At 37.9% G+C, this 121,896-nt stretch overlaps 1 protein-coding gene across 1 annotated transcript; it reads left to right on the forward strand.

The window, feature by feature from the left end:
• Window positions 1–61,366: 61,366 nt before the first annotated feature.
• On the forward strand, window positions 61,367–121,455 carry LOC5571151 (sarcoplasmic calcium-binding protein 1). Its single transcript, XM_001653412.2, has 6 exons — window positions 61,367–61,474; window positions 61,946–62,035; window positions 94,815–94,981; window positions 103,796–103,876; window positions 118,852–119,004; window positions 119,300–121,455. Exons 2-6 carry the CDS (start codon window positions 61,984–61,986, stop codon window positions 119,420–119,422), a joined length of 576 nt encoding a protein of 191 aa, XP_001653462.1. The 5' UTR covers window positions 61,367–61,474; window positions 61,946–61,983; the 3' UTR covers window positions 119,423–121,455.
• Window positions 121,456–121,896: the final 441 nt, after the last annotated feature.

Genomic DNA, 121,896 nt, shown 5'->3' on the forward strand with positions numbered 1-121,896 from the left:
AGCAGTGATGAGAAAAGTACTGGAGCAAACATTTACCGCCTCTACATTTACATCTTTCTACACGACCATCAAAATCCAAAGCAAACCATGACCGTTCAAAACCAAAAAATGTCACAGCTCTTCAAAACTGTAATCTTCTTCTTCCTAACGTTTTTCAACCCCGAATGCGAAATGACTCGAGCACAGTGGTGACACGATTTTTGCGGTTTTCGGGGTTTTGCATTTTTGATCGATAAAGGTAGCATGAAATTGAACTTGTTTATATGTATCGCAACGGAATGATTGTGCTCTTTCTGTTAGAGCTAATAGATTTCAATTAGTTGAAAACACTAGCGAAATATTAGCGATTGAATGATTGAACACTTTTTTCAATCATTCACCTTGGAATGGCTGCCCGAAAATGGTCGTAGTGGAGAGACAAAAACAGTCAAGCAGTGTGTGAACCGTTGGCAGCGCAACGCCTGATGGTATTGATGCTGCTGCTGCTTTGTGTTTTGGTTGAATGGCAGAATCGATGAACTGTGGTGAATTGTGGTCACAGTTCCCAAGACTGACTGAGAGCTTACTATGCCACAGTGATTTTTTTGCCGATTTTGTGATCGAAATAGAATAGCGTCTAAACCGTTGGTTTTAGCGAAAAAGTTTGTTCAGGGAAGTTTCTTGATTTGTAAAAGCGCTTCTTTTGATACTAGCCGCCAGGTGATTAAATCACCTAAAAGTGAGATAAAAATTTTTTTTTTTATCTGTTGAAGATAGACGGTCGGTGTCTTCAGCAAAGTTGTAACACATGTTAATTCAAGACACTTTGTCGAAGACACCAAATTTCTATCTCTTATACATTACAAGATATGTCATTTTTTCTTAAAATGACCCTTGAAAATCAAAATTTTTGTATAACTTTTTTCTAACATTTTTGACAGTTTTTGTGCCTTCTACAAAGTTGTTCAACTACCAAAACTACATGTTTTTGCTGAACATTGCAACTTGCTATCTCTTATGGTAAAATAGTTATTTTTAAATAATCGATTTTTATGGGGCTTTTTTGGACTAATAGCATTAGTTTGGACGCAAATTGACGCACTTAGCGATTTGTGATTTCAAAAAGACTATTTTATGACTTTCAAATGACACTAAGAACTTTTGGCCAGAAGCGGTCTATTGATTGTTTTGTTTTAACTTACTTACTTACTTATTTGGCTATACATCAATTATCTTGATAAAGCCTCGCCAACAATATTTCGCCAATTCCCTCTGTTCATGGCCGCTTCTCTCCATCCTCGACTGTGACCCACGCTCTCCAGGTCCTGGTGTACCTGGTCAATCCACCTAGCTCGCTGCGCCTCACGCCTTCTTGTTCCGACCGGATTCATGGCGAACACCATCTTTACAGGGTTGTTGTCCGGCATTCTTGCAACATGCCCTGCCCAGCGTATCCTTCCAGCTTTAGCTACCTTCACGATACTGGGTTCGCCGTAGAGTTGAGCGAGCTCGTGGTTCATCCTTCGCCGCCACACGCCGTTCTCCTGCACGCCGCCGAAGATCGTCCTTAGCACTCGGCGTTCGAAGACACCAAGAGCTTGCAAGTCCTCCTCGAGCATAGTCCACGCCACATGCCCATAGAGGACTACAGGTCTTATGAGCGTTTTGTATATCGTGCATTTGGTGCGGAGGTGAATCTTTCTTGACCGCAGTTTCTTCTGGAGCCCATAGTAGGCACGACTTCCGCTGATGATGCGCCTTCGTATTTCCCGACTAACATTGTTGTCAGCCGTCAATAAGGATCCGAGGTAGACGAACTCGTCCACCACCTCGAAGGTATCCCCGTCTATCGTAACACTGCTTCCTAGGCGGGCCCTGTCGCGCTCAGTTCCGCCAACCAGCATGTACTTTGTTTTCGACGCATTCACCATTAGCCCGACTCTTGTTGCTTCGCGTTTCAGGCGGGTGAACAAATCTGCCACCGTTTCAAATTTTCTCCCAATAATATCCATGTCGTCCGCGAAGCAAACAAATTGTCCGGATCTCGTGAAAATCGTGCCTCGACTGTTAAGTCCGGCTCTCCGCATGACACCTTCAAGCGCAATATTGAACAACAGGCACGAAAGTCCGTCGCCCTGTCGTAGTCCCCGCCGAGACTCGAACGAACTGGAGTGTTCGCCCGAGATCTTCACGCAGTTTTGAACACCGTCCATCGTTGCTCTGATCAATCTTGTGAGCTTTCCGGGAAAGCTGTTGTTTTAACTAGTTAAACCATAAAAATGCATTTAATTGCAGTTTCACGACTTTTTTCTCATTTTCATTGCGTTATTTCATATGACACATGCTGCATTTGGTACGTTATGGTCATTTTCATTATTTTTAATTTATTCTTTCACCTACAGACTTCATTTAGCATGGAAATGTTTTTCTTTTTTATTATTGTTTTGGTCATAACGTTTGACCCAACTTTTTACTCTCCATAGAGCGTTACGTAATTTGTGAACGATGCCATTTGTTTGTCACGCAACTCTCACTTTTAGGTGATTTAATCACCTGGCGGCTAGTATCAAAAGAAGCGCTTTTACAAATCAAGAAACTTCCCTGAACAAACTTTTTCGCTAAAACCAACGGTTTAGACGCTATTCTATTTCGATCACAAAATCGGCAAAAAAAATCACTGTGCGGTGGCAGGAATCGACAATGTTTTTTGTAAGTTGTTGTGAGCAGTTTTTTTATCACCATGCGAATACTTGCAGCTTTCAAACTGAGATGCAATCACATTAAAAATACAATATGCACAAGCAGTCCTCTCAACGCGCTGTACATTCCACTATTGGTTAAGGATGGCGCTTCTTGAAAAGCGGTTTTACCCTAATTTACACTACAGTAGTTTTAACATAGAAAATGTGAATGAAACATTAATATTATTCATTACTTGTATTGTTCAATCTATTTAGACTCAGTTTTTCGCCTTGGACATGGTTTTTATTTGTTATTTTCACCTTACCAGAGAGGAATTGGAAGCATACCTCCAAATTTAACCATGCGGACGTCGAGTTCAATATCTGTGTGGTGAAAGCTTCTAAAACATCAACGATGGCGTGAGATTCTTCACAGGCCTTGTCTCCAGCATACGCCCATATCAAATGATAGAATCGGATCATACCTGGAGAGTTGGAGACTTAAACATATTTTCGAAAAAACGGCTCATATTGAAGAGTTTTGATTGAACCTTCATATAAGTGTGATATGCGGCTCTGTTTTGCTCTAAATCTATGAGTTAGTATTGATATAAGTTGTCTCTAAACGAAGGAACAAATTGTATCCTCAAAAATCTGTCAGAGGCCTCCATATTTATTTTTTATTCAACTTTAACACAAAATAAAGGTATATCAAACCTATAGGACGTAAATGTCCTCAAAACTATGACCCTGGCAAAATATTTTATTGTTATCATGAAGAACACGTTCTCTAAGAACTCCTCCATCCTCTGATACTAAACAAACTAAAAATTTCAACAATAAAGTGTGATTTTTGAAGGTGGTTGCTTTATTACATTATTTAGGACAGTAAGAAAAATATGACAAAAAAATGTCCTGGATAGCGAAGTTGTGTCAGAATATACTACAATAATCAGAAATAACATTCACTATCAAAAACAATGAAAATAACGCCTGTGGATGCTATATTCTTCACGTTCAAACAATTTTCGCATTTTTTTTATGGGCCATACTGTATATTTTTCCACTACTAGTCAAAGGATGGTGGTCCTCACAACGTGCCCTTGTAATATTTACTGATTTCTGCGGTCTTCTCAACTCGCTCAAATCTTTTCATAAGCGGTCCTCTCAACTCGCTTTACAATTTAAGTGAAAGGAGGCGGTCATCACAACGCGCACTTTTCCTATTCTCCGATCTCAGTGGTCCTCTCAACTCACTGTTAATCAATTTTAAATTGATACTGAGTGATTCCACGGAGGCATGCAAGTCGATTCTGATCGACCATTTCAAAAATATCTGAAACTTTGCACAGTTTTTCAGTTCCATCTAAATTGTCATTTTCCGATATCAAATCTTCAAGTTGAGTCACGACTAACTTTTCAAATTCATCGAGTTCGGGATACTGTTGTTACCGCTAACAACCGCGTACGCGCTCGGTATTCATCATCAATTTTTAGTGGTGTTTCGCGTTAATAGATACCTTTTTCGCTGTATTTATTTAGCGACAAGTGCCCACGAGTGATTTCACTAAAAATCTGGTTGAAATCGGTGCAATTTAGTGCAGAAACTGCAGTGGAAGAGCTAAACCCGCGTGTGATCTCACGGTAATCACCCATTGTTCCCGCATTGTGTTGTTGGTGCAGGCATAGTGGTATTCATTGAAGCCCACGACTGTGTGTGGCTACATAACCCGAGTGTGTGAAAATATCAAACGGTAAACAAACTCCTTTTTTGGCACTCTATCGAAAAGTTTCGTCATCGCAGTGTGTACTCCTGACTAACATATCTACCCTGTGTATCTCCAAGCCGGTCGACTGGGAGATCCTTAGATCATCTTAGTTCCGGCCCGGCGGCGTCATGTCGCCGAATGGCCTCCACCTCCGCCCAGGGGACCCAGGGGGCCCCGGTGGTGGCGGCAGCGGAATCACGAATCAAAGAAACGGAGAGTATACAGGGGCATTAGTACCCTCCTTTATGGACCCCGAAGGTACTTTAGGGCAACTTCACTACCTGAAGCTGTCCGGAACCTCCGGCCAAATTCTGACCGACCCCTTCCTCCTCCGTCTGTCAGTCGAAAAGCACATCGGTGGCCCTATCGCCGGTGCGTTTAAGGAGAACCGCGGCCTAACGTACGTGCTGAAAGTACGTAGTCAGGAACAAGTGAAACAACTGCTACGGATGAAGCAACTTAGTGATGGTACTGGTATCACTATTGAGGAGCACTCGTCACTCAATCAAGTCCGATGTGTCGTCACTAATCCCGACACCGTGGGTCTTAGCGATCAATATTTGGTCGAAAACCTGGCGAACCAAAACGTCAAAGAGGTGCGACGCATAAAGCGCCGCAATGAGAAGGGCGAACCAGTCAACTCCCCGGTCATGATTTTGACAATCAACGGCACGGTTATCCCGGAACATATTGATTTTGGGTGGACCAGATGCCGAACCAGGAACTACTATCCCTCCCCGATGCTGTGTTTCCGCTGTTGGACTTTTGGTCACACCGGCAAGCGGTGCTCAGCTACTCAGCGGACCTGCGGCAAGTGCAGCAAGACTCACGATGAAGAACTCACCCCCAACATCGCTGAAGGAGCAACAGCATTCGAGGTATCCAGAGGAAGGACAAACTGCGACGAACCGGCCCATTGTAAGAACTGTGAGGAATGGAACAAAAAACGCGAGAAGAACGAAAAGGTCGACACGAAACACGCAGTCTCCAGTCGTGAATGCCCGATCTACAAGAAAGAGAATGCCATCCAACATTTACGGGTCGACCTTGGTATTTCGTACCCGGCAGCCCGCCGGGATTACGAAACCAGAGAAGCGGCCATGGCCAAAAAGAAAAATCCGCAAACAGACAAATCCTTTGCAGGCATTGTCAACGCTAGCAAGGATTGCGAGATGGATGAAATGAGGTCGATGGTAAAAAATCTTTTGGAAGACTCCAAAAGGAAGGACGAGCGCATCGCCCAACTTGAACGCGCGCTAGAAAAACGCAGCGTCAACACCCGGCTAGATAGCGCAAAAGATCACGGTCCCACGGCGGAACTAGTACGGCAGGTGGCTGAGCTAACAGCCACAGTCAGACAACTGCAGGACAATCTGACGAAGAAAGACGCCTTCATCAAAACACTCCTTACCACGAGAAGCCACCCTGTAGCATCCCCAAGTAACTCCACCATCTCGGCCACCGAAACTGAAAAAGCCAACATGACGCACTCCCATTCCTCAACCGAGGAGATAATTGTTGACAACGTAACCTTGCAACCGTTCTTCCAGGTCCAGGAGTGGATCAAAAACAGTACCCACATCGCTAACGACCAATCCGACTATGGTCGGGAATCCACCCCGAAGGAGCAACAAACACAGGAGAACGCCGAAACCATGGAGTGTAGTATCGAAGTAGACAACATCAGCAGCGACGGCGATGCTAGCGTCGCTTCCGTGGCTTCCGCCGCTAACACCATCAACTCCAACGCCACATCCACCTCTAACCCATCTAAACGGGGCCACCACAGTCCCGATGGCAGTGACTCCTCTATGAAGGGACCCAGCAGCTCCAAACGGAAACACCGTAAGAGCCACGGGCTACCCCCTTCCCCCACAATCTAGACAAGTCGCCCGCTCAGTCCTCCCACCTACGACTCCCAGCATCAGTTGACCTTTACCTATACAACAACATTCACTGAAAACAACCAACCCGAGAATTGCTCAAATGAGTCGACTGAGCACAACTTCCACTACGAGACACCACAAAATCGATTCACGAACAACCCCTCAACCAACTCCACAACAGCGGGAGCCTCGGGCAGTCGGGGCCCCGTCAGTGCGGAAGCTACACCCCAACCGGTACTGACGGACAATCCTCCACACCCGAGTGTCTCTGCAGCTGACGGGACGCACAAGGGTGTAAAAACCTATACCCCGCAATACCCAGAGGACGGCCGGGACACACAAGGCCCCGACAAACCGGAAGCCATTTCTGTACCGGAACCGACGGACTACCCTTGTCATCCCCACCGGTCTGGAAGAGGGACGCACAAGGGTGTAAAAACCCGTCCCCCTAAGGATATTGAAGGAAATGGAATCGGTAAGCTGACGTCGAGTACAACTTGCATGCTGTCTACGAGTTTAACTTCTTCGTGTCCAACATCTTCGTGTTCAACTTCAACGAGTACAACCTCGTCGGATTCAACCAACTCCATCAATAGCAAGATAACAGCCACTGAAAAAGGAATTACTACGATCAGCCGGGGCCGCGGTAGTGTGGCTGATTCACTTCCACCGGAACTGTCCCACATACCACATCATCCATGTACGCTTCGTAGAAACCCCCCCAGAACTCGAAACAAACCGGTAAGATACCAGGCCGGTATAACTCCAACGAAACCTGATAATCCCTTTCTTCCCTGTCTCACGGAGCGGGAGGCAACGAACGCAGATCACTATGACCGAATGATCAGAAAACGCGATCAACAATCACTGCCAACTGATGGCCCATCCCATCTGTCGTCGATAACAGACCATATGAGTTCACCTCCCGACCCCGAACCGGGTCTGCCTGGGCACCCTGGATCGTCCAATCCAGGTGGTAAGTCCCACCCAAAACACGGCCAAGACCCCGAACAGGGTCCTCCTGGGCACCCCGAACGACCTCGTCCGGGTGGTAAGCCCCATCTGCGTTCAACAACCTCCACCTCCAAGCGCCCTATCAATCAAGGCCCTACCACCCTCGCTGTCCAGTGGAACATGAACGGTTTCCACCACAACCTGCCCGATTTGGAAGTTCTGGTCCATGATTTTCAACCGGTTGCCCTGGCCATCCAGGAAATACACCGCACCACCCCGGCGACAATGAACAACACCTTAGGTAAGAGATATAGGTGGTTCACTAAAACTGGCGCTAACATATACCAGTCGGTAGCAGTGGGCGTGTCTACGGACATTACGACTGAAGAGATTGATCTCGATACCGACCTCCCAATTGTCGCGGTCCGGCTCCCGTGGCCCTTTCCCGTTTCGGTTATCTCCGTCTACCTCCCGAATGGAAAGCTTCCGGATCTAAGGAACCAACTGGAAGCAATCCTACTCAAGATCCCCAGCCCCATGGTGATACTTGGTGACGTCAATGGGCACCACCGAGCATGGGGCAGTCGAACCGATAATGCTAGGGGAAAATGTGTCGTCGACATCGCATGCAGCAACAACTTGGCGATTCTGAATGATGGAACCCCTACATTCATCCGCGGACAGACAGAGACGGCCATAGACGTTTCTCTTGTCTCTACCTCCATCACTAGTCGCCTCCTTTGGTCTGTAGACACGGATACCCGAGGAAGTGATCACTACCCGATTACGCTTAGACTCGACAAATCAATCAGCCCGCAAACCTCACGGCGACCTCGCTGGATCTATGACCGGGCCGACTGGGCCCAGTTCCAATATGACATCGACTCTGGTATTGAACAAACCCCCCCAACTTCAATCACGGACCTAACTGCCTTAGTCACTGGATCGGCAGAAAAGTCCATACCGAAGACTAGCCCAAACTCGGGTAGAAGGGCTCTCCACTGGTGGTCTCCCGAAACGAAGACGGCTACGAAACCTCGCAGAAAAGCCCTGCGCGCCTTCAAAAGGTCTAAGAAGAACCTGCCCGCTGAGCACCCCGACCTTGTGACAGCCAAAAAATGCTACCAAGCCGCCCGGAACGAATGCCGGCAAATCATCAGGGAAGCCAAGGAGAAATCCTGGACCGACTTCCTCGACACAATAAATGAGGACCAGTCATCTTCGGAGCTATGGAGGAAAATCAACAGCATTCAGGGCAAACGCCGAGTGAAAGGTTTTTCCCTCAAGATCGACGGAGTAACCACCCGGGACCCACAGACGATCGCGGATGCCCTCGCGGAATACTTTCATGGGATATCCGCCATCGATAAATACACGCCAACATTTTTAAAGCATTATCCCAACCCACAATTAAGTGTGATAAATTTCCCGACTCCCCCTGACCAAGGACAACTTTTCAACCAACCCTTCTCCATGACAGAGCTCAATTACGCCATGGGCAGGGTCAAGGGCAAGTCAGCAGGATCAGACGAACTAGGTTACCCAATGCTAAAACACCTTAGTTACAGTGGAAAAAGCAAGCTGTTAGAATTAATAAATCAGGAATGGATTGAGGGCACGCTACCAGAAGAGTGGAAGCACAGCCTTGTAGTCCCCATACCCAAGAGTTCCGGACCGGCTAACAGTACCACCAGCTACCGCCCGATAGCACTCACCAGCTGTGCATGCAAAATTGCAGAACGGATGGTAAATCGTCGGCTGATGGAGCATCTTGAGTCCAATGGCCTACTAGGGTACCGCCAACATGCATTTCGCCCAGGGTATGGTACCGGGACTTACCTAACTAATCTCGGAAGTATCCTAGAAGACGCACGTGGAAATCGTATCCCTCGACCTCGCCAAGGCATACAACCGAGCCTGGGCCCCTAGCATCCTTAAGCAACTAGTAGAATGGGGAGTATCCGGAAACCTATTGAATTTCATAAAGAATTTCCTCACAAACCGAACCTTCGAGGTGCTGATAGGAAATCACCGATCGAAAGTCACGAGGGAGGAGACCGGAGTGCCTCAAGGCTCTGTGATTTCGGTTACACTCTTCCTCGTAGCCATGAGTGGGCTCTTTCTGGTGCTACCGAAAGGAGTATATATATTGGTATACGCGGACGACATCTTGCTCCTGGTCACAGGAAAACATCCCCGTTCAATCCGCCGGAAGATGCAAGCGGCAGTGAATGCCGTCACCAAATGGGCTGGCAACACGGGCTTTGACATCGCGCCTGAAAAGAGCTCAAGACTTCACATCTGCAACTCAAATCACCGCCCACCAAAAACACCTATAACGGCCAACGGAAAGACGGTCGCCTTGAAGAAAAAACTTAAAGTGCTGGGAGTGACGCTTGATCGAAAACTTTCTTTCCACAGTCACTTTCTCGCGGTCAAGGAGAGTTGTACAAACCGTGTCAACTTGATCCGTAGCATATCATCCAAACGGACGCGCAGCGACCGCGCCACGCGACACCGGGTGGCCGACGCCGTAATTTGTAGTCGCCTCTTCTACGGAATCGAGATTACCAGCCGCGCACAGGACAATCTAGTGAAAACACTGGCGCCAACCTACAACAACACCATCCGTGCGATCTCTGGACTACTACCTTCCACTCCTGCTGACTCAGCTTGCGCAGAAGCCGGTGTGTTACCTTTCCGGTATAAAGCCGCTTTGACCCTCGGAAACCGCACCGTCTGCTATCTGGAAAGGACCAAGGAAGATGGGCAGACTTGCATCCTCGAAGAGAATGCGAACTCTGCTCTTAACGCTGTGGCCAACATCCAGCTTCCTCCGGTGGCCGGGCTCCACCGAATCAGACCCAGAAGCTGGTCGGCCAAGAGACCCCAGATAGCCCAAAACATTAAGACCCATTTCCGGAGACAGTGCAACCCCACGGAAGTACAGACTGCTTTCAGAGAGGTACTACACAGAAAATTCAATTGGCACGAGGTCCGATACACCGACGGCTCCAAACTAGCGGAGCGGGTCGGTCTCGGCATTCATAGTCGCACTACAGAAATCTATCACAGCCTCCCTGGTCAGTGCTCCGTTTTCTCGGCTGAAGCTGCGGCCATACTTGTAGCCATCACGACGCCCTGCGACTATCCGGTGCTGGTCGTCAGCGACTCCGACAGTGCTTTGTCTGCAATTGCTAACCCGAACAATCGACACCCTTACATACAGAAAATCCAGGCAGCCTTGGATAGCCCATCCACTAGAGCCACATTCATGTGGGTCCCCGGTCACTGCGGCATCTCCGGCAATGAGCGAGCTGACACACTCGCTGGCATCGGCCGTAACAGCCCATTACTATCCAGAAAGATCCCCCGTGATGACGTAAAATCCTGGTTGAAGGAGCGACTTTGGACCGCCTGGTCCGTAGAATGGCACCGGAACAGAGGGTTATTCCTTCGCAAAATTAAAAACACCACGACAACATGGCAGGACCAACCTGCTCGCCGGGAGCAGGTCGTCCTCTCTCGGCTGCGTACGGGACATACACGGCTGACACATGACATGGGTAGCACAGGGGGCAGTTTCCACCGCCAGTGCGAGACATGCAGGACACAAAATACTGTCGAACATTTTCTGATAAACTGTCCTACCCTGGAGCACCTAAGAATAATCCACGAGATCACCGGTATCGACAGCACCCTCCAAAATGACGCGGTAAAGGAACGACAGCTGATAATCTTTTTGAAAGAGGCTGGACTCTTTACCTTAATATGACCCCTGCTAAGACCCTGGACCTGAAAACGAATACGAAATCACCACATCCCTTACCATTACGATCCCTGCAATGACCTTGAACTCGATACGGAACTTCCACATCATTCGACAACACCAGTGAAACAAAGAACACCGCAACATACACTGTTAATTATACAATGTAACTCCCTCTCCCCCTCCATCCCTGCAAATTTACCCCCCCCCCCCTTGTATATACGGGGATGAACCAGCCTCGGGCTGAATTTCCCCTTAATAAAGAGTCAATCAATCAATCAACTTTTCAAAAGGGTGTATGTGAAAATGGTTCAAAAATATTCAAAAAGCTGCACAGCAAAAACGGTTCGTTCGATTGTTAGGCAACTAAAGAAACAAAGTTAGACAACTAAATAAAGATTCCAAAAAAAAAATACACACAGTAAAAAAAATTTTTTTTTGCATTAAAAAACATCATTTTTGTCACAAAAACTCAAATATCTCAAAACCCTATCGGAATACCAACGTAATTTTTTGAGGGAAAACGGTCCATTATATTAGCTATCTACCATAAAAATTTGGTGATGGTAAGCCAATAAACAAAAAAGTTACGACATTTCAAATATTTCACAAATTTGACACTTAGTGAATTTTTTTTTTCATTGTTAATTTTTTTTAGGACCGCAGTTTGTTGCTGAATTTTTTGTTAAGGGTACCACATGAGGTTAACAAGTTGTTTTCATGATATTTTATTTAATTATTCGTAACTATTATAGCATCTATTAGAAAGTTAGACGTGATCCAGTGTTGTGATCTAAAGTCTTGATAGTATCATATTTTTTATTGTACGTAACTGAAGAAAAATTCTCTCAATAGTGTTGAAACCTTTTGATAAAAGAAACCTATAAGAAATCTAATATTGAAGACAAAAGCTACAAAAAAAGTTTTCTATACAGGTATACGACTAGTTTACCTGCAAAAAGTTTACCTCGTAGAGAACAAGGCGGGTCTATACCAAGGTGATCTAGTATACGTAAAGCAGGTCGGTTTTCTCGGCGCTGGTTTTCTCCACAAAGTTAAAATCTGATTACACCTGGGTATAGACCCGCCTTGGTAGAGAATAGACTTTGTTAATCATATCTCGCATAACTTGTGATCTCGCCCTAAAAGCCATTGGTAACCGAGTGTGTAGCTTCTTGTTACCGAGCAAACAAATAGATTTAAACGTTATTCAACAATGCTACGATAAAGAGAAGATCCTCCTCTCTCTCCCAGTGGTTATAGTTTTCATCCTACTTCATTCATTTGCTTAGAAACAAGGAGCTACACACTCGGTTACCAATGGCTTTTAGGGCGAGATCACAAGTTATGCGTGATATTTGGGAGAAAGCGAGTAACTTCAACAACATCAAAAACATGATAGGTACATACCATGAACATACTCACGAAAAAGCTAAAAATATACTACCACTATGGTTATAAAAGATTTAATTGTAAAATTTTTCTTCAGTCAAGCAAACGACACCAAACTAGTCAGTAAAAACTTAAAAGTGATTTTGTTTATTAAAATCTAACGAGCAACATGAGTAGTCGCTTTCTCAACTGTTGCAGGCCGTTTGCAGAAAAAAAGTGTTCGAAAGAGCTACGAAATCTCACCGAAAGCACCATAGATAAACTGAAAGCGGCTGGTTATGCTCCAATGTCTACATTGAATACAAATTTACGCATTTGTACGTCCTGCCGTTTAAACGTTGACAAACGGGCAATCTGTACATCATCGGTGGATCAGGTTGCAGGAAGTTCGAAAACAACAACAACTGAGGAATTACTAGATGCACCGACAACAACTGAGGAGTTACCAGAAGTACCAAGTGCAGATAGTCTTGCCACGGTACCATCAGCGACATCTGTTTCAACAAATCAATCAGAAGATGAGTGCATCCAGAAGGTCAACATCGAACGCTTCAACGAAGGGATAGCTGGAATAAAAGTGACTCCGATTAAATGGACGAAGATGGTTACGTCAATTATCCCGAGAAAAAATACCGTGAAATCAACGAAGCTGTACGAAGAAACCTCTTCAAATTAGGACCTGAGGATGTGGAAAATACAGACTACGATGAGGTAATTATGAATATGAAGGAAAGGTTCTCGAATCTAGCCACGACAAGGAAAGAAAAATTATTGATTTTGTCGATGCTGCCAAGCTCGTGGTCTATTCAAGACGCCATTGATGAGTTCAAAACCAATAGAAATACAGCAAAAGAGGCAAAACAATTCAAAAATAACTGTCTTGCAACCAAAAATGCTAGGTCGAGTACTTCATTAACAGATGAGACAAAAGAAAAAATAATTCAATATTTTGAAGATGATGAAGTAAGTAGAGCTATGCCTGGCCAAAAAGATTATGTATCTGTAAAAAAAGATGGAAAGCGTCAAGCAATCCAAAAACGATTAATGATGACTACTTTGAAAGAAGCGTATACACGCTGCAAGGAAATTAACGAAAATATTAAGGTAGGTTTTTCCTCATTTGCAAGCCTTCGTCCAAGGCAATGCAAGCTTCTATCCAATTCAGGAACACATAATGTTTGTGTGTGCACAACACACGAAAATATTAACCTAATCTTACATAGTTTGAAAAGAATCAATTTATCAAAGGATATTAAAATGTTAACTGGTAGTCTTTTGTGTGAAAATACAACATCAAATTGCTATCTACGATCTTGTTCGGATTGTCCAGATTCTTCATCATTGGAAAATACTTTATTCGCTGAGTATGAAGAAAATTATATTGATCAGTTATCATTTGAGCAATGGGTGACCACGGATAGGTGTGACCTAGAAACTATTGTAAAACCTGTAGATGAGTTTGTGTCATTTTTTTGCTTGAAATTAGAAAGTTTAATTCCTCACGACTTTATTAAAATAGAGCAATCCCGCTTTTTAAAAAATACGAAAAATACATTACAAGATGGTGAATTTTTAGTCATTTGTGATTTTTCTGAAAACTATAGCTTTGTATTGCAAGATGAAGTGCAGTCCCATCACTGGAACGTACAACAAGCTACAATTCATCCATTCGTTATTTATTTCAATGGAAGTACGCAAATTGAACATTTTAGTTTTATTGTAATTTCCGAAGATTTAAGACACGACTCAGTATCTGTAAATTTGTTCATTGCCAAAATGATAAACTTTTTACGCGTTGATAAGGATAAAGAAATCAGAAAGATATATTTCATGTCTGATGGAGCAGCATCGCAGTACAAAAACCGTAAGAATTTTTCGAGCCTATGTCAATTTAAATCAAAGTACGGAATTGATGCAGAATGGCATTTCTTTGCTACGTCACATGGCAAAGGTCCTTGTGATGCTATTGGAGGAACCATAAAGCGCATGGCCACAAGAGCAAGTTTAGCCAAAGAACGTGAGCATCCAATTAAAACTGCAAAAGAACTAATTGGTTTACCATCACCAAATTTTTATGGTAGATAGCTAATATAATGGACCGTTTTCCCTCAAAAAATTACGTTGGTATTCCGATAGGGTTTTGAGATATTTGAGTTTTTGTGTCAAAAATTATGTTTTTTAATGCAAAAAAAAAATTTTTTTACTGTGTGTATTTTTTTTTGGAATCTTTATTTAGTACATAGGAGAAGGTATCGACCGTGATTGTTTTATTTTATTTTGTTTTACGGCTATAGCGGTCATGCGACTCAAAGCTAAAGGGAGTCTATAGAAGCAAATGATGGAAACGAATAGGTGCATAGGCGTCGCAAGGGAGCGACAAGATTGAATTTTTTTTTTTTGTCTAACAATCGAACGAACCGTTTTTGCTGTGCAGCTTTTTGAATATTTTTGAACCATTTTCACATACACCCTTTTGAAAAGTTAGTCGTGACTCAACTTGAAGATTTGATATCGGAAAATGACGATTTAGATGGAACTGGAAAACTGTGCAAAGTTTCAGCTCAATAGAAAAAAATGAATTAAAAAATTTACCAAATTTTGGTGCTGTTGCTTGGAATCACTCTACTACGCTATTTTTTCACTATCCAGCTTTTTAAAACCACTAATGGCTGCCAAAAGCAGGCTCGCTTTCTGGTAGGGATCGGTCAATTTGACGTTTGGCTTGGGTCGTTTATATGGAATGGACCCAAGCCAAACGTCATATCATTTGATCCCTACCAGAAAGCGAGCCTATTTGTGGCAGCCATTGGCGCTCGTAAAAAGCTGGATTAGACAAAAGTGGCGGTCCTCACAATGCGCACTTGCCCTATTTACTAATTTCTACGGTCCTCTCAACACAATACAAATCTCTTCACCAGCGGTCCTCACAACGCGCACTTATCCTATTTTCCGATCTCAGCCAGCGGTTCTCTTAACTCACTCTTTGCTTGTTTGCAAGCTGTTGCGGGTCTCTCAACTTGCTTCAACATGATTAAACATCCCTACCAGCCATCTTGGTTTGCTGCGTCTCGGTCGCACTATATTTCTTACACTACGCAATGGGTGATTTCCTGTTTGTGAAAAAGTTTTTTTTTGCTATTATATTGAACAAAAATATCCCAAGCAAATTCTCTCACGATCATGTGCAACCCCAACTGTAACTGGGAAATCACCCATCACGCAGATAACCGCTCCAGAAAGGAACACGCGTTTTCCTTTGTAATCCACTCCACTATTAGGGGAAGGGGTGGTAAAATGAACACCTTAAGGAAATCATCTTGTTTCAGATAGAAAAACGATGGATTTGTATAGGTCTACCGCACTACATCAAAAATAGGGATGTTATCTATAGCAGCGACACGAATTAAGACTGAAATAGATAAATTTTTACATAGTTTTATCGTTAGCAAAAATTAAGGAAATGTTCATTTTACCTGCACTATGTTGGTAAAATGAACAGCTGTTGGTGGTAAAATGAACATATTGCAAAAAATGTGAGCAAAACCAATATTTCTGAAAATTTTCACTGCCTCACCGAAAATACATCCATTAAGGACATATAGGAAGGAATCCCTGTCATGGCAGTGAAAATGGCTTCCTCATATATACAAACACATTTCTGGAAGTCCACATTATTTCTCAAAATATTTCACTTACCTGCACTAAGTTCACTCCCAAATTGCTAACGAGACATCAGAACACTATTACCTTACGATTTCTGTAGTTTCAACACTAGTAGCTGGTGGAAATTTCGTGAACCGTGCTAATTTTCAACACGAACGTTTAACTTTGCTACAATTGTTTGCACTTATCCGCCTGCGAACGAAGAACACTTTTCACCGAATTTTACCACTTTTGCTTAACATAGAACCTTCAACACTGTTTACTTTCACTACTTGTAAATCAAAGGACAATTACTGGTTGATTTCTGATGAAAACAACTTAAAATTTCACCAAACCGTGCTAAAAACAATCACTTGATCACAGTATTTCGCTTTTTTATTTTTCTAATTTTACGCCGGCTGCTCGCTAGCAGGGCTGTCAGATACGTTGATGGTTACGTACGACATCAAGCAATCTTATTTATTAGAAGGGAAAAAGACTCAAATTCAAGTAGCGATTACTGGCAACAACGTCTTATCAATAATAATTTCACTATTACCAATAAATAGGAGAATAATTTTTGTATACCACTACTTTTATACAGTTATTAGTGGATTCAAAGGAGTTTCACCTTAATGATGGTAACTCATTCAAGAATTATAAAGCTATAAGATTTGATATCATATCATAACGAGATTCACCTCACTGAAAAACCTCAAGTCTTCCGAGCTAAAAGTTACGTAAGTTCTGATTTTCAAACGTGGTTTTCTAAAATCTTAGTTTTCCTTGATATTTTCACTTTAATTGACCTTCGTATCAACTCGAACACTCCGATTAACGCTCTAAATCGTCCGTGCGTCCTGTTCATTTTACCACCCCTTCCCCTACTGATTGATCTGTGAGTAACGATCGGGCCGAGACGACACAAAAACACTGATGTCATCTCGTCCCACACAATAGTAGCCCTAATCCATTAGGGCCAATCCACTTTGTGGATTACAAAGTAGGCAATCCATGAAACAGCTGCGATCAGTTGTTTTTTTTTGTTTACCATGAGCTTTTGACGTTTCATGATCGGAGTGACCGTTTGATTACAAAGGAAAATGTAAAGCTCCGATAACACTTACATGTTTCGTTTATCCTTCCGTTTTGGTCCCTTCCATGTCAAATCGGTCAGTCGCAGAACTCGACCATCTTCGATTTGCAGCAATTTTTGCACATGTTTTTGGTATGGTACAATAAGTGTTTTCCATAGAAAAATCGATCATTTCGACTCGAGAATAATTTTTGAAATGGCCTATAAATTTTTGCATGCAACTTATTTGACAAAATCTAACTCCGAAACTGTTGTTTTTAGAGAAAAATGTTCTATGAGGAAACCGTTTGGCCTACAAGTAAAAAATACTCACTGAAAAAAATATTTTATGTTTTTTCATGAAAAATTCAAAAATAAAACTTAAATTTTAAATTACACAAAATCCCCATTTTAATTATTTTTTAAATTTTCACCATAGATTCTTGATAGTAAACAAATGTTTGGGATAAAGTTTCATGATGAAGAAGTTTTTAATAAAAAAGTTTTTCTAAGAACAACTTTTAATCGATTTTCGTTTTTTTTTTGTCAAAATAAATACGTTCTGATGATACATTAATAATCTTGAAATGGTTCTAAACCATACTGATTATATGAATAATTTCTCTAGAAGAAGCCAGTTTGGAATTATATCGAGTTTAATGCAAAAAAATATTTTTTAAATATTTAAATAGGCCATTTTCATTAGTTACTCGCGATTATCCATCAATAATAATACGTTTTCGACAGTAAAGACCATATTTCTTTCCAATTACTTATTTTTCTTGATGGAGAATCGTGAATAACTAATGAAAATGGCCTATATTAATATTTAAAAAATATTTTTTTGCATTAAATATATAAATGATATGTTTTGCATTGAACTCGATACAATTCGAAAATGCCTACTTCTAGAGAAATTATCTATATAATCATTATGGTTCAGAATAATATCAAGATTCTTTTTGTATCATCGGAACGTCAAAAAATCAATAGTTTGTAAATTGGCCAAAAATTGTTCTTAGAAAAACTTTTTAATTAAAAATTTCTTTATTATAATACTTTGTTCCAATCATTTGTTTACTATCAAGATTCTATGGTGAAAATTTAAAAAAATATTTAAAATGGTGTGTAATTTGAAATATAAGTTTTGTTTTTGATTTTGTTATGAAAATAAATAAAATATTTTTTCACTGTATATTTTTTTCTTATAGTCCAAACGGTTCACTACAACTTCTTCATAAAACATTTTTCTCTAAAATCAATAGTTTCGGAGTTAGAATTTTTCAAATAAGTTGCATGCAAAAATTTATAGGCCATTTTCAAAAGTTATTCTCGAGTCAAAATGATTAGTTTTTCTATGAAAAATACTTATTCCACCATACCAAAAAATGTGCAAAATTTAATCCAAATCGAAGACTATCGAGCACGATTTTATTTTTTTTTTCGACTCATTCTGGATGGAATTCGTTCACACTTTTAGCTGTCAGTCCCCTATCGTGGAAAGCCCTCATGGAAAGCCTTATTATTTCCATTATCTTTGATTACACATTTTTAATGAGATTTCAATGAGAGGATGCTACAATATCTTATTCTCCGAATAGTGGCTGCAGAATTGATAATTATTTTGTTTCGTTAATAACGGTTGCAGACACACCGTGCTCTCTGTACGCTCTGTTAGCCAACCAACATGATCATCGCAATGTAACTTTATGACCAACGGGGCCACGAGCTCATGACGGGGTCGTCCGGATGGATTGGCCGGCCTCCTTAAACCGGGCAAGACGAATAAATTCTTACTCTTTCTCATCAACTATCGCTCAACGCAACACAGCACTTGCCCCTGCGGTGTATTATTTCGACGGTTAATTTTATTGTCACTAAATTTAAATCGAGAATGTAACGTTTTCCCGCATGCCCTGGGAAAAAGTTCTTCCTTAGATGAAAATTTACAGTGAAAGCCGATAACATAAGACAAAACGAACGAAACATTTTATGTTCAGCAGAAAAGTGGATGCGACAGGCTTTCTTCTGATGGTCCGCAGAAATATATTTATATAACCGAAGGGTGCCTCCGAGTTAGACGGGTGATTTTCCTTGGACCGGTCTTCGGTTGCCGGGTGGAACATAACGCCTCGCGGAGAACCTGTTATGGCTGTTGGTTGCATTTACCACACTATCCGAAGGATGACCTGCCTCGTTTTTTTTGTAGTTATGGACAGACGTTTTCAATCTTGTGGTAACTGTCATGCGAATACTTCGTTTAATTGAATTATGAATCGTTAGATCATACTTCAAAAGTTAACGTAGTTACTATTTAGTGTTGTCTGTTAACACTTGTTTCATTTGCTTTGTTATTTTATTTTGATTTCACGCTGTTTTCATAGATAGTTATTCATTGTTTGCTTTTTATTCCTCAAATACTTTTGCTTGTAATTTTTAACTATTGTTTGGTATAAATATTTTTTTCTAGTTTTTTTTTATATTTTCTCGACCATTTGTCGAATGTATTTGAATTATCATTGATTTTTTGTAATTCTATTAGTGACACTTTACGCCAGAAGGGTGCATTCGTGTTAGAATATCATTGATTAGATTCTCACTGCAGTGCCGTGAAATTTGGTGAAATTTATCAATGTGTCACTATTTTATTTATTACAAATGAAAAAACAGCAATTTCACCCGGAAGTACAATATTCTACAAACATTTCCTTCATCAACTACAAAAAAGGAAGTTTTGAATATTTATAACAATGCTGCAGGGCGTTCACAAAAAACTGCAAGCCATTGTGATACTGAACCGCAAATGGAGAACGTCTGTCGCGAGAGATTTCGTCGATTGTTCTTATGCCTATCAAAATTCCGACCAACAAATTAGAATAGTTACTATGTGTTTGTTGATTGCACCGTAACGATGCATGATGGCGTTTGCGATTTGAACGTGTCGAAAAAAAACTAAATTAACGCTGCAAACGAAGTTGATGAGCTCATTTCTGAGCAATGGTAGTTAATTAGTTACTTATCTTGCTCTGCAACATCACATTGCGATGTCATTAGACCGGAATAGTGTGCACTGAGCAATGTATTGTTGAACCATTTGAGTGACATGTGCTAGGGAGACATGACGCCATTCTTAATCTGCCTCGGCTGTTCTTCAAACGTGCATTCTGCCGCTATTAGAAATGTTCCAGTGCGTCACAATTTTGAGCTAAACGTCGCCAAACAATGGTTTCATGATTGATTGCATAAAATTCAAACAATAATCTATCGAACTTTTAAATGCTCTAAACTTTCATGTAGGTTATAAATTGGTTTGAAAGGCACTGTTAAATTTCGATTAAATAATTTTATATGGTTCTTTTATATGGTAAGATACATTTCTTCTCTAAAATCAATCAATAGTATTTCAAGATTTTTGAAAGGACTTGAATAAGATAACTTCAGGACTGTAAGTTTTATCTGTAATAAATTGGAATGTGCAGGACTAAATTATAAAATTTTATGTTTATACCGTAATTCAGGGTAGAATCATATTGATCGATTAAACCGCGAATCAATGATACCTCGTTTTACTGTACCAAACTTCAGATCGGTGGGAGATTACAACGCTTTTCAATTCTTCTTTTGCAGACACTGCACAGTCTAAGTCTAATGGGAAAGAAACATTTACTATTTTGACCTTGAAGACTTGAGGAGTGTGTTCTATTTTGATTGATATATAATGTTGAGCAAGCAAAATAAATCAAATAAAATGGAAATCCTAGAAGTTCAGAACAAGTTTGTCGTAGAAACTAAACTATATTTCTAAACATTCAAGGTTTTGAGCTAGTTCAATAAAAGCACAACAAACCATTTTTAAATTCATAGGATTTCGATTACGCCTAAACGCGTTTAGAATTTTACCATCTACAAGTTTGGTCCCTTAATTTTAAGGCTTACGCTTTTAGAGGCTTCGTCACTATTTTAAACCACTGTTAGTCCATGGTGTCTACTCATTTACAGAAAATAAATTTCCTGAATTTTCCAAGTTTTTCCAGGTTTTTAAAAATAATTCCAGTTTTAAGAAATTCTCCAAAATACATGAATGATTGACGAATAGTTATTATTTTCAAATTCTTAATTGATATCATTCCAAACATTGCATTTATTTCTTATATCTAGCTGTTCTGTGTAAGACAACACTATCATCCTAATTTGGTATAACAAAATTAAGTTTTTATTAACATTTTTTAACAACATATTACATTTTTAAGTGCCGTAGCAGTTACGAGTTTAGGTGAGTTGATTTCACCTGCTAATAAGAGAAAGAAAAAACGCTTTCAATTTCTTCTTCTTCTTTCTGGCGTTACGTCCCAACTGGGACAAAGCCTGCTTCTCAGATTAGTGTTCTTATGAGCACTTCCACAGTTATTAACTGAGAGCTTTCTTTGCCGATTGACCATTTTTGCATGTGTATATCGTGTGGCAGGTACGAAGATACTCTATGCCCTGGGAATCGAGAAAATTTCCTTTACGAAAAGATCCTCGACCAGCGGGATTCGAACCCACGACCCTCAGCATGGTCAAGCTGAATAGCTGCGCGTTTACCGCTACGGCTATCTGGGCCCCCTAACTTAACCTAAATATATAACGCATTAATCGTGGCAATAGAAGATTGCATCGTTTTTTTGTATAAAATTTAATAATTATTTTATTTGACATTTGTATCGATGTTTCAACATTGGATATTCTATGTAAATCATATAGAAGGAACCTTCAGGATCATTTTGGTATTACAACAGCTTGTCCATATTGGTACAGCATACAACGTGGCTGGTGTTTGAAGATCAAAAGCTTGTTTTGATTTTCTATTAATAAGGGGATAGAGACATTTTAAATATTCATTACATTTGGCATTCAACCTCAATGTGATTTTTGAAAGTTGAATTCTTATCTAGCTTGAGCCCTAGATACTTAACTTCATCTGACCAATTTATTAAAACTCCTCTCATTGTAACAGCATGTCTACTTGAAGGTTTCAAATGGGTTCAAAGGTTCATGTGGGAATATTATAAGTTGCGTTTTGGAAGCATTAGGAGAAATCTTCCATTTTTGCAACTATGAAGAAAAATATCCAAACTTTTTTGCAATCGACTACAGATGACACGCAGAATTCGTCCTTTGGCGGAGAGGCCTGTGTCACAGTGCTGGGAATGGTAATAGTAGTAGGCTTGAATTTCGCGAAAATCACGTGGCTTTCCCAGTACAGTAGTTTAAACACGTGAATCTCATCGAGTAGCCTATGTTGGGTGCATGAATTTTCTAAATCGTTAGTGTCATTGAAGGCTCTAAATGCGGGGAATGCAGCGGGAAATAGAACATTTTTCTACAGTAATTTTGGGTTGCCCTTAGGGGTCATGCACAAATTACGTCACGCTCCAAGGGGGGGGGGGCGAGGGGGTCAAGCCAAGCGTGACAAGCCTTACAAAATTTTAGAAGGTATCATACAAAAAACGTGACAAAGGGGGGGGAGGGGGTCGAAAAAGTCGAAATTTAGCGTGACATAATTTGTGTACCATCCCTTAGCAACGGGTGTTTTGCAATTTTCAAAGCTCTTTGCCTACAGCAGCGATAAGCGTGAGTTTCACTGGCTTCGCTGACTGCGATTGGCTTTGTTTGGCTACTGTAGAATGAATTTCAGATTTTTTCCCAACCCTGCTGTGTCATCCGCAAACAAAGATTTTTGACATCCCTGAGGTAACTCAGGTAAGTCAGATGTGAAAATATTGTGTAATATTGGTCCCAAAATGCTGCCTTGAGGAACACCAGCTCTTACAGGGAGTCTTTCAGACCTGGAGTTCTGATAATTAACCTGAAATGTACGATTTGACAGACAACTTTGAATTATTCTAACAATGTTAAAGTTTTTTAATGTTACAATCAAGCCTTTATGCCAAACACTGTCGAATGCTTTTTCTATGTAAAGAAGAGCAAGACCAGTAGAATAGCCTTCAGATTTGTTGGAACGGATCAAATTTGTTACACGTAAAAGTTGATGAGTGGTCGAATGTCCATGGCGGAATCCGAACTGTTCATTGGCAAAAATTGAATTGTCGTTGAAGTGGGCCATCATTCTGTTCAAAATGACCTTTTCAAAAAGTTTACTGATGGAGGAATGCAAACTGATTGGACGATAGCTAGAACCTTCTGCAGGATTTTTGTCTGGTTTTAAAATTGGAACAACCTTAGCATTTTTCCATTTGTCAGGAAAATATGCTAATTAAAAACATTTGTTAAATATATCAACTAAGAATGATAAGCTACTTTCTGGAAGTTTCTTGATGAGGATATAGAAAATTCCATCATTGCCAGGAGCTTTCACATTTTTTATTTTTTTAATAATATTAATAATAGTTCTCGCTTCTTTCAAATCAGTCTCCTAGGAATTTTCGAAAACGTTCTCTTGATTCAGAATGTTTTCGAAGTCCTGAGTAACTGACTAGTGAGTCCTAAATTAAAATTGTGCGTGCTTTCAAACTGCTTAGCAAGTTTTTGAGCTTTTTCGAAATTAGTTAGTAATAATTTGTTTTCCTCTTTCAATGGCGGTGTTGGCTTATGAGGTTTTTTTTTCAAGATTTTAGATAATTTCCAAAAGGGCTTAGAGCCAGGGTCCAATTGAGATATCTAATTTTCAAAATTTTTGTTTCTTAATTGTGAAAAACGTTTCTTGATTTTTTTTTTCTGCAAATCCTGCCATATAAATTTCATAGCAGGATCTCGAGTGCGTTGAAATGGTCTTCTCCTCACGTTTTTAAGACGGATCAAGAGTTTAAGATCATCGTCTATAATCATGGATTCAAATTTTACTTCACATTTTAGAATTGCAATGCTCTTGGCTTCAACAATGGAATTTGAAGTTTCAAGAGCATTGTCAATATCAAGTTTTGTTTGTAAAGAAATGTTAACATTAAGATTGGAGTCAATATATGTTTCATATATATTCCAGTCAGCTCGAAAATAATTAAAAGTGGAGCTGATAGGTTTGAGAATCGCTTCATGTGATATTTGAAACGTAACAGCCCAAGTAACCACGAAGCTGTATATGAATACTTTATGTTTGCTCTATAGTGTGCTATCAGATTTTGTTTTAAAGCGACATAACTTTTAAGAGCTTTATAAAGCATAATTAAAGTGGGAAAGGGCCCCACAACAACCAAATTAATGCAATACTTGGTAAAGCAGTTTTAATGCACAAGCCCTACTAAAGCATTTATGTTTCTAGAGACATGATCAGAGTCAAAATCAGCATGAGTAATAAGTTGGCTACACAACATTGAAAAGGCAAATAGGCAGCTATGAAAGTATATTTACCAAGCTGTGTTTCAACAGTAACACCTAAAGCTTCAAAAACTTTAGTTTCAAATGACGGAAACAGTTGACGTTTTATACGCCTATGAATGATGATTGCAACTCCCCCACATGCCCCATCAAGTCGATCATTACGATAAACAAAAAAGTTAGGATCTCTTTTGAGTTTAGATCCAGGTTTTAAATATGTTTCAGTAATAACTGCTATATGTATGTTATTAACTGTTAGAAATTAAACAGCTCGTCCTCTTTACCATTCAAAGAACGAGCATTCCGAGAATATTTAAATAATTATTTGGATCCATTAGAAAAACGTTATCCAAAAAAAGTTTGATTAGTAAATTTTACACCAACTTGAACTGCTTAAGCCATAGTGGTGGCTTTGAACATTGCATCAATCATTTGATTCAATTGTTCAGTTAGAAAAATAAAATCAGATGGAGTCATATCACTTGAAGTGGGTACATTATCTGATGATTTTCCGTTAGAATTTTTGGTAGACGAAGAGGCGGAGTAGAAGTTTCCTGTAAGGGTAGGGGTTTTTTTCATTTGATTTGAAACAATTAGAACGGTTACTTGTGACATGAAAAAGGGAGGAGTTCAAATTACCTGCTACGATATCGGTATTGGATTTTCCTTGGGAAGATCCTTACGAAATTAATAGATTCGCACGGCTTCCCGACGGAATAATATTAATTTTTGGAATGAGCAACTGAAAAATGAGCATTATTCGATACTCTACCAGTGAAATTCCGGAAACGACCGTTTTCGTAACGGACATTACGGTTCATCTGCCTGGCACGAGCCTCGACGACTCGCCTACACGAAGGGCAATCCAAAAAGTTAGATTTATGAGATCCCCCGCAATTCGAGCATACGAATTTTGTATTATCATCCTTCACTGGACAGACATCCATGCGGCAATGTTTTGTTCCATGACCCCACTTTTGACCCCACCGACGGCACTGAGTGGGGTTCTAGAAATTTCCTCCAGGTTTCAGGAAATGTTCCCATGTCACACGGGTAAGTGAACTAAATAATATTCTTGAGAAAGCTATTCCGAACAATGCCAGATAGGATTCTCTTTTTCATAATGATTACTTGGACTGGGGAAAATCCAAGTAAATCATTTATTCCATTTTTGATCTCTTCAGGTGACTTATAGTCACTTGAGAGACCTTTCAAGACAACTTTCAACAATCGTTCAGTTTCGTCATGCTTCTTCTCTTCAAGATGTTTGAGAAGAAGTTCATGATCTTTAAGAGTTTCCGGCAAAACACGACAGTCTCCTTTCTTTGCGATTTGGAAGGAGGCCTTGATTCCCCTAATGGAGTTGAAGATCTCCTGCCTAAATTCCCCAAATTCGGAACGACTGACCACGATAGGCGGCACTCTTTGCTTCGTCACTTGAATCTACGGTAAAAAGAAGCAAGGTATTATATTCCGAAAAATGACATTTGGCAGTGACGTCATTCCTATGGGGCTCTGCACTGTTTTCATTTCGTATAGGATTTTGACGTTTACTGGCCTTGTTGTTTACATATTTCATGGAAGAGTGAAAGAGAGGGACTGATTTTTGTGCGGAGCCCCATCCCAACCTCGAACGAGTGCAAAAGAAAGCAAGGCCTGCTCTCCTTTATTATCCTCAAATCCCCAAACCCGCTTGACGATAGGAATGACGACACATGTTTTGATGGAAAATCGTTGTTAACACGTGGGAATAGCCTACATTGTTGTGTCTACCGTGACTTGAATCGAAAAGCCTGGGCTAGGGGCTGCTTCGATTTGGTGTTCGGAAAATTTGTCATCAACATTATTCATCTCACCCTTGGAGGAAAGTTCGCATTCCGGAGACACGTCCTTTCTTCCATTCTTTCTACGTTTAATGACAGTTTTAAATCCCACTTTTTTGGAAGGAAGTTGTGAATTCAGAGATTCACCCTTCCTTTTGTTTGTAGTTGCAACCATGTTTAGTGAATAAACAAAAGAAGACGTAACATCCTAAGAGGTTTTTTTTCCCAAGACAGTGTCCAAGAAGGATTACCACCGCTAGTTTTCGCCAACAGGTCCAACGAATACTCGAGGGCACGGGTCCAAATAAGGATCGTAAAGGGATCAATAGTAGAAAAAATAGTACTGAAAAGTACTGTTTTAGTAGCACTGCAAAGTCCGTTTTTAATTTTAGCACTGAAAAGCACTGTTTTTGTAGCACTGAAAAGTACTGTTTTATTGCTTTAGGTAGTTTTTAAGAAAACTTCCAAGAGCAGAGAGAATTCGTGTACGCACAGCACAAAGGTACGATGCGCACTTCTACGTCACTTATGCTGAACGTAAAGCACTAAGTATGGCATGCATGTGCATGTTAGCCGTAGGATATATCATACTGGTTTGACATGCTCTCGATTGATTCGTGTTGATTAGCGTTTCGCACCAGACAAAAAATATATCGATTTGACTTTATAGCTTTGTCGAGAAATTGTTTTTTAATCCATTTGACTTGGATTTATCTATCAATTCTATTAGGTACCTTTTGGTGAACTGAATTGTTATACATGCAAACTGAAAGCACGATAATACAAAATTTTGTTGCACTTTTTTGATCCAACACGGTAGAATGATGAGATTCAGTGCTTACGAGTTGAATTTCTTAGTCGTAATCGGCAGATCTTAACCTGAGACATCATTGCGCGCGAAGGAATGCGTTATTAAGAAAACTCCTGACAGAAAGTGCGTATATTGTAATTTACACCCCAAATTTAGGAAGACACTGCCGTTTTATTCTCATCATCCGCTTGGGTATGAACTTTCGGTCTCATTTCGTCAGCTACGACGGTTGGATCGAGAAAAAAAACTGGGATTACGTTGCTACAGTTTCATCAGGTTCCGCTTCAGTAACAACCGGTCGGTCAACCACTTGTGTTCGTCGACCCGCACTTGGTGCCAAGTTAAAAATGACAACAGGACGCCATAACAAAGCATTACAGGTTGCTAATGTTCTATGTTTAGATTTACGTTATAATTTATTATGAAGAGCTCACGTTGTTGTGTCGGTGTCGTACGATTCCGACCACTCGGAAGAAACAAAACTGTAACAGAATGTGTTTGTCTGATGTGACTTATGTTATATCACCAGCCGTACCGTTAGTGGGGTAGAAGCACCGGTTTTGGCCATATGCCAGTTGTTAGCCATAGGGATTATACACCGTTTTACATAGCCAATCAGCATGAAACCTTTTGTGTTCAGTTGATCACATTCACATGATAGAGCTACATTCATTTACTCGTCCAAATTGTTTCAAAATGTAAGAAAAACTATTCATTTTCCTTATTATTTTAACTCCCGTACACCTAATTTGGCCAAGGCACTCCTAATTTGGCCAATCTCGTGAGAAATCAATGCGATTGGCCAATATAGGAACCGAAGTTAAATCTCTGGCCAAAACTGGTTCCGCTGGCCTATATTGACCAACGGGTTTTTCAAAGCGAAAAAATGGCTATAACTCAGTTTTGATATTTTACACACATAGGGAAAGTGTACCAGTTATGGCAATAGTGGTTCCCTATTTGGCCATATACGTTTTCCCGAAAATTTTCACATTTTGAATATTTTTGAATGTTTTGACATCAAGATCCATTTGATGTCAAACTACTAAAACACACAGAATGATTAAAACATTGAAAATAATCAAATTAGCACGTATGGCGAAATAGGGAAGCATTATGTCCATAGCTGGTACACCTACCCTAATATGGATTGAAAGCTTGCATTTGACATATTTGTAGTATAAATACGGCTTCCCATTTATTTTTTATTGACATTTTCTCTTAGACTGGCCAAAACCGGTGCTTTTACCCTAGTTGAAATAACGAAAATTAACAACGTATCAGCGTTGCGAAAATCTCAAATTTTTCATTACTCTTGCTTGCAATTTTTAACTTGACTCAAAAGCCAAAAAAATATGAATAAGTTGGCTCATCCCTTTGAGTCATTGGCTTGTATTTTCACAGTTTTTTTTTACGCAAAGCACTTTTGTTTTGTACATTTAAATTATCAAGTTCTAGGCTATTCCAGCTTAAGGAACTTTATCTTTATAAGGCTTTGAAGTTTTCCTGTACACGATGAAACGCGTATCAAATGTACAAATTTAAATTGAAACTGCGAAAAGAATCCACGAGCTCCGGAGGGGATCGAACCCACGACTCCCTATTCACTAGATGGGCGTTTCAACCTACAAGCTACATAACTAAAGTACCATTTCAAAAATATGATAAATGTTATTTTAAAACTGCTACGAAAATATAACAAATTACTAAAAAAAACATCTTCATAACAAAATTATATCAGTAGATGAAAAACCGAATTTAGTACTAAACCATTTAATTCCACTAGAGTTTGTATCCTTTGACAGATACGCGTATTTCGACCTCAACTGTAAGGCCGTCTTCAGTGTCGTGTATTAGACTCGACTGTATCTGTCAAAGGATACAAACTCTAGTGGAATTAAATGGTAGAGTACTAAATTCGTTTTTTTTTTTCATCTACTTATAGCTATTCTACCAAACAGCTCGAAGATTTATTATCAAAATTATATCAGTTTCTTATGATTTCAACTGCTGTTGATAGAAATTTGTTATTATATGATTTTGCTCGGGATGTAGATTGGATGCCACTGCACGTTACCTAGATTTGAGCGGGAAGTAAGAGAAAAGAGCGTTCACGTTGCCTAAAACAAATTTGTATTTTCTGTTAGTTAATTTTTCGCAAAGTTTGTCTATCTTCTGGCCGGTGGTACAATTGTCACTCTTTGTGTCCCATCTGAGATCGCGCTGCTGGTTACATCCTCTTTTTGAGCTAGATGTGTATCTAATGAAAATTTATAATAAGCGCTGAGTTCTGAAGGAGATGAGATGGCTATCATGTACCTGCCTTGATTTGACTACAATAATACACTCGGATTCGTTACAAAATACTCTGCCAAATTTCGTGAAAATACCTTAGTGAATACCCGTACTGATGCTGCGAGCTAATAAATTATCATTTTCATGACTAGATTGTGCATACATTTTGTTTTATTTTTTCTAGATACAGAACGTTAGGTACATCAACAGCTGCACGACGACTGTTGCCAAGAGATTAAATTGAAAGCAAGGCAAGTTAGTTACTTAAATATAAGTGCATTGTCTTCAAATTGGTAGCTTTTTTCTAAGCTTCTTGCACAAATAAACATATTTCGCAACTAGCTGTGTAAGCTGACCTTTTTTCATCAGTTCTGATCGTTGTTTGAAGAAGCTTGTTTCATATCCATTGGTCATCAGTATAAAATAAAATTGGTGGGAAATGATCAACGGATATTACGTCTGCATAAGACTTTAAGACAAGGATGTTTAATATTTTTTCTGTCCATTCCAGCGGAATCTTTCATAATGACATCACGCTTTGGAAAATCATTAGTACCTACTATTAATCGCTGTAACTTAAAGGCCTGAAGCAATGTAAAATTCGAATCCGTGATTATAGACGATCTTAAACAATTTATCCGTCTTTAAAACGTGAGGATAAGGCAATTTCATCGCGCTATAAAATTATATGGCAGGATCTGCAAAAATAATTTTGAAAACGTACCACTCAATTAAGAAACACAAATTTTGAAAATATAATTTCTCAATTCGACCCTGTTTTCCTTACTAAAAACGTGTTTATTTCCATTATTTTGTGATTTATTACAAGGTTACAATTTACAACTTTACATATTAAAAAGAACGTGTTTTTGTAGGCATATCACGGTGTCTCTGGTAGAAAACATCAATATAAAAAAATCAGTATCGCTAAAACACCCACCAAATGAAAGCTTAGGCTTTCCCCTTTCATTTGAGACCGGTTTGGAAATGTTCTATCAGGGGGTCCTGAACATTTTTTTTTTTTTTTGAATAGGAAATGCCAATAGGGTCCTAAAGCCCTGTCCCAATTTTAGTGCCAAACGCTTAAGTTTAGGCCAATAACACATGTTTACTCAATTTTCTAATGTTTTCCATTGGTTTGAGTCCAAAAAACATTTTTTAGATTTTGTCACACTTCTTGGCTTAAACTCAAATTTTGGGTGTATTTTGTTTTCCGTGTCCTTTCTGAAATGTCAGATAGGAACAACCCTAGTGGTAAAACTAAAACCCCTGTGGTGTTTTTGTCGACTAAGCGAACGTCAAACATGATCTTAAGTGTCAAGGTTCATTTATGGACCCAATTTTTAAATTAAAGTTTAAACATGATATAGCCGTTACTTGAGCGGGAAATATTGCTAAAGTAGTTGCAGTAAGATGCTCTTTCTTGTTATTGAATAAAAACAAGATTTCATTAAAAAATTTAGGACCCAATTGAACTTGTGTTTGATCTGCTACTCAGAGAAGCACAAAGGCATGCGTCATATTTGTACGAGTGCTACAACGCAACGCAACTTGGTCAGCATCATGCAGACTGCTCACGCTGGTGAATCCCCTGTTGCTCAATATGTAAGACAAAAACAGACAGATGAAGAGGGTTAAGTGCAGCTGTCGAATCTACACGGTTTACCATCCAACTGGAAATTGACTTCAACTTCTGTGCAACCAAAAAACCCCATTTGTCCGCTGATGACTTGTTTTTTGATTAAAAAAAATGTGTGACTTGAGCACCAGACGAACGTTGCAGCTTAGCAGCTGTCTAAGGGGTTTGGATGTTGAAATCGCCCCATATATCGCTTTCAAAATCAGCAGACTTAACCAATCAGTTCAGGGTTTTTTTGAGGTAGCACATCTACACTTCCATGAAACGAGAATTCAGAAACGGTATTTAAACCTGTAATACACTGTAACAACGTTCAGGGGTTGGTTGATTATGTAACGTCCAAAAGGCGGATGACCTGGACAGTTCGTTCTGCAAGATTGGTGTCGATGAAGGAGGAGGACCCTTTAAGGTTACCCTGTCGATTATCGAGCATAATTCCGACGTCACCAGGACTCAAGGCGTAAAAATGCTGTTGCTGTTGCTCCTGGCGTTCCGGAAAAATATGGCAATATTGATAAAATCTGGACGACACTGTTGCATTTGAACAATTTCATGTGCTTCATTGCTGGAGATTTGAAGATTGTCAATCTGCTTTGCGTAATAATGGGACATAGTTCAACGTTTATTTTCCCATACTGTACCGCGCCAAAAAACAATTTATCCAATGTAGCTGGTCACATCCAAGAGCTGTCCGCGAAATGAAATATTCTCGGCTCGGACCATAAACTGGCAAAGTTGTTCAATTGTATTGACGAGCCACTGCTCAATGGATCACCCGACGTAAAAATAGTTTATCTTTGCCCACCGCCGTCCTTGCATATAACGCTAGGAGTTGTAAATGCAATCTACAAAAAAAAAGAAGAATCCATTGATCTAAATATTGCCGAGGAATGGGTAAGGATCAGCAGTTTGATTGTGTGATTCATAAAAATGACCTTAAAATTAATTCATTTACCACAGGTGAAGATCAGCAGTTGCCAACGCCACAGCAAATATGGATTCACCGGCCGAAACTGTCAGAAACTTTTGAAAAATCGACATGTTTTGGAAGTGAATTGGGATCTAAGCTTGCTAGCAACTGTAAGTTATCGTATTAATCTCTAAATTATCTCTTTTCAATGAAAAATTGTATTTCAGGTGCTCGAGCAATTTGATCAGGTACATAAAAGTTGTTTTCAAAAGAGTTTGGCTGATGATTTTACAGAGAAGATTGAGAACTTTTCAAAAACGTGGATTGAAGCAGGCTTACCTAATCAAGGAAGGAAAAAAAATCATCTCTAGCGACAAACAACACGGTATTCGAACGGTCTAAGAGGGCCGTCGTTCTTGCAGCAGCATGATTTGAAAACCTCACCACGTGCGCATTGCACCGACATAAGGAGCATCCGATGCAATGTTTGTCGTGGGACAAAGAGTTTATCGGATAATGTTACAAGTAGCGATCAACTTGAATCATAGCGTATTCGCGCAATTATTTTTTGTTAAAACCATGCCCGAATGATTTTAGAATCGCATACAATATATCCGAAGGGAAATCAACAGATAATAATGGATCAATCCTCAGAATGATAAAACTATGGCTCGCGAACACTTAATCACTAGCCCACACGCAGAACGATGCATTAATCGCGGAGCGTAGTTTGTTGTGATATCTTAACGACAAAAGGTTAATCGTTGTTGCTATGATCGCACGATAAAGAACAATCGCGATGCATCGTGGATTTTGTCATGATCACTAGATTTCCATCCTTGTACCTAATAGCTCGAAGTTCCATATACAGTCGCCTCTCCACATCTCGATATCGAAGGGACCATCGAGATAGGGAGAGATCGAGACAAAGAACATTAATTTAATGAACACTAGATTGAAAATCACTCCATTACTAGGAAAATAATGAACAAACAAACTTCATTTCGGGTTTCCAAATTGTTCTGAATCGCTTAAATATGGTCTAGCAACCTTTGATAATGTTCATATCGACATATAGAGAGAAAATTGGGAACAAAGAATCAACAGGATTATATCGAGATATGGAGATATCGAGATAAGGAGGATATCGAGATATGGAGAGAGAAATCGTATGCAGAATGAAGGGACCGAAGCAATCATTGACATAGGGAGAGATATCGAGATATAGAACATCGAGATGTGGAGAGTCGACTGTATTGCACTATCATATCCCGGATTTTTGTAAAATCACAGGAAGTGGTTTCAGCAAATACGGGTAACAAGCCAGTAATACCGTTTATTTCGATTTTCAAGTTGCTTGGAGTCGTGTTAAGGTTTCGGAGAACTCCGAAGCATGTGATCGACAGCTTCTTTGAGCTGTAGTAATGTACAATAGTGAGCATTTGTAAACCGTATTGACCGTAGTTACTTGGATTAAAATTTGGATTAAATAATTAGATTAAAAAATGGTATAATGCTAAGCCATTTTTATTTGTTGGTTAACTATTCGTAGCAAAATTTCTCATGGCTATCTAGATAAGCATGAAAGAAAATGACTGTGTGGACCATAATTTAGAAATCAGTAATAAAAAATAACGGCATCGTACTGTTTTGAAAAAAATGTTCAGGATCCCCCGATAGAACATTTTCAAACCAGTCTCAAATGAAAGGGGAAAGCCTAAACTTTCATTTGGTAGATGTTTGAGCGATACTGATTTTTTTATATTAATGTTGTTCTATCAGAGTCACCGTGATATTCTTTTATCTATGTACTAACCCTAGGTATATATTACAATGCATAATTAATTTTAATTCTTCCACAGATACATCTTCTCGATTATGAAATTCTAAAAACATGTTTGATGCGAGCTTTCTTTCTAACTGATTGCAAGTACTCAGAACTGCAAATTTGAAATCTTCAAAACTAATATTTCTAAGTTTACGCCTAATATTTAACAATTTAATGTGTGTTACAGTAAACCACCAATTTTGGGGCATGTAGAAAACCTATGCTTTAATTCCTCAATTTCATGAGGGAAAAAACAGTTTGGTTATACTCAACTGCCAAGCCAAAACTGTTTTTCAGCACAAATGGTTTTCTCATTGATTAGGAGAAACCACATTACCTGATGGTCTGAAGAAACTTGTCTACTGAATACATTCTTCCAAAAAATTTCCCATCTGAAATGTGGACATTTTTCCGTTAGAGTAAGGTGGGGCAAAAGTTCGACCTTAGTGGTATGATCAAAATTTCCAGGAAAACAATAGCAAATGAAACAAATACCATACAGTGAACCTTCAACATATTGGCTATAATTTTGCTGAACTAACTTGTGTACCTGGCCATTCTTCCATCGCTGGAAATGAATTGGCTGATGAGCTAGCTCGCGATGGAGCATCGCATGACTTCATTGGCCCTGAGCCGGCTATTCCAATTTCGAAGTGTTGGGTGAAGCTTCAGATAAACTCTTGGGCGGCAACTCAGCACAAGCAATATTGGAATAGTTTGGAGTCGTGTCGTCAAACAAAATTGTATATTACTGAGCCATCTCCAAAGGTGGCGAAGTATTTAACAAATCTGTCAAAGCAGAATTGCAGTCTCTTGGTCAGAGCGTTGACAGGCCACTGCCGACTCAACTATCACATGGCAAATATTCAGCGTGCTGACTCATTTGTGTGTGATAGTTGTGACTCCGATTATGGAACTTCGTATCACCTGATATGTAACTGTCCAGTTTTTGCGCAAATGCGATTCCAAATACTTGGTAAACACTTATTAAGTGAAACTGAATACAGAAGCCTGAATCTTCAGGACATTCTGTTGTTCTTAACCCGCTGTGGTAATGAGCTATAGGCTCTCTTTACGCTCATGCGTTTTGCAGTGCCCTTTTTAGGGCGCTGTTCGAACCCATTGTGGTATGGAGCTACATGCTCTCATTTCGCTTATGCGATCTTCCCTCTTCAAGGGACCCCACTCCTATTTCCTCCCATCTTTCCCTTCCCTTTGCTCTCCCATCGGGTAGATGATGAAATAGGCTCAAATATGGCGATGGCACAAATCTCCCAACTGGTGGGGAACGTGCCTTTGGAGCCGGCCTTCTGATACCGATACCTGATGATCAAAATTTCCAGGAAAACAATAGCAAATGAAACAAATACCATACAGTGAACCTTCAACATATTGGCTATAATTTTGCTGAACTAACTTGTGTCAAAATATTTACCCATTTTCAGTTATAACAGTTTCAACATTGATTGTCTTAAACGAACTTTTGCCCCACCGGTAGGGCAAGAGTTCGAATCTAGTGTGGGCAGGCCCGGATTCGAGGGGGGGGGGCTCCGAGGGGGCAAATGCCCCTAGCCCCCCGAGAAGTGAAAAAAATGAAACACTATTCAATGAATTGTTTTTACATTGATGATTTTAAATTTAAAATGCAATTCTGATACATTTCTAATAGAGATATTATGACATGAGATTATGTTTTTTTAAGTGGGTAGCAAATTCAATGTTTGGTTCAATTTTTCAGTTCCAATAAAAATCCTTCTATTCGATAATCAAAATTATAGCAACAATTCAAACTTTTTGCGGGTTAATAATAGCAAACTTTTCCAAATTTTTGGAAAGATACTGCCAAAAGTATAGTGCTCGTTGTCCTGGTATGATCATGAAGATTCATAGATTTTCTTGATTTTACTATCACGATACTGAAGTTACTATGCTATCAAACACATCTAAAATCCTACCGGAATTTCGGTATTTCCATATTCTACTGCAGTCTTTTTCATTCCAGATTTCAATACATTTGTATTATTATTTTCATGGTTTTGTTGTAATAAAGCAAATTTTACTAAGAGCTTTGAATTTACAACAATCTGATCCAAATCCACATAATTTGTTAGAATATTGCAATTTTCACTAAGAGTTTAGAATTTATTTTTGTTTTGACCCACATCTACAGAATTTTTATACAATTATATTTTCCTAGATTCCTAAATTACTAGCATAAAAGGATAGATTATCGAGCTAAGTTTGCTATGTCTTCACCGGATTTTCGCTCGATGGGCTATTTACAGATACTAGAGCATCATCTGCAAGTTGTCTAAGTGTGCATAGTTCTTCCAAACTGTGGTCAATATCGGAAACATTAAAATTGTAAAGCAACTAATACTTAGCCTTGGGGACGGCTCATATTGGTAATTCTGGAAGTTGTAAGTTGACCGCGATTGTTGTGCTTATGTGCTTTTTCTGAAAGCAATTGCTCCTTGTTTGCAAAGACGAGTTGAATGTCTGATTAAAGCCTCGCTAGATAATCGTTTGTTCCTTTTTACCGCTACGAAAATCAAATTTAGTATTTAAAAGCATAATGTTTTTTCGAGTCAGGATAGATGCATTTTTTCGAAAAATAGTGGTAGTAAATCAGAAAATGGCTTCAGAATAAAATAAAATACTTAACGATTTGCTATTACTGCTTCTTCAGCATACCTGCTCTCATTTTACTCTCAACAGAGTCTGAAAATCATTTGGCCTTAGTACCCGAATTCAAATTCGCAGTACTAGGACTGATACCAAACAAAAAACACAGCCAAATCAGATTGAGGCAAATCTTTGACCGGAAGAACAACGTTGTAGAAAACTTTAGGAATTCTTACCTAAAAGAATTAGATTTTCTAAATGGTTCATTGATAGAAACCAGTCTCCAACACGCAAACAGTCGTTTGTTTGTGGAAACCCAACTCTTCTCAAACATCAAACTCTTGTCGGGATCCTCAATGAGTTTCATTTATGAAACATTTCAGTTAATTAATAATTCATTTTTGTTTCATTTCAGGTGTTTCAACTCCACTGTGACGAAAATGCTCATCACATCAATCACCACTTCTGAATGGGTCTTGTCGCGCAACGTAGTTTGTAATGAAATTTGAAATTAAAAAGAACTAATTATGAGCTAAGAGTATCACAGTGCAAAATTTGATAACCTAGTAAATTGAAAATGCCTAAAAAATTCGAAAATCTAGAAAATTTGAAAATTCTAATTGTACACATACACATAACTCATTGTAAATAAAATCTATGGTTCTTTTTGGCCTTTTCATTTCACACGTCCGAAATCACATCACAAACACATAGAATTGCTCCAATAGGAAATTAATATTAAAAAATGACTAGTTTTGAACTCCGACGTTCTTTTTGAACAATCGTTTTAATGATCACAATGTTACTGGACAACAGAACCCCTCCGTTGCAAATGAAATAATTTTGCAAACTGTGAAAGAAGAAAGAGTAAGTCCAAATGTGGTAAGTAAAGTTTGTGAAGGCCTGGAAGTTTTACCAGAGACCTCCGTCGAAACCAGTTTAATCCAGTGCGATCTTCCGAACTGACCCTTTCAAAAAACTGCCGATAAGACGATTTTAAGATGGGCGCCAAAGTGTTACTGCTGGTTAGCTTAGAGGGGAGCCTTCCTGATGTTGTATATTCAATATTATGTTCGTGTAAATACCCTGCGCATTCGAACGAACGAGAACGAACATCGAATGATCGTCTGCCTTCGGGTGATGCCAAAATAAGAAGACGGTTAAATAACCGATCGAGAGAATAAACAGATCAGTTGATCTTCTGACTTTGAACTAATCTCTAGAGCCTTTTAACGCGTATCATACATATCACGGTTATATAGTCCGTCTAATATTCACCTTGGCTGGGACTAAATAAGTGTAAACATAAAACCTGAGACTCCCTGAAACATGACCTCAGGGTCGGCATGCTTACTTCTTACAATTTTTCGCGAGGCAGGAAATTATCGCACTGTCACACATAAAAATTCACGTCACTTGGTTTCGACACAAACTACATTTGTTCTGGACTTTTCCGGCCTTAACTTTCACAGCTTTCCCACTTTCTTAATCTACTCTAACCTATCCTTTTCTTCTAACTTCTTCGGGGCCCCTCTTCTTCCACCATCCATCACCACGACCTTCTCCATTGCTGCGTCTACGATGATTGTCGGCTTCTCACCTACTCCTTCCATTTTGGGATGACGATGACGACATTTCTGGACCTCGTCCATTCCCCGGGCCTCCGAGTATGGTGACGGACTCGGTTAATGGCGTCTTCGCCGGAACTGCCCAACGTAAAAGGAAGGGGGAGGTTGGTTGATGAACCGCCAGAACCGAAGTTCTGTCCAAAACAGCGGGGTCCTACAGAGTGTGGAGTTGGGTTTGAGGGTTGCAACAGGTTTGTGGTTTGCTAATTACCTGTAGCCCAATTCTGCACCACACACTCGATCGATCTTCATACAACTTTTTCACCAGCTCTGCACTACATGGTTTGAACTCACTTAACCTTCATCGGTTGATGGTTGTTCGATCAGTGATCTTATTGTACTGTACATAGGTCAATGTCCTATCGGTATTGGTCGGTGACCCAGACCATTTTCGTGCCCGTTAACACGACCATATTGATTCCCGTATCGCTACCCGTTGAAGGGTACCAACGTATCCTGTCCATCCCTCTGGTGGTGGGGGTATTATAAGCTCCTATAGCGTTGATGGTGGATGATGGCATAGTACGGTGGACTGTTCTACTATGACCTGATATCGAACTGACAGAGAAAACTGCATGACATATACGGACACTACCTGCACTGTATTTTCACAAAATCACGACACAAATTTAAACAAAATCTCAAAAACACTCCACAATGTACTACGAACACTTACAATGATTCAGTCAAAATCAGTGAATCAATTGTCACTCAACACGCAATAACAAAGACATTGTCACCTCCTACTCTTGTTGCAACAATTTTATTCCGCAACATAAGTTTATCATCACTTGAACACAATATGACAAAGATCGATCACCACGTGGGCAGCGATTTATTGGGCTTCGCATTGCATTTTTCGAGAACTTTCTCCGTGTTGGTAAACATTGACACACTATCAAACAGCATCCATAAAATAAATTTGGTTTGTGCTTCAAATAACTGATTAATCGCGAGTTGAAAAGTATGCAAGAATGTTGCGCTCTGTGATTGTCATGACAATTTTGCTTTTGATTGTGTCCTTATGTTAACAGTTGCAACAAACTATTTTGATGATAATTTGATTCTCTGGTCAAAATTCAATCTTATCATCCATGACTTCTCATGTATTTTATACAGATGATTTATTTTACCCAACATTTACGTTGTGATGTGGGTGTAGTCAAATTCGAGTATGATTACATTTTGTTTTTGAGTTTTCCGAATATCTTATTCTCATAATACTAAGCTTTCCCGATCTGTTTGTACCAAGGGCCCCCGTTAAGAGATCTGACCCGGCCCCCCGAAGCCCAAATCCGGCACTGAGTGTGAGGCAAAAGTTCGCTGGCTAAAACACAAAATATCGGTACTTCTATGACAGTCTTTCTTTTGTGCTTATTCTGCGCGGCGTGTGAGTCGAGACGAGTCGCTCTCACCGCGAGTGACGTGAGACGACTAATGTTAATCAAATGGGAGCGAGTCGACAATTGTCACCTCATTCGACTAGTGTCACCTCACACGCCGCGCAAAATAGGCACGTTTATCTTTTTTTTTAAAAAAAAAAAGACACTACACGTTAATGCTTCCAGTGTACTATTTGCCCTTTGAAGGAAGCACCACACTAGACAACGGACTAGCATGCAACGCCCAGTGGCACAGTCAGAAAACATTCCTCTCGAAAAGTTTTCGGCCTGAGGCGGGAATCGAACCCACGCTCCTTAGCACGATGCGGCTAAATGCCTCGGTGACACTATCCGCACGGCTACGAAGCCACACATCTTCTTTTTCTTCTTTCTGGCATTACGTCCCCACTGGGTCAGAGCCTGCTTCTCAGCTTAGTGTTCTTATGAGCACTTCCACAGCTATTAACTGAGAGCTTACTATGCCAATGACCATTGCATTCGTATATCGTGTGGCAGGTACGAAGATACTCTATGCCCTGGGAAGTCGAGAAAATTTCCAACCCAAAAAGATCCTCGACCGGTGGGATTCGAACCCACGACCCTCAGCTTGGTCTTGCTAAATAGCTGCGCGTTTTCCGCTACGGCTATCTGGGCCCCATGTACAGGCATACTTTATACCAGCTTAAACTCATGTTTGCTGAAAAATACACACTAAATTTTGTTTAAAAAAAATGCCCAAAACAGGATTAATTGTAATATACCCTAAAATAGCTGTTTTTCGCAAAATTAAGTGGATATGTAAAATTTTGGTGACATTTTTCGCACGATCAGGCAAATTTGGCTAAATTTGATGATATTTTGGTGATTTCAGGCATTTTTCATTTTTTTTCGTGGGTTTATACATGGGTTGGCCCTACTATGGACCAAAAATCGTCTCCAAGTATTTATGCAAAAACTAATACACTTCATAGCACCCTTATGATAGCCCTAGAAACGCCCTAACATAAAATATTGAAAAATATGTTATCTTCATTTGGTGCCATTCATCGAAAGTTTGACCAAAAATTACAATATTCACGTCGAAAAACAACAAATAGCCATAACTTTTCCAAATCTCAATCGATTTTTATAATATTTGGAGTGAAATTCTTTTACTTGAATAGCATTCGAACCACCATGACATTTATAAGTTTTGTTTTGAATTGAGCTAGGAATCTTAAAAAGAAACTCTTGCCCCACTCGAACAAGTTAGAACAGAAATGATTATAAATGCTGATAGATGTCGACCAGTATAATTATGTAAAAAAGGTGAAAATTGACGCATAACTGTAACCAGTAAGTCCATATCAGCTTCACAAATATTCTGAAGCTTTTACTAAAGAGGCTCAAGATACAAGCAAAACAGAATCATTGGCAATGGATCTCCCTGTCGGTCTGATCTTTCAATTCTAAACGTTTCAGACATATTACCACTAATAAGAATCTTTGAATATGTGTTATCCTGGCATAACCTTCTAAAATCTACGAATCTGTTATGTATACCCATTTTTGTCCAAGTCGAAAAAAATACACTAGAGATTCACCCTATCAAAAGCCTTTTTAAGATCGAATGAAAGAACAACCCTTTTGTCTTTATAAACTTATCTCCACAATTTTATTTCTTGTACCACAAGTGGCTTTAAAAATAGTTCTGGAACCATTTGAACACTGTGTATTTGATAGTAAAGCTCCATTCAGTTTTACTAATTTGTGTTTAAGGATTCTTGAAACTAACTTATAGTCTATTTTCAACAATGTTATTGGCCTAAATCTACTTGTATGTCATTATTTGATTGTTTCTTTCTGATCAATACTATGACTCCTTCCGAAGATTTGGTTGATGTTTTTTTCCGTTTATCACTTCAATTACTACTGAAAGAAGCTCTGTCTTAATGTTTTCCCAACATTTAATACAGAAGTTTTATGTTAATCCATCTTTCCCAGGACATTTTCTTTACTGGCTGGTTTTAATAACTTGAAACAACTCTTCTTCTCAAATAGGATCCATTAACCTAAGATTTGCTGTAAAAATTATCTTGTACAGTTTTTTGCAGCTTGAACTAATTTGCGATAACTACATTACTTTTAGTATAAAGTTTTAGAGTTTTAAAAAATTTCTTCGGTGACAATCTCAATATCCGCTTCATCTTGACCATTATACGAATAATTTTAGTATTAGTTTTTTCCCTACTTTGTTTTTGTTCTCCTAACTGAAAAATTGAAGAATTTTCCACACCGATGTAGGTTTCAGAACGTTTACGGTCGTTTGACATTTATTTTTGCAGCGCCAGCATCTTCGCTTTAACATTGTTGATTTAACTCAAAACATCTGGGTTGGTCAAATAATCGTTGTATAAAATGATCAACGTCGAATAAAAAAAATCCATAGTATCTCTCTAACGTCGTTTCAATGTACTATATTTCCATATGAGAAAAGACACTGATTTAATTTCCACATACTCATTCCACCAGGGCAATTCTCGCTGAAACCAGGCTGCTATCGGCACCCATCGTTAGAATTCCAATTTTATGTCACTGATCGCTAGTAAAGGAAGACGGGGTAAGACCGCCCGCCTAAGCAATTTAATTCATATGTCAAAATCAAGAATCAATCAATCCTTTTTCGACGCAGCATGTCGTTTTTTGAAGCCTTAGGCATGATCAAAAAATATCATAGGTGTTGTATTTCTAAAAAATATTTATTTCTTGAAGCTTTGAAAAAGTGATGTCTTATCACGATTATTTTTAACGACGAGGTAAAACCGCCCACCCACGGGGTAAGAACGACCATCACGATTTTCGTACACAATTTTGCGAAAAAATATATCAGTTCCCTGTGACTCTAAAAAGTATAATGTTTTATGAATTCTACATTGAATAACGTGGATATTGAATCATTTTAATTTATTTCAAAAAACTTAAATATATACTTATTATTACCTTGAAACATCTATATTTTGGAAAAAAATATGTGGATTTGGTATTTTTCACATAATTATTTTTTTTAATTGAACAGTAATGTACAACGTATTTACAACTTTTAAAATGGTTTATACAATTACACTGTTCGTTACACAAAATTTTTGGCTGGATCAGGTACGCGGTTATATGGGTCTTGAAGTGCAAGAAAAGTGTAGAAAGAGGCTGTTTTCAAATGATTTGCAGCACCCCTGGATTAGTTTTTGACAAAGTTTGAAAATTTTGCATTTTTCATAAAAAAAAGCGTAATAAGCAAAATATCAATATATTTTCAAATTCAATTATTCAACCATTGAATTAGTCAAATCAATATTTTTAGCCCTAGATCGCTTCAGGGAAACGTGCACCATTTCAGAAGAATATTGGCATCATTTTTATATATGAATTTGGAATGTTAACGATCATTAAACAAGCATATGAGGATGTGCACCATATAAATACTACTTATTTTTCTATTCCACACATCTGGTTCATTATATAGGGTAGAAGTACCAATTATGGCTATAGCACCAATTATGGCAATAGTGGGAACAAAAAGATATTTTTCTTATTGTTTCACTAGAATATAACGGCTAATATTCACAGGAATGATAAACCTATTTGTTTTTGATGGTAACTAAACCTTGGTAAAGAACATTCGTGCAATAAGCTTCAAAAAATGAACATTTGAAAATTTTGCCTCACACATATTTCACCTTCTTAGCAGTTTGCTAAAGGACACCACTTACGAAATGTATGTTTTCATCCGGAAAAAACTGCTTCAACCGATTAATGTATGTTGCCTAGTGAGAACAAATGAATAAATTTAGCTGGTGAGCTATCAAATCTACTGTTTCAAGCTGGAAATCGTGTTATTTCCACTATGTCGATAACTGGTACAAGGAGTGTATGAGAGCCCAATTATGGCAGTACTCTGAAGGCAGTTTGTTTACATTTTTTGATCAGTGAAATAAAAGAAGTAAAGCTGTTTTACTGGTGACTTGCACGATGGGAAGGTTCGGTAAGGCATTATCTTCATGTTTTGTACGCATTTGCTAAGATTTTTCAATCACACGTTCGAAAACGTTCGCAAGCGGAAGATGCTAATTTCATGGTAGAGAGGGTTTTCGGTGACACTCGATTTTTGAATTTTCCCTCTTTTTTCGTTAAAATTAGGCACTGGAAAGGTAATGTGAGTTTATTAATGCTGTTTTGTATCATAATTTGCGTTTTCACTACATTTCGACTCCTTTTCGAAAATTAATTTGCTCTCATGAACCCCTTGCAATAAATTGATTTAACATGCATTTAACACAAAACTTTTGGAAAAATTTATGAGCCATTACTTCATTACATATTAGCGTTGCATTATCATTCGCTCTGGATGACTTTTGAGTTCATTTCATGCAAATATTCGATAGTCCATAATTGGAACACTTTTATGTCGAATGCTAGGAACGCTATTGCCATAATTGGTACAAAGACAACGCTTTTTAAAACCATTTTGTAGAAGCTTAAAGTCAATTTAGTACTAAAACTGTTTAATTCAACTGCTTCGCAAGGCTTCAAACTAGTAATTAACACCAACAAGTCATGCTTACGTTTTAGGAACGCGGGTAAAACTTGATTTTTATCCATACTGTTGACATATTGCATCCATAATTGGTACACCTACCCTAATAATTATTATAGGTTCAAAAAGACGCTTGATTAGGATTTAATTTTTTGTTCCATTTTATAAAGCAATGAGCAATGCAATCCAGTAACATTTGAGAGTTCAACAAGGATACGACTACGGACAATTGATGTGTCTGTGATGTGATGTGAATATATGGGCTGGTTGGTCTAATAAACTCTCAGCAGAAATACAAAATTTATATAGGTTGGACACTGACATGTAAGTGGTCTTACATGCGTTAGTCGGTTTATCAGGAGACGATGTCTGTAAAAAAATGTGATAACATTGTTATTTGCAATTTCTAAATGTTTCGATAGGTACTCATTGATAATTGTTTACTTATCGTGACATTCATTTTCCTCGGAATATCCCTAGGAAAATTACAGAATAACATAAAATAGCAACAAATAATTTAGTAATCATCATTATCACATTTTTTGCGAAAGCCGCTCAGGTAGGCATGAGCTCTTTTTGATTCAGTCTGTGCACAATACTAATCATTTGTGAAAATTGATTTAGTGGTAACATGCCTGCTTCTTACTTGTAAGATGAAACAATTTCTGGTTAAACCATTTCCGATATTTTTTTATTTTTCGGTTCTAAATTTCACATGTTTTTTTGGCAATGTTAATCAAACTTTCAGTTTTGAGATTTGGAATGAATTTCACAAATAATTGCGATGTATTCAAAATGAGTTAAACACTTGTTTTTCTATGGCTTCTTGTTTAAAGAAAGAAAAATAGAAATTACGTGAAGTTTCGCAAAATTGTTTATCACAAATGTATGGATAAATTGTTTCTTCACTTAATTGAAAAGCATTTTTACTCGTTTCGAGGATATGGGAATGGGGGCTCATAAATGGACACGTTTGTCCTTATATGGGAGACGAGTTTAAAATTAACCTTAATGGTCGACTTCTTTATGTTTCCAATATGCTTACAACTAAACCCATTTGAAGAAAACATCCCATTGAACAAGAAACTAACGCTCCATTTAAAAGTTTGATTAAAATTGCCGAAAAATATGTAAAATGTAGAACCAACAAAAAAATCGGAAATGGTTTAACCAGAAATTGTATCATCTTACAAGTAAGAAGCAGGCATGTTACCACTAACACAGTTTTCACAAATGATTAGTATTGTGCACAAACTGAATCAAAAAGATCTCATGCCTGCCTGAGTGGCTGTCAAATGTTGTCACAAAAAATGTGGAAATGTTGATTACTGAATTATTGGTTGCTATTTTACGTTAGTCTGTAATTTCTAGGGATATTCTGATCACAAATGGACCTCACGATAGGTAATCTATTCTTAATGAATACCTTTAAAAATCTTTGGAAATCGCAAATAACATTATTATGACATTTTTCACAGACTTCGCCATCGGCTCCTGATAAACCGACTAGCTCATGTAAGACCACTTACATGTCAGTGTCCAACCTAATTTTGTATTACTGCCAAGAGTTTATTAGACCAACCAGCCCATATAAACATAACAGACGCATCAATTTTCCGTATTCGTATCCTTGTTGAAATCAAATGTTACTGGATTGCATTGCTCATTGCTTCATAAAATGGAGCAAAAAATTAAATCCAAATCAAGCGTCTTCTTGAACCTATAATAATTATTATATAATGAACCAGATGTGTGGAATAGAAAAATAAGTAGTATTTATATGGTGCACATCCTCATATGCTTGTTTAATGATCGTTAACATTCCAAATTCATATATAAAAATGATGCCAATATTCTTCTGAAATGGTGCACGTTTCCCTGAAGCGATCTAGGGCTAAAAAATATTGATTTGACTAATTCAATGGTTGAATAATTGAATTTGAAAATATATTGATATTTTGCTTATTACGCTTTTTTTTATGAAAAATGCAAAATTTTCAAACTTTGTCAAAAACTAATCCAGGGGTGCTGCAAATCATTTGAAAACGGCCTCTTTCTACACTTTTCTTGAACTTCAAGACCCATATAACCGCGTCCCTGATCCAGCCAAAAAATTTTTTTTGTCGAACAGTGTTATTTGGTATAAATTAGGGGTGGCGGTCTTACCCCGTCAACAGTGATCGGTTTTAACCCGCTTGCGCAATTTTCACAACTATGGCCTTATTTCAAAGCTTAATATTTACCATTCATATTTCACTTCACTGAAGCATGTTTCACATTTATGTTAAAGCATGGACGGGTAATTTGTAATGTTTTTCCAAAAAAATCCCTTCCGAAATCCTTAAGTTAGCATCTGTTAAATTTAGATCAAATTCAATATCGATGAGCAGAAACTCTGTTTTTGAAATTTGTTATGGAAAATTTGATGTAAATATCACACTAAATGCTCGGGAATGTCAAAAATCTTGTGTTTATGGAAAGTGCTTGGTGAACTTTTAAGAAAATTGCCATTTCCATGCCAAACTGAAGGTGGTCCGTCTTACCCCGGCGGGCACTCTTACCCCATCTTCCCCTACATGCTAAAACTAAGGGGTGGTTTTTTCGATTTTCTCAAATTGGTAGACCCCTCGTACGCCAGCTAGCTAAACAGTTTGCGAAAAAGGCCTTTTCTTTATAAATCTTAGGTATATCTTCACGTGACATATTTCATATTTCCCTTGGAACACATAGCAATCGTAGTGGCATCGTATAGAAGAAAGATATAGCTATCATCTGAGACTAAAAAAATCTGGCGGCCATCTTTGATTTTAACGCCATCTAGTGAATTCTCCATTCATGTTGATGTATGATGGGATTGCTGTATGCAGCTGGACACGAACCGATCTCACACCATTCGGAATACCCTTCAGAACGGCTGGCTCTGTCCACATCTTCTCCTTCAACCAAACAATGTCGCCATATCTTTCCAAATCTTTCTCAATCGATGAGTTTTCTCTTTGGGATGAAATATCGTGTACTCCCTCCATAAACACGTTGACCTTGTATTTTACATTGTCCACGCATTGTAATCTCATAGTTTCCGTCATTACGCTCGGTAACGGCTATGGCTTGTTCTTCTGCATGACACTCGATGTAAACCAATGACTTTCCTGTGTTATGTAACCGGACGTCCGAACGTGCTTTCCGGTAAGATTAGCGGATGGCTTGAGCGCCACTCCGGTTGGAGACCATCCACCCGTTTTTTCAGGGTTGCCCGGCCTAAGACCTCTCAAGGGAAAGGGTTTTGGGGTCCAATAGTGGAAGGAAAGCACGAAGCACGGTTGGCTACGTTGTTGCAACAAGAAGACTCTCCTTTAAAATACCGTAGACTGTTAGTCCGAGAAAAGGAAACCTAGCCGATAGTTCAGACTACTTTCGCACTTATTCTCATCACTGGCTGTACCCGTAAACCTCAAACTGAACCGGAAAGACTAGAGAGTGTTCCTTGGTTGGATTCGGAGCCAACCTTCCCAGTAAAATGAAATATAATAGCAAGGAACTACTAAACGAATCCCAGTGACATGAAACCTCCCCTATATTACCTCTTCTCGTTCACTAATAACTTCAACACAGGTCGGTTTGTCTGTGGTACTCTAATGCATTTATTCAAAACGTAACGCACTTTCATTATTCGTATTAATTTCTATATGTAGATCGTAGGCCTACTATACCGACATTCTCTCTTCCTTCCTTACTCTAGCTATATACAAATTCATTTTCGGTTTCTTCATCTACTATATCTCTATACTCTCTTCACGTGCTCTTGTGCGGTGTGGGCATTCACATTGGGGGAACAGCTAGCGTCCGACAAAAAAACTTAGCCGCCACCACGCGTCTTCAACCATCAATCGGGAGCGGGCAAAAATACTCTACACCATGCGCATGGGACTTTCACGGATTTGCATGCATTTACTTACGGTCGGACATTTGCATTTACGTCGGACAACGACGCTGGGGTCTTGTTGGTGTGAACGGCGGTGCTGCTGATCGGTGGTTGGCTTGATCCGGGTCGACAGTTAGTGCATCGGTTAGCGCGCTCCTGCCGGCGTCTACGCCTCACTACTTCATGCGCCGACGGCGCCTCACCGACGATATGTGGGCTTCAACAAGGTACGGCCGTTGTACTTACGTTCGTCACCGCAAACGGGAAACGCTGATTGCTGGCTCCACTGACTCTTGTTGAAAAAAGATTGCTGCTCTAGCTCTGTCCGGGGCGCGAAATGGACGGACGCGGCCCCCTTCCGGTCACGTGTACCACCGGGCTTCTTCGAAGCTGCAGAGTGGGGTCAGGAATAGTTTCTGAACTATTGTGAGGTGGTGGGCTTGGAACGCTTGCCACAAATCTAATAAAATAACGCCACTGCATTAACAAAATGATTATTTCACCACACAGCACGTGAGTACCTTTCCGTCAAATAATCCACACTCGTACTCCTATCGCTACTATCGAGATCGCCAATTACTTTCGCTAACTAAAGAGAGAAGTTGAACTTGAATAAATAAATTCGAAGAGATTCTATGTCACTGTTCACACCCGTTAAACACCTCACGACGCGGAACTGAAAGTGAACTACTCCTACCTCTTCCACAATACAGAACAAAGTGAACGAGTAGCAATCAGAAACCCTCAGATAAGGCGCGATAATTCTGAAAATCTTCGCTACCGGATTTGACTTCCCGAGTCTCTAAATTGCCTTTGCTTCGACTAACAGTCTATTGTGGCAAAGAGAAGGATCATTCGGGTTGCAACGAATGTCACCAACCGAGCCTAACCGAAATTCTCTCAATTATGAGCCAAGAGGTCAATATATCCTGAAAGGGTTTCCCAGAGGTCGATGGCTACCAACGCTACATTGTTATAAACACATGCGCTTGCATATGCTTCCACAAGGTCCCAATCTTCTACGGTACTCATCTGCTTATTCTTGGAAAATTCGCTTGCTCTTTTTGTGTGAGTGCGCATGGTTTTATAGCTAGAAGAGCTTTTATAGGGAATTCAAATTGCGGTGTATGTGACGGGGAAAAGTTTAATTTAAATTCAATTTCATTTTAATAATTCATTAACTTAAGCTAAATTTAAATTTATATATTTACACAAAATGTATCGAACTGAAAGTTCGTTACAGTTATGCTGTAGTGATTGAATGCTCAAAAATTGAATTTTCAACTTGTCGTAAATGAACTTGATAATCAATTCCATATTGATCTTCTTGGCTGGCAAATTTGCAAGATTGATCACGAATGTGTTAACACATGGTAGCCATTGTTTCGTGGTTTAATGTTTGTCGTATCAGCCGAAACTGGAGAAGAGATCACTTTGGTTTCACACAACGCACAATAGAAACATGTCCTCTCTGTACAATAGCTACAACAAAACTGACCCTGGCTCTGAGCCCTTTTTGAAATTATCTAAAATTTTGAAAAAAAAATCCCTCAGAAGCAAATTCCAGCATTGAAAGAAAAAACAAATTAGTATTAACTAATTGCGAAAAAGCTCAAAAACTAGCTACGCAGTTTGAAAGCGCGCACAATTTCAACTTACGACTTACTAGTCCATTTGAAAATCAAATTACTCAGGATTTCGAAAGCATTATAAATCAAGAGAACGTTTTTGATAATTATTGGGAGACTTATTTGGAAGAAGTAAGAATTATTATTCAAAAAATAAAAAATATGAAAACCCCTTGGCGATGATGGATTTTTTTACATCCTCATCAACAAACTTACTAGAGTAACTTTATCATCCTTGGTTGATATATTAAACAAAAGTTTTCAATTGGAATATTCTTCTGAAGTGCTGTACAAGCCTTCGGTCCTTGGGAGAGCGCCTATCGACAAAGAGTGCCGGATTATGAGGATCAGCAAGACGGTTGGGACAGATAACCCTAAGCCACTGTGCGCCGATCGAGCCCTTCCAGGTAGCCTAGCAAGCCTACCAGGCACGTTGATTCCCTCGGTGTACTCTATTGGGACAAACTATCCGAAGAAACTTGAAAAATCACCCCAGCAGGGCTTCCATGTCGATGCAATTAGAACCCACCCAGTCTCCGTCTCCAGTAGCAAGTAGTCCCCTCACCATGTGGCAGACCCCATCGAGAGTAGCGCTTCATCACCAAAAAGCCAGCCCAATGACTCACTAATACAGACAAACATAGGGTGCAGAGCTACTTGGGCACTTCCATGATTCACTTTGGCATGGGAGTTTTTCTCGGGCGAATTGTCTGAAACTTTGCAATAAGAAGTTTACACACTATCACCATACGCTGAACAAGTCTAAGACAACACATATAAGATTGAGCCAAAAAGGGGAAAACGGGTTGCCACAGTTAAATCCACATCAAAAAGGAAAAATAAAGGATGAAAGGGATAGAGAAAAAAGGGACAAGCATCGAACTGAGCCAAGAGCAAAGCCTATTCAATTTAGAACCTCGAGAATATTATAAATAGTGACCAGCCCCCAGATTACGGTACCAATTTTAAAACCGAACAAGAATCCTGCAGAAGCTACTAGCTATCGTCGAATCAGCTTGCTATTCTACATCAGTAATCTTTCTGAAAAGGTCATTTTGAACAGAATGATAGTCCACATCGACGAAAATTCAATTTTTACCAATTAACAGTTCGAATTCCGACATGGATATTCGACCATGCATTCCTAAAATATGAATTTTGTACTTGACGTTATTATTACATTTTTCAATTTTTTGACATCAGACAATATGACAGCAAAAAGTTTGCTTAAGGTGAAGATAAATCGAAGCCAAACCTCAAATTTTCAAGAGCACGGATCTGGAGAACCAAACATCCATTTGAGCTGAAAACTTAATCGATTGGTCACTCGCTGGTGGTGAACAATCGATTAAGTTTACAGCTTAAACGGGTGTTCGGTTCTCCAGATCAGTGCTCTTGAAAATTTGAGGTTTGGCTTCGATTTATCTTCACCTTAAATTTGTTAAATTTGCTTGTTTGTTAAATTTCAAATTGGGAGCACAATAATATAATACAGTCACCCCACAGTTATGGATCAACTAAAGGTCATTTTCAGAACAAAATATCATTTGAAATCGTAGTGATGTTGTACAACACAACATTATCTGTCAAGCAGTGAAGAATAGAATCGTTATTTACGGAAAAGTGTCATTTTCTAAAAAAAATTCAAACTTTTTCCATCCCACAGATGTGGATCAGTGGGAGAGGAGGACCCTTATTATGAATCAAATCGACTCATGTTGCTTTTAGACGTAAAAATTGTAATTTTCGGCCGAACTTTCATTGCGTGGAATAAAATAAATATAAAATCTAATTCGAAGTTTCATGTGGGAGCGTTTCTAGGCTTATCATAGAGATGCTTTCAGATGTATTTGATTTAGCATAAATTCTTGGAATCCATTTTTACCCAAAGTGGGGGAAATGTTCGAATCAGCGGGGCAATAGTTTGATCCACATATTATCTCATGGGAAAACTTGCAAATTTTGTGTTTGAGACTGCGAACTTTTAATTAATTAATTTTAGATCTAGTCAATTTGTTTGCTTCTCGAAAGATATGGACATTGTCGGTTGGTCATTGGAAAAGGTGTTCCAAAAATTCCATTTTTTTAGTCTAAAACAACATGAGTCGATTTGATCCATAATAAGGGTCCTCCTCTCCCACTTATCTGCATTTGTGGGATGGACAAAGTAATGTTACTATAGCTGGCGATACCTAATAACAATGTTGTCGTAAAAAGTTGAAAAATGACGGAGCATCGTTTGTGAAAGTCGGCTCTACTACAGACCCCAGAAGAAGCTGTGATCAAAAAAGATATACGTCACGATTAGAGTGACCATTTCCTGGCCGTTTTGTTTGTGCCGGGATTCGGTATTAAAATTGATGCTTGTCCCGGGAAATCCCGGGATCGCGGGATTTATCAGATTTTAATTAAGTATTTTTGTTAGAATAAAGTAAAATTTCGTCAAAACAAGTTTGTAAAAAAAACAACTAATAAGGTAACTATAACATACTGTATTTCATACATGACTTTTTTTTTCACCACAATAAAAGCTAACTTTGATTAATTATGGCTTTGCTGGTATTTGTTTCAAAAATGAAAATGTGGTGAACATTTGAGTCATAATATTAAACAATTTTCTTCAAACAATCGTACTGTCGACAAATGTTTCAAGTTAAGTTAAGGTATACTTTCGAACTAGCCTTCTCCGCCTAGGCTTATCGAAACGACTGTGTTCAAGATGCACGAAAATAACAAATATTTTTGACTTATTTGGCAATTTGGTCTCGTCATGATATTAATATTCAATTTATTCACTTCCGTTTCTAGTGCCTTTCTATTTTAACGAATAAAGCTTGAGTGTGAGGAAAATTTTCATTATATCACATCAAAATTTATTGGTTCACATCAAAATTTACGTTAATTTCGGGATTCCCGGGATATAAGATCTTCAATCCCGGGAAACGGGAACTCCCGAAATTCCTCAAATCCCGAGATGGAAACTCTATTTACGATCAAATGAGATATCATGTAAATTTCATTCCGAGTGATGGTGCAAACCGAATAGATTCATTTTACAAACTATTTCACTTCTTTTGCAATCACACGCCAAAAATACATAAGATAAAGTTTCCACAAAACAATTTATCGTATTAAAAGTGATAGAATAACTCTACTAACAGCACATCATTATTAATTGTAGACACTCAACTGATTGATCCCAATCCCAGGTGTTGTACAGTTCAAAAAACTGTTCTCATTCATGTAGTACAATCAACAATATCACCATTGCCAAAATCCAATCCATCGTTTCGATTTTACGGAGTGGATCGTTGCCAAATACTATTGCTCTCTATTCATAAAATCGAATAATTTTCTGCTCCATAGAACCCAATAAACTACCGTGCCAACTCCTAATAGATCACTCAAGGCAATGAGCCACTCGCAGCTCGAAGGGACAGTTCATTTTAACCGTTGGTTGATCACATCTTTTCACTGAGGTCTCACGTTCTTCACGTGATGATAGCCGGTGCTTTGTGATGTGATTTAATTTTATAAAACAACTCCGTCTCATTTCCGCCAAGTGCGTCGTCCGATCCGGTACAGAAATAGTCTCGTTTGTCTTTACGAGTTCTTCATGCACATGCCAAAGGGTCCACTTCTCGCGAGTTCACACATAATAATTTAATTCGCGAATATCTATTGTCACATTTTGTATCCCGAAAATCATTTTATCTAGGTGTTCGTAAGAAAGAAAATACGATACAAGTCGGTTTTTGCGCCTAGAACAACGCCAACGCATGCGTACCGAGATTTGTATAGAGAGTGACAACTGAAACTGCGCTCAAGTTATATATGCAAAACTACAATATTTACATGTTCAAACTACAAAATTTACAGTTTTCTCAATATTCGTCAAGATGTTTGATGACTAAAATCAACTCGAACTCAACTAAAGAAAACTTTCATTCATTCATTTAGTTAACAGCTAAACTGCCCATAACTGCAAAACAGTAACATTCGACATTTTTGACAAATTGGAGTTAATACCATGGAGAGTTATCAAATGACAAATACTTTCGATCAACTTAATCATCAATCTATCAATCAATCAGTAAGTTGATCGAAAGTATTTGTCATTTGATGACTCTCCATGGTATTAACTCCAATTTGTCAAAAATGTCGAATGTGACTGTTTTGCAGTTATAGGCAGTAAACAGATAACACAGAATCAACAATTTCACGTCGCAATACTCGGTTCGTGGCCGCATCTCTCCATCCTCGGTTCTGCCCCACGCTCGCCAAATCGATGGCTACTTGACTCGCCCACCTAGCTCGCTGCGCTCCACGCCTCTTGTACCAACCGGATCCAAAGCGAACACCATCTTCGCAGGGTTGCTGTGCGGCATTCTTGCAACATGACCTGGTCATGTATTCTTCCAGTTTTGACCACCTACTGGATACTGGGTTCGCCGTAGAGTTGGGTGAGCTCATGGTTCATCCTTCGCCGTCACACACCGTTCAGATCTGCCACCTTTTCAAATGTTCGGCCGACAATGTCCATATCATCCGAAAAGCAAACAAATTGCTTGGATCTCATAAAAATCGTATCGCAGCTGTTAAGCCCAGCTCTCTGCATAACACCTTTTAGAGCAGTATTGAACAACAGGCACGAAAGTCCATCACCTTGTCGAAGTCTCCGGTGGGACCCAAACCAACTGTAATGTTCGCCTGAAACCTTCACAAAATTTTGCACACCTTGCATCGTTGCGCTTATCAGTCTCGTGAGCTTCCCAGGAAAACTGTTCTCATCCATGATTTTCCATAGCTCTACGCGGTTGATTCTGTCGTATGCCGCCTTGAAATCGATGAAAAGGTGATGCGTTGGGACCTGGCATTCACGACATTTTTGAAGGATCTGCCGTACAGTAAAGATCTGGTCCGATGTCGATCGGTCGTCAAAAAAGCTGGCTTGATAACTTCCCACGAACTCATTTACTACAAACGATGGAACATTATCTGGGATGATGCTTTGTAGGCCGCATTTAGAATGGTGATCGCTCGAAAGTTCTCACAAGACAAATGGCCAGCCTCTCTGGGCCCATGTTTATAAGATCAGCTTCGATACCATCCTTACCAGTAGCTTTATTGTTATTGAGCTGGTGAATGGCATCCTTAACCTCCCTCAAAGTGAGGGCTGGTTGGTTTTCATCGTCCACAATACTGACGAAGGCATTTCCTCCGTTGTCCTGACCGACCTGCATTGCATGTGCTCTCAGCGCCATTCAGATGTTTGTCGAAGTGCTGCTTCCACCTTTCGATCATCTCACGCTCGTCTAAGAAATTTCGGAAATATGAAGCAGATTTGGTTTTCAGCAGTTGGAGTTGTCAGCTAAAATGTAGATTGGGATCAACAAAGGATAAAATTAATAAACTGAATAGAGCAGGAGTATATAAAATGTCATGCCCCCATTGTAATAAAATCTATATAGGACAAACAAAACGAATTCTAGTAATTTTGTTCAAAGAACATATTGCTGAGGGCAAGGAATTAGAAAAGGGATTAGCGTATGGCTTGAAATCATATTGAAAAAGTGGCCGAACATTGTTTCAAGGATGAACATCAAATGACAAGCGATAACATAGACATCGTACGAAGCGTATCTTCATCTTGGAAACTAGACGTCGCATAAAGTTTAGAAATTTACTAACAAAAGCCTTCAATACTTCTTCAATGGGGAACTATAGACGAGCTTCAATACATAGGTAGATACACTGGTACCACAATTATGAATCAATAAGGGCTTTGCGAGAATTCAAATAAATATAGCAAGCTAAATAAACAAGATATTTCAGTGCATTCAACACCAAATGGTAAAGTTGGGCATATACCTACAGTTCATGCACATTGTACTCATTGGAATAGCTGATAATATTGAAAATTTTCACTTATTTTCACATTTGCACATCGTCGATAACCACATTTTATGAATCGGCAAAAAACCTGTCCACAAATATGAATCAATATGACCACAATTTATGAATCAGCTGATTATTTTCATTTATTTTACAATAGATGTTGAATAGTCCATATGTGTATGTTGTATGAGAACACTGCCTCGGGCATTATAAGGGGACATACAGCGGAAGATCGCAACCAGTTCCGAGAACTTGATGACTTGATTCGAAATTGTACCATTTGGTAATCAAAGTTCAATTTTGCTAATCTTAGTCTTATCCTAGAGATCTGATTTGTTCGTCTTTGGTAAAGTTGGTCAGTATTTCAAGCTATATTTGTTTTTTTTTTTAATTATGCTGCTGAGCAGTCAAAGTGAAAATATATTTCTGGATTATTATACCCCTTAAATCTGTTTATTTGGCCGTTAGCCAACAGTGTAGCCTGAAAGTTGATCCATATAAACGTACGGCTATTAGGGACAGGATGGACACATACAACAAATGCATATTTTAAGGCAATAAATTTGCAAAATTATTCAGTTACCCTCAGCTGGTTACCAAGATTGTAATTAGTACGATGTGTTGCATTCATTAATTGTGAAAAATCAGAATAGAAGGTTCTATTGTGACATTACTTCTGAATAAGCATGAATAGCTTTTCAATCGATTTTTTGTCACATTTGATAAAATGCAAAAATGTGTTATAATCGATTACGCGCGTTTATCATGTTTGTCCATTGTTTCCGATCTGGGCTCACAGTGACAGTTCGTGATAGCAGAATCTCGGCTCACCTTGACGTACATAAATTTCGTATCGGTTTCTCCCTCCCAGATCATGACCATGCTGAGGGTCGTGCGTTTGAATTCCGCCAGTCTAGGATGTTTTCGAGTTGAAAAAAAAAAAAACAATTTTTGATCAATGATCAATTAGAAAATAATGCTGTCAGTTCATAACTGTGGATGAACTTAGTTGATAATCATTTGAGAAGCAGACTATTTGCCAGTTGGGACGTAATGTCAGAAAAATGAGAAAAAAGGAGGCTCATATCAAGTACGCCATAAATTCTTCAGAAATCCTTTCCAATGTTGTTTCTGTTTTGTTCCTTCCAGACTTGACTACAACAATTTATTCACCTTTACGAAATTGTACTACTTTGTCTGATATTGGTGATTTATTAAAGGTCCAAAAGCCATGTAATGCACTTTTCGAACACTCATCACAAAATCTGATTTTGAACATACAACATTTAACATTCATCAAGTACTCGTTGATTAAAAAATTGTGACAGGCCAACTACACTCTTAAAAATAATGAAAATTAATGTGGACGTAATTCATGTTATGACTAAATGACACATGATGTAAGTGATGAAACGACACAAAAACGTGTGCTTGAAGATGTATTGAACCAAAAATGTAATTTTACATGTTAAAGGGCACGAAAACAATGGGACTGTGATCGAAATTTCTCGAATCAGACACTAACGTATTTTAAATTCGACACAAATTTACGTCATTCGGCTCGCTTCTTTTATGTGCATCCTAAAAGACGTAAATCACATGATTTTTTCGTAGTGTGTAGCAAAGAAAAGCTGTCTTTGACATCGGGTTACTTGTGAAAAATCTTACCGCGTTTGGTGTCTTTGACATCGGGTTACTTGTGAAAAATCTTACCGCGTTTGGTGTTCCCACATTTGATATTTGCGGTTCAAACGCACACTACAATAAAACGTGGCTTCTAAATAGTCGTGTACAGGCGTGCTTCTTACGAAGTTGACTAAAAAACATCCTCATTGGCAACAGACATAATTCATTGATTTATTTGGTTTATACCGAAATCAAGAGATTTTTACCGCGATTGAAAGCATTGAAATTGTTAGACACATTGTGTAGCTTATCAGCAAAAATGTTTCAGTGATGTTTTTTTTTTAAATAAATGTCATTATAATTTTGTCTCTTAAAATCAGCTGATTTATAAATTGTGGGTGATTCAACTGTGTGGGGTACTGTAGTTAAGGATTAGTGTAGTTATTGTTATCAATGCAATGTAAAGCCTGAAAAATCACTGGGCCCTTGGTGAGCGATCATTGTCATATTTTGTTCAAGTGGTGATAAACTGTTGTTGCAGAAAAGAACTGTTGCAACAAGAGTAGGAGAGGACAATGTCTTTGTTGCTGCGTGTTTGTTGACAATTGAACCACTGATCGTGATTGTACAAATTATTACGCACTTCTCCTAAAATTGGATGGTCACATAAGTTACAGGGAGCAGAATAGTGTGTTATAAAATTGAACGTAAGCATCAGATCATTCCGATGTATTCGATACACTTATCCCTTGAATTACAAGAAATAAGTGCACCGAGATTAGACGTCACACGCTATGCTATCACACTTTGAAGGAGCGTGCATATTTTTGGGACGTTCCAACTGGAATGTTATCAGCAATATGCATAGCGCATTTGCAGCGTTATCGAGAAACTTAATGTTATAACGGTAACACAACTCAGAAATGAAAAATCAAGGTGATTGAAGGCCGAACTTTTCTATAAAGTTCAATGAATGCCAATATGAATAAATAAAAGGCTTGATAAACGTCTACAATCTTTTTGTTCACGCTTCATTATTTATGAATGTATTATAAAATATTCGACTGCAATTGAATTAGAATCTCAAGAAGTCTCAAGAAGTATCTTAAACGATTTCATCTAAAGTTTCTTCGGGAGTTCTTGGAGAAAATCATTCAGGTACCGTCGATGGGGGTGACAATGGGTCTGGGGGGTGAGATTGGGTCAAAACGGAAAAATATGATTTATGAAATATTTCAGCTAATAACGCTGGTATTACTAAAATTTATAATTCATTTTTTAGGGAACATATCATTGCACATAATAAATCACAATATAAATTTTTGAAAATAGTAGTTTTTGTTTAATATATCAATGAAGTTGTGTGTTGAAACTAGGCATAAATTACAACTTTAAATTTCTCCTGTTCAAAGTATAACGCATGTACTTTAATCTCTATTGTTATATTAGTAGAAGGCTGAAAGCCTTTTCAATACACTTCACACGTATTTTCCGGAATGTATTTGATTTTACCACACAAATTTTATTTTTATTTTATTTTTTTTTTTTTTGATACGGTGTCTAATGCATTTAAAATGGGGGTGAGATTGGGTTAAGGAAGAACAATGGTGAATGAAATCACAAGTCTACTTTTTTGTCCTTTTACGGTGCCATGTGTACTCTTTCCTCATTAAGATATGTTTATTCTTTCTAAATACAGCATCGCTGAAACACCAAACAAGTCTAGTTGAGGATTTCGTGCATTGAATAACAATGCAATGCATTTTGACAACTTCTTAAACTAGAAACTGTTTTTCGTGCGCCAACAACATCGTAATATTTTATCAAAATAATTTTGTTTCCAAATTTAATCATTTCTTAGTGTTTTCATATTATAAAAACTTCGCACGGAAGTGCAATTGAGTTGGATCGCTGAAATACCGGGATTATGACGTCAACATCTGCCTTAAATGTATTGATCGTGGAATGTTGCACCGAAATTTAACTTTTTGCGAAGGTTTAAAACAATCTCTGTTTCTGTAAATCTTCGAGGAAACTGAATAGGCTTTCTGGCAATGGGGATGAGATCTTCAAAGTCAATTTGAGTAGAAAAACAATAACATTTGTGTAAATTTGACGATAAATGTTGGGTTTACATATTTTTTCTCATAGCTCTTAAGTTTTTTGCCATAATCGTTCTTTTAAGTGTGGTTATCATACTTGTGAAACATCTTAGATGTCTGTTCATCTTGTTTGCATCGTATATCATCAATATTTTTCAGCTGTGAATGGTTTTGCAATCATATTCACAAAAACAAGTCATTTCAATTACAGTGACCCAATGTCACCCCCTCTATGGGGTGAGATTGGGTCATTTTTCATTCACTTGTAGCGCCGCAGTTAATAAATATTTTTCTATAATTTTTTTGACAGTTGTTAAAATGTTATCAAATTACATACACACTAAATTTCAAGTTTATTGGAATGTAATTGCGAAAGTTATTTAATAAATAAATCGTACATATCCTTTTTTGACCCATTCTCACCCTAGCGATGGGCGATTTTGAATCGATGTTCCAAAAATCGATTTTTTCGTTCCGATTAATCGATTTTTTAAATCGATGTTGAGAGTACTCAATATCAAACGAATCGATTTTTTTCATTCGATTTTTTCTTTCGATTCAAAACAATGAAATTGATCAGAATTTTTTTATGAGTTGATAAACCATAAACCTCATTATGAATCAGCCTTAAAGTGTTTAATATATTTTTTTGATTTCAAACGTTACCCATTGAAGGAATTTGAAAATCACATGCAAATGCATTTGTTCTCATTTTGAAAGCATGTTTTTTGTAAATTTTCATATTAGCTTGAAAATCGAATCGATTCAAAAACATCGATTCAAATGATTCGATTAAATCGGTGAATCGATTCGACATATCAATTTTGAATCGATTCAGTAATATCGATGTTCTGGTCAACTTTGCCCAACGCTATCTCACCCCCAACGACGGTATCTTTAGAAAAATACGCAACAAAATCGTTGGAGGAAATCTTGGAGATATTCAAAAAGAAATTCTGAGTGAAACAACTCCCAGAACCCTTGTAAGTTTCCCTGTAGGAATTCTTAAAAGAAAATCTGTAAGATTCCTGCTATCCATAAAAGCATAACTATTACATATGGATTTTCTTACCAGCACCTTTTCCTTTTGCAACTTTCATTTTTCTGTATACAATTTGCTACGCATATAAAAATTAACACACTTCGTTTGATAATGTTGTGAGAAAAAATGGAGTTAGTCCCATATTGAAAAATAAAGGCATTACAGTATTTATATCCCATTTGTTTTCGAATCAATAGAAGCAATGTAAGTTATCTATGCGGTGGTGCTAAATGAACATAGCATGCAGAAATGTACTGGAGAATATTGTATATTTGTATAAGAAGACAAACTTAAAATTTCGAGCGCTGTTTTCTCAATGCCTACTTTTTTCTTATGGGACAGCTATGCCCTAGACAAACAGACGTAACACAAAATTCTACAAATTTCATCGCCCAGTTTAGACCGTCATCATCTAGTGAGCATGTTGCACGAAAAGGTGTTTCGTGCAACAAGACCGGCAGATGGCGGTAGTGTGAAACGTCAAACGCAAAGAAAAACGATGCGCGTGCCTCTGGTTGTGAGATTTGTAACATAGCAAATTTGAAATGATCGTTAAATGCGTGGTCGATGGAAATTTCGTCAGTGTTACGTCTGTTTGTCTATGGTTATGCTTTTATGGGCAGTGTAGTAGAATGCAAAAAAGCTTGTTTTTTATACTTGCATAAATGGAAGATTTCTCCTGATTGGAAACTCAACTCAACTCTGCGTCTTCTTATTAACAGAAAATCGAAACATTGCAATCTCGTGAGAACAAGATTAAATGCTTCAAACAAGTTGTCAGGCCAGACTTTAGTTATACCAACTTGGGATGCTAGTGTTGCCTAACACAGAATACCTACATATGATACATATGATAAATTAATAAAGTATTAGAAATGATACTAATAAAGGAATTAGATAAACAAAAAAAAACTCCGAATTTATTACAGAAAAACAGGAAGTAACTTACAAACAAAGCCAATTAAGACTGTTATAGGCATCTGCATCCGCATTTTCCGTTAATGTCACGTTGCTGCATCCTTCGGCCACCTGTTGTGGTGCATTTTCGCGCGCCCAGCTGATATTCCCGGCGGGCGATTGTTCCGTTCCGGCTTGGTGGCCAGTGCGCACACTCGGCACCAAAAACGAAGATCGTTCCCACATTCGGCACGCTCGATGCCTATTTCGGGTCCGCCTGGGGCACTTTTATCAGTTTGGTAGCCGCGTAAAAGTTTTTAAAACTGAGCACCACAAAACATTACTCTCAAGATTGTTTTAGTCTTCGACGGGAGTTGGTTTAGACAAGTAATAGCCTCTTCCTTTGCTCTGATCGTAGTAGGCCCAAACGGACAATAGAGCGCCTACTGTGTGTTTGTCGTTTTTTGGGTGTTACCGTACAGGAGAAAGCATTTCAGTGCATGTTTCATCTCGTTGGCGGTTGAAATCGCTGAAATCGTTGGACTTGTTTGTGCAAATTTTAAGAACAATTCAAAACTGTTGAGTGAAAAAGTGCTTGAACTCTTCATAAGCCTAAAGCAATCGTAGTTCTAACAGTAATAACAATATTGAACAGTGTTGCAAACTTCAACTTCCGTTGCTGACTGGATACCACCTAATGGATCAATTTGAATCAAATCGAAAAAAGTTTCAATATTGTTGCTGCTATCAGAAGACTTTGAATTATGTGTTGTAACAGTGTTGATTTTGTGTGCAATAAATAAACGAAGATAGAGAGTGTTCCAAGTTTAATAGAATTTTTTCTCGTTCTCTTCGCAGTTAGTTCAAGTAGAACCTAAATTAATACCAAAATCAAAATGAGTTACCCATGGGAAAAGCGCGTCGAATTCATCGTCGGCCACATGTACGGTATGTATCATTTTTAAAGTGAACTGTAAAACAATTTATGAAATAATATGTTAAAATGACATGGAAGTTTTAAACGCGTTACGCCAATGGATATTGTATATGAAAATTAAAATTATAACGACTGAAGAACAAAGTAGGCACACGTGATTTTGAAACCTATGAAAACTTGATGTACAGTGCTACCAGATAGATACGCATATAAAAATCTAAAAGCCACACGAGCCAATTATGATGCAAGGCCTAGTGTTATCGCGTGTGTATGAGTACAAGTACTTTCTCTGGTGCATCTTCATCATCCTCATCATTATGGGACATCGCAGGATCCCAGGTCGCGAAGTACTATTTATAAAAGTAGCAAAAGACAATTACGGCTGCTTCATAATTCGTTACGGAATTCTTCACCAGGCTGGCGCGGTCAGTTAACACGTCGACCGTTTGTAATTAAAACTCGAAGCGTGAGAAGAATGCCGCCTGGGGATTTTCAACTGTATAAAACCAAGGAGGTACCTGGTTACAATTTATAGGTTTACGGCTCTGACCTTCTTCCTTGTTATATTTTTTTTTGTTCAAGAGTGGGTGGCGAAGAAATTGCAGTGCCGTTTAGCCTTTATTGTGCAGAAGTTACGACCAGTGCGCCGTAAATCAATCGATGAACTCTTGACATGAATGAGTTTGTCGCGTGCTCGTTGCCAGCTAATGGGATACGGAGGCATAGTCAATTTTTATGCAATTTATTTGGGCAGAGGCAAACATGTTGTTCAAAAGTTGGCACATTTTGCCATTACAGAATATGTTGAAACTTGTAGTTGGCCATGAAATTTTTGGCACGATTTGATAAATTTGAGATATGAGCAATAAACGTTGATTTATAATTGCAATAATTTGAACTGACTTTGAACTGTCAAATTATTTGTTTATCAACAGAAAATCCATCATACGAAACTTAATAGATATTTTATTATGCAAGCCTTTGTAAACTTCTTTCATTTAGAATAAATAAATGGAAATTATGTTACAATCACCTACAATTAATTTTTATGATTTAGAAACAATGACTTTAAATGTGGATTTTACTGTGGGAATTTTTTTCAGAAATATCTCAAAAGAGCCCTATACATATTTTCTGTTGATTTTCTTCAGGAATTACACTCGGAATTCCTTAGGATTTGTTTCGGGATACTATCAATGTTTTTCAGAAATTAAATCAAGATTACTTTCCAAACTCCATTCACCTTTTTTCTCATCATTTTTGGTCCTCAAGATACTTCTTTAGACATAATTCCTGATGATTTTTCATGGCATTTGGCATGAATATTCCTTGATTCTAAAACGTATAGAGAAACTTAGTTTTCAAATCGAAAGAGGGCAAAATTTTATTCGATGATCGCTTATAAAGCATGCATGGAATACTAAAGACATTGAATGCCATCACAAAGCCATGTTTGAAAAAGCTCTGAAGAAATTCTTGTAGAATCCCTACGAAGGGCAGAGTGCTCAAAAATGTTTCTAGTGAAATTCCTGGTTGAATTCTTAAAAAAAAAACTAGTTAGATAACTCCTATAGACATTCTAAGATAACCTTAGCAATTCTGTTAGGTAATAGGGTCCAAAAATGTTTGATAAAGTTTTAAATCCTTGTTTTTATTATATGAACTGATAGAGCGTGATCCTGCTACTACTCTGGCGAATTTTCCCGCTAAATAACGGCTATTTAAACTTTAACGTTCACTTATCGACATCGACACGATCGACAATTAACGCCACAGGGGCTTTAATTTTTAACACTAGGGTTGTTCCTAATTGACATTTCGGAAGAGACACGGACAACAAAATATACTTAAAATTTGGGTTTAAAACAAAGTATGTGACAAAATCTCAAAAATCGGTTTTTAGACTAAATTAGGACTGTAGGTTCCTATTAAAGAAATTTCTATTTTTTTTTAATCCGTGAGACTTACAAGTATCTTTATACAGATTTTTTTATGAGCCCCGGAATGCATTTTATCAAGAAATATGTGATAAAATGCGAAGAAAAAGGGTTTTGGTAGATGGGATAATCCGTAAAGAAATATCAGAAAAAAAATAGAAAATAATATCCTGGTATATTACGGAAGTAAAACTAGAAATAATTTTAACAAGAAGTAAATGTAGAAAGAAACACCTTAAGGTGCAATCTCAGACGAATACTTGATGAAATCCCTATAAATACACCAATATGTTTAAGCTTGAATTTTTGGAAAAAAAATATCAAACAATTTCTATTGTTAAAAAAAAAATCCATCTAGATTCTATAGAATAATTTTTGAAGTAGTTTTGAGACAAATTCTCGGGGTAATGCATGAATGAACTTCTAGAAGGATCCAGAGGCATTCCCAAAAAATATCTCTAAGCAAGTATTGTTGAGGACTTGCTAGAAGAATTCTTGGATTGGTTATTGCAGGAACTTCTTGAAAAATCTTAGGAAAATATCTAGAGGAATATAAAATGAATTCTACCTGGGAGAAATTCGATGATATCCGACTATTTCTGGTACGATCTTTTTCAGAAAACGAATTGATTGATGGACTTCAAAATATCTCCAAGCAACCTACCATGACACAATTATTTTATAATTGTGAATGCGGGAGTCAATTGGAAACTTTAAGCAAAAAAATAATAATTCCAGTAGCGATTTTTTCATTCATTTTTTCCTGTCCCTCTCAGATTACTCCCATGAATATACACAGTTGATAACTTGAACAATCTTTCTTGTGACTAGAGAAACAATATAACGCCAACATGATTTCTGGTGAAGAACTTGCAGCTAATTTGTAGTTCAAAAGAAATCTCTCAAGAAATTTTCCTACCCAAATCACCAGAGTACTGCAATGAGAAACAAACAGCAAATCTCCAACCTAATTTCCCACGCATCAAGATAAACCAAGAATTTACTTTTATCAATGCGGGCTTTGAGCCAAACATGCTATTCGTTCAATGAATTTCTCCAAATGAGTCAAAAAACATTTTTACAGCGAAGTCCATTTGGAATGGCATTTCTTCTCAATTAGGGATTTCAATTGAAAAAGAAAGTCTTGGCCAATTTAGAAAACTAATTTCCCACGCATCGAAGGCCAAAACATTTCTTTTTTAACTGTATGCTTATGCTGAATCGCGAAACTTTACCGCGTTGAAAGTAGATCGCAGTAAACTGGTCGCTCATGCTACAAGCCACAATCGACCATGCGCCTCCTTTGTTTTTGCCAAACGGACAACGCTGTCATCAAAGCCAACATACCCATTAGCCATTCAAAGAAACTCATCCAAATGTACAACTAATTAAACACTTTCGAGCCTGAGAAGTGGCCTGCTTCGTTATTTGATATCCCCCCACTCTAATCAGTGTAGCAAATAACTGCTCGTCTCGCAACCTGTAGATTTTGTGCAACCATCGTCCGTCAGATGCACTCAAGAAAATTCCATCTGCACTTTCCAGCGGTTTGCCTCCGAGCCATTAGAGACGTGCTTTTCCCGTGCCTGTTTGCCGGTCTGGCCGCCCTGGGGCTATTAGCAAATGCTGATCGAATTCCTGGCAACTAATCCCCATTTTGCAGAGGTTGATTCATTTGTTTGCTCCATCTCATCAGCGATGCTGCACAACGGCCAGGCTAGGTGAAAATTAACATCAACAGTAGTGGCAAGAATAAGCAACCGACCGAAAGCGGTTCTCGAAGAGGCAATTTGTTCTCAAGTGGAAACAAAATTGGATGGGTATTTGCTGTTTGAATCGTTATTACGTTGCGTTGGCTTGCTTTGATGGGTGGTGGTGGTGTGGAGGCTGTGAACCGTTCACGGAAAATTGCGAATTAAATTATCACAATGAGGATTTTTTTTCTGTTTTAGAAAGACAAGCATGGGCGAGTTTCAAGAAGTCGAAGATTAGGCCCGAAAGATAATAATATCAAACCGGAGGTTCAAGCGCAAAAAATGATGGTTATTGCCTTCTGGGATACTTGAAGGTTAATTTATTTATTTTATTTTATTTATTTAACCAAACCTTGTTCTTGATTATCTTTTACAAATCCCTTCATGATTTTCTTCATTTGGCTCCTGAAAGCTGATTTCATGTGAAAAGAAGCTGTGCTTAAAACGCGATTCGCTCCCAAAACCTCAATTCGACCGCTGGGGTGTGCTGCTGTCGTCATGATTATGGTTTCCCAAAGCAATGTCGAACCCTGGGAGGGAGGCATAGATACTACACACGAAATATGAAACAACACTTTTTGCAATTTCTCATCGTAATAGGCTGTTTTCCATCACGCTAATCTGTCATCAAACGGCCTACTTTCCTGCACTGAAGTATACAGTGCGGGAATAGTCATTACCTAACTGAAACCAGTGCTGTAATGATTCATTACGCAACGCTTTCTCATTACGCAACTGTTTTGAGTTGCGTAATGAATCATAACACAACAATTTCTCAGAAATTGTAAAATAATGGTGAATGCATTCCGATATAATTTCTGATACCCTCAAGTGGTCTTCTACGAAATTGCAAAAAATGTTGTACGTAACTCGTTGCAGAACTCGATTTTTACAGCACTCGTGGTAATTATCCTACTCGGCAAGCCTCGTAGGATAAATTTACGACTCGTGCTGTAAAAATCATCATTCTGCAACTTGTTCCGTAAACTACTATTTCCAAACTGCAAGATAACTCCAGTTCACCAACGACAATCAAGGCAAGCTTGAGGAAAAATAGCTGGTTTTCTTTTGTTGTGCACCTTCGATCTTTCCGTACAAACATGAAAAAATGGCCAAAGTTTTCTGTGCGTTTTATTTTTATTGTTATTGGAAAAGAGTAAAATAGTGCTTTATATTCCATCAAAATAAAGGTGCAGAAATTGATTATCAACCGATTGTTGTCAACTTTGATTAAATGCAAAACTATGTTTTAATGAACTACGCGCTTTAACTATGTTTGTTCACTCTTTAAGATCTGGGCTCACAGTGACAGTTCGTGACAGCGAAATCTCGACTCACCTTGACGTTCAGAAATTTTGTATCGGTTTCTCCCTCCCAGGTCAAACCCATTCATGATTTCAAAACACTTGAAACGAAATACTTGTTTTACCCGCTTAAGTGAAGTAATGTATGGAACTTATTGAGATCCACAGGTAGAGAATTCATTTCTACACTCGATAGTATTTTTGGGGGCAGCGAAAAATATTCCGAAACGTGTTTTATTTGAGCGCAAAAATCGTTCAGGCGAAAGTGCCCATGAAACTAACCTGAGTCTTCCGAAAATTTCGTAAGGCTTGTCACGCTTGGCTCGACCCCCTCCCCCCCTTGGAGCGTGACGTAATTTGTGCATGACCCCTTATATGTAAGTAGTAGAATAATATGAAAAACAAACAAATGTAGAACATAGAAAATGGATATTTCTACCTTTTCCATCCAGCTTTTTCACTGTCAACAGCCTTTTATCAGGAAAATAAAATATATTATATTATATATACCCTACAGAGGCATGTGATGAATGCGTAAAATATCAAATCTATCATCCTCTAAATGGTTGAGCTTCCAAAGTATAGATGGCTAACAGTATGTTGCGTTTTGCGCTTGGAGACCTATATGTGACCAGAAATTTTTGTGATCATTTTTCAAGGCTCACCAAGGTGTTTGAAATTTTCTCGCAGTGTGCCATCACAACGGCAACATTCACAAAGATACCTGGCTACTATGTTTTTCTGCATATATCCAGTGAGGCCAGTAGAGAAGCTCAACTGTTGTAGCCAAAAAGTTTCAACTCAGACAAAAATTAATTACTAATTACTGAGGCGTCCGATTTAAAAACAGTCTTAGGCAAAGTTGTATCTTGTAAATGCCTCTGACAGTACCAGCACCATACAAGCCCTCAAGGAAACGTGGTTAAACACTGTGATTGATTGAATGAATTGCTTGTTTTTCCCATAGTAATTCTTACACAAACTTTGAAGGGCTTGAGCAGTCTCAATTTTCATACGAATGAGTTCAAATTTGTGGAGGACACTCAGAATTTGATTTAGAATCTAATGAGCGGTGTAGAGCAAAAACGATTTTTTGAATCACATCATATGGTAACCCAGTAAACACAAAATCGTAAACGATAGTATTTAAGAGTTCAAAAGTGGAGGCGGTATATGACATGTGCCATAAGGCTGCATGTGAAATATACGTATATCACCTTTTCATTAATTTAATGAATGACATTTTATTAATCGAAAACAAAATGTAACGATAAACAATTATTTTAATGCTCGAACTCTGAGCAGAATCGAAAAGTAGGTTTGAGATTTGATCAGGATCAGAAGAGAATCAAAAAGTAGATTTGAGTTTTTGTACCTTTAGCTCCGCCCACAGATATACATGTTTTGACTACCACTTGACTAGTCTTCTTCAGCATCATTAATCAAACCTAACCTAAAGAAATAGCTTATGAATTGTTCTAGATATTCTAACATAGATTTCTTCGTGAACAAGGAATTATATACCTTCATGTATCTGTCTATTAATTCAACTATTAACACCACTGATTTCCCTCACGGATTCTTTATATAATTCCTCCAGATATTATTCCTCTCTAAATTTGCTTTAACAAAGGATTATTTCATAATAAGAGTATTTTCAAATATGCCTTCCAAAGATTTTCGAGATATATTTTCAGTAATTCCTCTACATATTTCTTCTGATAACTTTTCTGGGGTTCTCCCGTAAAGTGCTCCAAAAAGTCTACTAATAATCACTGCCCACTTTTCTGAGGAATATCTTAAAATATTCTTGACGAAATGTTACCTAAGATAGCTGGAAACAAGATCCTGTAGAATTTTTTTTACCAGGAAGAAACTATTTCAGGATTTTTAAGTGCTGAAATCGCCTAAGGCAAAAAATTACTATGATGAAATTTATAATAATTTTTCAGGAGTTTCTCCAGAGACGTCTCTGGTTTCTCTAAGTAAAACTCTAAAATACAAAACATTATTTTACTAGAATATTTAACAGAGACTACAGACTTTTATTCAAGAATTCAATAAGATATAACTTTGAAGATTCTGCTGTCACAAACTGTCACTGTGAGCCCAGATCTTAAGGAATGGACAAACATGAAAAAAGCGCGTAATTGATCAAAACATATTTTTGCATTTCAATAAAGTTGACAACAATCGGTTGAAAATAAATTCCTGCACACCCAAAAGCAAAGCCACGATAGCACCTTTTAATTTGAATGAATATAAAGTACTGAAACACGCATCTTTTTACTCTTTTCCGATCAAAATTAAAATTAAATACACATAAAACAATGGCCCTTTTTCCAAGTTTGTCCAGAAAGATCGCAGGTACACATCAAAAGAAAACTAGCGATTTTTCCCAAGCCTGCCTTGATTGTCGTTGGTGTGCGGAAGTTATCTTACAATTTGGAGTGTTGTTCAATATTTCGTGTCTATTATCTGTGCCTCCCTCCCAGCTAATTACCATCACTGAACTGAAACTTGGAAATACATCCTCAGCATGCCTTGACGAACCGTTAAATTTCATTGTTCCATTTTGCTTCCAACCACATGAAAATTTTGTTTGGATTTGCGGGAATAATCTTAATTCGTTATTGTTATGTTTAATAATGAAGAACTCTTTATTTTATTTTAGGCTTAAATCAGTTGGTTGATCACACCTCCCAACAACTTGAAGGAAAAATATTCATAACGACCTAAACATTCGACTTCGCACCCCCAGTTGAGCACGGTTTTAACTCTGGGTAATATTATTACAAAATCCTGGGAGATGTTTTCACAAAAATTTATGCAAATTGCACAATAGCAGAGATTGCAATATTCACCAAAATTTCATTCAATTTTCAAGACAACAATCTCTTGACTGATTTTCATACGATTTCTGGAAGTGTAGTACCGTATTATATTGTATCAACAATTTGGCCTGCAGTTCAAAAAGGTGTTGCGGACATGAGCTAGATGAAACCTTAAAAAAAAGTTGAACAGGTTTTGATGATGGCGTCCCTCTACGGCTAATTTATACATGCATTTCGTTTTTGTTGTTCTTCACCATAACTATAAAACTTTTTGTTGGTATAAAAGCTCGCGACGAACAAGTTTCGCCCGCACCTACACCGAAACGTAGAAAAGTAGATGGAATAGGTGTTTTAGCTGCTTTTCTAGGCTGAAACAGCCGAAAACCGTTAAAAATATTAGTGAGTAAGTCGAAAGCAAACCACAAAGAAGATTTTTTAAATTTTCCTAATATTTGACCTGAAATTCTACTAGCAATACTATCAAGCATTGCTCTGAAGGCTACGCAAGAAATTTCTTCAGAAGGTTTTGTAAATATTTCCACTTGAATTCCACTCCACGAATTACTCCAGAGACTTCTCGAATGGGGACCGGTGTATTTTATGTGGATCATTGAGAGTAAGATTAGACCCAGTGAATAAAAAATCAATTTATTTCTTATTTTCTACGAAAAAGATTATCAGAATTCCTTATTTTATTGTCAGATTGATTCATAATTGGAATGATAAGTATTTTTATTAGACAAGATTTTTTTTAATAATACAGCATGATTTGCATTGAAATTTTGCATTCGATTTCGATACACGTTTATTAACTTATTTTGAATCACATAATAATGCTTAAATAATGGAAAGTGGAGTTGGAAAGATTGAGAATCGCTCCATGGGATTTTCGAAATGTAACAGGAACATGACTAGAATCAAAGTCAACGTGAGTAACCAGTTGGCTACAAAGGTGACTAAAGACGGTTAAGACCAAATCAATTCTAGAAAAGGAAAAACAAGTAGGGCTTTCAAGGTATTGAATTAACAAATGTCCTGAAGTATGTTTGAAGCAAATTAACTTGCTGCCCAGAGCATTAAAAAGGTAAATATGCAGCTATGAAAGTATATTTACCAAGCTGTGCTTCAACAGAAACACCCAAATATTTGTTTTCAAATGACGCCTATGAATGATGATAGCAACTCTACTACTTCTCCATACAGGTGATCATTACGATAAACAAAAAAGTTCGGATCTCTTTTGAGGTTAGACCCAGGTTTCAGATAAGTTTCAGTAATAACTGCTATATGAATGTTATTTTCTAATAGAAATCTGAACAGCTCGTCCTCTTAACGTATCTTAACCATTAAATGAGCATTCAAATTTGAAATACTCAAAAGCATATTTAGATCTTTTAGAGAAACGTAATCCAATTACAATTTTATTTGTAAGTCAATCTGTACTTTAAGAAAGTAAGCAAGCTGCCAAGTCAAATTGATGTTTAATTCACGGTGTGGCTCCGCCAGGAGCAACCGTGGGAAAAATTAAATATGCGTCGTCTTCTCCAAGAAAAGACCGCTAAAAGTGAGTACCTAAAAGATAGCTAGGCAGAAAGTGAAACCAAATTGATTGCTGTTGTTCCACCGTTTCGAGTCTGTAATCTGATGGGTGGAATTTTCCTCAGCTACTTAGCCATCCCTGACTCAACGCGGATTGAACCGAGAAAAGAAGGAGAGGGGGTGTGCCCAGATCGCTTTATCATAAATTCACAAGTCTAGATGTCAAACCTCGAAATTCGTAGAACGCATTTACTTATAAACTGAACGTGTATTTTCTGTCCCCATTGAGAGCAGTTCGAGGAACAGATGAATCATTCATCAATTAATGGCCCCAAATGTATACAAATTCAAGCGGAGAACATAATTGTCGGATTGTTTATGGGAATCACTTCAGGCGATGCTCGTAATCGCTGTGGAAAAATTGGCCTAATATCACAATGTGCACACATACCCTTCAGCGTATGCTTGTTTAAATAAAAACTCAAAAAAGATTAAAGAACGAAATGTAATATGGGACATTGATCAGAGGATGGAAGGGTTTCGTTGGAAAATTCACGTTCCGCTGAATGCTTTACGATGGGAGGCGGGTCCTCAACTCATATTTCACATGAAAAATGGTGTGCAACTCTTGCTTTATACATTAAGTTACAAAGAAATTACGACACGAATGCGTGTCATGGACATTTCTGTAAATGATTTTCACGACAGATGCTTTGAAATCTTTCAATTGATCAACCGAAGGACCCGGACGGTTCCAACTTGAAGTGAATCCAGTATCGAAAAAAGTACGTATATGAATTTAAGTTACCGTATAACAGTTTGTTGGTATAGTTGGTATTCTCTTCTTGAAGACGCTTTGTGCGATAGAAAATCGCATAGTTCAAAATTTATGAGCAGAGAAAGGTATTCGGTTTATTGTCCGAAAGTTGGTGTCGTCAAAATCACTCCAATCCAAACCGTACCGAATGGAAAACTTACAGCATCAAAACAATTTCCCACGTTCTCTTGCATTCCTCGCTCATTATAGCTATCGAAGATAGAACGAAATTCCACTCACGTATTCAATCAGTGGAATTAAAACAATTTAATTTACACAGCTCGGGAAAACTTGTTCAGCACGAGAAGGATGAGAGTAAGCTGGATGACTGTAAGTACCTTTTTCAACTCAAAAGCAGTTGCGCCAACAATCACTACCAGTTGCCACCTGTGTATGTAGTATACATCATCTATTTAGCGTGAATTTTCAATCAGGAGCGGTAACCAATCTCTCACACTCATTGTTGACTGTCTTCACTTATCTTCGCAGGATTATCGGCGAATTGACGTAAAATGTACCGTAGCTAGTGGCTTATTTGACATGTTGTGAAAAAAAAACGATATTCTGGTAGATAGTTTACACTAATATAGCTTGTTCTGTGAGTAAATCTGAATCAGGAATGTGTCATTTATTGGTAGTCTTTAGATTACTCTATATAGCTTGATTGATTCAACCAATGGATCATTAAAATAACCAAAACGACCGCTATGGAAAGCATAGATAGCGCCACCGTAGCCTTGTGTGTTTGACAGAACAGCAATGCTGTCACAATGTTAAATCCCATATGCAGTGGCGCCATTGTTTTAATGCGGTGACCACTTGCAAAAACTACCTTCAATGATCCATTTTATTTACTTTTACTGCCGTGAATCGCAAGTCAGTTCCATATGTAAAAAGTAGGCATTGAGAAAAGTGTGAAGTTTCCGAAATTGTTTTCCATACGAATATTTAAAAAATCCCAGAGGATTGAACATGTTCATATCTTAATGAAACATTCACAATTTGCTTTTCACTACGATATCTTTCCGAGAAAAATATAAAGATAATCAAAAAACGGTTCATTTTTCTGATATATCTGAAGATTATATGTTATTTCTGAAGTTGTAACATTTTGATGAAAAAAAATCTGTCAATTTCCATGATTACAATTACGTGAACACGTTTTGGCGATAGCTGTACAAGTGGAATAACAAATCAGGTTTGTTACCGGGAAACCGTCATGTTTCAAAGCTTTCAAACGATATGAGCACCGTCGAATTCTCACCAAATATTTTCAAACATTCATATTCGTCTGTGAAAATCCGAACGGTTCAACCGCGAAGTTAAATTTAACCATTTTAGGGAAAAATGATCATAGAAATGACAAATTACAACTAATGAATTGGTCAAATGTTTCACAGACTTAGTGTGGGTGCTCCAGGATTCTCATTGAAATTAAAAAAAACTCAAGCAAATCCTTGGATCTCAAGAGGAATCATGGGGATCCCAAAAAAAATCCACCAGGTTCTTTGGAATCCTACCTGAAAGACGCTCGAATATAATCAAAATAACTGAGTTTCCCATAGAACCTCAGGAATCACACCGGATCCAAAAAAATCTTGTGGAAATTCCTGGACAAAAAAAACCAAGGGTTCTACCGGAATCCCAGCAAAATAACAGGAAATTACATTTGTATCTTATTTTACTGAATATCCAGAAAGCTTACCAGAATGTCAAGGATCTTTTTAAAGTTCATGACAGAAATTAGTAAGGATCTGTTGCTCATTTTTCAGCCTTGCTGCTGGGACTGTGACAGAGCCGGCCAGCTTAGTGTTCTATAGCAAGCATTCAGATGCTCTAATATTGACCCTCACAATTCTTGAATCCAAGTAGGCCATAGAACAAGACTGCTCAACGTACGGCCCGCGGGCCGCATCCGCCCTTCACCTTTCTTTTATTTTATATTCAAGCTGTACTGCCCATACTCGCATAACAGTCCCATTAGGAAATTCAGCGTGTCGAGAAAAACGCTTCTAAACATATTTTCAAATGTTCTCGTTTCGCCGCTTCTGAAAGTAGTAAATCATGGTAGCATCACTCAACACAATATCTTTGAAGAATTATAATACCTTCAACAACGAAAATACAGTTGAAATGGTTATTTTTCATGCCAAAATATAAGATACAAACCAGTGGGACTTGTTATCCGAGTATTTGACTTGCCGAACACAAATATACCCGCATACCAGTCCCATTACTTGGGACCCGCTTACTTTGTTATCGCGCACCTTGACACATTTACGTTTAGGTTTACAATCTTCCCCAAGGCATTTTTCTTTTTATAAATGTTAGTACTCGCGTTTTTCAAATTCAAATGGCCTTTGAAGTTATCAAACTATATAATGGTATAATAGTTTTGAGGATATTCCAGGATTTGATTTTACAGTTCCCGCAGCACGAAAATGTTGGATTTGAACCATACTATAGGTAACAACTGAGCAAGTTTTGATTACCCTGATGACGGCAAAGCTGTTGGCGATTATCTATATGTGTATGATCCTGCTATGCCCGGAATCATTTGATGTCGCAATTTGCGATTCGCATACTCAGGTTAACTTTGACTATGGAAACCCTATCGACAATGCCAGTGGCGATGATTGCTGGTTTCAAAACCCTCAATCTTCATGCTGTTGAAATATGAACCTGTATTCGTTGGCAATTGACCAGAAAACAATATAAGTGATAGCCGTAACATTGATTCAGGGTAAGTTATTTTGCTAATTTTTGTTTAGAAGCTTGCAAGAAAAAGCAAGATGTGGTTCTACCACTTATTGCAACCGATAGGAAAACTTTCATGTCGAGCAAGAATAAGAATTTTACTTGAATAAACATGGTTTTAAACACTGCAATTTTTGTTATTATCTTTTTAATTAAATAAAAATCACGGTGACAGACAACATACATTATAATAGGAATAGGTCCCCTTCAATGTCCCCGTAATTAATGAATGGGACTGTTATGCGGGTACTTTCAATATGGGACGCACATCGTTTGGTATTTTTTTCGCAGTTTGTCCATACAAAGACACAAATTTGAGCATGATTTAATAAAGTACACTAAAAATAAACATCATTCATGAAGCTAACTCAAAAGTAGTGAAAATTCATATGGGACTCTTATGCGAGTATGGGCAGTGTACTTCAACTAAAATTTGACATTTCGAAAATCCCTAATAGCTGAATTCTATGCATTTTTTTTCAAGATTTGAAAAAGCATTAGCATTTTACTAACCGCTTCAAATTAAGATATGTAGTTCGTAACAATAAATGTAAATTTTCACTACTTGATAGAAAAAAACCTCCATCAAACTTTAATAATGGTTATAGGTCAAATTGGTCAAACATTGGATTCTCACAAAATCCTGGACGTTTCGCTCAATTTTGGAAAGGATTCAAGCAAAATCCTGGATTGGGTTTCTGAAATGTTTGGAAAATTTCTTACAAAATAATTGATATTAATTTTATGGGAACCTTGAACAGGTTTCTCAAGAGTGTTGAGCAAGGTCCTTGCAGAATCTTTAGATGTAACCTTGCGTTTATTCTACACTGAATCTGGAACAAAATCATGGACAGCACATTCATACCATCTAAGGAAGAATGCTAATTATATTACAAATTACAAAATAAATTTTTGGTTAGATTGTGGCATATTGCTATGCACAATTTTATCAAAATCCTGCGCATGATTCTCATTTGACCCTAGACGAAACTTGGCTGCGTTTTAACAAAATCCAGGACATAATTCTTTGAAAATACTGGACAGGAGTTTAACGGATAGGTATGGTTCTCATCAAGGTTTTAATAGATTCTCAGTAGTTTTCTTATAAAACCTTGGGCTCCAAAATTCAGGGCAAGATTTTCAAAAAACCTGAACTCTTTTTTTTTTTTTTTTTTTTTTTTTTTTTTTTTTTTTTTTTTTTTTTTTTTTTTTAAATTTTTTATTAGTATCATTCCAAACATTACATTCATTTCTTATATCTAGGTGTTCTGTGTTTTTTGACAACACTATCATCCTAATTTGGTAAAACAAATTTAAGATTTAATTAACATTTTGTTAACAACATATTACATTTCATTTGCCGTAGCAGTTTAGTTTTTTTACAGGTCAGTTGATTTCACCTGCTTATAAGAGAAAAAAAAAAGTTTTTAATATACTTAACCTAACTTAACCTAAACATATAACGCATTAATCGTGGCAATAGAAGATTGTAACGATTTTTGCCTGAAATTATTAATGATTGTATTTGACATTTGTTCCAATGTTTCTACATTGGATATTCTATGTAACTCATTGGTACTATTTTATTTTGAATTCTCTGCAGAGCTTTCTTCCTGGTATTACAACAGTTAGTCCATATTGGTACAGCATACAACATGGCTGGCCTGAAAATTTGTTGGAATATCAACAGCTTGTTCTTAAGACAAAGTTTTGATTTTCTATTAATAAGGGGATAGAGACATTTTACATATTTATTACATTTGGCTTGAATGCCCTCAATGTGATTTTTGAAAGTTAAATTCTTATCTAGTATGAGCCCTAGATACTTAACTTCATCTGACCAATTTATTGGAACCCCTCTCATCGTGACAACATGTCTACTTGAAGGTTTCAAATAAAGAGCTTTTGGTTTATGTGGGAATATTATTAGTTGGGTTTTGGAAGCATTAGGAGAAATCTTCCATTTTTGCAAGTATGAAGAAAAAATATCCAAACTTTTTTGCAATCGACTACAGATAACACGCAGGCTTCGTCCTTTGGCGGAGAGGCCTGTGTCATCCGCAAACAAAGATTTTTGACATCCCTGAGGTAGCTCAGGTAAGTCAGATGTGAAAATATTGTATAATATTGGTTCCAAAATGCTGCCTTGAGGAACACCAGCTCTTACAGGAAGTCTTTCAGATCTGGAGTTCTGATAATTAACCTGAAGTGTACGATTTGACAGATAACTTTGAATTATTCTAACAATGTATGTTGGGAAATTAAAGTTTTTTAATTTTACAATCAAACCTTCATGCCAAACACTGTCGAATGCTTTTTCTATGTCTAGAAGAGCAAGACCAGTAGAATAGCCTTCAGATTTGTTGGAACGGATCAAATTTGTTACACGTAAAAGTTGATGAGTGGTCGAATGTCCATGGCGGAATCCGAACTGTTCATTGGCAAAAATTGAATTTTCGTTGATGTGGGCCATCATTCTGTTCAAAATAACCTTTTCAAAAAGTTTACTGATGGAGGAAAGCAAACTGATTGGACGATAGCTAGAAGCTTCTGCAGGATTTTTGTCTGGTTTTAAAATTGGAACAACCTTAGCATTTTTCCATTTGTCAGGAAAATATGCTAATTGAAAACATTTGTTAAATATATCAACTAAAAATGATAAGCTACTTTCTGGAAGTTTCTTGATGAGGATGTAGAAAATTCCATCATCGCCAGGAGCTTTCATATTTTTAAATTTTTTAATAATAGTTCTCACTTCTTCCAAATCAGTCTCCCAGGCATTTTCGAAAACGTTCTCTTGATTGAGAATATTTTCGAACTCCTGAGTAACTTGATTTTCAATTGGACTAGTAAGTCCTAAATTAAAATTGTGCGCACTTTCAAACTGCATAGCAAGTTTTTGAGCTTTTTCGCAATTAGTTAGTAATAATTTGTTTTCCTCTTTCAATGCCGGTACAAAGATGACTAGAGTCGGTTAAGACCAAATCAATCGTAGATGGATTTCTAGAAGAGGAAAAACATGTGGGGCTATCAGGGTATTGAATTGAGAAATATCCTGAAGAGCACTCATCAAATAAAATTCTGCCGTTGGAATTACTTTGAGAATTATTCCATGACCGATGTTTGGCATTAAAGTCACCAATGACAAAAAATGTTGACTTATTGCGAGTCAATTTACGCAAGTCAGTTTGGAGCAAATTAACTTGCTGCCCAGAGCATTGAAAAGGCAAATAGGCAGCTATGAAAGTATATTTACCAAGCTGTGTTTCAACTGAAACACCTAAAGTTTCAAAAACTTTAGTTTCAAATGATGAAAACAGTTTATGTTTTATACGCCTATGAATGATGATTGCAACTCCCCCACATGCCCCATCAAGTCGATCATTACGATAAACAAAAAAGTTAGGATCTCTTTTGAGTTTAGATCCAGGTTTTAAATACGTTTCGGTAATAACTGCTATATGCACGTTATTAACCGTAAGAAAATTAAACAGCTCGTCCTCTTTACCATTCAGAGAACGAGCATTCCAATTTAAAATATTTAAATTATTATTTGGATCCATTAGAAAAACGTAATCCAATAACAATTTGATTTGTAAATTTTACACCTACTTGGACTGCTTCAGTCATAGGGGTGGCTTTGAACATTGCATCAATCATTAGATTCAATTGTTCAGTTAGAAAATTAAAATCAGAGGCAGACATGTCATGTGATTTCCCATTGGAATTTCCGGTAGACGAAGAAGCGGAGTTACCTGTGGCGGTAGGGTTTTTTCCATTTGATTTGAAACAAGTAGAATGGGTACCCATGGATCGAACAGGGGAGGAGTTCGAATTTCCTGCTACGATATCGGCAAAGGATTTACCGTGGGTAGATACATTCGAAATAGAAAGATTCGAACGGCTACCCGACGGAATAAAATTAGTTTGTGAATGAGCATGATTATGATCTTCCTGATGGGTATGATTCATGATCAAGCGATCGTTAACTGAAAAATGAGCATTGTTCGATACTCTACCAGGCAAATTCCGGAAACGACCGTTATCGTAACGGATATTATCTTTCATCTGCCTGGCACGAGCCTCAATGACCTTTTTGCGTGAAGGACAATTCCAAAAATTGGACTTATGGTTGGCCCCGAAATTACAACATATGAATTTGGTGGTATCTTCCTTCACTGGACAGACGTCTTTGGCGTGAGAAGAACCTCCGCAAATCATGCATTTAGCATCCATGCGACAATTTTTTGTACCATGACCCCACTTTTGGCACCGACGGCACTGAGTGGGGTTCTGGTAATTTCCTCCAGGTTTCTGGAAATGTTCCCATGTCACACGGACATCAAACAAAAGTTTTGCTTTTTCTAAAGCTTTAATGTTATTTAGTTCTTTTTTGTTAAAGTGAACTAAATAAAATTGTTGAGAAAGCCCTTTCCGAACAATGCCAGATTGGGTTCTCTTTTTCATAATGATTACTTGGACTGGGGAAAATCCAAGTATATCATTTATTCCATTTTTGATCTCTTCAGGTGATTTATAGTCACTTGAGAGACCTTTCAAGACAACCTTGAACAAACGTTCAGTTTTGTCGTCATAAGTAAAAAATTTGTGCTTCTTCTCTTCAAGATGTTTGAGAAGAAGCTCACGATCTTTAAGAGTTTCCGGCAAAACGCGACAGTCTCCTTTCTTTGCGATTTGGAAGGAAACCTTGATTCCCCTAATGGAGTTCAAGATCTCCTGCCTAAATCCCCCAAATTCGGAACAACTGACCACGATTGGCGGCACTCTTTGCTTCCTCACTTGAATCAAAGAGCCTGGGCTAGAGGCTGCTTCGATTTGGTGTTCGGAAAATTTGTCTAGAGCATCGAACTGATTGCTCATTTCGATACAATTATTCATTTCACCCTTGGAAGAAAGTTCGCATTCCGGGGTAACGTCCTTTCTTCCATTCTTGCCACGTGTAGTGACAGTTTTAAAACCCACTTTTTTGGAAGGAAGTAGTGAATTCAGAGATTCACCCTTTCTTTTTTTAGTTGTTGATACCATGTTTAATTAATAAACGAAAGAAGACGTGACCTTCGAAAGGTTTTTTCCCAAGACGGTGTCCAAGAAGGATTACCACCGCTAGCTTTCGCCAACGGGTCCAACGAAAAATCGAAGGCACGGGTCCAAACAAGGATCGTAAAGGGATCAATAGTAGAAAAAATAGTGCTGAAAAGTACTGTTTTAGTAGCACTGAAAACTACTGTTTTGAATTTTAGCACTGAAAAGTACTGTTTTTGTAGCACTGAAAAGTACTGTTTTATTGCTTTAGGTAGTTTTTAAGAAAACTTCCAAGAGCAGAGAGAGTACGTGTACGCACAGCACGAAGGTACGATGCGCACTGAAAAACCTGAGCTAAATGACATAATCCTGAGCACAGTTCTCATAAATTTCTTCAAAGACGCTTAACAGCAAATATCTTTCTGAATACATCCAAAAAAAAAGCTTTTTCCTTGATGGACTCTTGTTCAAAGTTATGAAAATGAATTTGTTCACTTCAAAAACTTTGGCCCGCCACCAAATTTTGTTGATGAATCGCCCGCAGTTCAAAAAGGTTGGGCAGGCCTGCCATAGAATATACTGTTTATACATCTTAACTGTGCAGCTCTCAATTTCAAAGTAGTAAAACTCAGTCATTGAGGATAACATTGATTTAGGAAAATATCACTACATGTGCTTACACGCAGAAAATATGCTGATATAGTTTTTCAGCTCTGTCAGTCTAAAAGTATTCGATTTACCTCACTTCGAAATCGTTAGACGAAATAGCGAAAATCATCTTCAAATTTCAATGACATGACTGCCTACTTTGCCTTAAGGCGAATGTCGGAGAGTAAAATAAAACACAATCGTTTCCAGAATTACAATTCAAGAAGAGACCGAATATATTTCTCGACTACTTTGATTGAAACAATTTAGATAATCGTAATCCCTCTAAACACATTTGTCGACCTGAGAGACTCGCGAAGAGAAAAAATATCAACGTCATATGCAGTCCAGATTCAGCTGTCCCGAAACGTCAAATGCAGTCCGTCGTTTTTATAGCTGAAAACGTGAAAAGTATTGTATTCAAAATAAACTGTTAATCAAAACCTCAGTCAGTGGAGCAGATTTTCCAAAGATGCTGATAAATCTAAACACAAGTTCAAGTTTTTCATAATGTCTACTACGTTTGCTGGCATGAAATGTCACTCAAAACGCTATTTATGCTTCGGTGTAATCAGTGCCGTAGCGTGCGGTTGGCCAGGTTGGCACCCGCCAAGGGCGCCAGCCTTTAGGGGGCGCCAAAATGCTTGACTAACTTGATAAAAACGGAAGGGACTTTTGAATAAGATTGCATTCTTAAGCTAAAGGCTAAAGTATGCTGTTTCGCTCAAGGAAAGTAAATAGATTCCTTGACTGAATGGGTCAAGAAATTCCCTACAGAAAGCTCCATTTGAAATTACATTTCCTCTCATCTGCGTACTGAATAGAAATATGAGTAGAAGAACGATAGTGGCGCTGTTATCAAAAAATAAAATTATTTTATTATTACTTACTGTTGAAGTTTTTGATTGCTTGTTTAGTGCCATGTTGTAGAGAATGTTTTATTTTGGTAATTCTCAAACCCAAAAGAAAGACATCCCCATTAAACATTTGACAGTTCAACAGCCGACTAAATTGGTTGATAAATCGGTCGATTGTTGCACCGACGCTTATGGAAGTTTAACACAGCGATCAACTGACTAATCGCTAGATTAAGGTGAAGATGCATCGAAGCCAAAGTTCAAATTTTCAAGAGCACGAATCTGGAGAACCGAACATCCGTTCAAGCTGAAAACTTAATCGATTGGTCACTAGCTGGTGGTGACCAATCGATAAGGTTTTCAGCTCAAACGGATGTTTGGTTCTCCAGATCCGTGCTCTTGAAAATTTGAACTTTGGCTTCGATTAATCTTCACCTTAAATCGGGTGACCGAGGAAATCTGATGTTTAGTAGGTCAACTTGCTTGGATTTTACTTAAAATACCGATTTATCCACCTATTTAGAAGAATGCGTCGGCCCACCCAATTAAATCAGGTGATATTCTTCCATAAGCGTCGGTGCAACAATCGACCTATTTTTCAACCACTTTAGTCGGCTGGTGAACTGTCAAATGTTTAATGGGGATGGTATTGAACAAACAATGAAATAAAAATTATTATTACCATAGTTTAAGGTAATAATAATTGAAATCAGTTTTGTGTTAACAACTTTACTAGCGTTCTACTGGTTCTACTGCTAATGGCGAACTAGATGTTGATCACACGAACAGTCGCGACATTAGCGTTCTACAGCTAATGCTTCTACTGCGTACTGCGATCGAAGAAACGTGATTTTCTTGATCATTTCTTGGAAGAAATTTCCCACGCATCGAGATAGGCGATTACTTTTCTTGACAGCAGCAAATCGGGCTTTAGTCACATTTTTAACTTTTTAAAATCCTAGAAGAAATTATCAAATAAAATTGATCAAAAATTTTGAACAATTAAGAAAGAATTCTACAGAATACTTAACAAAATTTGAATGGGCATTTGGATTCTCGACTTTAGCCAGATTTTCACATAACTTTGGGAAGGATTCTTACGAATTCTTTGCCATGGTATTCACATAATCCTCTACAAGATTGTCATAGAATACGAAACATAACTCTCACAGAAAAACCTGAGTAGGCCCATCCAAGGTAATTAGGGGCTCTAAATCCAAATTAGGGGTTTGGGCAGAATATTTTTAAGTTTTTGCTCATAATTCTCATAAGGTATAAATTTCAATCAATCGAATCTAGAGATTGTCTTAGAATACTAAGCAGATTTTTTTAGAGAATTTAGTCGCAATATTGAGAAACGTGATATATAAAGCTGTAAATTTAGGTATTGTTCTTAACATGAAAAATTTGATCAGCATGTTTCGCTATTGTCAGTTTTTGTTTTTACAAAAATGTTAAATAGTTGAGATGATTATGCGCTAACAAGTTTTAGGTTACAATATTATTTCTGTGATAACAAGGTTCGAGAATATTTTAAGTGAGTCCTAAAACAAGTTTAACAGCCTGTCAACATTCTTTGTCGATAATTTTACACAAATTAAAATTGTTTTTGATGAATCTTCTCTCCTATCATGACAATGATCAATTGATTTGAGTCATTCTAGAGAAACATCATATGGAAGTGCAATCGTCCGTAAATTATTCACATTACGAAAACATTTTATACTATTAAGAGTAGAAATTGGTTAAACATTAATGAGGAACTCTGCGTAACATTTTAAGAGATTTCTATTCACTAATGACCATATTATCCATTTACTTTTTTGTAACTCTTTTAAAATAAAGCTTTTAAGCAATCTTTCGAAAATTTTCATTTTTCCTTAAAAAAATCTTGATTTTATTCCTCTCAATTTTCCAGGAAAACAAGACTTTCTTCTTTCTTTACCCAAAGGGATTTGCCTCGATTCTTGTAAATCAATGGATGAGTCTTGATTAGTTGGAGCACCTTGATATCTTTTGAAGATTTTATTCCTCTAGAATTCAAAAAAGTATCTCTTATGAAATATATCTGGTATACTTCACTAAGACTTATTCCTTCTACAAACTTGTAGGTATTTTGCCAAATAAAACAAAATTAGGCTTAGGGGCGCCCATATAAAGGTTCGCCAAGGGCGCCATGAGAGCACGCTACGGCTCTGGGTGTAATGCAAACGCAATAGTTTTTTTGGTGGGATGTTCATGTGAGAGTTTGAACAGCTTGCACATGATTGACATAAACACAGAGTGGAATTTATTGTCTTTGATTGTGCGTTTATCAATCACCGTATCATCTGCTCTGATATGGTTCGGTTCCGCTAGACGACGTTTATTCGCGTACTCAGCTTCGTTCATTTTTTTCTCTCTATCACGGTCTCTGATATCTTCGATCAATCCGTTTCCCAACGAAGGAAGTGCAGGTAGTTTTTCCCTGAACACCCTTCCAAACATTAATGATGATGGTGTTACTCCCGTTGTCAAGTGTGCATTCGTAACTCCCACATCCAATCACTGTTCAACGTCTCCTGACTTATCCGAAGACGCTTCTTAAGTGCCCTGTTTGCTAGCTCAACTTCTCTATTAGCTTGAGGCTAATGGGGAGAAGTTTTGATGAGAAGATCAATTCTAAATTCTCTGCTGAACTCAACCATAGCTTCACTAACAAATTGTGAACAATTATCGGTTTTCACAGTCTCTAATATTCCGTATGGACAGAACGTTTCATAGAGCGCATGAATCGTTAGTTTTGCCGCGATTTCTCTCATTATAATAACTTCAATAAACCACCAAGACTAATAGATTATGGCCGGAAGCAAGCGGTCGTACAAAATCAACAGCGGTATAAGCCCAGGGCTTGTCTGTCATTTGTGTCCGAACTAATGGTTCCGGTGCTGAAACAGATGATACTAATGTGCATTCCTTACAGTTCTTGACAAAATGCTCATCCTCTTTGTCCAAGTTAAGCCACATTTTTTTTTGACAAAGTCGCCGTTTCATTACAAGAATGCATGGGTGTCCTTTACGGACCTGTTCCAAAACTCGACCATGTAGAACCTGTGGAATAACGATTCTCTCTCCCCGAAGCAACACTCCTTTCAACTTGCAAATTTCCGAAAAGTACCGTTTTGTCTTAAATTCCAAACAGACTCATATTCCGAACACTCGGTTTTTGTATGGCGATTTGGTTGAAATGCTTCGCTGAAATTTGTCATCAAATTACCAGGAAAGGTCAGTCAATTACAATTCAGTTTTGATGTCTTTCAATATGTATTATACTTTGAGAGTTGTAATGGTTCCTTAGTTCGTGGTCAGAAAACTTGCTCAGATAAATTTATTTGCAAAATTATTTATTTAAATATGATTTTTTTCGTGAGACTCGGAATTTGAATCAAGGTGTTCAGAATATGAGACATAATGAACACAGTGTTCAGCATTTGAATCAAAATGTTATTTCATATTAGAACGTAAAAACAATACAGAACAAGTTTAAATAAACATTCTTATCGGCACACACAACAGCTAACAGTTACACCTTACCAAGAAATTACAATTTTCATAAATATCAGCTAGTTTAGGCCTGTATTAAAAGTCACAGCTGGCCTTAAGTGTTCGGAATATGAAACAAAAAGGTACGGCTTGAATAATTTAACACATTCTGTACAAAAAGTCCGGATGAGACTTCTTCAACCTTACGCATTGTTCCATCAACTACCGATAATACTTTGTAATCTTTAATGTTAACGGCAAGCGGGAGGACATTTTTGTGACTAAGCTTTCTAAATCTATTAATGATTTACTTGCATAAACAATTATTATTCTTCTTATGCCTTTGTCATCTTCTAGCAGTAAAATTGCGCCAAGTCCTGTAGGGCTTGCATCTGCAATCAAAATGGTTTTATCTCGTACATCAAAAAATCCGAGATGGCGAGATGTCACAGATAGATTCTTTTATCTCTTCAAATGCTAGTTTTAAGTTGATCCAAAGACAAATTAAAGACCTCCATGTCCCTTGCAGTTGCCCAAAATTTTATAGCTTATAAGGTAATCTAGAATGCCGTAAAAAGTGTACTGTGATCTGTCAAACTTGGGTACCTTGTGTACTACCGAGGGACCAAATGCAGTACTAGAAGTGGTACCCAATCTAAACCCGAGTGGGACGGACCTGGTTGATCTTTCCATACATTATCGGCTCTTAGGAAAAATCGGAGTGGTTCAGATTTTGTCGATAAGTGAGGAATTAATCGATCCACATAAGTGACTAGATCAAGAAAACTTCTCAGCTCTTTTGCATTTGTTCGTTCTCGAAACTGTTGAATTGCCAGCACGCGACTTTTCATTTGCTTTATCCCTGCAGGTGCCATGAACTATCATGGCCAAGAAATTCCAAATGATCAACGCTAAAGAGACATTTTTGCGAGTTCAAAAGAACCCCATACTCTCTTAAGGCTAAGTAGCCCGTCATTCGTTTTGGCAGCCATGTTGAATTTGCAGCTTGTAATTTCAAAGTGATACAACTCAGTCCTCTTAACCCGTGTAGGCCTGAGTGAAAGCAAAAATACTAAAACCCTCACAACTCAGTGAATTCTTAATGGATTCAAATGATTTTTTGTCAGTATACTGGCACATATATCTAGTTTCTAGAAGTGGACAGAGGAACGCGGAAATATTCCTGTGGTCACAGTTGTTCCGGTGGATCACTGGGTCAGGTCGGGTGAGAAGGGTGCTGTACGTTTGTGCCCCTAGAGGTAGGCAAATATTAGGTCACAGATAATTGATGCATCAGTGTAAACCTTTTGAGAAGCGATTGAACTGGATAACTATGAGTTTTGCATTTGATTAATCCTACAAATAACCATTTTCGGGTCCCGGGACGCTTCAAACTTACGATAAAGTGGCCAATTTGTATCTGAACATCTGTGCCTAGCTTATGGGAACACATTTTAGTGCACAATTACCAGGTCCGTCCCACTCGGGTTTAGATTGGGTACCACTTCTAGTACTGCATTTGGTCCCTCGGTAGTACACAAGGTACCCAAGTTTGACAGATCACAGTACACTTTTTACGGCATTCTAGATTACCTTATAAGCTATAAAATTTTGGGCAACTGCAAGGGACATGGAGGTCTTTAATTTGTCTTTGAAATTACGTTTGATTTCTACTTTTCGAGTATTGAAACGGTTTAGTATCCAACAAATCTATAGCCGGTTCTTCCGGGCATCACGTCCGAATGGCCACATCCTGTATATTTTAAGCGGTGCAAAACTCTTCATTTATAATGTTGAATATCAGATCTTAATGATTTATGCAAATTAAAATGATTGTCATTGCAAATAAATAAAGGTAAATTAGCGTGCCCCAAAAAATAGCCCTTGTTTACCCGACTTGACCCAGTGACTCACCGGAATAGCTCCGGCCACAGGAATATTTCCGAGTTCCTCTGGCCACTTCTAGAAACTAGATATGTGGGCCAGTGAACTGACAAAAAATCATTTGAATCCGTTTAGAATTCTCTGAGCGGTCAGGGTTTCAGTATATTTGCTTCCACTCAGGCCTATAAGTAATATTGATTCAGAAAAGTATCACTACTTGCGCTTACATGCAAAAAGTATGTTGATATTTTTTCACCGATATATGAAAAATCGGGTAATTTTTTTTAATTCGCAATCGTGAGACGAATTAGCCACAATCATCGATGCCCAGTACAAATTTCAAGGCTTCTTAGCCGAACATCGTATTCTTTTTGCGAGAAACCAACAACCAAAATGTCTTCTATAGGTAGGCTATAACACCTTCTAAGCCTGCGACAATCGTGTCCATGACTTTTTGAAAAAGTTCAGGAGCCCAACAAATTCCGAACATATGTCTCTTATGTCTGAAAAGTTATGAAAATGTTATAGCAAAATGAGTTCAACAGTTTATATTTTTAAAATCTGAATCCTAACTGCAAGAAACATTTATCTGAATAGGCCAAACTTTGTAATGAAAGTTGTAATCCCTCGTAACTTTTCTGACAATTCAAGTTAATGATACGCTTCATTACCTACTTTGCCTTAAGAACAAATTTGTTCGGATTCGACATCATAATATGATTAAGTATCATAGCCAATCATTTTTTACAAAACCACACCCTCTACCGGTGAAACCACCAAAGCACGTTCCCCTTGTTCCCATCTCTATCAGTAAATGAAACCCGTCGCAATCCGTGCTAGTCCGATAAATATCCACTTTCTGATGCTCGTCACGGCGAAAGATAGCATTAATTAACCAAGACCGCGTAATTAAAATCCATCAAAATAATCCCGGTAAACTTCCGACAACAAGATCAGAGTTTTCAATTTTTTGTTTTTCTAGGTACTAGGTAGGTACAACTCGGTGTTGTCGCCGCGAGTCAAATCGGGACGAAACTTTTTGCCGCATGTTCAAGGGACTAACACAACTGCTTGTTGTTGACGTTCGTGGGAAGGCAACCAAACCGTGTAACTACGGTCGTAAAAAGCGTTGTAGAATTGCGAGGAACAACGACTGTAAAAACGCTTGTGATGTGCAAAGAATGCACATTCCACGCGGAATTATTAGCTAGCATATCGAACAAATATCGAGAGATGGTGATTTTTCAACCACCTTTGGTACGAGTTTTTGCTTTAACCTTCTGGTGATTCGTTTCTATAGCGCCATATCCGAGTGCATGTTTACAACTGCTAGTTACAGTCGGAATTGGGAAAGTCTTTCAAAGGACATTCAGTTAGTCTTGTTCAATGTTGATGTAAATCGCAAATAGCGCGCATTATAGCGCATATTTTATCGCTGGTAAATTCATTGTGGGACAAAAAAAATCAAGCAGGCGTAGGAAACTGGGTTTGCATCGGATTAGGCTTTTGATGAAGTCATGGAAGAACTGTCTAATGTGTGTTTTTTTTTCTAGAAGTGCTATTTCACGTTTATAACTAGCAAGACAAGTACATCCTTCACTCTTTACTCGACATTGAAGGGATGAAAGAATCAAGACAGATTTTCAGTTCACAAGAAATCGTCCAAAAAACTTTTGATCGATTACTTGCAGACAGTTTCTAAATTGAGTTCAATTAGAAGTTACATTCCAATTCCATACTGTGAATGCTGGTCTTTGTCAGTATTTCCCACGCAACGAGGTAGGCCATGATTTTTTAATCACAAACTTCTTCAATCCATCCGTAAGTGAAGAACATTCTAGAAATTAATCATAGTAGCCAGAATTTACATGGAGCTAACAAGCATGTTCAGTTAGACAAAATCGAGCAAAAGAGAGTTCTCGGAGTATACAGTGACACCTCCATGAGTCGATGATCCATGACTCGATATCGACTCATTTCCAGGAGAACTATAGCAGTTAAAAAGACACAAATACCACACCGTACATCTTTAATTTATTGGCTATAATTTTCAAACTGGTGTGGGGCAAGTTGAGTAAAACACGAAATATTGATGTTTTTGTAGCAGGAAAACTTTATAGCAGTCATGAAGTAGTTTTTCCATAAAAAAAACACATTCCATTTTCAATGTACAATAATACAATGATACCTCCAACAGTTTTGTTTTTCAAAAAACACTAAGCCAAAACTATAAATCTTAATGAAACTTTCACAATTTGCTTTTCACTACGATATCTTTCCGAGAAAAATATAAAAATGGTCAAAACACGGTTGATATTCGTGTTACACGATACGGAAATCTGTACTGGGACAGACATGCGGTTACTATTCTTTATGGAACAATTTCACTTGCTATTTTTTCCTAACTTTTCCGAAGTTGAAAGAGCATTGGAAGATATGTTGAAAACTGCAATCAACTCAATTTTGACGAAAGTGCAGATGGGACTGACTTGCGATTCATGGCAGTCTACTCTTCTTAAAACAACATTTCATGATTACTATGATGGTTTGTTTGAATATGTAGCTTTCAATTCATGTTTGTTCCTTGACTCGATATTTGCAAGAGTCTTTGGTCCATATGGTGGATATATCGTAAAACAAGCATCAAAATCGAAGAAACTCGATTCCGCCACGTCGTCATGAAATGAAGGGGGAAGATACCAAACTGTAGTGGAAGGTTTATCGATCATCGTGGTTCGTTGCAAACAACGAAGTGGATTGTTTACGAGTGTCAGAAAATCTATCAAAATTCAACTCAGTCAACCCTGAAAAAATGCACCATCAAGTGGTTTTCCCACAGTTGCTCTCCACAACCACATCATCGAGTCGAAACAACAAAGTAGGCCATCGTCGCGCGGTTTCTGAAAATTGTTCAATTGAGTGCTCGGAAGAGCGGAGCGCGAAAAGGATCTTTTTCGATTGCCGGAATGGAGACATCAAAATCTCGTTAAAATTTCATTAGTTCCGTTGAAGTGGATCACTCATTCACAGCTCATTTGCGCGCGCTTCCTCTCTCATTCGCTATTGGCACTCACTTAACTTCCCCCTGATCTGCGGAAACTTTTTTTTTTTTTCATTTTCGCGGGATGGAACCCAAATGGAAAACGCACACTTCTAGTCGCTCCTCACTGTTTCGATTATGGGAATCGAATGGGGCGCATAATTTTAAATGTCCTCCCGATAACGGTGGAATGGAAGGACAACGCCGTTTTCGTGTTTGAAGTGATGCTAATAAGCGTAATAAATTATTACTGCTACAGAGTGAACTTTATGCCTGGCACTGTAACAACTACAAGAACAACGATTAACAAGCATTTAACACTCTTTTAATCATCTGTCCGACCCGTTCTCCTTTCAATTTACGAACTTCCCAGATTGAAAAATCTTCTGAAACTCGATTACAACTATTAAGTTTTAAGAGATGAAGATCAATCAAAGTCACACCTCGAATCTTCTTCGTACCAATCAAAGAAACCGAAGAGTCGTTCAAGCTGAGAACTTAATCGATTATTCACTGGCTGGTAAAAACCTACCGATCAAATTTCCAGCGCAAACAGCTTTCAAGTTCTCCAGATGTGTGCTTTTGAATATTTGAAAGTGGCTTCGATAGAGATTCGCACACAAAAACTAAAACTAAACCATGGTTACTATGATGACTTCTCGGAATAGCATTCTGAAACATTTTTGCAGAATAACCTCGAAATTACCACGAACCGATGGTTCGTTCAATACGGATCTATAAATGTTTGACTGTGTATAGAAATACCTGCGTCTTCTTTTTCATCTCTTTTCTGACGTTATATACTGCCAACAAGCCTGCTTTTTAGATTAGAGCACCAAAATACCAATTTTGCATTTTGTGTAGCTTGTCATAAACAGGAAGATATTATAGGGTTCAGAGCTACTTGGGCACATCCATGATTTACTTTGGCATGGGTTTTTTTTCAGCCGAATTGTCTGAAACTTTGCAATAATGAGCACTTTAATGCGCTACATATTGTGGATAAATATGAGTGCAGTTGCTTTAAAAAAAACTTCACTGCCGAAGTGAATCAAATGTGCTAAGAATAGGATTCGGCTTCCTATGCCCTGTGAAAATCATAATATGGGACAAATATAGTAATAGCTGCGCGTTTACCGCTACGGCTATCTGGGCCCCAAAAAAATCCTAGACCTGAGTAATTGGAAGTACGGCTATTTGAGTCCCTATGCAAAACCTACATATACTGCAAATAAGTGAAATCAAAGTTTTCAATTCATATTTTATAACAAAATATATCAGAAGTGAGCCTAACTCATGTTTGTGGTGTTAATCTTATTGATCAATTTTTAACTTATGATGCTGAAGACACTGAAAAGGCGTTACGGACGGGGCGAATTTCAATGCAAGCGTTACGTTATTATGAATGTTGCCACAATAATTTTTTATGCTGGATGAAATATCCATCCTGGCCAAACAAGGTGCAAAAGAGATAATACTCTAAGGCAGGGTTCTGAATTATCGTATCAATGATGCGAAATCTACGATTTTTCGCACGTAAGGAGAATGCTTTTTCGCTTCCTCACGTGAATATCTTTTTTCGCTCACACTTATTTTCCCTAGAGTAACGATGGAGGATAACCGAAAATCTTTCCACTCCGGGGATAATATCTTTTTCCCCCCATCATATTTTCGCTCACCAACTTCTCCCGAGAATTATCACTATGTGGATAAACAAAAACTTGTGCCGCCGACGGGATTCGAACCTACAACATTGCTAAAAACAGCCGCGATGCGTGCACACTATCCATGCTACCACATCAACTTGACGAAAGCTGCAGTTAATTTGATGCATAAAAGCAACTGCTGCTTGTGGCGATGGACACATGAAAAGTTCTCCATGGAGAGGAGAATGATAAAATAAAATTCTCACAGCTGTGGAGTTGTGCCATTATCTATTTTCGCTATGTTTTGTAGACGGATAATTTCGCAAGGCAGCTTTTCGCTGAAAATTGTGGTGATGGAGAAATCCATTATCGTGAGAGTGAGTGAGAATTTGGAAGCTTGCTCTAAGGAGAATTATATGAAATATTTCCCGACTAAAATCCGAAAATTCACTGAATTCAACTCTTTCATGTGACTGTGCAATTAGTTTATGTGACATTGGACGAAGCGAAGTCCAATTTAAAAGTGACATGCATCCTATACGTCATACTGCTTATTTGCGGTCTTGTGGTTTTCCAATAGTCCAGCTTCCATTGACGCATCGTCCCATCCTAGGTTTCATCATCATATGGACCGTACCGTGTGGATGGTGCATTTCATGCAAACCGCAATGTAATTGAGTAAGCGTGAAATGGAGCATTACTTGCTCGTCACAGAGCAAATATGGAACATGTTTTGCTATCAATTATAGTATGGGTTACTATGTACACCTCAAAAAGAAGGTAATGGCCTACCTAGACGTAAGTTTTTTTTTTATTTCTCATCGTAATAGGCTGTTTTTATCATGACACTTTGTCATGGAACGGCCTTCTTTCCTACTCTGAATTATACAGTGTAGTAAGAGTCATGTCAATTGAGTAATAAATCATTACAGAACCATTTTTAGAAATCGCAAAATAGTAGTTTACGGAACAAGTTGCAGAATGACATGATTTTACAGCCCGAGTCGTACATTTATAAAACGAGGCTTGCCGAGTTGGATAGTTATGAAGAGTGCTGTAAAAATCGAGTTCTGCAATGAGTTGCTTACAACATTTTTTTTTGCAATTTTGTAGAAGACCACTTGAGGGTATCAGAAACCATATCGGAATGCAACCATCATTATTTTACAATTTCGGAAAAAAATTTGTTTAATGATTCATGAAGCAACTCCAAACAGTTGCGTAATGAGTCATTACACCACTGGTGGTTTCAGTTGCGTTATGACTATTACCGCACTGCATAATTCAGTGCAGGAAAGTAGGCCGTTTCATGAAATATTGGCGTGATGGAAAACAGCCTATTACGATGAGAAACTGCTAACACATTAATTGTATAATAAGATCAAGATGCGTTCACAATTCAACGTACCTCGAACTGCAACTATGCCGCATAGATTTGTGCATTATCATAATAGGTAGTTCTTTTCGAAACTTGTTTCGTGATTTAGATATTGTAAAAAGTGCTGTGTGCAACTCAAATTTATTCCTGATATCCTCAAAAGGTCTTCTGATAAAATTTCAACAAAAAAGGATGTACCTATCATCATTATAATTTTTATTATAATCGCCTTTCACCCTTGGCGAGTTCGTCATACAGGTACTCCATGTAAGAGCTTAACAAAATCTATAAGGTTGCTTTGAGATGTATCAGTTTTTGCATAAATGTTTGGAAAAATATGTTGACTCATAGTGGGACAAAAGTTCGAGCCATATCTAACGAAAAAAAACCTGTAAATAACCTTAAATCTAGATATTAGCTTCTAATATAGCGAAATTTGCTTGGTCGTGCGAACAACAAAAGTTATCAAAATTTAATTTTTTAAAACTTTGTTCTTGTCACAAAAGTATTGATATTTTTGTAGTTCAACTAATTCTGTACGTATAGTCTAGGGTCTTCAAAGAATACCTATCGTAGTTTTAAAATATGTCAAAGACCCTTAGCCAATTGTTTTCCCCTATATTCTACAAAGTGTTCTCCACAGAAGTCCCAATAAAAATCTAAACAGAGGTCGCCCTAACCATTTTACAGAGGTCTTTGACCTGATTTTATCTTTTTATTCTATATACAGTCCCCCCAAAGCTCGATGTTAAAGCGACCATCGAGTTAGGGAGATATCGAGTTTTAAAACACAAAACCAGTGCAAATGCGATCCAAGGGACCATCGATGTAGCTATGAAAACCAATTTATGCTACGGTTCTCTAACTCAATATCAAGATACGAAATATCGAGTTAGAAAGAGTTGACAGTAGAATATCATGAAAAATTAAATAAATACTAGCAAGACGAGCTTATCTTTCGACAGATAGGCCTATTTCGTATTCGACTTACAGAAAAGATCTGTAGACACAAAAATTGAATATTTTCAAAAACTAACACCGCTCCGGTGCCAAATAGTACTTATAGAAAAATAAGAAAATATTAGCTTAAAATAGTAGGCTTTGAAAACAGCTGCACACAACGTCAAAATATGACAATTTTCATCACAAGACAATTTTTCATTAACTAATCTGGCGGCATCAATAAACGATTTTTTTAGAACGCTGCTGTGTTCAGCAAACCTGCTACAGTGAAACTTCCATAAGTCGATGTTCCATGACTCGATATCAACTTATGGAACCATACTTTAAACAGCCCAAAGAGCTTTCCGAAGCATTCCGGTTTCAAATGTTGATGATCCCTTCAAATATCAACTCATGGTTTGAATTTTAGTTTGAGAATATCTTTCATTTGAGGTTTGAGAAGTATGACTATTCAAATATTCCTTAGGATAGTGAGATCTAAGTCTAAAGTCTAAAAAAGCTTCGAAAAATGATCATGTAAAAGCATGATAAAACTACTACTTGTTTAAGTATAAAACAAGATTCAGCAAATGAAATTATTGCATCTAAAAGCCGTTTAAAGTTCGTATAGACAAACCGGTGTATCACTTGGGCAAATTTCATCAACGGCACTCGATGTAAAAAAATCCAAGTAAAAGCAATCATATTTCATAGTTGGACAGTGTTAACTCCTTTTGTCTGTGATGTATGTTTGAGCGAAACAACTCCCGTGTTTAATTCAATTGTATAACTTTACCTGGTGTACATTATTGATGTCTCGTTAGCAGCAGTTAACAGCACTTAGCGGAAAACTATAACTTTTCTTTTATCTTCTCTTCCCATCAACAGATATTGACAACAATGGCTTCCTGGATAACAACGACTTCATGTGCATGGCCCTGCGTGCCACCGTCGTCGAGGGCAAGGGCACCATCAACCCAGCACGCCTGAACGAATACCGGACCATCATGAAGGCTCTGTGGGATGAGATCTCTGCCCTTGCCGATTTAGATCACGTAAGCATTGGCCCACAATAGTAGTAGGCTTTGGGTGGGATCCCTTTTAGGCTCATTCAACCGTTTAGAACACGGATACAAAAATTATAAACGCAGCGCCACCTGCGATGGCTTGCGAGAAGGATTCGTAAATTTACGCGAAATCAGCGGTTGCTAATTATCCGTATCCTTCGGATGCGTGGTAAGCAAATTTTCGCCCGTAGACACAGATACGGATACGGTGCGGTCAGAGTTGATACCTCGCTGCAGGATGGAGCTCGTGTGGCAGACCACCAGCTCCGTCGTTGTTCGTGGAATGCAGCCATGCGAGAGGAACGGGAAAATAGGAAACGGTAGGGTGGGTGTACCAGTATTCACCATCCTGAGGAAACCTTTTAGAAATCATAAGACTTTTGACTATATGGTTTATAGATGTCTAAAAATGATTTTGAACTATTTAATTTTTATTTGGGTCAGTTTTACATAGAAATATTCACACTTTTAAAGGTGTAAGCAATACAGTTGGAAATGTCGATGCTAAACAATCCACCGGTGCTATGCCTACATGTCAACTTTAAGTGTTTAAAATGTTGTGTAAGCTTAAGTATGAACTACTGAACTCATTTTTGATATCAAACAGCACAGCAAGTATAGTTTTATTTTCTCATAAAATCGTTTATTTTTTAATAATGGAAATTGCCTACATTTAGACGTATAAGGCAGAATTTAAAAGTTAAGTTCTGCAATAAAATAATCAAATACTCGATTTGTTAGAATGTTGACATAATGTTCAGATTCAGAAGACCCAAGTTTAGTAGATAGAGATTTTTTTATTCTTAAACCTGCTTTGTTATATGATGATCAATTTCGCCCCAGTGTGTTATTTTAATATTTTGATATTTAAACTATTTTTATGATATGTCAAATATTATTTCATGAAAAGTCGATTACCTACATAAACTGATAAAAATCAATGGAGTAGGGATTTTTAAGATATTTGATAGAGATATTTGATTAGAGATTTATTTGACGATATTTGAATTCCGAAGGACAACACAACCAAAAGTTGTAAAATAGTGATCAATTTGGCCCCAGGTTACGGTTCCTGAGAATGTTGCCACATGAATTGAAATTAAGTTAATAAACATTATACGATGTTTATTTTGCATTAGAAAACGGTTCTGGAGTAGTGATGGCGAATATTGATACTATGGCGAAAACCGGTGCGTCTACTCTAGAGCGTACCCAACCGCACCTTTCAACTCACTCTAATGTACATAACGTGGAAAGTATGGTAAAGGTTTCGTCAACTGTGAAGAAAAACTGTTCCATCGTTAATCTCACCTTGTTTTATACGTTTGTTTGGGATTACGCTCCCACTGGGACTGAGTCTAAGCCGTAGAGATCTAATAGCAATTCCATATTTATTAACTCAGAGCTTTGCTTGCCAGGAGTCAAGCATTTTTGCATTTTTAGATGTATTGTGTATCGGCGCATTTTTGCATTTTTAGATGTATTGCCCGAAGAAGTTAAGCAAATTTCTAGCCCAGGTTTTGAATCGAACCAGGAAATATCATATGAAATCTTCGCAATGGGTCGGCAGTACGTAAATGGAATCGTTATGATTGCAGAATTTGCTTTCATTTGATTCTGAAGCACGATCAAAGCAAAGCATCACATCTGTATCGGTCCATTATCGGTAATGTTGCGCAAGCTGTTACAAGTTTGATAAATAGCAGCTACAAAAGAGAAGGTAGATGTTTTACTGTCCTGGCATAATACACAATCTTCGAACATCCTTTAGCAATAGTGCCCCAGGTTTGGAGCTTGTTTAGATGGGTTTTATCGTGCACTGTTATCCTCCAGATCTAATCAAAGCTATATTGTTATCCAAAATATTTCATTAGAGCAGAGGTCCACAAACCTACAAGCGTAACCGGTAATCTCTTGAAGGTTTATGATCAACATTTTTACTCAGGCTCTTGAAAATTATGCAATTGCCATCAAGTTATGTGTTCAACGATTTTTAGGATTGAGCATGAGCATGAATGACCACCCGCAGTCGCTACTCCGTTATTGCAAGAACAGCTGTACTTACACAAGGAACCAACAGATGCTACTCAGGATCAGTAGCATCTTCAATGTGTAAGTACTGGTGCTCTCATTATTATAACAAACAATACCGGCGCCGGCTGCGTCCGAATGCAGGTCAATTTGGGAATGGGAAAGACATGTTGACGTGTTACTTGCTTTATGGAAGCCGAGGAGTCCTCTGCACTTCCACAAGAAAACACTGGGAGTTTGGGTATGGGAAAGGATTCGTTTTAGTAAACGATAAAGATATATTTTTAAATGAATACGTGAACATATACACGAATGATCGATACCGATAGTGCGGTTACTATGTGAACCGGACACGATCCGGATTCCGTCGCTCACCCACAAAGCAGCATGCAACAGATTCAACGGATCAAACACTACTGACGCGTCGATTTTTTGTTTCGCGAGTTTTCGTTTTTTTTCTTCCGTAAAACGCGAATTGGACACAATTGATCCGGATTCCGCCGCTTGCTCTCAAAGGAGCATGCAACAGATTCAACGGAACAAACAATACTCTGTGTTCAACGATCTTTAGGATTATACAATAACTCCTTTGAGTATAGGCCTCCAGATCTATAATCGTAATCAGTGATTTTTTCGAAAGATTAACATTGTTGGGTACGCTGAACGGAGTCGACGGAATGACTGGTTCGCCGAGGACCACCGAACACCGAACACGTTGGTTCAGTCGGTTTCGTACTCTCTTTGTAAGGGAATCTGGGGTAATAGGCCCTTGAGGTGAAACGAACCACGATATTGTTTTAGAGTATTTGCGAAGTAATCGTGGATGATTTTTCGCCAAGGGCTGGTAGTTGGGATCCTCAAAATATAATTTTACAATACAAACTCCAAGAAAATTGTCTTAATATTTCAAAAATATTCATAGAAACCCCGAAAAGTCGTTTTGCTCCGGTGGTGCATATTACCCTAGATACCCTTACTCTGTTCTCGTGTGCAAACCGAAACGCTCGAACCTGAACCTAAACCCCAACATGTGTAAAGTGAACATCGTTTCGAACGCCGATTCGAAAACCGGTCCATTTGTATACCCCTTCTAACACTAAACCAAATAGCGCCTTCCGCTTTTTTACTAGCGCTGTCTTCCCTGTGCGTTAAACATGATGTCGGAAGTATACAGCGCACTACTTCCGACATTAGGTTTAACGTACAGGAAAGGCAGCGCTAGTAAAAAAAAAACGGAAGACGCTTTTTGGTTTAGTGCTAGAAGGGGTATACCTCGATTGCAACCGCGGTTCAAATTTTGGTGCAAATCTTCTGTTGCATCCGAGGTTCAGAACGATGGCACAAGGGGCAGAGGGCAGACAGAAAACAGTTGAAATCCACGATTATCATTTTCTACTTATCATGTCTTGTTGTATGGTACAGTAAAAACCTTTTTTTTCATAAAGTTACCGCTAAATGTTACCCAAAATATTGATCTTAGCCGATCTGCTTGAATAAATCATTTATTTAAGCCTCAAGGGTCTTGCGATGTGTACCAAGAAGTTCCATATTTGATCGTAGAAATTTATACGCGTGAATTTCAACCGTTCTCTGTTTGTCTGCTTTGTGTCATATTTGAAACTAAGTTTGAATCAAAGTATACAAGTACCGGGTTTGGCGTAGTACACTGATACAAAGACGAAGCGCCTTTGCACTTGCAAGTTACAAGGTTCAAACCAAAGTTGAACATCGGTTCTTTTCATGGGAAGACTGATGTAGAACGATTCTGGAGGGGAAGAACGCAGTGCATGCAGTAAGGTACTCGACAGAACGTGGAACGTTATAGACAAGCGGAAGCAGCAGACCCGTCTGTTCCACGAGAAAACGCACCGCCTGAAAGAGACGGAATGCGAAGAAATGAAGTTGTTGCGTCGTACCCAAGAAACGCGAAAGTTCTATCAAAATCTCAACGCATCCCGTGGCGTAAGCCGAAATCTGTAGGGATAAATATGAGAACATTTTGTTCAAGGCAACGAACTACGTCGGAATGTCGGAAAATAGCAACCAACCAGCACTCACTTTGAGAGAGGTTAAGGATGCCGTTCAACAGCTCAAGAATAACAAGGCAGCTAGGAAGGATGGTATCGGAGCGGAACTCATTGAAATGGACCCGGAGAAGTTCGTTGCTTGTCTGCATCGGCTGATAGTCAGAATCTGGGTAGACAGAACAGCTACCGGAGGAGTGGAACCAAAGGGTTATATGCTCTATCTATGAAAAAGGAGACAAGCTAGAATGTGAGAACTATCGAGCGATCACTATTCTAAATGCCGCCTACAAAGTATTATCCCAGATCATCTTCCGTCATATATCACCAGTAGTAAATGAGTTCGTGGGAAGTTATCAAGCCGGTTCCGTGAATGGACGACTACGGACCAGATCTTTACAGTACGACAAATCCTAAAAAAAATCCGGGAATGCCAGGTCCCTACGCATCGTCTGTTCATTGATTTACAGTACAACATACGAGCATACGACAGTATAGACCGCATAGAGCTATGGAGGACCATGGACGAGAACTGCTTTCCCGGGAAGCTCATAAGCCTGATTAGAGCGACAATGGACGGTGTGCAGAACCGCGTAAAGATTTCGAGCGAATATTCCAGTTTGTTCGAATCCCGCCGGGTGCTAAGACAAGGTGATGGACTTTCGTGTTTGTTGTTCAACATTGCGCTAGAGGGAGTCATGCGGAGAGCCAGGTTTAACAGCCGAGGCACGATTTTCACAAGGTCCAGCCAATTTGTTGGCTTTGCTAATGACAGGGATGTAATCGGAAGAACATTTTAAACGGTAGCAGAAATGTACAAATGCCTGTAACGCGAAGCAACAAGCGTGGTGGGCGGAGACGATCGCAACAGGGCTCTCTTAGGAAGCAGCGTTACGGATACCTTCGAGGTGGTAGATGCATTTATTTACCTCGGTCGGATCCTTGCTGATGGCGGACAACAATGTTAGCCGTGAAATACGGAGACGCATAATCTGTGGAAGTCGAGAATCGTCCCCGCACCAAAAGTACCATGCACAAAACGCTGATTAGACCGGTGCTTATCTACGGGCAGGAAACTTGGACGATGCTCGAGGAGGACCTGCAAGCACTCGGAGTGCGTGATGATTTGGTACTGGTTATGCGTGATGACGATGGCTATCACGCCTAGGGTTACCAGACGTACTCTTTTTAGAGTACAAGTACTCTTTTTTGACTTTAAAATGTGTGTACTATTCTTTTTTGCTAAACGGGCTCACACTCTTTTTCAGTTATTACTGACGATAATCGATAAATTAAATAACCTAGTGAAGAAACTAGATCAACCTTTTTTCCAGGATAACATAGATAATTCACCGATTTTCGACAAACACGATCAGCTAAAAATAACTATAAAAAAAATATACGCTCGTTACCTCACTCAACACAGTAAATTATAGAACTACTAATATACAATCAACTTATCATTAATTTTCAATTGAAAAAGTCAGTTAAAATTAAAAATCACTTTGTTTCGAACAATTTAATCTTATTGAAGCAACTTTCTCTTAAGCACTTCGTCGTTTTGGTAATGCAATTTTTCATGAACCGAAATCAAAATCCGTGATGTTTCGAGAAACTTTGCAAAACTAGCTATGTAAAAATCCGCGCAGAAACAGAATCGGGTGTACTAAGGAAAGACTTTTTTCAACAAAGACTATATTATTACAAAAAGTCGAACGACTTTCAGAACAGTAAATGTTATTTAAAAAAATATTAATTGAAACAATAAACTAAGAAAGTATGAAAGCATATTACAGAATTGGTGAAAAAGAGTTAAGAGTTCTATTTCGTAAAATCTATGATGAAAAGTTAAGAATAGTGCCTCCCTGGAAGCTAAATTTTAATTGAAATGTTGGAAAAGTGGCTATGATTGAGAATCATACAATTTTTTGCAAGAAAATGTCGAAATTATTCATAAGTAGTGCATTTTAAATTTTTCGAGGTAGGCTAAGTGTACTCTTAAGTACTCTTGTACAGAGTTGTAAAAATGTACTCTTTTCAGTGAGAGCAAATATGGTAACCCTAATCACGCCTACCAATTATTTTTTTCTGAATAAAGCAAGAAATTTGAAGTTAGATACCGTCAAGCTAGCATTCACCGTGCATTTAAAAAAAAAATACACTTCAAAAAATTATATAATTTTTCCAAATAATTTGAAGCGTACTAGAATACCACAACGTAGCGTGAAATTATATAATAATCCAGGGAAAAAACTAAAACTAGTGTTGCATAACAAAAAATTATTCAAAAATTATGTTTGAAAATGTAGGAATTTGTATATGTGCACGGTGAATGGAGGCCGCACGGTGACTGGTGACTTAACGGTACCTTTCCTATACAAAATGAAACGCGTAAACTCCTGCTGACCAACTGTGAACAAGAGCAAAGCCATCCATTGTTGACGCGGTAATCCATTGTTGACGCGGATCCATTGTAATAAAAATGTAATACTAATAAATTAATGAATATTATTTTTTGAAGTGCAAATTTTTCTCAAATGCGCGGTGAACAGTAGCTTACCGGTAAAAATATGCTACAAAATAGACTCATTCTAGGGAGCACCATGACTTTTCGAGTAGGTCTTCATTTAGAAGCCTCATATAGTTCTACCAAGTTTAGATTTAAACGATTGTTCAAGACTATCTTATAGCTCTTTAGAGTACAGCTCTTTAAATCTACAAGCTTAACGAGTGATCGCTAGAAGGTTTTTGGACAATTGTTATACCCTTATAGGCTATGCATTAGACTTAATTAATAGTGGGACATATTGATTGCACCTGCTTGGGTGTAATCATTACTTGTGTATCTTCAAGAAATCACGTGTTATGCTTGTAAAAACCTTCACTGGAATGAAGTCTTATATTACAACAAGCACTTGGATAACCTTTGATAGGCGTTGAGCTCAAAAGGATTGTATCGAAAAGTAATTTCAAACATTCAAAACGGTATATCTCTTAGCACAATGGATCTTTTTGACACCTTTTTTCATGTTAATCTTCATTATGTGATTAAGTAGAATCTAAAAAATATTGAAAAATATGCAGTCTCCAAACTGATATTTTAAGCGTCTTCTGGGTCACATCCATGGCCTGATTCGCTACTCACCGCATAGTAACGTACATGCGCTAGTGTTCATGCACGAAAAATCGCTAAAAGGTTCCACATCTACCAAATATTTTTTCGATTAAAGCTTTCATTTACGAGAAATTTGAAGTTAGATGCCTTTCTCCATACAAAATAAAACGAGAAAACATCTGCTGATCACCTGTGGACAAAAGCAAAGCAGGTAGTCCATTCGATGATTTTTATTGAACAGAAATTTAAATCAAACGAGATAAGATGAAAAGATTTAAATACCTTGTAAGGTATCTCTGATCATATAACTGTTGGTTGATTCAACTCAAAACTTTTAAGATTATAATAAATATTTGCGACTACTTTTCGATACACTCCTTACATCACAGTTGTTTGATCCTGCCTGGGTAATAATTGCAGCCCGAGATGAACTAGCCCAGGGCTAAAAATCTCGTTAATAAAGATAGAAAAAAAATTCAATGATAAAACTCCCGAAGGCCAGTTGTTAACATCAAATAACTGCATACTTAATAAGTATTACTTATACTCTGCAAATAGCAGTTATGTAAATGGAGAAATCCGTGTACCCAAACATTTCCAACATGGCCGATTGCTCCATATTTTAGCAACACAACTTCTAAACGATGAATGATTGTTTCTTGGATCGTCAGTTCTGTCAATTGAATCCCATGTTTTAATAATCTATTATTGAAATCCATTGAACTGTCGCGAGATCAAACCACAGATGTGGGTACGGATATGCTACGCCTATAACCGTGAGAATCAAAGCACGTGCATCAGCAGAAACGTCGAAAACACGCTGTTTATCTTTCATTTTCTTTTTCACGGACAGTAGATAGATTTTTTTCAATCACTTTTGGTTGGATCACCCAGGTTGAAATTGAAAACATCACCTGCCGAGGTGTGTATATGTGATGCGAGGGATGTACTAAACTTCAATTGACTCCGAATCAAAGCAATCGTTGACCGTCAAAATCAGTAATCAAAGCAACTCGCGACCAGTTTAAATTAGACGAAAAACTACGATCTAATGTGCCATAAATCGTTACAAAACACCGGAAACTGTGCCTCAATTATTGCTAGAAACAAACCTATGTATTATAGGTGAATATTACACAATACTAGTTGATGTGCAAAGCAACCCCAAAATACGGTTTTATTTTTATCAGATTTTTTTCATCGTCAATCTTTTGCCCCAAAAGTAAACTAAATTAGCCTTAGGTGGACTGTTTATGGCACATAGTGGCCGCGCTGGTTAATTCAGTACCATCAGTTCTACTCGCACAGCACCTTGGCAATGAATGGGTCTAAAGTGCTCTGCTATCGAAACTGACCAGAGGGGTAGACTTGGTACCTGGGGTAGACCGAATTAGTTTATTTTTAATCCAAATTTACCAAACCAGTGTGGGGTCATTGTTTGGCCTGATTGATCTGGTTGCTTGGATGTCTGAACCATCTGAGAGTATCTACGTCATTGTTGTTTGCCCATGCTAACTAGATTGAAAAATGTTGCAAATGTATCCTTCGATCAGAAAAAACAGTTGAAATGAGTCCAAAATGCATTAAAACTTGCGAATTTTATTGAACATCTATTTTTTTCCCCACAAACAGGACGGTAAGATCACCACCGAAGAGTTCAAGGATGCCGTCAAAGCTACCTGCGTTGGAAAGTCCTACTCCGACTTCCCCAAGGTAAGTGCACATTTTACCGAAAAATGAATCAACACGCCATTTAGAATTTATTTCTGCTTGCGAGCGTTGGCTGGGTGCAATCGTTGCCGGTCGGTAGCGCGAAAGGTGCGTAACTTAACGAATGTGAAAAACACAAAAAGAAAACATTTCCGTTTTTCGCCGTTGTTTTCATAGGTCAGTAGCCGCGGCAAATTTACGAGGTGTCGACGGTGCAATTACAACTGTCCAAACGAAAGATTTGGTTTGATTTATAGGTTAGCGGGACTACTGTGTATAGGGAATTATTTACGACTAGCAGTCCCCACAAACATTCTACAGCCCATGAAAACCCTTTAGATCATACGATTTTTAGGCTTGACACTCACAGTTCGAACGAAACGTGTAAATTTCTGAGACATATAATGCACATAATTGGAGCGTGGAATATCATTGATATTTACATGATATGTCATGTAAACTTCAATTATATGTCATGTAATTGACCAGGATCCTGAGTGATTACATGACATATAACACATTTTTACATGATTTCAAACTGAAATTTACATGACATCATGTTTACATCGCATAAATGAAGTTTACATGACGTGTAATCCTAATTATTTTTAACTGTGCTTTTATAAATAGTCTGCCTTTGGATCAAGTAAAGTATCCAAGTAGTCCAAGCTGGTCAACTTCAGGAACAAGTAACTTTTATCAAACATATGTTTTTTTTAAATAAAATTCATACAATCAGTCTTATAATTGAGGGGTCTTATTGTAGCTCCACTTACTTATTTCAACATTCTGGATACCAAGAAAGACTCGTTAAATACTGTCATCGACAATTTAATTGTTGCGTTTTCTATTAGAAAAACCTTCCTTCGAAGATAAACCGCATTTCACTTAATGTGTCCCATTCAAACCCACATGTTCCAATCGAGCAATTTTCCGCAAATCGAACAGATATTAAGAAGACCACCCCACCCCCTACCAATCCAGGCACTTAACAACGTACACTTCAGACCTAGGAATAGGGTCGTAAATCTCCCATTCTCAGCTGTTATAGTCAACAACAATCGACTCGGCGGAAGAACACACAACCAACCGCTACTTATTGAGCTCCTCCGATGCGATGCGGTTAGTGCAAAGTGTGGTCGTAAATTTTCCCAACGAAAGCATGCCGTCAAATGCTCAAACCACCCGAATGCCATATGCAACCGCAGATATACATTACCAGCCAAACAAGAAGACCACGTGCCACTCTCTTTGTTTTGATCATAACTTTTCCTATCTGGATAGGATTCGCCTCTAACGAGTGATGCGGGCTGTAGAAGGAAAGCTGCGAAAATTTAATAATTGGACAACATGAATGGACATCGTAGGCGGCTGATGTTCCCACTTGACACGCAACGCCTACTTCAACGCAATTGTGGGGGGTTATTGAAAATTGTATCAACGTTGTTATCCCCAATGTCATTGATAGGCCATTAGATTTGTCACCGATAAATTATGCACCCTTACCCATCAACTCTAGGGGAGGGGGCATAAATTTACATCCGAACATTAATAGAGACGTCAATGCCGAAGGATGTGAAAGAGGCATATTGTGCGGCTTAAATCTGATGTCGGTTTGATAGATGTTAGGTTTGTATTTGCCCATGGAAATTGATAGCGACGGGGTTAGATTGATAACACCCCCCGTTGACGTACTTGTAGTTCGCAATAATAATGAACGAGCTGACAACATTTGATACGTGTTGTTACTTGCTTCGCACATGGACCATTTGGTATCGAATCCTTTATGGGTAAACGATAACACTAGGGCGATAAATGGTAGAAAGTCGATGTGCAAGCGTACTACTGAACTGCAACAGTGTAATGTCAATAGAGAATATAATAGATAAGCAAACGTGATATTTTATATGTGACATACTCCTTCGGTAGTGTAGTGTTTTCAATACATCAGTTTCTGTATCTTTTATTGAAAGCTTGTTCTATCTCAGTGGTACAATAATAGCAACCTTTTTATTCAACTCCAAATTTTTTGTTCGTAATTATGAAGAACAGCTAAGGCGAAGTAGGCCGTTATTGAAATGTGTATGCGTCATCATCGATGAATGTTCATTCTTACGATTCCGTATTAAGAGGGCAGAATCCGTAAATAATTTTAAAAATGTTACAAGCAGTTATTTCGTTTAAAATCAACAAAATTAAATGAAAATGTGAGCGATATTGGGGAATAAGCGGCTACTGGTGCACTGATGGTACTTAAAAATAAGAGTTGAAAATATTCGCTCGGCAAATTAGTAAGCTAAAACAATGTACCATGCTGCTCCATTCATCAACCTGCCAGCTACAGAGGCTCTAACAACCCACAATTGACCTCTTCTTCCGTTGCTATTGAATCTGACAGCAATGTATTACAGAACTGTATTTGAGTAACTAAATTTTGCATAAAGGACTAAAATAACAACATAAAATTAACAATTAATTAAAATGTACATTATCAAGGTATTCTAGTACCAAAATAAGCTATTAGGAACTGTAAATATATACAAATTCATTTTTCTCGGGATGCATACAAAAAACGCATGCCACAGATGAAAATTCCTTCACTTCAGAATCACTCACGGAGCACGACAGTAAAACAGTCAATTAATTATGCTTACAAACCTCCTCCACGCTCAGTGGATTATTAAATTTAACATAAGTTTCCCGCACCTTCCTGAAGCGGGTGCTGCTTCTGATGATGGCACGCTTTATGCATCGTTCGTTCCAGTTGATAAATACATTTTCCCAGTAGGCTAGGAATATGTATAACAACCAAACGCCAAGACATCATAAAAAAAAACTCACGCGGTGCGATGTGTGAAACAAGTGAGCGCCAAGAAACTCCTCTCCTCCCCACTATCGCATAGCTAGTGGCATGCTCGGATGCTTGTTCGAAGTTTTAGGCGCACATCCAAGCAAACCAAGCCGCGCGAATAAGCTCATATAACAAATGAATCCGGCTACATAAATAAGCAGAATGGGAGCCCTGGTAGCCGTAGCAGTAAACACACAGCTAGTCAGCAAGATCATGCTGATGGTGGCGAGTTCGAATCCAGCTTCAGTAGAGGATCTCTATGAAGCTGTTTTGAGATAGGATCTCTATCTATATATCTCTCTCAGCTATCTAGAGCATATACTCAAAGAGTATTTGTGCATGTATATATCGTGAGGCAAAACCGATATACAAATGACAAATTGGACAAAGTGCATGCAGTTGAAATGCTTCAATTTAAAAAGTTGTCATTTTGGAAATTTTCAACGAATTGTCTTTGTTTTGGCTTCAATGGAATCGTACAGATGTATAGATTTACGAGGACCTTAGGACTTTTTGGAAATAACAATGAAAATCTATTGAACAAAGCTAGCTGACAACATTAACAATTACAAAGAAAATAAACTTCTATGCCGACTATCTGCGCGTAGGAGAATTTGTTAATTAGTAGCTTTTCTTACTTTTGTTGCGTGCACTAGAGCAGCGAGCTAGATTTTACGCACGGGGGTCATCTACACCTGATACCTTCAGGGCCGTTGGGGGACCACTTAGCGTCCACCAGGCCAGGCGCGTCCATGTTCGAAACCATAGGTAGGGCAAACGTTGGCAAATATTTTTGCACAAAAGTGAAACGAACAATATTTGCAATTGAAAGAGACCATATTTGAGGGGTCAGAACACAAAGGGGTGTAAGTGAGATTTTGGTTTTGAATTGAGTGTATTGAAATAATCTACTATTCCAAGCTTTCTAAAGATATTTTCAGGCAATTTTTCCGATCAACAGAAAAAAATAACATTATTCGTAGAAAACTGTCTTTCTTTTACTCCCATACGATGTGTATAAAATAAAAAAAAATCAACGCTGATGTTTTTAAAACTAAATGTTTGTCATTGACACCCCTTTGCTTCTAACCCCCTCATTTTCTTTCCTGTCGTTACCACAAGACTAAGAAAGCTTTTCGTCTACAGGATCATTGATTGGATCAACTTTTGTAAGCATTCATATTAAAAAATATGAATATTCTTGAAAGATAAACATTTTTTAAATCAGTTTTATCAAACAAATTTGACAAAAATAGACCAAACTCTAGGGGCAAGACACTTCCTTATATAGAGATAAATACTTCTAATATTTCTAATACTCATGAAAGAAATGCAACGTTTAAACAAGTATGTCATGAGTATCTGTTTCAAACAAAATGAAAAATCCGACATAATAAGACTAAAATATGTATAATTGATGACGGTATAATATATATGTAAAAGAGAATTGCGCGTTTACAATATTAAAATAAAATACCTCATATTTGTAGAACCTAATAGAAGAAGAAACAAAAGAAAGATGGACATCGTATCTTGGTGTCGTTACAATTGAATCAAGTTGTGCAACAATAGATACGAATCGTTTGCTATGTTTGCCAGACAATCCATCTTGTTGCAAATGTTGCATGCCATGTCATGCATGAAAACAGAAATCTATATCATGGCTAACTCGATCAAACCGATATTTAAAAAACATAATCTCAGGATTTTTATCGGCTAATTCTGTCTAATACCAGTAATGTCATTAAAGATTGTTTGATAACTGTTTGCCTTTACAACCAGTGAGGTTTTGCTAATTTTCTGATTTATTTATGTATAACAAACGGATGCACAGACAAATATATGTGAAATTGTTTTTATTTTATTTTTTCTTTGCACCGAAGAGACTAGGATAATTGCAAAAGTTTCCAGGAGAAGTTGAAAATTCTTGAAAAAAAATATCGATGAAGAAACTTTTTCAAATATTTCGCTGGAATTTCTTAAACAAGCAAAAAGTAATTTTCAGTGAATCTTTATAATCTGCTCTAAATATTTTTATGAGTTATGGGAATTTGATTAAATCATTTTTTAGGATTCTACTAAGAACTAGGTTTTTCCAGAAGTTCCTGCAGCAATTCTGAATCAGCCAATAACTTATAGAGAGTGTGCTGTGAGAGTTCTATACACAGAAAGAAAAATCCATGTAAATTCAAGCGTAAAATGATGCCAGATTTGTAGTGAATTTACAATACGCATTATGTAAAATTACATCAACATCGTGTAAATTTCTGCTACATATAGCGTGATCCAACAATGACTCTAACCGATTACGCGACCATTTGCGTATTTACATCTTTCTGGCGTTACCCCCCAGCTCAGTGTTCTTATGAGCACTTCCACAGTTATTAACTGAGAGCTTACTATGCCAATGACCATTTTTGCATGTGTATATCGTGTGGCAGGTACGAGGATACTCTATGCCCTGGTAAGTCGAGAAAATGTCCAGCCCGAAAAGATCCTCTACCGGTGGGATTCGAACTCACGACCCTCAGCTTGCTCTTGCTGAATAGCTGCGCGTTTACCGCTACGACTATCTGGGCCCCTTGCGTATTTACATGATGTGGTGTAATTTTACACTATTTAAATGTAAATGTACAACATTTTGGGCATTCCCTTTATGTGTATTATTTCACGCTGGAATTTACATAAATTTTCCATTCTGTGTAGGAATTGCTCTAAAAACCGTTAAGCTAAGTATGCTGTTTCGCTCAAGAAAAGTAAAAATTTCTGCTCAAGAAATGGTCAAAAAAATTTCTACAGTGAGCTCCATTTGAAATGACATTTCTTTTCAACTGCGTACTACGATCAAAGAAAAATGCCTTTCTTGTCCATTTCTTGCAAGAAATTTTCAACGCATCGAGATAGGCGATTACTTTTCTGTTGAAGTGCATACTTCGCTTTAAGAGATTCAGCAATGCTTCGATAGATTTTATCAAGAGTGATCGCACGTTCAGAAATCACTAGCGTTATGTTGCTAGTGCTTTGTACAACACGATGCGACTTGTCCTAGATTAATCCATTACTTCTTCCAAAGCTTCTACAAAATCTTGTTATGTTTCTATGGATGTTCCAGAAACTTCCAGGGATGCTCACAACATTTTGTTCCAGAACATATACACACAGAAAGAAAAATCCATGTAAATTTCAGCGTAAAATGATGCACACGATGTGTCGTAAATTTACATGTCACATCGTGTAAAATTACAGTAACAACATGTATGTTTCCGCTCGTGTAAGCTAGCATGGACTCTAACCGATTACGCATAAATTTAAATGATATCGATATAATTTTACACGATGTTTCATTTAAATTTGCGACAAATCTGGCATTCCCTTTATGTGCATGATTTTACGCTGAAATTTACATGGATTTTTCTTTCTGTGCATTTTCGACCTTTTGTCCTTCCTTTTTTGTAATTCGACCTTTTGTCCTTTCGACATTTTGTCCATTCGACCTTTTGTCCTTTCGACGTTTTGTTTTTCGACCTTTTGTCCATAAGCCTCTTGTAACAATTCTTACAGTTAGTTTCCCAGAATTTTCACTATAGATATTTTCAATCGTTCTTCAAACAATCCAGATTTTTTGGGGATTATATATAATATATATATATATACAAACTATGTAACGCTTCACTAGGCATGAGAAAACCACAAACAAACTTATTGTGTCTTCCATCCTCCATGAGAATAAGTACGACATTGATCGAGTTTGTACACGCTCAAAAAAGAATTCTGGAAAACGTGAACTGTCAAAAATACACCATGAACTTCCACGAATGGTCACATAAACATGATCTAGTTCACGGTGTATTTTTGTTGTTGACGAGTTCACGTCTGCTGTTCACGGATACGAGAACGGATTTTTTTCTGTGTATATATATTGAACAAATGATGAATAGTTTAATTGATTTTTAAAGCTTTCTTCGAATCTCTGTTTCTGTTGAATCATGGGAAGGACAATCCTTTGACTGTCCTACCCAAGTGTCATCAAAACCAGCACTTTTCAATGACGAATCTATAACATTTCGCATTTTTTTTTTAAATAAGGGACAGCCTAGTTCGTATCCTTTGACATATACGCGTATTTCGACCTCAACTGGTATTAAATGATATAGGTAGTACTAAATTTGTTTTTCATTTATTTATAAGTCATTATGTTATTTTATATAACCTTTTTTCATCAGGAAATAGAAGCGACTGTGTTTAAGCAATTTATCTTAGGATGTTTAGAACAAATATTAAAAACAGCTTTAAAGTAGCTTTTATTGTTAAAGTGTTTTATTTTTCTTTCATTTTGTTACAATTTCCTCTGTAAACTCAGAATGGTTTTCATAAACATGAAACAAAATTTATTATTAACAAATTTTGATGTAAATGTTGTACCATTTTGTTGCAATCCACTGGCCGGGATATTCCTTACCGAAAACTTCTCACGCACGGTAACAATAGTCCCAAGAAAGCAGCCGGTGGTTTCTGGTAAGAAGGTAACCCAAGATGAATCGCATGCCATAAGCCGAAAGAGCAAAGTTACGAAAGAAAAGTGCACACGGCTATAGTATTACTCGCGGTCCGGGCTAATTAAATGTGGCGCGGCGATGTTTATATATTAAAAATAGATTACATCATTCCGGCGAATTAGGTGCCTTCTCTGCCCCGGCGATTATGGATCGGAATAAGTGGACCCGGATGGCGGCGGTGCGGTGATGCGTGAGCAAGCACACTTAGAATAACAATAACATGTTCCATCGTCGGTCCAATAATTTATGGGTGTTCAAAAGACATTCGATATTACGACGTGTTTATTTCGGTGGAATTTTAAAGATGTGTGTATTTCCCAGGATTTTCTCATATGATGAATTATGCTCACAGTATGAGAACAAAGTGTGACCTTTTTTTGCTGTTTCGACTACAGGCAGTGCATTTAAACATTGGCTTCTATCATATAAAGATATAAGCAAGACTTGCTTTTTGATTCAGATTCAGACAAGGCTGACTAGATTAAAAAGGCTTCCGACTTTTGAAGAATTTCTTTCATTCGTCCACCTGAAACAGCAGATGCATCCTGATTATTTCAAACTAAGCATTTGAGGAAGAGACATGACATGAAGTGTCGGTTCGAAGGACATCATTCAATTTAATTAACAGTACCTTGTGCTGCTGCTGGGTTGTCATCGTCTTGGATGGTAATTGCAATAAATTGAATTGAAAGGTTGAGTTAAAATATTAAAGTTTATGACGCCAGATTAGTCTTGGTGTGGACGGTGATCAAATCTTCTTCTTCTTCTTCTTTCTGGCGTTACGTCCCAACTGGGACAAAGCCTGCTTCTCAGCTTAGTGTTCTTATGAGCACTTCCACAGTTAGTAACTGAGAGCTTTCTATGCCAATTGACCATTTTTGCATGTGTATATCGTGTGGCAAGTACGAAGATACTCTATGCCCTGGGAATCGAGAAAATTTCCAACCCGAAAAGATCCTCGACCGGCGGGATTCGAACCCACGACCCTCAGCATGGTCATGCTGAATAGCTGCGCGTTTACCGCTACGGCTATCTGGGCCCTATCTAGCTAACTCGAAAATTTTATTGAATATTTCATAGGCTTTTAATAAGCATGCTGTATAGAACACAAAACCAATGCAAATGCGATCCAAGAAACCATCGAGGTAGCCATGAAAACCAACTTGTTAGGGAATCTGGGGTAATATGCACTGCCCATAACTGCATATTTGTAACATTCGACAAAAGTAGGCATTGAGTAAATGGAATACCAAGTGTGCATTTTATGGCAGTATGGGAAGAAACTAAAATTTCTAAAAATTACCAGGAACTCAAAAGTGCTTATTTGAGGCTGAAATTTTGTACAGCTCATATCGCATATTGGATGAATAGTCAGAAAATAATTCTGCTAGAAATTTCTATGCTACTACATTACGAGGCTCATGCATAATCTCAATGTGACTGTTATGCGGTTACAATTGCCAATGTGACAAAACAACTTGGTATTTTTTTTTTTTTCAAATTTTCTAGAACAAAATTATAGATTTAAGTAAGTTGATCGAAAATACACATCATTTGATGACCCTCCACGGTATTAACTCGAAATTGTCAAAAATGTCGAGGCAAAACGACCCACGGTGCTCTTTAAGGCTATTTGCGAGGTGATTGGGAACAATTTTCTATCAGGGACTGATAGTAAGTATCCCCAAAATATGATTTGACAAGAAAAAATCCACAAAAGTCTTCAAAATATTCAAAGAAACCTGGTGCTGGTGCTTCTAAACACGAAAGACTGCAGTCGAGTCTAGTACACGACACTGAAGACGGCCTTACAGTTGAGCTTGAGCTTGAGCTTGGATTGGTCGCCCGTGGTTGCTACTCCAGTACCGCCAGATCAACTGCACTAACACAAGGAACCAACCAGATGACTGCTTGGGATTAACAGGCACCCTCAGTGTATAAGTGCTGGTGATCTCCTATTTTTAGGCAACAATGGTGCCTGCCACGTCAGAATGCAGATCAATGAGGGGAAGGGGAAGGAATTGATGATGCATTCAACTGGCTCCCACGGTTGACCGTATATACCACTGCGTCAACGCCAGTTCATGCGGGAAGGGTGAAAGGGTGGGGTAATTTTCATGGCAGAGAGGCTTGCTGGTTTGGTTAGCAGACTGCCTATGTATCAGGCGTAAAGGAAGACATGCTATAATGATGAACGAATGAAAGCGTAGGGAAACGGTTTATTTCTGTCCGTCTCGGGTTCTAGCAAATGCTATGAACTGTGATAGATACATCAACTTTGATATATTAAGAGTGGTAGAAAGGAGCAAGTGAAAGATACAACTACAAAGTACGAGGAAAGGGACGGACCTGGGATTGAACCCATGACCTTCTGCTCATAAAGCAGAAGCGGTAGCCATTAGACCACCAACCCCGTCTACTGAAGACGGCCTTACAGTTGAGGTCGAAATACGCGTATCTGTTAAAGGATACATATTTAGCAAGCGGTTGAAAGATTTAATTTCAAGATTTTGGATTTACATCTTTATGTTTGATTGGATGTGGAATTCGTTTCGATGGTTTTAACACTTTAATACCCAACCTTGCCTTAAGACGGAGTACCCTTTGGAATTTTGTGTATTTTTTCGTAGGTAGAAAATCGAAACCTTGTCACATTTATTCACAGAAGATAGGATCGATGAAGAGAAATCGATTATGCGACTTACGCCCTTATTCTAGCACACGCTTGAATTTCACATGTACAGTCGAATTTCGTTCGTTGGTGGGCTTCGTTCTTTAGGTGCGCTTCGTTTTAATTGGGGTCCCGCTAGTTGGGCTATTGCCCACCTAAAACGAAGGCAAACGTTATTTTCTGACATAAGACGACATTTATCAATGTTGGTAGCCCTGATTTTGTTTTGTTCTATGCTATTTGACAGCTCGAAACTTAGCCCGATTAGTGAAAGTCTTTCACTAATGGTGGTAAGCTCCATCGAAGTTACGACGCCAATCGCGTATTATCCTCGATTTTACTATAGTAAAATCGAGGATGATACGCGATTGGCGTTATAACTTCGATAAAGCTTACCACTATAAGTGGGCTACAGGTTTAATGCAACGAATGAAAGTTGATTGTAGGAGAAGACGGGGTAAGACGGACCACCATCAGTTTGGCATGAAAATGGCAGTTTTCTTAAAAGTTTATCAAGCACTTTCCATAAAAACAAGATTTATGACGTTCCGAACCACTTAGGGGTGACATTTACATTATTTTTTTCATAACAAATATTAAAAACAAAGTTTTTGCTCGTCGATATTGAATTTGATCTAAATTCAACAGATGCTCACTTAAGGATTTCGGAAGGGATTTTTTGTAAAAACATGACAAATTAGCCGTCCATGCTTTAACAGAAATGTAAAATATACTTCAGTTAAGTGAAATACGAATTGTAAATATTTAGCTTCAAAATAAAGCCATAGTTGAGAAAATTGCGCAAGGGGGGTAAAACTGACCACTGTTGATGGGGTAAGACCGCCACCCCTAATTAATACCAAATTAAATGTCTCAACCGTTTTAAAAGCAGAAACCACTTTGTAAATTACTTTTCAAGTAAAATTAAATCAATTTTGTTAAAAATACAATTCAAATCTGCCTTTTTTTACCAAAATATGGGTGTCCTAAGGTGATGATAAGTATATATCAAAGTTTTTTAATTGATTAGGCCCCTTTTGGGGCTACCCCGTATGGAATAAAGACGTGCGTAGTTTCAAATTATACGTCTCCGATATAAATATATAACTATTATGTAAATTCGGAAAAATAAAACGGTACTGTTCTGCTAATTAGAATGATACGCCCTTATTTACGTCAAGGGCCCATTCACATATTTCATAACGCTGAAGGGGGTGGGTGTGTTCAAGATGTTAGGGTAAATTGGTATAATGCGCTTCAACCGGGCAATACGTCCCATTTCATTTTCAAGCGATTGAGACTTCTTTAACACGTAAATATGATTACAAATATTAAATATCCGCAAAAAAAATGATGTTGCGCATATAAAATCTTTGGGAAGTATAAACAACCAACATAAAAACCAAAAATGTCGAAAATCAGCTTTTTGGTGTAAAATGTTTGGTTCGATAGGCAAGTCTCGTTGTAAATGAAGCCCATCCTTTACTATTGTACTTATTACAAAAACTTTTACCGGAAGACGACTGCTAATGGATTCTTTCAAGCTCAGCAAGTGGTGGAATTCTCTTTGGAAACATTTCTTCAACGCTGCGGAGCTTTTTCTACGGGAGGAGCATATTGCCCGGTTTGTTTTAAACGGACCGTTTACAGAAAACGTCTTGAACTCTTTTTAGAAGCTACCTGGCAAGAGGAAGTTGCATGTAAAGCATGACCAACTAATTAAATAAAACTTTGACATAAAAAAAATATAGAAGTAATGCATTTGCCACTGTGATAGAGCAGTTTTTCCTTAGGGGGGGGGGGGCGTATTATACCTGTTTACCCTACATGTCATACCAAATTCGGAAAATATTTTAACAAAATACGTTATGAGGGGGTGGGTGGGTGTTGAAAATGACCATTTTTGGCGTTATGAAATTGGTGAATAAACCCCAAGTCTAAAAAAATACAAATGACTTGTTGAATTTTGCACAAAATAGTGATGCACCCTTCTTTCAGTCTTATCATGTTGACGATATAGACAAAATGTTTCGTAGAGATACCATATGACAAGAAGGCATTTGGAATGATTGATTCAATGATCAAGGACCATTTGACATAATGGTCATTTGGCCAATGACCATTTGGTATAACATGGAGAACATTCTTTTTGAACAGAAGGACACAAGTAGATGGCTAGATGCCTAGTGATCATTTTGCCAAATGCCCGCTCAGTGTTTCATATAATTATGCCAAATGGCTTTATACCAAATCATTCTATGCCAAATGACCTTAAGCTATAAGGGGCATAATGGACACATTAGGCAAATGCTTATTTTAAGACCATAGAGTTTCAATATGTTTCAGTTACCCTCGGCTGGTTTCCAAGCACGTAATAAGTATGGCGTGCTGCATTCATTCATGGTGAGAAAAAATCTTACCAAATGCCAGAAATCGGGATAGGAAATTGGGTCAAAAACACGACTGATAAAAAGGTATCCGGGTAAAATGAACACTTTCATGGAATTTAGTGAAAACTTAATTATTAATGTGTCAAACGTACTGATATGTAAAAGTGCTCCGCCTCTATCACATAAGCAAGAAGAAATTTCTCTAGGTTAGTTACTTTGTTCAAAATTTAAATTCTTCCACCGCTTTGCTTATAAACTAATTTGAAGTTGAGAAAAAAATATTGTAGAATTTAAGAGGACAATTGAATCAAAACATAAACTTTTATACCATAAACTCTCATACCATTCATATACAATACAGATTTCGTACAGTCTAAAAAAATTTGCTGAAATATGCATATTCCCAGAGAATAAGGGTGTGTCCAGTTCTCTCCGTGTATTCATTATGCCCCTAACCCCCTATCTACATATTTGTTTTGTCACATCAGACCTTAGCAAAGCAAAAACTTAAAAAGATGAAAATGGATATTCATATGGTTTTCTGGGGAATGGTGCATTCTGGGGAATGAATTTCTGGAGAATGTTACATTCTGGGGAATGGTTCATTCTAGGGAACGGAATTCTGGGGAATGGTTTTCTGGGGAATGTTATAGAATCCAAAAATGATGAATAGATCAAAAATTAAAATTTGGGTATTAGAGACTAGAAAAGGTTTCACAAAAAAGAGTGGATTCATCCAATCACATCATTTAAAATCAAGGCTTTCATATATGCTTGCAATAAGGAAAAGATTCACCTATGTTTTCGGAAAGGAATAATCCAGAGATAAAAAGAGAAATCATTGTAGACAACCATCCCTGTTTGAGAGTATGAATGCAATCAAATAAAAGAACTCCTCCAAGAATATTTCGTGAGATTATGATGATTTCGACAGGAATAGTTAATTGAACTGCTCAAATAATGTAACTATAGGTAACTATGATACATAATATCCTTTTCACTTTTACGTAGACTTAAATATAAATCAACAATTGTATCCGATTTATGGTATTTTCTCTGGCCTTAAAAAAGTGTGTAGTGATGTAATGAAATTCACAGAGATAATATTTGAATACCCTCGGAAATGATAGTTTAAAACTTTGCATATAGCTCAATCCAACTACTAGCAACGTAAACAGTCGGTCCGTACAAATTTCACCAAACCATTACTCTACAAAGACCATGTTTCCATTGAATATTATAATTTCGTTGCTTCTTCGGGCACTCTATGCTGTGGTAGGATATCCGTCGCAAGCCTGCAAATGATTTGTGGCTTAATTCTTTTTTGGTTCATTGCAATGTATGTACAGTAAACTCTTTATAACTCAATTTTAAATCTAGGGAGTTATCGAATCATAGGACACAACATCAGTGCACAAGGCATCGAGGTAGCTCATGGCAATCAACTTTAACTCGTTTTCGAGATACGGACTAGCGAATTATGCAGAGTTGACTGTATGTTGAAATCTGGGTGTGCATAGCAAATGAGCTAATTTCTGGCGTTTAGTGCCGAAGCATTTTTGAAACAGTCTGCCATTACCCAGTTTCTAGTGTCATGCTATCGTGTCGGAGTGCATTTCGTTGCACCAATCCCCAAGCCTACTTGGCTAAAAATGTCCACCTGTGTGAGAGCAATGTCCACGAAACCGAAAATCAAAAACAAGTTCATGACCTGCTGTGACCGGAGCTAACATGTCTCTCGTAACATTTTTGTCTACTCATTACAATTGTTTGTGCGCTCTGCTTTCGGGCTATACTACTTAAAGCAAGTGCAAGCTTCATGTTTTGTTGATTTATCATCAGACGTAAAAAATATGTCACGTCTACGGAACGAACTGTGAACAATTAAAGGAAGCTTCGCTTAAGCAGTTATGTTAATTTAATATGCATGACGAAGATTCCCCTGTTCCAGATAAGGTCAGCTGAATAGCGAGATTGACGAGAAAGTGATTGTTTGAAAGTAGTATATTTTCACTCTAATGAAAAAAATATGCCTAATCAAATTATTTTTGCGCCAGCAAAAGAACTCTTTCAGGGCTGAAATAATCCATTTCAGACCTGAAATACGAGCTGACGACGGCTTGACGTCGTAAAACACAGCATGGGCAATAAAACAGATAAAACTATAGCATAATATCGAAACTAATAAAAACCAAAGAGCGCCATTACAGACGACCACTAACTCGTGGGCTAATTTTATGACTTTTGCTGGGAAATGAATATTCTCGTTTAGATACTCGTTTGCATCGGCTTGCATCTATTCTAGTGGATATGGGGAAAGGCGATCACTTAAATAACTATTAGAACAAATGTACATCTCCAGCGAATAGCGCATGATTGCGATTGCAAATGCAAACGAAACGATCCAAAGTATACTCGCAAGCAGAAACTACAACCCAATCAATGCAATTCAATCAATTGAACTATTGTAAAACTAAAAACACCCTTCTCTTTTTTTCCGTCCCCGGTAGGCCATGAAGGCATTCATCGATGCCCACTACCAGATGATGGACATCAACAACGACGGTCTGGTCAGCATAGAAGAGTACCGTTATAACTGCATCTCCAGAATCGCCATGGATGACATCAAGAAGGTCGATGATTCCTACAACCAGCTCGTCAGTGTAAGTATCAGCTCTCGGTTAAACGATGGGGAAGCATGGTCGATTAGTTCCATGGCTTTATAATGCTATGCCTGCTTTGGTTTACAATTATCCCATCATAGCTGGCCGTGTTCGCTTTAGCGCCATTAAAGACAAGGCATAATTAGTTTATGCAAAAGCCATTAAACTATCGGTGTTAATTAGGATTTAAATTCCCTTTATCATAAATCCGCTTTTCATTACCGCCAGCGAATAAAACTTATGGCTCTTGGAAAAAGCTGAGAAAATTAAAAGCATTATTCTCGCATCATTTCAGGACGAGGACAACAAGCGCGGTGGAATCACCCTGCAGAGATACCAGGAACTGTACGCCCAGTTCATGGGTAACGAGAGCGACAAGTGCGCAGCCATCTTCCTGTACGGCCCAATCCCAGAATAAGCCGTTTAAACCAACATTCGAAGATTCACCATTTCATCCCTGAGAACCACCAAATACCAACACACCCGAACTGTGTGCTTCTGCTTGACGAAGATTGAAACTCCATCCTAGCTTATTCGTCGGGCAAAGGCCGTAAAATAACATCACCATCATCAAGAACAACAACAAGATGAAGAATGATGCTAGAAGTGAGAAAGAGGAAAAGATCTAAATCAACTTCTCGATCAAACAACATCCTGAGTCGAATACTAAAACATCCCAATCTGACTTGAATAAACAACAACATCAAAGCAGAAAAACCTATGTTAATCGTATGAAAATTTTAATAAAAAAAATCAAACTACCAAACTCTAGCGATCCCAACCGATTCAGATAACAGCCCGAATCACGAAAGCCTCTTTCCTCAGGCGGTAGTTCAATCGGTGATCCTCGGACCGTACGATCCTAACGACCATCCCGCAGATCGTTCGGTGAAAGCCACGTTCCAAGAAAACATCCCACAGGATCACGGTTGCCATGATTAGCAGAATGGAACACCAACGCCTACTGCGATTCGAAAGGTAGACGTTGGTTGATTGACGAGTTCGCGGGTGACCACCATCCAAGTGCGCGTTGATCGGCTTTTTCCAAACAGCTTTAATTTTTGCTTTCGTTTTTATTTTTGTGTTGGAACAGCTGGAACAGCAGATTTGCTTGCGCAAATCGTTTTAGCCAGTTCTATTACGAAAAGGAAACCATTTTCGTTCATATTTGTACATAAAAAACCAAGTGAGAATCAATATCAACCGTTTAACTTTAATCGTGAAACGTTCAATTTGAGAATGATTTTTTTCTGGAAACATACTAACTATTAGCGATTAATGGACACAACAATATATAATGTTAATGTTTTTTTACTGAAACTACTTTTTTCTACTCTAATTATTATTGTTCATATATGTTACGGTGTTTAAAATGTTAGCTTTAATGTTTAAGAAATATTTCTCGCCTCCTTCTTTGAAAGTTTGAAAATCTGTTATAACATCGACAGCATGCACACCAACATCGTGCGAAATTGAGGTTATGTCATAATGTTCGTTTGTAATAATACCATCAAGATCAAGGAAATAACATCAAGCATATAACAAATTAAAGAAGGTTTGTTAGTTTATAACTATTTAAATAACTAGTAATTAACTGCTAAGTGAATGAAAAGACAGAAAATGTTTAAAAAATAGCTAGGTTATGTATTTTTAATGTTACTCAGCGTAGGAATCTATCTTCGAAACAAAAAAAAAAGAAGAACCAACTGTTATCACTTACTTTACCGTACTATTGTAATTTTATGAAACTGTACTAGAACTTGCAGCAAAAGCAGTGATTATTTCCTGACAAATGAAAGCTACAACCAATGTGTAGACAACATCTTCGGTAATGTCAACTTTGCTACTCTTTTTTGTCTAGAAATAACAACTCACTAGAGACAAGACGAAAACTAGTTTGACTAAAATAACACCACATTTAAACTATAGATAAACAATTATAGTTGCGAGGTAGTTTGTCCCATTAGTTATCCTTTAATTGCGTGTGTCGTAGTGATCCCTATTAAGAACAACAACTAAAAAAACAACATCTTCAAATGGAAACAACAACAGCTGAAATCTTTTAAACTTTACAGAGAACTCATGATAAGATTTAAATTTTATTTTTTGTTTGAATAATCACTGTTTTTTCTCCACCTGGAAACCTGAATTATCCCATAAATTAATGTAAAGAGAAACTTTGCTTAGTTGTATGATAAAAACTCGTCAGAATAATTAATAATAACTTAGAACCACGGGCAAATAGCATGAATTATTTATTATCCAAGTTCATTTTTAAGGACGAAAAAGTATACATTTTAGAGAACTCCACCACCTAATAGTGTGTATATGCTTTATTCTTAAAAGTGTTCGGCCGCCCGTCTGACCCAACACCACCCGGACGCGGCCAATGGTGCGAAAACAAAAAAGGTCATAATAAATAATTTGTCTTATTTATACATTCGTATCAAACAACATCTTTTTATACAACCAACATCTAAAGAAAGAGAAACAAATTCGCTTATTAATATTATCGATACCGATTGTCCCAAACCATCACAATTATTTTCATTTGCAATTTGTTCATTTGCTCGAATCCTTTATAACGTTACACAAGCAAAAACGAAAGAAAAAACAACGATAAGTTAGCTAAAAAGAAAAGAAATTGGAGAAAATATGAAACAACCTAAAAAACCAAAACGATGTGCAGCTTGTTTTATTTACTCACACTGTGGTGTCGAAGTTTGTACAGACAGGAGGATGGCAGAAATCATTTCTTTAACGTTTTTGTTTTGCGAGTTTCAGTAAGGAAAATAACCGTATGCATATTTAAAAACGTTGAAATGCCTTACGCATTCAACTTCCCAGAGTAGAACAAAGTAACGTGGTCTAATAGGCCATCGTAGTAGGCTA

The sequence above is a fragment of the Aedes aegypti genome, chromosome 2 (genome assembly GCF_002204515.2).
Source record: "Aedes aegypti strain LVP_AGWG chromosome 2, AaegL5.0 Primary Assembly, whole genome shotgun sequence".
Classification (NCBI taxonomy): Eukaryota; Metazoa; Arthropoda; class Insecta; order Diptera; family Culicidae; genus Aedes; species Aedes aegypti.

Excerpts from the sequence above, each read along its gene's own strand:
- LOC5571151 (XM_001653412.2), top strand. The coding sequence starts at position 61,984 with ATGAGTTACCCATGGGAAAAGCGCGTCGAATTCATCGTCGGCCACATG. Across the intron at positions 94,982-103,795 it reads CCCTTGCCGATTTAGATCAC|GACGGTAAGATCACCACCGA; the intron begins GTAAGCATTGGC and ends CCCCACAAACAG. Across the intron at positions 119,005-119,299 it reads CCTACAACCAGCTCGTCAGT|GACGAGGACAACAAGCGCGG; the intron begins GTAAGTATCAGC and ends GCATCATTTCAG.